This window comes from Oncorhynchus mykiss, chromosome 23 (genome assembly GCF_057628025.1).
Source record: "Oncorhynchus mykiss isolate SJ-2025 chromosome 23, ASM5762802v1, whole genome shotgun sequence".
NCBI classification, from domain to species: Eukaryota; Metazoa; Chordata; class Actinopteri; order Salmoniformes; family Salmonidae; genus Oncorhynchus; species Oncorhynchus mykiss.
Window position 1 is genome coordinate 13,770,621 of NC_143044.1, and position 117,846 is coordinate 13,888,466.

Sequence of the window (117,846 nt, forward strand, 5' to 3'; positions counted from 1 at the left end):
CCACTCTACTTGCGGTCGACAGTGAGCGTCTGCGTGGCCAGGTGCTAAAATAGAACTTGATTCTATTTGTTATGCTTAACGCGCTGTATGTCCTGCATCTCAAATCTCCTCATTGGTTTTTAGGAGCATATACCCACGTGGTTGATTGAAAGATGAACTGACGTCCACACTCCAGTCATTTGTAGTAATGCACTGTAAAGTTGGTTGGCAACCACCATATTAAGTCCAAAGAAGAAAAAGAGGATGACAAGAAACTAACTTGGTTTAATGTATTATCTGTGGATTAATTGTCAGAGGACCTTGTGCATTTCAGGTAAAATAACAACCCAATTTTTATATCCCAGGACAAATTAGCTAGCAACAGCAAGTTAGCTAGCTAAATTGCCATAAATGTTTAATGCTTTTAGACCTTTCCCCAAATTAATATAATTGGTTCAGAGTTTGTTTTGATATTTCAACCTGCGTGTCCTGATCGTGTCTGGTATAGGGTTACAAAATCAACATGTATGTGATGGCGCACACAGTCGCACGCACACAAGCGGTTTGGTCAGCATGTGACTCATCCCACTGGGCACAGATGTCAATTCAAAGTTGATTCAACCAGATTGTACCCAGTGGGACAGTCCGCTCAGAATATTGATCACTTGGTTGATAAAGATGAGCAAAAGTACCCTTCATTGCCTTGTATGTCAATTGCTCTGCCTCTGACTGCAAGGCACTACAGAGGGTAGTGCGTACGGCCCAGTACATCACTGGGGCTAAGCTGCCTGCCATCCAGGACCTCTACACCAGGCGGTGTCAGAGGAAGGCCCTAAAAATTGTCAAAGACCCCAGCCACCCCAGTCATAGACTGTTCTCTCTACTACCGCATGGCAAGTGGTACCGGAGTGCCAAGTCTAGGACAAAAAGGCTTCTCAACAGTTTTTACCCTCAAGCCATAAGACTCTAAGAACAGGTAATCAAATGGCTACCCAGACTATTTGCATTGTGTGCCCCCCAAACGCTCTTTTTACGCTGCTGCTACTCTCTGTTGATCATATATGCATAGTCACTTTAACTATACATTCATGTACATACTACCTCAATTGGGCCGACCAACCAGTGCTCCCGCACAGTGGCTAACCGGGCTATCTGCATTGTGTCCCACCCACCACCCCCTCTTTTACGCTACTGGTACTCTCTGTTCATCATATATGCATAGTCACTTTAACCATATCTACATGTACATAATGCCTCAATCAGCCTGACTAACCGGTGTCTGTATGTAGCCTAGCTACTTTTATAGTTTCACTACTGTATATAGCCTGTCTTTTTACTGTTGTTTTATTTCTTTACCTATCTATTGTTCACCTAATACCTTTTTTTGCACTATTGGTTAGAGCCTGTAAGTAAGCATTTCACTGTTGTATTCAGCACACGTGACAAATAAACTTTGATTTGATTTGAAGTGACTGTATAACATTAATAATTCAAATACTGAGCTATATTGTATGCTCAAAAAAAGTGGGAAATTATATCATTTTATACTAATACAAGTAATATTTTCTTTCTCAAAAAGGTAGAGGTCAAAATTATTGACACCCCTGTTTTCAATACCTTTTAATACCTCACCTTGCGAGGAAAACAGCACTGAGCCTTTACATAATTTTTTTTATGAGTTGGAAAACATCTTGGGAGGGATCTTAGACCATTCCTCCATAAAGAATCCTTCCAGATCCTTGATGGGAGTGTGTGAGAGAGAGAAAGTTTAATTTTATTTATTTATTTAACATTTATTTAACAAGTCAAGTTAGTTAAGAACAAATTCTTATTTACAATGACGGCCTACCCCGGCCAAACCCTAACCCGGACGACGCTGGGACAATTGTGCACCTCCCTATGGGACTCCCAATCACGGCCGGTTGTTATACAGCCTGGAATGGAACCAGGGTCTGTAGTGACGCCTCCAGCACTGAAATCTAGTTCCTTAGACAGCTGCGCCACTCGGGAGCCCTGAGATAAATAGAGTTTATGTACAGTATCTAAGCAAATTGATGTGTCACAACATGTCATTTTCATCGGCAGGTTTTTCTTCAGGTTTGAGATATACTGTTCAATTCAAGATACAATGCACTGAGAAGTTTAATGATCCACCAGGCATTTCTTTTCACACCAATACCCTGACATCTCACTGAACCCAAAATGGAATTCAATTTAGTAGTTATTTCTCAAGTGGGATAATTTCCCATGAATATGCATGATAGCGTTGGCACTTCCCTAAACATCAGGTGGAAGTTTCTCTAGTGTGAGGACTCTCCTCTCCCGCTGAATCTAGTCTTAATTGAGTCTTAATGCCAAGAGATATGGCTGTTAGTCAAGGACTGTTTCATTGTGTGCAGAGCGGAAAGGCTATGGTAGTGCTTTGGTTTTACCCTTCATTTTCGCCATGCCTCCCCTTAAATGGATTGACAGATTACAGAGGAGACAGGAGAGCAGAAAGAAATAGTTCATTATTTCCATCCACTTAGCTGTGGGGACGTGGCATGTTTCCATCAGAAATTGGCCCTGTCACTCCAATGGTATTTTAGTTCCTTTATGGCCACTGTGGTTTTGCAGCGCTCTGTGTCTCGGCTCAGTGTCGGTCTAGTATTTGTCATGACAACCATTTATCCATTGCAAAAGCAGTGATGCTAATTAAGGCAATTACGGGGTGAAACAAAATTGTGCATGCGACTATGCCTCTGTCTGTGAGAGAAAGAAAGATTGAGTGTGGTGTGTGTAGGTGCTCGTGTGTGTGCCAATGCGTGTGCTTATATAGCTGTGACTTATATTTAATTTCCCAGCCTACTTGTAGAGGTAGTGTAGCCTGTATGGTCAGTATAGTGCACCATTACTTAACTACATATTTTATAATGAGCCTAAGCCCAATGCTCTGGCTAAATTCCCAATCTGGCATACCAACATGGCACCTAATCATCCCCAGCTTCCAATTGGCTCATTCATCCCCCTCCTCTCTCCTGTAACTACCCACCATGGCGTGGCTGTAAAATAAAATGTGTTCTCAGTCAACTTACCTGGTAAAATAAGGGCTAAATAAATACAAAATAAAATGAACATTAAAATTCAATGCTGTGCTTGTTGCAATGGATATTTTAATTGTAAAAACTCTGAACTGACTACATTCTTATTTAAACATGGTTGCACCCTGCATGTGTTCTTTCTATAGAATCCATAATTAGATTAGCTGGTACACAATTACTACTCCTCTGAACCGTGGAACGTGATGTACAGTGTAGGAGTCCTAAACAGAAGCCAGGGTGGTTTAATTTAAGTGCATTTTTCTTCAAAATCAATTAATATGTTCTATTAGCCTCATATCTCTGTTGTACAGAGAGCTTGTTGCCAGGCTTCTGCTGATAGTACTGAGGTCCAGTACAGCTACTCATTACGAGAAACATGCTCTCATCTAATGTCACATCCTGGGTGACAGCTAGGTATGCACTGACAAACAGGCACAACAAATACAATACAATACAATACAATACAGCGCACACATACACACACACACACAGAACGTCTAGACAATGATTAGTGTGTTTTGATCTGCCCCATAATGCATGTTACGTCATCACTACATAATTCAAATAGGCTTCCAAATGAACTAAATAATACCTGCAAACTACGCTAAAACACCTCCAACAATCTAGGTGTTAAAGTGCCCTATAGAATCCTGTGCATCTTGGTACTGGACTTCCTGGCGGGCCGCCCCCAGGTGGTGAGGGTAGGTAACAACATCTCCACCCTGCTGTGTGCCCCCCAAACGCTATTTTTACGCTGCTGCTACTCTCTGTTTATCATATATGCATAGTCACTTTAACTATACATTCATGTACATACTACCTCAATTGGGCCGACCAACCAGTGCTCCCGCACAGTGGCTAACCGGGCTATCTGCATTGTGAAAAGGTAGTCTGTGCCCAGTGGGCAATTGCTCCGCCCACAACCGTAAGGCTCTCCAGAGGGTAGTGAGGTCTGCACAGAGCATCACCGGGGGCAAACTACCTGCCCTCCAGGACATCTACACCACCCGATGTCACAGGAAGGCCATGAAGATCATCAAGGACAACAACCACCCGAGCCACTGCCTATTCACCCCGCTATCATCCAGAAGGCGAGGTCAGTACAGGTGCATCAAAGCAGGGACCGAGAGACTGAAAAACAGCTTCTATCTCAAGGCCATCAGACTGTTAAACAGCCACCACTAACATTGAGTGGCTGCTGCTAACATACTGACTCAACTCCAGCCACTTTAATAATGGGAATTTATGGAAATGTATTTAAAAAATGTATCACTAGCCACTTTAAACAATGCCACTTAATATAATGTTTACATACCCTACATTACTCATCTCATATGTATATGTATATACTGTACTCTATATCATCTACTGCATCTTGCCATCTTTATGTAATACATGTATCACTAGCCACTTTAAACTATGCCACTTTATGTTTATATACCCTATATTACTCATCTCATATGTATATACTGTACTCTATACCATCTACTGCATCTTGCCTATGCCGCTCTGTACCATCACTCATTCATATATCTTTATGTACATATTCTTTATCCCTTTACACTTGTGTTTATACGGTAGTAGTTGTGGAATTGTTAGGTTAGATTACTCGTTGGTTATTACTGCATTGTCGGAACTAGAAGCACAAGCATTTCACTACACTCCCATTAACATCTGCTAACCATGTGTATGTGACAAATAAAATTTGATTTGATTTGTTACACTGTTACAGCACCAAGCTCTTCATGTTCCAGCTGTATGAGTAAACCTTTTGTCCCTGGGTAATCTGATGTTCATTTACAGAGTCTTTTGCATGGCGGTTTGTGGAGGAGCTGGGTTTGTTAAGCCTAATGGTCCTTGTATTGATTGGCTTGTGTATCCTTCCCCATCTCAGCCAGGGAGTGAGCAATGGGATCCTTATTCAACATCTCCAGACACAACCCAGCCCTTAGTTTTATTGGCCTCCTCGTGGATAATGTATGGTTTATTTGAAGTGACATTATATCCCTCTGTGTTTGTGTCCACAAGGGGAGGATGCATCTTTAAATGAAATATTGGATACATTATACAGTGTCTGCACAAACAAAAATTGGACTGAATGTAGCCAATACAGTTCATTGTCGGTTTCTGTTCTTTTTGCTTGTGTTTCTGGACAATGCAGGGTCTATTAAATTAACTCCAAAAGTCTAAGGCTTTAGGGGGCGGGGTTCTACTACCCTAACATATTGCATTTTTTTAAATGGTCATACCATGGATCATTTAGCTATTATTACTTGATAAAATATTACATTTGGCCTTTATTACTACTATAGACCATAGAAAAGCATTGCATAACACATTCATAAATGTGTTTTTTTTAAAGAGTAAAAAAGAAATAATAAAGAATAAGGTTTTTAATTGTCTGTCCTATATTTAAGAGAAAAAAGAATGCTCCAAAAAATATTTTAGTTTTTTGGACACATATTTAAACCCTTTTTTCGTTGGCACAAAACTACCTCCATACTTCCTTTCAGTCTCATCTTTCCATAATGGTTAGTAGGCCAAACCTTTGGCTTTTCGGGATGTCAGCGCGAAAGTCTGACTTAGGCGGATGTGGTGAATCGAGACGAAGCCCATGCAAAATAAAAAACAGATATAGCTAGCTTATATTTACGGATTTTGATAGGGATTTTTGTATTATGTTATTTAGATTGACACACGGGTGCGTCAATAGACACTTAAGGATTTAAATTGAGGAGCCAATATGAAAGGCCTAAAAATTGCAGACTGGTAGGTTGGTAAGAATCCTCTACACAGCCTGAAATGTAACACTATAAGTCACTTGAAAACAATGGCCAAAATACCTTTGTTTGATAGGTAAAACGTTTACAGTGGTGTTCAATAGCAAGAAGAGCAAAAAAGTGCAAAGTAATATACACTGAGTGTACAAAACATTAGGAACACTTTTGTAATATTGAGTTGCACTCTGTTTTGCCCTCAGAACAGCCTCAATTCGTCAGGGCATGCTTTACAATTTCTTGAAATCAATAAGTGATCATAGCTTTCACCTATATTCACCTGGTCAGTCTGTGTCATGGAAAGAGCACATTTTCCAATTGTTTTATCCTAATGTTTTGTATAAAGCCACTATATACACTGAGTGTACAAAACATGCTCTTTCTATGACATGACCAGACTGACTAGGTGAATCCAGGTGAAAGCTATGATCTCTTATGATGTCTCCTGTTCAATCCACTTCATTCAGTGCAGATGGAGGGGAGGAGACAGGTTAAATAAGGATTTTTAAGTCTTGAGACAATTGAGACATGGATTGTGTATGTGTGCCATTCAGAGCGTGAATGGGCAAGACAAAATATTTAAGTGCCTTTGAAAGCGGTATGGTAGTAGGTGCCAGGCGCACCGGTTTGAGCATGTCAAGAATTGCAACGCTGCTGGTTTTTTCATGCTCAGCATTTCCCTGTGTATCAAGAATGGTCCACCACCCAAAGTACATCCAGCCAACTTGACATACCTGTGGAAAGCATTGGAATCAACAGGGGCCAGCATCCCTGTCGAACGCTTTCGACACCTTGCAGAGTCCATGCCCCAACAAATTAAATATGCTCTGAGGGCAAAAGGGGGTGCAACTCAATATTTGGATGGAGTTCCTAATGTTTTTCACACTCAGTGTACATTGGAGAGCTTATAGTGTTTGCTACCATCCAGTGCTAGCCCGTGACATGGTCAGGTAGGTCCTGAGTCACAGAGAGACAGTGACCAGTAGGAGACAGTGACCAGGCTAAGAGCCTCTTCTGTTAGTGCACCTTCTGTTTCTCATTTCCATCAGACCCACAGACAGATGGACAGAGGGTGGTGTCTGAAGGGTAAACCCAAAATGAGGCCATGTAGAATCTGAGAAAGCCAGGGGACATCATGCCCTTGAAAAAAACACAGGTGCACACACACACACACACACACAAACCTACAGTAACGTGTAGAGTAGAACACTGTTTGTAATATGTTTACTCCTTCTTGGCCTTGGCTGCCTTGGGCTTGGCTGCTTTGGGCTTGGCTGCCTTGGTAGCCTTTTTGGGCTCCCGAGTGGCGCAACGGTCTAAGGCACTGCATCTCAGTGCAAGAGGTGTCACTGCAGTCCCTGGTTCGATCCAGGCTGCATCACATCCGGCCGTAATTGGGCGTCCCATAGGGACATGATTGGCCTAGCATCGTCCGCGTTTGGCCGGCGTAGGCCGTCATTGGAAATAAGAATTTGTTCTTAACTGACTTGCCTAGTTAAATTATTATTTTTTAAATAACGCAATAGCTTTCAAGGCGTGTGTGAAAAGAAAGTAGTGACAGCTCCACTATGACAATGGAGAAAGAAACAAACAAGCTGAAAAGGTAGTCAATAACATTGAAACCATTGAAACGGACGTTAAAGAACTTAAAAAAGGAAACATGTTTCTGAGAGAAGCCTTACTTGAAATACAGACTATGCGAGAAAATCTGGTACTTCCCGCTATTAAAATCTCTCTGGGCTAGATGGGATGCTACCGTCCCACCTGACCAACATCCAGTGAAAGTGCAGGGTGCCAAATTCAAACAACAGAAATCTCATAATTAAAGTTCCTCAAACATACAAGTGTTATACACCATTTTAAATATAAACTTCTTGTTCATCCAACCACAGTGTCCGATTTCAAAAGGCTTTACGGCGAAAGCATACATTGCGATTATCTGAGGACAGCGCCTAGTCACAAAAACATACAGCCATTTTCCAGCCAAAGAGAGGAGTCACAAAAAGCAGAAATAGAGATAAAATGAATCACTAAACTTTGATGATCTTCATCAGATGGCACTCATAGGACTTCATGTTACACAATACATGGATGTTTTTTTTGTTTGATAAAGTTCATATCTATATCCAAAAATCTCAGTTTACATTGGAGCGTTATGTTCAGTGATGTTCTGCCTCCAAAACATCCAGTGATTTTGCAGAGAGCCACATTAATTTACAGAAATATTAATCATAAATGTTGATGAAAGATACAAGTGTTTTACATAGAATTAAAGATACACTTCTCCTTAATGCAACCGCTGTGTCAGATTTCAAAAAATATTTATTTCAGCTTTTATTTCATTCATCACATTCCCAGTGGGTCAGAAGTTTACATACAGTCAATTAGTATTTGGTATTATTGCCTTTAAATTGTTTGTCTTGGGTCAAATGTTTCGGGTAGCCTTCCACAAGCTTCCCACAATAAGTTGGGTGAATTTTGGCCATTTCCTCCTGACAGACCAAGTGTACCTGAGTCATGTTTGTAGGCCTCCTTGCTCGCACACGCTTTTTCAGTTCTGCCCACAAATCGTCTATAGGATTGAGGTCAGGGCCATGTGATGAACACTCCAATACCTTGACTTTGTTGTCCTTAAGCCATTTTGCCACAACTTTAGAAGTATGCTTGGGGTCATTGTTAATTTCGAAGACCTATTTGCGACCAAGCTTTAACTTCCTGACTGATGTCTTGAGATGTTGTTTCAATATATCCACATAATTTTCCTTCCTGAAGAAGCACCAGTCCCTCCTGCAGCAAAGCACCCCCACAACATGATGCTGCCACCCCCGTGAATCACGGTTGGGATGGTGTTCTTTGGCTTGCAAGCCCGCCCCCTTTTTCCTTCTAATTTAACAATGGTCATTATGGCTAAACAGTTCTATTTTTGTTTCATCAGACCAGAGGACATTTCTCCAAAAAGTCCGATCTTTGTCCCCATGTGCAGTTGCAAACCGTAGTCTCGCTTTTTTATAGTGGTTTTGTAGCAGTGGCTTCTTCCTTGTTGAGCGGCCTTTCAGGTTATGTCGATATAGGACTCGTTTTACTGTGGATATAGATACTTTTGTACCTGTTTCCTCCAGCATCTTCACAAGGTCCTTTGATGTTGTTCTGGGATTGATTTGTACCTTTTGCACCAACAAACATTCATCTCTAGGCGACAGAACGCGTCTCCTTCCTGAGTGGTATGACGGCTGCGTGGTCCCATGGTGTTTATACTTGCAGACTATTGTTTGTACAGGTGAACGTGGTACCTTCAGGCATTTGGAAATTGCTCCCAATGATGAAGCAGACTTGTGGAGGTCTACAATTTTATTTTCTGATTTCTTTTGATTTTCCCATGATGTCAAGCAAAGAGGCACTGAGTTAGAAGGTAGGCCTTGAAATACATCCACATGTACACCTTCTGTTGACTCAAATTATGTCAACTAGCCTATCAGAAGCTTCTAAAGTCATGACATCATTTTCTGTATTTTTCCAAGCTGTTTAAAGGCACAGTAAAGTTAGTGTATGTAAACTTCTGACCCACTGGAATTGTGATACAGTGAATTATAAGTGAAATAATATGTCTGTAAATAATTGTTGGAAAATGACTTGTGTCCTAATCAACTTGCCAAAACTATAGTTTGTTATCAACAAATTTGTGGAGTGGTTGAAACCACCAGAGTGGTTGCACCATCCTCTGTAGCACCTTACGGTTGGATGCCAAGTTGCCATACCAGGCGGTGATGTATCCGGTCAGGATGCTCTCAATGGTGCAGCTGTAGAACTTTTTGAGGATCTGGGGACCAATGTCAAATCTATTCCGTCTCCTGAGGGGGAAAGGGCCCTCTTCACGACTGTCTTGGTGTGTTTGGACCATTATAGCTTGTTGGTAATGTGGACACCAAGGAACTTGAATCTCTCAACCAGCTCCACTACAGCTCCGTCGATGTGAATGGGGTCGTGTTTGGCCCTCCCTTTCCTGTAGTCCACGGTCAGCTCCATTGTCTTGCTCACATTGTGGGAGAGGTTGTTGTCCTGGCAGTGTGCCACACTGCCAGGTCTCTGTCCTCCTCCCTATAGGCTGTCTCATCGTTGTCGGTGATCAGGCCTACCACTGTTTTGTCGTCAGCAAACGTAATGATGGTGTTGGTGTCATGCTTGGCCAGGCAGTCGTGGGTGAACCTGGACTATAGGAGGGGACTAATCACGCACCCCTCGGGGGTCCCCGTGTTGAGGATCAGCGTGACAGATGTGTTGTTGTCTACCCTTACCCCCTGGCCCGTAAGGAAGTTCAGGATCCAGTTGCAGAGGGAGCTTTTGAGGTTTTACCTCATTCTCGCTAGCTGGGTAGCTAACATGTCCTAGCTAGATAGATAGGACAGAGGTGCATTTCAAATGTTAGCTATCTAGCTAGCTACTTAGCTAGCTGAGCAGTGTGCTGAATCAATCAGCAGAACAAAGTGAAACAAATTGCATGGAGAATTTACCCTCTCCTCTGGCAACATTTTTTATCATGTGAACAACTTTTATTTTGTGCAATCTCTTCTACCTGGCCTTGAAACACTTCTTATAGTCACATCCATCATGAGTCTTCATGACACCCTGTCACACGATGTCAGTGTCAACGCAACATTCTGGGCTGAGCTGCTTCCACAAACATGAAACTCTATTATGTTGTATATTTAATTTGGTTTGTTTACGGTTGGACTCGGACAGTCTGCCGGTTCTGTCAGCGGTGTTGGCAATAGGCCTAATAATGGGCTCATTTGCCAAGGGACATGTGTGGTGTTTCTTGGTCACATTTATCCTATGTTATGTGTTAAATGATGTAATGTGATTGCACAAATTTTATTTTAAATATATTTGGGTGTTTTTGCTGTATTTTGCTTGGAAGTGTTGGCCCAGTAAATTTTACTCATGCCCAGCCACATGGTAATTTCTGACTATGCGACTGAAATGAACACCCCCACACAATGTTTATTGAGCTTTGTATTGTTTTTTTTTTTATTACAATCAAATAGCCATTTCATATAATGGAGTAATGGATTTGATTGATGGATTCAGTATTTTAATGAGAAACAAAAAAGTGACAATTTGTGTGACAAAATGGTCAAATATTTGCTATTTAAGACCTGCAAAACAGAATGTTCTGACCTCTGCGTTTGTCAACATTGATTTGCAGATGCCTGGCGTGCCTAGTTTGTGACTTAGTTTTCTTTGCCGCAGGAAGAAATAAGGATGCTTACCTTGCCTGGCTAAATAAATAATTGTCTCACCACTGTAAAAAAAAGCAGGTGTGTGGGAGGGAGTCTTCAGGGAGAATGGAAACACTGATTACTGGAGAAGATAATGTTATATAAAAACACATCTCATTAGTAGGATCTATGTCTTTTTCCATGATGATATCAGGCCAGTCTCTGGGGAGGATACTACTGTATAGGTATTCCCTTGCATGATCCATCATGCCAAACCTTTATCTGGCATGTTAGTAACTGTAATTGACACAGCTTTACTCTAAGTGATAGAAAACACGTGTAATGCTGTAATATAAAAAACAAAGAAATAAGAAAATGAAAGCAGTCCAAGATGACTCATGTCTAGTTTCGCTGTTTCCATCCTCAGATACACCTTTGAGATGAGGCCACTGTACCTGAGAGAAATACTGGTACAGATATCATGGAATCCTTAAATTGAGAATGATGACACACATTTTGGCTTGCCCTTATTCAAGATTGTGTCTGTGAATTGTAATGAGAGACGTAATAATAAGATAACTTGCTGTTTGGTATTGGTTCATTTCCAAATATCCCCAAACATACTCAGCAGATAATGCTTTCTCTTTGAGAAAATCTACTTTTTCAGGGGCAGTCATAATGTGAGATGTTGCCTTTTATAAAGCAGTGTAGGATGTAATAGATCTACAGCATGTTGTGTACAACACAGCTCTGGAATAATATTACGGATATAGTGAAAAACATTACTTTGACTGTTGTTTTGAAGCTCCTCACATCATCTCAATTCTCCTGTTGATTACAGTGCCAAAGGAGCACCAATGTCTGATCTCCCACGGTTATAAAGAGTCACGGACCTGCAAAGATCTGCTCTATTGATGGGTAGATCACAATGGTGCCAGACACGATCCTTGCAAGAACATGTAATGAAAACAACCAAATGTTCATAGCTGCTTGTGTGAAAAGACAAGGTTTTATGCTACATGGTATTGTGTTAGACTCAAAGACCTGTACCCTGGTTTGCTTTGGGTCCATACCTCCAACCAATGCCCCCTTTAGAGACCTGAACGGTATTTTCTGGTTCATTTCACACAGAAGAAGATAGCCTCATACCCATCATACAGCAAGCAGAGAAAAAGGAACATATCATGTCTGAATCTGGGAGCCCAATCCCAGACACACATTCACAAATTCTCTCCACACACATTTGCACCACAATATTTAGAAACGACTTGGGTATCAGATTGGCTCAATGTAAAACTCCCAAATTTGATTACATGTTTTCTTTGTTTAATTTTGCTTCTCAACACAGTCTTTGTTACAGTATAATAGTGTCTGTGAACCAGCTGCCGAAATAGAGACTACAGCACATTAATACCACCATACAGCAGTGAAATATGTTGTCCATTCAAGTATAGGCTACAGTCTATATCGTTGTGCATGAAATAAATAATTGAGGCACCGTTTTTTCTATGCCCAACGCTACAAAGTCTACAGCATATATAGCCAATGTTTATGCCTGGTGCTGTACTTGGACACGTGTATTTTTCTGCACACCACACAGTCTAATAACACAAGAAATCATACACAAAGTTATTTGAGGAGCACAATATAGACCTAGTTGCTGTAGGTGTTTCTATTCAGGACTTTCCTTGTCTGCCGCGCTAGTGTGCTTAGCACAATTTCTGACCAGAGAAGGAATTCTCCAGGGTCCTGAAAGTGTCCTCGTGCGCTCGAAAGTGCGAACATTCCTCTCTTCCAAAACGCACCAGAGCGGAGAGAGAGAGGAGGGAGACACACCCGCCGGAGCCGATTGGTGGAACGTCACGAATAGAGGACCCGAACAGAGGGGCTGATAAATGATAGATGAAGGAGGAGAGAGAGCTGAGGATGCAGGTTTGGTACACAATCATCCATCGAATCGTCTCGTAGCATCGCCAACTTCCACTAGCCCTCCGCTGCAGAGGAGATGTATTCCCAAAAGGACTGAATCATACATCTCTTCAAAGGAGCATCCCGCACACAGAATTCACTTCGACAGGCACCTTGATACAAGCTAGAAATGATGATTGGATCTCTCACATATGGGACAGCAGTTGTATTGATATTACTAAAAGCACTGTTTCTTGCGACACACGCCACAGTCGATGGGATCTTCACAAATCATCTCTTGGTTCAGTTGCATGAAGGTGCACATGATGAAGCGCACCAACTTGCAACAGAGCACGGGTTTCATAGTGCGCGGAAGGTAAGACATGTTAGGCTACAATGTTGCAGAAAATGTGCATAATGTAGGCTAATGATGGGCTGTCGATTCGATATTCCCATCAAGCCAATCATTTGCATTGATGAACATGTCCAGTGTTTGTCACTCAACTCCACTTTTTTTTTAAATGCTCATGTTTCTTATTTTTATTTATATTGCATAGAATATTAAAAAAAATCCTATTTTGGCTATGATTTTATCAACATAAATACTTGATATGACTTCAGTTAAAACATTTAAAATATGTAGCCTGTTATTTGAAGTATGCCTTTGCCTATTTGTTTTGTTTTTCAGATGACCTTCAATTAAGTTGATCTGTATAATTTATTTTGTTACATAATATCTAGGCCAATGTTGCCTCATTAAGCCTTAGGCTACATTAACATAAATATAAAATCAGCCTTAATCTATTTTTTATCCCCCAGTAATTTTGGAAATGAGAAATGTGGGGTGACTAGACTACATGAATTAAGGCAGGCTAATAGCACAGTGTTAAAATTAAGTGCTTTGTACAACACAACTAGTGGCAACTGAGCTGCCACAAACTTGAAGGAGACGAAACTTGAACTTGACTGGAGTATTGAAACACATCATCCTGAGATGTTTTGAAACATTACATGGAACACAACACCACTAAATCAAGTATCGTGCAACACCTTCCCAGGTACTGGGAGAACTAACAGAAAATATAACAATATGTTTGTGTTTCTAGTCCTGTTCCGTGCAGAATTAGATACTTTCTCTTTTGGTGTTTCTCTTTCCTCTCTCTAAAGCTTCTAAACACCATTATGACATTTTGAATCATGTCCAGTGCAGAATTAGATCCCCTTTTTCTGAAATGTCTTTATGTTTAACATTGTTTTATGTATTTGATCATTTGCCATTATTTACCGTTTGGCAGGCATTGTCAAGCACAGTGTTCAAACCACTAGCAGTAACTGGAGGTTGAACTGCAAGAATTTAAGATTCTGCACTTGCCTCTTCCGTTGACAATCATGAATGTGGGAATGGATGCTGTAGCCTAGTGGTTAAAAGCATTGGGACAGGGACCGAAAGGTGACCAAAAGTCACCTTGGGCTGATTGTGAAATCCCTGAGCGGTGTCCTTCCTCTCCGGCTATTGATTTAGGAAGGACGCCGGTATATTTGGAGCAGATGGGTGTATTGATACATCATCCAAAGTGTATTTAATAACTTCACCATGCTCAAAGGAATATTCAATGTCTGCATTTTTATTTTTACCCATATAATCAATAGGTGCCCTTCTTTGCGAGACATTGGAAAACCTCCTTGGTCTATGTGACTGAATCTGTGTTTGAAACTCACTGCTCAACTGAGGGACCTTACAGATAATTATATGTGTGGGAGACAGATGAGGTAGTCCTTACAAAATCATGGAATGAGTCCTTGCAACTTATAGTGTGACTTGTTTAGCAAATATTTACTTCTGAACTTATTTAGGCTTGCCATAACAAAGGGGTTGAATACTTATTGACTCAAGACATTTCTAAAAACCTAATTCCACTTTGACATTATGGGGTGTTGTGTGTGTAGGCCAGTAACACAAAATCTAAATTTAATACATTTTATATTCAGGCTGTAACACAACAAAATGTGGAAAAAGGCAAGAGGTGCGAATACATTCTGAAGGCACCGTATGCTTCATCCTCTTTATTCAAGATTAATTAACTGAATTCTCAATGAAGAAAATTGACACCATCTTATCAGAAATCAACAGATTGCTTTCTCTTCGGATGTGGCAGTTGATCACCCATCTATTTATCCAACCACTTATTAAACAGCCCTGTGAATGCAGGCCTTGTCTGAAGAGGGAAAATTATCCCCCTGACTGTACTGCCTTGTCAAATGTCAGAATAAGAGTGTAAGTGCAATTAGCTGGAGAGCAAGGCACTGAGGCGTAGCCTAGAAATCGAGGGTATTGTGGTGTTGTGAATTAAGATGTTCACCTCAGCATTCAAATAACGGCTACTCATGATTTAATGTTTAATTTGACATGGATAATTAGATACCAAATGCGTTTTGTTTTGACTGAGGTTTAATGGCAGCATCTCTGAGTTGTACTATAGACACTATCATACAGTAGGCTGCCCTCATCCATCCACTCCTTCACTGCTTCACACATACATCACCTCTGGATTATGTCATCTCCAGCGTTATTTGTATCCATATCTGTGCAGTTATTCATGCTTAATTCATTTAGCAAGCCTGGAAACACATACAGGTGCATATACTTCAAAACAAAAATACATACACATACACCTCCACATTAAGCCAATTCCCTAATGTATACTTTAAACAAGATGGTGCCGACAGACACGGTCGCCCTGTTTCAAGCTACTAACTTTGCAGTATGTTGTTTTTTTCAGTGTTATTTCTTACATTATCCGCTCAGAACGCTTCTTGTATTACAGTTGTTTCCAACAACATCACAAGTGCTAAACTACACTTAATCTCTTCTCTGGCCTGGGTCTGGCCACAATACTTCGTCCACATCACAAGATACATTTTCTCTTGGCAAACATCGAGGGAAGTATCTCCTAGCATGGCGTATCCAACCTTGGACAGAGGCAACCTCTATGTCCCCACACATCCTCCATTGCCTGGAGAAGCAGCATGTGGGAATAGGGTTGGCGATCATACACTTTCCAGCGCCAGGCTGAGAAGAATTCCTCTATGGGATTTAGAAAAGGTGAATATGGGGGTAGGTACAAAACTTCAAATTGTGAATGGGTGGCAAACCAGAACAGCCCGGTGAAAACTAACATTGTCTCATAAAACCACAAATCTAGCAGGCTCCTGATCTGGATCAGGGACAAGCATTGTGATAAATTGCATCCAGAAAAGTGAGCATATGGCCGGTGTTGTACGGACCCAGTGTGGCATTGTGATGGAGGACCCCGTTTTGAGTGATGGCAGCACACATAATTATATTACCCCCACGCTGTCCAGGGACATTGGTAAGTGCCCTCTGTCCTATTACATTTCTTCCGCGGCGCCTGGTTTTGGTGAGGTTGAAGCCAACCTTATCCACATAAATAAATTCATGGTGAATTACATGGGCATCCAGCTCCGATACTCTCTGTAACAGACAAAAATATAGACAGATGAGTAAATATGCTATGTCTGAAGTACTGGAAGTAGTGTTGCATACATACCTCTACAAAGTCATTTAGCATATTCTTGACTCTGTCAGAGTTTCTCTCAAATGGCACGTTGTAAAGTTGTTTCATCGTCACTCGGTGCCGTTGGAGGATGCGTTGTATGGTCGACAGGCTTACAGCATTGATGTTGTTAAATATGGTATCATTATTCGAGATATGCTCTCTTATCGATCAAATCCTAATTGCACTGTTGGCCAAAACCATATTTATAATTGCAGTCTCTTGTACATCTGTAAACAAGTGTCCTCGTCCTCCATGATGGCTTTGCATTTCTACTGTGTACAGAATTCAAAACACAGTATGTGTTCAACATAGGAACTGTAAACAATGTACAACATTTTTTTGTACAGCATGATAACCAACCTCATTCATTCAATGCAGTGCAGTAAATGGATGGCTTAGAGTTACAAATGTTTATGCAATACTATGCAGTCATACGTATTTTACAGTACATTACTGTAATGCTTAAATAGTCATTAGATAGTTGCATACCTGCTCTCATTTCTGAAGGTTCGAATTATGGACGCCACTGTAAATCGACTCATGGCCAAACCGTGGTTGATCACATGATCAACAGGCTCTCCTTCCTTCTCTTCTTTGCCCTCGTCCTCTTCTTCCTCTTCCTCTCCCTCCTACTCCTCTTGCTCTCTGTCCATTGTTGGCATCGATTGTTCAAAACAGGTAATCTGACCTTTGACCTATTAATAGGCCCATACTACAGTAAAGCAGTGATTGGTTAGTCATCAGTTAAGCTATTAGTGTTTGCACATGTGAGGAGTGTGTGTGTGACCTGGTGAGTAAGTGTAGCATTTTGATTGGTTGTGTTTGGAAAAGGAAAGCAAGTCACTTCCTGTTAGATTTTTGTGTTTTAGGTAGAGAATTGTGTGTAGTGTTTTGAAAAAAGTGTTTTATGCAATTGACAACTGAGTCAAAGGCTGAGAAATAGGTTATGGTTTTGGATATTTGGTGTGTAGTTTTGCACTGAGTGAGAAGTTTCAAAAATCGTGTGACATGAAAAGATTTTGTGTGTAAGCAGTTGGAAAAAACTGTAATACCTACAGCTGGAAATGACTTTCGGATATTAGATCTGCAGTCACTCACCAGAATTTTGAGCAGAAATTTGACTTCCCTGATCTGGATCCTTTGTGTAGCTCTATTCATTCCGGGGGCTGCACCAAAATGGTGACGTCGGAGTAGAGGTAGAAAGAGTGGGGTCCTATTCAGACTCAAGCGGCGTGCATACCATCCACCGCTTCCAAGTATATTACTCGCTACTGTTCAGTCCCTGGATAATAATGTAGGCGAGCTCAGGGCGAGGATCTCCTTACAGAGACTCGCTCAAAACGGAACTGGTCAGATGACGCGGATGCTACACTACATTACTGCATTGAGGAATACACCACCTCAGTCATTGGCTTCATCAATAAGTGCATCGACGACATCTTCCCCACAGTGACTGTATGTACATATCCCAACCAGAAGCCATGGATTACAGGCAACACCTGCAGCAAGCTAAAGGCTAGAGCTGCCGCTTTCAAGGAGCGGGAGACTAATCTGGACGCTTATAAGAAATCCCGCTATGCCCTCAGACGAACCATCAAACAAGCAAAGCGTCAATACAGGATTAAGATTGAATCCTACTACACCGGTTCTGACACTCGTCAGATGTTGCAGGGCTTGAAAACTATTATGGACTACAAAGGGAAACCCAGACGCGAGCTTCCCAGTGACGCGAGCCTACCAGATGAGCTAAATGCCTTTCAAGCCTACCAGATGAGCTAAATGCCACTTTGAGGCAAGCAACACTGAAGCATGCACGTGAGCACCAGCTGTTCTTGATGACTATGTGATAATGCTCTCAGTGGCCGATGTGTACAAAACCTTTAAACATGGTCAACATTAACAAAGACCCTGGCCAGATGGATTACCAGGACGTGTACTCAAAGCATGCGCGGACCAACTGTCAAGTGTCTTCACTGACATTTTCAAACTCTCCCTGACATAGTCTGTAATAACTACATGTTTCAAGCAGACCAACTAAGTCCCTGTGTCCAAGGAAGTGAAGGTAACCTGCCTAAATGATTACCGCCCTGTGGCACTCATGTCGGTAGCCATGAAGTGCTTTGAAAGGCTGGTCCACAAATGACGCAATCCCAATCGTACTCCACATCACCCGTTCTCACCTGGACAAAAGGAACACCCATGTGAGAATGCTATTCGTTGACTACAGCTCAACACCAGAGTGCCCACGAAGCTCATCACTAAGCTAAGGACTCTGGGACTAAACACCTCCCTCTGCAACTGGATCCTGTACTTCCTGACGGGCCGCCCCAGGTGGTAAGAGTAGGCAACAATACGTCTGCCACGCTGATCCTTAACACTAGGGCCCCTCAGTGGTGTGTATTAAGTCCCCTCCTGTATTTCTTGTTCACCCTCGACTGCGTGGCCAAACACGACTCCAACACCATCATTACGTTTGCTGATGACACAACAGTGGTAGGCCTGATCACCGACAACGATGAGACAGCCTATAGGGAGGAGGTCAGAGAACTGTCAGTGTGGTGCCAGAACCACAACCTCTCCCTCAATGTGAGCAAGACAAAAGAGCTGATCGTGGACTACATGAAAAGGCCTATATCCTGAGGCCGCTTGTACTGTAGTTTGGAACTTTAACCATTTAGACCTCAATAGAATTCTAGAATGCTGCTTAAGATTACTGAGAATTTTCAAGATAAAACGCATTTCAAACAAACAAACAAACAGACATATGTAAAAAATGAAGAACAAATTACAATTACAAGTCTCTACAGATCGGTCTCCCACCCTTTGGGACAGTTGAGATATTGTCCGCTAATGTGATTAGCATGATGTTGTAAGTAATAACAACATTTCCCAGGACATAGACATATCTGATTTTACCATGCTATTGTTTGAGGAGAGTGCACAGTTATGGACTTGAAATGTTATTAATATACCAATTAGTTACATTTGGGCAGTCATGATACAACATTTTGAACAGAAATGCAATGGTTCATTTGATCAGTATAAAATGTAGCACATACACTGCTGCCATCTAGGGGACAACATCTAAATTGTGCCTGAGCTGGAATAATACATTATGGCCTTTCTCTTGCATTTCAAAGATGATGGTAAAAAAAAATGTTTTTTTTAAAAACAGGGAAAATGCAGTGCCGGCAAATTCAAATAATGATATAAAATCTAACATTCATTAAATCACACATGTAAGATACTCATTTAAAGCTACACTCGCTACACCAGCCAACATGTCAGATTTTAAAAAGTTTTTCGGCGGAAGCATAAGAAGCTATTATCTGATGATAACACAATGTCAATAAAGAGGGTAGCATATTTCAACCCTGCAGGCGCTACACAAAACGTTGAAATAAAATATAAAACATGCATTAACATTGACGAGCTTCTTTTGTTGGCACTCCAATATGTCCCATAAACATCACAATTGGTCCTTTTGTTCGATTAATTCTGTCCATATATATCCAAAATGTAAATTTATAAAGCGTGTTTGATCCAGAAAAAAAACTACAAAACATTTCAAAAGTTGCCTATAAACTTTGCCAAAATATTTCAAACTACTTTTGTAATACAACTTTAGGTATTTTTAAACGTTAATAATTGATCAAATTGTAGACGGGGCAATCTGTATTCAATACAGCAAGTAAACAAACCATGCTCCTTTTTAAGTCTTGCGCAACTCTCAATATTGAAACGTTGTTCCAGGATGTGCTTCTTCTTCGTTGCACAAATGACTAACCTCAACGAAATTCCCAAGAATGGTGACATCCAGTGGAAGTGGTAGGAACTGAAAACAGGTTCCTATCAAATATCCCATGGCAAAGATAATTGAGGGAACAGTCCGAGGCAAAAATAATAATAATTCTGAACAGTTAGTCCTAAGGGTTTTGCCTGCTACATAAGTTCTGTTATACTCACAGACATGATTCAAACAGTTTTAGAAACTTCGGAGTGTTTTCTATCCCCATCTACTAATAATATGCATATCTTATATTCCTGGCTTGAGTAGCAGGAAGTTGATATTGGGCACGCTATTTATCCAAAAGTGAAAATGCTGCCCCCTATACCTCAAGAGGTTTTAACTTAGTTTTAGTAAGCACAACTTAATATGACACCACATTCATGTCAATAGGAATAACATTAATTTTGTCTTCAATTGTGTAGACACTCACTATCAAAAATATATTAGCACCCAACACAAGAAAAACCTTTATAGTATTTCAGTTGTCGCAAATTTGATAAAATTACTCAGTCAAAATGTACCAAATATTAAACTTCAAAATATTATTTAAATTTAAATATTTCAAACATATTCCAAAATGTATTTCAAAACCCACACAAAGTAGGCTCTTGGATTGCCAAAGATTATTTCTTCTGTAACTATTTTAAAATGTAGATAACCTCTCTCAGTAAGACTTAGTACAGACTAGGCATGAAAAAAATATATAAATAGTTGCCAACTTTGACAACAATTCAGTAAATTACAAAAATTACAGAAAAATTCCAACTTTACCAAGTATTTGATAACAGACACAGAGATAAGATACAAAACACAAACTGTTAAGAGACCATTTTTTTAAGTACACAATTTCCCTATAAGATTGTAGGACAAATTCATATTTCACACTTAAGTATTTCATTTAAGTATTTGCATTTAGCCTGCAACATGTCATGGAACTTTTGGAAGCACAGCCCCATCCTACAAAGTGGCACAGAACACGTAGAGGTTTCTACACATCTCCCACTCTTTGCCCTGCGTCCACTCTGGATACACACCCTATCTTGTGTCCTTCAAACTTCACCAGGGAGTGGTCTCCTTTCAAATTATGAGTAACAACTCCTCCCCTGAGCTATTTGTGGACAGAAAATACACATGTCTTTTGTCTCCTGTCAAATTTGATCATTGCCTCATCCACAGAGAGGGTTTGCCAAGGGTGAAATTGTTTGGGGAAGTTGTGTTGCAAAATTTGGATGAAAGACCTAAAGATTGCTCTATATAATCAGGTAAAATTTTAAGCTAACAAGGGGTAGGCCTATGGTTTTAGCCATTTTCTTTAACAAAAGCCACAATACCCTCACATACCCCCCTCAATGCGAGCCCTGCATTTAACTTAACACACCAAGCTCTTCACTGACACTGACATATTTAAAGGAGTGCATAAGGACTGAAGGAATTGGCTGCCAAATCTATGGATAGTAGACTATAATTTAATATGTCAAACAGGTAGGCCTGCATCTTACATCTTGAATAGGAACAAATAGTTTCAGCACAAAGGCCTCTTGTTGTTAGTAGCCTAAAGTCAATTTAAAACAAAGACTTTAAAGGAATCAGGCCTTCTCGAATTAGCCTACTTTCAGCAGCCATGCTCTGTCCATCTCAGCGGCTGCCACTTCAGAGTAATGTTAGTGACGTAAATTACTCAAATATGGCTTATTGTGAGAACAATAACTGATGGATTCATTATGGGAAACGAAACATATTGTTTTGAATAAAATCAATTATAAAGGTCGCAAGCTTACCTCCGGTCCTTCTTCGCGGTCAACTTTTCAGACTAAACAGGACAACAGTAGACCTAGTCCGTGCACACAGATATTGCTTTTTTTCTTTTTTTCTTTTAACAAATAAAGAAATAATTTTTGGAAGAAGCCTTTGACTTGCCTCCTTAAGTGCCACCGTACACAGCGCAAAAGGCTTTACATCAGAAACAGCAGTGCAGGCCGGGGCTCATGAATGGGAATGCCAATCCATTGCAGTGTGTAATGCAGTGTAACCTAGTTTTAAATACAGTACCAGTCAAAAGTTGACACACATACTCATTCAAGGGTTTTCTTTATTTTAACTATTTTCTACATTGGAGAATAATAGTGAAGACATCAAAACTATGAAATAACACATGGAATCATATAGTAATCAAAAACAACTCCCAATATTTGATATATAGAAGTTGCCACTCTTTGCCTTGATGACAGCTTTGTGCACTCTAGGCATTCTCTTAACCAGCTTAACCTGGAATGCTTTTCCAACAGTTCCAAGGAGTTCCCACATATGCTGAGCACTTGTTGCTGTTTTTCCTTCACTCTGCAGTTCAACTCATCCCAAACCTTCTCAATTGGGTTGAGGTCGGGTGATTGTGGAAGCCAGATCATCTGATTTCGCACTCCATTACTCTCCTTCTTGGTCAAATAGCCCATACACAGCTTGGAGGTAGGATTGCAGATGGGATTGCATATCGCTGCAGAATGCTGTTGTAGCAATGCTGGTTAATCCCATGAATTCTTAATAAATCACAGACAGTGTTACCAGTTTCGTCATAGAACTTGATGGTTTTTGCGACTGCACTTGAAGAGACCTTAATCTGATGGACTGTCGTTTCACTTTGCTTATTTGAGCTGTTCTTGCCTTGATATGGAGTTGGTCTTTTACCAGATCGGGCAATCTTCTGTATACCACTCCTACCTTGTCTCAACACAACTGATTGGCTCAAATGCATTAAGAAGGAAAGACATTCCACAAATTAACTTTTAACAAGGCACACCTGTTAATTGAAATGCATTCCAGGTGACTTCCTCATGAAGCTGGTTGAGAGAATGCCTAGAGTGTGCAAAGCTGTCATCAAGGCAAAGGGTGGCTACTTTGAAGAATCTCAAATATAACATTTTTATTTGTTTAACACTTTTTGGGTTACTACATTATTCCATATGTGTTATTTCATAGTTTTGATGTTATGCACGTGAGTGAGGACCCAAAAGCGGTTTAACAAAAACAGAGTCCTTTAATGTCAAAACACAGGGAAGACATAGATCCTCTTCAGATGTATATAATGGCAAAATAGACAACCCGCAGAGAGGGCGACAAATGAATCATAAAGTCCTTCTGATATTCACAGAAGAGTCCCCCTTCTTAGCAGCAGAGGAGAATAGCTGGGTTAGAGTCCCCTTCTTAGCAGCAGAGGAGAATAGCTGGGTTAGCGGCGACAGACTGCTGGTCTCTCTGGGTAGGTGCGGGTCGTAGAGGACAGAGGTACCTGATCACACATAGCATCAGATGAACAGGCAGATTCCGACAGGACAGGACAAGGGGGAAGCAAACGAGACGATAGTTTGGTTCTGGCATGAGAAACTCAAACGAGAATCTGACAAAGACAGAAGCAGGAACAGAGAGAGAAATAGAGACCTAATCAGAGGGAAAAAGGGAACAGGTGGGGAAAGGGTGAACGAGGTAGTTAGAGAAGATGAGGAACAGCTGGGGGAAGGAGAGGAAGAGAAGGTAACCTAATACGACCAGCAGAGGGAGACGGAGTGAAGAGAAAGAACAGGAACAAGACATAATATGACAATACATGACATTTGATGTCTTCACTATTATTCTACAATGAAGAAATAAAGAAAAACCCTTGAATGAGTAGGTGTGTTCAAACTTTTGACTGGTACTGTACACCATCCCAGCAGCGCAAAAAACTTGGGAAGGAAGTACATTTTCTTAGAAATATAACTTTGCCCAATGCTTCCCCGAGTATGCTCTTTGTATAGCCTAGGCCTATAGCGTATACTATAGGCTATACATAATTTTATTGAGACCACACTAGGTACACTTGATATTGCGCGCCCAGCAGCGAATCAGGGATGAGGGGAATCACGGGCACACATCGAGATACTACAATAAGCAACTCGTTCTCAAACCCTGAGCAATATTACATTTTATGACAATTTTATTACATAATATGACATGTAAATCAGTTACAAATTACATAACCCTCCCCTGGACTAAAAAAATAATACTAAACCCTTTCCCTGACTGAAATTGAAAAACCATGACCCTCCCCCATTTTCATCTGGGTAACAATTGTTTAAAGTTTGACCGTTCCCTGCTAATGTTAGCCAATTAGTTACCGGTAGAAACAGGAGGATACAATAATCTTGTTAGCTGCCTATGTAAACAACTATCACTGCAAGTCGATATCATTTCAGTGCCACTGCGTATGCTTTTACCATAACATGTCAGCTAAGCAAGCTGTCAAATTAATAGGAAAATGAAGTAATATGAATATCTGTAACTAGCAAGTCCAACAGATAAACACTCTATTTCGTGGAGAGCTAGCTGGTTGTCTGTATGGCTAATGTTAGGTAGTGAAAGTGACGGCTTCACGCTTCATGAGCGCAGCACACATTTAACATCCCACAACTTTTCTAGCTAGCCTGACAGAAAAATCTGGCAGTTAGCTAGCTAGTTCGCTGTCTATACCAAGCAGCTTGGTTCTTTTCCATATAAAATGACTTTGGTAGAAACAAGACAAAATCATCAACAAGTTAGTATAAGCCTACTGCTTAACAATGCTCCACCGCTGATGTGCTCACCTGTATCAACCTGGTGATCATGACAGGACTTGCTAATCTGAGAGCTATTCCCCAAGTTTCACAGCATCAAACTTCGTTACCACCAAATATCTGCTGTTTACTTGTTTCACTCCCCTCTACATCATCATCGCTTTCAAAGTGAAAGGAAGTGTCTGAATCCGTATCACCAACCAACACAGCCTTTTGCACAATGATATGTTGTGGTCGCGTCGGTGCCATCATTTTGAGTAATAAAGTGGAAAAAAAACATAAGACAGCATACCCTGCTTCAAGTCAAATCAAAATCAAATATATTGGTCATGTACACATGTTTAGCAGATGTTATTGAGGGTGTAGTGAAATGCTTGTGCTTCTATCTCCGACAGTGCAGTAATATCTAACAGTTTCACATCAAATACCAAAAACACACGTACATCTAAGTAAGGAATGGATTAAGACTATTTCTTTCCTTCTTAATGCGTTATCCCTCTAAGAATTATTGTGGAGAAACGGAATTTGCCATGTCCGCAGCGTGCCGTTTCACCCGGCCTTGAAAGGCTTAGTGGAGCGGGCTGTGCAGACACTGAAAGAGGGGCTCAAAAAGATGACTGGGGGAACCATCACAACGAAGCTCTCTCGGTTCTTGTTCCAGTACCGCATCACACCACAAACAGCAGGACAGGCTCCAGTTGAGAAGTTGATGGACAGAAAGCCAAAAGCTCACCTGGATCTACTGCGTCCAGACATCAAAGTACGAGTGGAACGGAAGTAGGTGAAACAAACAAGAGAGACAAGAGAAACAAAGAGAGACATGGCCACCACCCGAGGGAGAGAAAGTTAAAACCCAATGACACTGTCTACATCCGCAACTTCACAAGCAGCCAATGTTGGTTGCCACGTACCATTCTGAGACAGAGTGGCCCAGCTCCTTCAAGTTGGTTGGGTACCACTGGTGTACAGCAATATTTAAGTCATACCACAGATTCTCAATTCGATTGAGGTCTGGCCTTTGACTAGCCCATTCCAATACATTTAAATGTTTCCTCTTAAAACATTCAAGTGTTGCTTTAGCAGTATGCTTGGGGTCATTGTTCTGCTGGAAGGTGAACTTCCATCCCAGTCTCAATTCTCTGGAAGACTGAAACAGGTTTATTAGCACCACCCATCATTCCTTCAATTCTGAGCAGTTTCCCAGTCCCTGTTGAGTAAAAACATCCCCACAGCATGATGCTACCACCACCATGCTTCACTGTGGGGATGGAGTTCTCGGGGTGATGAGAGGTGTTGGGTTTCTGCCAGAAATAGCATTTTCCTTGATGGACAAAAAGCTTAATTTTAGACTCGTGACCAGAGTACCTTCTTCAATATGTTTGGGAAGTCTCCTACATGCCTTTTGGAGAACACCAAACGTGTTTGCTTATTTTTGTCTTTAAGCAACGGCTTTTTTTCTGGACACTCTTCTGTAAAGCCTAGCTCTGTGGAGTATACGGCTAAAAGTGGTCCTATGGACAGATACTCCAATCTCCGCAGTTGAGCTTTGCAGCTCCTTCAGGGGTATCTTTGGTCTCTTTGTTGCCTCTCTGATTAATGCCCTCCTTGCCTGGTCCATGGGTTTTGGTGGGCGGCCCTCTCTTGGCAGGTTTGTTGTGGTGCCATATTCTTTCATTTTTTAAATAATGGATTTAATGGTGCTCCGTGGGATGTTCAACATTTCTGATATTTTTTTATAACCCAACCATGATCTGTACTTCTCCACAACTTTGTCCCTGACCTGTTTGGAGAGCTCCTTGGTCTTCATGGTGCCCCTTGCTTAGTGGTGTTGCAGACTGTGGGGCCTTTCAGAACAGGTGTGTATATATACTGAGATCATGTGACAGTTAAATAAAGTCCGCCTGTGTGCAATCTAACTAATTATGTGACTAATCTGAAGGTAATAGGTTGCACCAGATCTTATTTAGGATTTTTAAAAGCAAAGGTGGGGAATACATGTGCACGCACCACTTTTCCGTTTTGTATTTTTATTTATTTTTTGAAACAAGTGATATTTTCCTTTTGACTTCACCAATTTAAACTATTTTGTGTATGTCCATTACATGAAATCCAAATAAAAATATATTTAAGTTACAGGTTGTAATGCAACAAAATAGAAAAAACTCAAAGGGGATCAATACTTTTTGCAAGGCACTGTACATGGCTGTACACCTTTTATTTATTAGGTTGAAAGTAAAAGGAAAGTAATATATAGTCATTGAACCCTGGTCACTTTAATAATGTTTACATACTGTTTTACCCACTTATATATATATATATATACACACACACTGTATTCTAGTCATGACTCATCTTATGTAACTGATGCTGTACACACCTTTTATATTTATTTATTTATATATAAACTGTCCATACTGACTTTACACACCATTATATTTATATATTCATATTTTGGTCATTGCTCATTCTGATATTTATTAATTCATCTTCATTTAAAAAAAGAACATCTGGATTATGCATTTATTTGATTTATTATTGCTAGGCAATACTGCACTGTAGGAGCTAGAAACACAAGCATTTCAGTGTACCTGCTATAACATCTGCAAATCTGTGTACATGACGAATACACTTTTATTTGACTTGAATCACCAGCATTTACTGTAGCTAACATCCAGTGAAAAGGCCGGGATTTGTTCTTGAATATCCTCTCATATCGGCTATTTACGGCCAGTCTTACTGTACTGTACCATTGCAGTGAAGTCTGCTAATCAGACATTACTATAGCTCCATAAGCATACTGATTCCCATAGATCAGACTGGCACATGAGAATGGCCCATAAGAATGTGTTTAATTAAAAACAGTGACCTGGCACGCCAGCCTTTATTACAGCATATGGAGGTATTTCATTTGAAATGGGAGCCTTAGGCATGGCTCATACCATGCATCTAGGTTCTTCCCTCAATGATTTATTCTAGTTGATTCCAGCAGTGCACTCCACTGTCTTAAAATAGACCCTGTGTAGTGAAAATGTATTGATGCTGACCTTGTAGCTCTCTCTTTCATCTGCTCTCTATTCATCCTGTCACTCACACCATTACTTTCTTTTTTTATATATTTCTGTCTATTGCTTTATTTTTACTTTCTCACCTGTGTACTTCTCTCTCTATCACTCTCTCTGCCTCTGTCAACCCCTCTTTCTCATTCCCCCATTTCTTTCCATCCTGTCATCTTTTTACCTTCCTTCTCCCTCCACCAACTGCCTTCCGCCTGGCTACTCCAACCTCGGCCAACAGCTCCCCCCCCCCCCGCAGCTACTCGCCCAAGCCTCTCCAGGTTCTCCTTTACCCAAATCCAGATAGCAGATGTTCTGAAAGAGCTGCAAAACCTGGACCCGTACAAATCAGCTGGGCTTGACAATCTGGACCCTCTATTCCTGAAACTATCCGCCGCCATTGTCGCAACCCCTATTACCAGCCTGTTCAACATCTCTTTCATATCGTCTGAGATCCCCAAGGATTGGAAAGCTGCCGCAGTCATCCCCCTCTTCAAAGGGGGCGACACCCTGGACCCAAACTGTTACAGACCTATATCCATCCTGCCCTGCCTATCTAAGGTCTTCGAAAGCCAAGTCAACAAACAGGTCACTGACCATCTTGAATCCCACCGTACCTTCTCCGCTGTGCAATCTGGTTTCTGAGCCGGTCACGGGTGTACCTCAGCCACGCTCAAGGTACTAAACGATATCATAACCGCCATCGATAAAAGACAGTACTGTGCAGCCGTCTTCATAGACCTTGCCAAGGCTTTCGACTCTGTCAATCACCGTATTCTTATCGGCAGACTCAGTAGCCTCGGTTTTTCGGATGACTGCCTTGCCTGGTTCACCAATTACTTTGCAGACAGAGTTCAGTGTGTCAAATCGGAGGGCATGCTGTCCGGTCCTCTGGCAGTCTCTATGGGGGTGCCACAGGGTTCAATTCTCGGGCCGACTCTTTTCTCTGTATATATCAATGATGTTTCTCATGCTGCGGGCGATTCCCTGATCCACCTCTACGCAGACGACACCATTCTATATACTTCCGGCCCGTCCTTGGACACTGTGCTATCTAACCTCCAAACGAGCTTCAATGCCATACAGCACTCCTTCCGTGGCCTCCAACTGCTCTTAAACGCTAGTAAAACCAAATGCATGCTTTTCAACCGTTCGCTGCCTGCACCCGCACGCCTGACCAGCATCACCACCCTGGATGGTTCCGACCTTGAATATGTGGACATCTGTAAGTACCTAGGTGTCTGGCTAGACTCTAAACTCTCCTTCCAGACCCATATCAAACATCTCCAATCGAAAATCAAATCAAGAGTCGGCTTTCTATTCCGCAACAAAGCCTCCTTCACTCACGCCGCCAAACTTACCCTAGTAAAACTGACTATCCTACCGATCCTCGACTTCGGCGATGTCATCTACAAAATTGCTTCCAACACTCTACTCAGCAAACTGGATGCAGTTTATCACAGTGCCATCCGTTTTGTCACTAAAGCACCTTATACCACCCACCACTGCGACTTGTATGCTCTAGTCGGCTGGCCCTCGCTACATATTCGTCGCCAGACCCACTGGCTCCAGGTCATCTACAAGTCCATGCTAGGTAAAGCTCCGCCTTATCTCAGTTCACTGGTTACGATGGCAACACCCATCCGTAGCACGCGCTCCAGCAGGTGTATCTCACTGATCATCCCTAAAGCCAACACCTCATTTGGCCGCCTTTCGTTCCAGTTCTCTGCTGCCTGTGACTGGAACGAATTGCAAAAATCGCTGAAGTTGGAGACTTTTATCTCCCTCACCAACTTCAAACATCTGCTATCTGAGCAGCTAACCGATCGCTGCAGCTGTACATAGTCTATTGGTAAATAGCCCACCCATTTTCACCTACCTCATCCCCATACTGTTTTTATTTATTTATTTTTCTGCTCTTTTGCACACCAATATCTCTACCTGTACATAACCATCTGATCATTTATCACTCCAGTGTTAATCTGCATAATTGTAATTATTTGCCTACCTTCTCATGCCTTTTGCACACAATGTATATATAGACTCCCCTTTTTTCTACTGTGTTATTGACTTGTTAATTGTTTACTCCATGTGTAACTCTGTGTTGTCTGTTCACACTGCTATGCCTTATCTTGGCCAGGTCGCAGTTGCAAATGAGAACTTGTTCTCAACTAGCCTACCTGGTTAAATAAAGGTGAAATAAAAAAATAAAAAAATAAAACTCAATCCCTCCCTCTCTCTCTTTCTCACATTCTCTCACACCATTTTCTTTCTCTTTCCCAGCTTCCCTTTGGAGAGGGTCTTTTTCACTTCTACCCCCAGAACACCCATCAGAGGAGGAGCAAACGCAGCCTTCGCCACAGGCAGCACCTGGAGAAGGACCGCAGGGTAAGTAAAACACACACATGCATGTTTGCGCACGCACACACACACAGGTTCCCATGGATATGTGCCCAGATCCCCCGCCAATGCAAAACAATGGTTAAAATTGAGGCGAGCTCCTCAACCGACAAACTAGCCAAGAACAAATGTTTTTATCAAAGGTATAGTCTTGTCTTGGTACACAATAGTATTTTTTAAATCACCCATTCTTCTGTGGTATGAATATACTGATTAGGAGAGGCTTGGGCTGTAATACACTTATCAGGTTTGAAGGTAAGACCCAGGTACAGAGAGTGTCGAAGTAACAAAAGTTTGTTAAATCAAACACGGGGAGGCAAAGGTACAGGACGGCAGGCAGGCTCAGGATCAGGACAGGCAGAAATGTCAAAACCAGGCAAACTAGAAAACCAGGAACTGTAGACAAGACAGGCGCAAGGGGAAAACCGCTGGTAGGTTTGATAAACAAAACGAACTGGCAACAGACAAACAGAGATCACAGCTATAAATACACATGGGATAATGGGGAAGATGGGTGACACCTGGAGGGGAGTGGAGACAAGCACAAAGAAAGGTGAAACAGGTCAGTGCATGACACTTGTGTGTATAGTGCTGAAGTCAGTTTGATTTCTTACAGTAGCATAGTCACTTCGCATCAGCGTGTTATTCCATTCAACCCGTGTCACAATGAAAAGTACTAATTCAGTTCTTAGAACCTCTTGAAAGTTATTGCAAAATGTAGAATTTCCACCTAAACAGATACAACCCAAATTATTTTTTTTCATGAGATGTCCATAAAAAATAACTACTAATCAAGAGCATTGGATTATAAGGTTCTATCTTCAAAAATATGTTTGAGATAATTGTCTTTAATATTCCGAACCCTCATTGGTTTGGATGGTGTAAGTAATTTTTATTTTGTTTTCTTTTGAACTTAACAATATTAATTGGGTTATTTAGAGTACTATATAGGTAGAGGACATTGAACAGAACAAGGCCGTGTCAACATCTACATTTGGACAAAATTTAAGATTTTATAGTCTCAAGATCTCATAATGCTGCATAGTTCTAGAATGGTCTGGTAAAAATGTTATACATTGTTGAGGTGTAATCACTTTCGAGGACATAAGCTCAAGTACCTACCGTAGTACAAATATTATGAAAATATGGAAAAGCATGGTGGGTGAATAGGGCTTGAAATTATGGAAATGAAATATAGTAACAATATAGTAACAATTCAGTTATATAGGATTTACTATAATATTTAACTTTTCTTATAACTGTAAAATAAATCTCATCATATTTAGTGACAGTACACATTTTTCCCCATTTCATATACAGTGCCTTCAGAAAGTATTTACACCCATTTACTTTTCCAACATTTTGTTGTGTTACAGCCTGAATTTGAAATTGATTAAATTGTAATTTTGTGCCACTGATCTACACACAATACCCCATAATCTTTGGCTATGCCGGATTAAGTGATAAAACATGCTAAACCGAGTCCTTTGTCCTTTGAAGAATGTCTCTGGTGGTCAATTGGATACGTTGTAGTAACGTCATTGTGTGGTAGATGGGATACTCTGTCTGTTCCTTCCTAACCTGCGTTTTTTCAGCTAAAAAACTCAACGGCTAGGAGGTACCACTTCTGTAGTGAATAAGAGATCAAAGTTCATACCATTCACAACCAAAGCTCACGCTGATGTTGGCTTCGTTCTGTGGTTATTATCTGAACCATTCTGACATCGGACCGTCGTTCTCACATCCTCGGAACAGGAGGTTACATTGTCGTCAAGGCTTTATATAGGAAGAGAGAGGAGGGCGTGTTTGAAAAGTTTTATAGCCCATGTCCCTTCACAGGGGCGGGCCACTGATTGAGCATAGCCCTAACCTTATGAAAACCCAAATCTCACATTTTAGAAGCTAAAATCACATTTAATCCCATCATGAATAATTTCATATTCAAACATTTAAATTGAACAACAATTCCATTTGAATCCGATAACTCCGGTGTGTAGACTTTCCACTGTAGAGTTTATGTCATCTTATCATTGATGAGAATGTCTCAGATGACAACCGAACTGACATCATATTCATTGAGTACCACCGCATATGTTCAATTGGTCGGATTACCAGAATATAGTTCATTTCCCCCCACCTTCTGATGTTCCCAGAATCTCTATGTTAACTAAGGGTTTTGCAAATGTAACATCAGTAGGGTAGAGAGAGGAAAAATGGTGGAAGAGGTATTCATGACTGTCATAAACCTACCCCCAGGCCAACGTCATGACAATGACCATTTGATCCCTTTTTAAAAAAAAACATTTTTTAAATTAATATATAATGAAAAGCTGAAATGTATTGAGTCAATAAGTATTCAACCCCTTTGTTATGGCACGACTAAATAACGTCAAGAGTAAATATGTGCTTAACAAATCACATAATAAGTTGGACCCATTCTGTGTTCAATAATAGTGGCTAACATGCTTTTTGAATTTTTTGAAAGACTACCCCATCACTGTTCCCGACACATACAAATAATTGTAAGGTCCCTCGATCGATTCAACCACAAAGACCAGGGAGGTTTTTCAATGCCTCGCAAAGAAAGGCACCTATTGGTAGATGAGAGAAGCTCCATATCCCTGTGAGCATGGTGAAGTTATTTATTAGGCTTTGGATGGTGTATCAGTACACTCACTAAAATGATACATGCCTGCTTCCTAACTCAGTTTCCAGAGAGGAAGGAAACTGCTCATGGATTTAATCATGAGGCCAATGGTGATTTTAAAACAGTTACAGAGTTTAATGGTTGTGAAATGAGATAACTGAAAACATTGTAGTTATCCCACAACAATAAACTCAATTACAGAGTGAAAAGAAGGAAGCTATATTCCAAAACATGCATCCTGTTTGAAACAAGGCACTTAAGTTATACTGAAAATATTGTGTCAAAGAAATGTACTTTTTGTCCTGAATAAAAAGCGTTGTTTTAGGTAAATCCAACACATCACTGATTACCACTCTTCGTATTTTCAAGCATGGTGGGAGCTGCATCATGCTTAGGGCTGTTATGGTGGCACTATTACTATCTTGAAGGCAGTCAAATTCCAGGTGACCATTTAGTGACGGTAATTAGGCTTCTTCAAGTTCTGATGCTGCTGGTCAGTAGTAGCCTACCAAACGTTCTAACTGCCTGTAACCCCACACTCTATTGCCCCTCTAATCACTCTGACAACAATGCAAATGTTAGCGGAAATTGAATCAAGCCCTTCATGAGAGCCCATGAGCTTAAGTTGCTCAACATTTCTATAGGTTATGCAATTGCATGAGAAAACAGTGTGATGGCCTCTATTAAAAAGAGGAGGATCCTATCAGCGTCCTACAGGCTAGGCCTACTATATTTATTTATCAACTTTCCTAATATTAAGCACATTACTTATCTTTTCAACAGGAGTATAGCCTACCTGGCTGGCATGTAAATGGGCTTATGCCCATTTTAAGGCAAATAGCACATTCTTTTTTTGCGACTTTTTCAAATCAAGTTTTATTTATCTTTTATTTAACCTTTATTTAACCAGGAAGGGCTCATTGAGATTTGAAATCTCTTTTTCAAGAGCGTCCTGGCCAAGATAGGCAGCACCAAGTCATTACACAAAGACCAGACAGACAACATGAAAACTACAGGTAATCTAGCAAAAATAGATTGAATTCACAAAAGTATAACAAAATCAATAAACAGCAAATTAAAGACAATGACAGGTCAGGGAATCAGCCTCAAAATCCTTCATCAATAGGGACAAGTGTTTCAGGTTTAAAAGTATTTTGTAAGGCATTCCAATCCGATGGCGCAAAGTACATGAAAGCCCTTTTACCAAAATCTGTTAGGGCTTGGCTAACTGTTCCAAATGTCCAAAGACCTACATGTTAAGATTAGTTTTGTATCACAACAAAAGTGGCCAAATAACTTCTTAAAATAAAGTACATTACTCCACTTTACAAGGGGTGTAGAGCATAACTGGCATACATATGCAGCCATACATTTCAAGTTTGGGGAAGACAATTGTCACCACAAAAATGCAACTTTATAATAAAAGCAATTCATGCATAAATCACATTTGTGGTCCCTTTTGAGAATGGTGTTTTCCTGCTAATGGAACATTCATGCTTATAGCCTACTGCTGTGATTTGAAGTAATATCCTAATAGTTAATCATCATTTTAAGCTAAACATTCTCATTTGTTTCGTCAGGCTCATTACTTAAAACAGTTTTTTTATGCTAGTGGTTGTATTAATTTGGGATCGATCGCATTCCACAACTATCCCAGACTATGTTTGGAATATTTATTTCCCGCACAGAATAGGTCAACTTTTGTACTATGGGGGATAGTAGATTGACATAGGCTAGTGCTTTTGCGGTTTGGTAGGCCTACTTGGCTGACAAAAAATACATTTGGACTGTCTTTACTTGTAGCCTGTGAGAAAGACACGTGAGGAAGAGCCATGTGAGTGAGAGGTGCTTCAGCAAGCAGCTGGGAAAAGGGAATTATAATTATTATTTTCAGCCCAAGGGCACAACGGTCGCTGGCTGCAAACGGCATGGATTTTTTTAGGGGGCATTACGGCCACACAAAAGGGATGGAGCTGGGAAATTTGAGGCATTATCAAGTGCTTGTCAAATTGTGAATTAGAGACTGATGAAGTGTGTACAGCCTGCACACAAAATAGAGCAGAGCTCATTCCTTTGTCACACCCTGGCCTTAGTATTCTGTGTTTTCTTTATTATTTTGGTTAGGCCAGGGTGTGACATGGGTGATTTACGTGTTTTGTCTCATCTAGGGTTTTTGTAGTCTATGGGGTTGTGTTCAGTTGAGTGTTCTAGGTAAGTCCATGGTTGCCTGGAGTGGTTCTCAATCAGAGGCAGGTGTTTATCGTTGTCTCTGATTGGGAACCATATTTAGGCAGCCATATTTTTTAGGTATCTTGTGGGTGATTGTTCCTGTCTCTGTTTTGCACCAGCTAGGACTGTTTCGGTTTTTCCACGTTTTCTTATTTTGTATAGTGTTCACGTTTTCATCTTTCATTAAAGATGTTTATAAATAACCACGCTGCATTTTGGTCTTCCGATCCTTCTCGCCTCTCCTCTTCGGAAGAAGAGGAGGAAATCCGTTACACTTTCATGCAACTTATTTCAAATAATCATTAGAGCCGCTTCATGCAGCCTTAGTGTATTAAAAATCAAAACATATAGACCAACATTTTTATCACAACTAGTTACATAAAGAACTCTAAATGAACAACCTCAAATTGTTTGGAGAAAAGATCCTTTCTATTTTCAATTGTATTCTTCATACTATAAAATAATATTCAAAGTAAATCTTGTCTGCTAGTAAATTAACTAGTGTAGCCCACAGCCATATGGCATAGCCAGATCAGGGCCTAACATAAGGACAACTCAGAGTATGCTATTTTGTTCTTCTGAAATACACTACATTTCTATAGACCTGTCTAAAATAAATAATGGATTTATTGTGATGCCTATAATACATGGATTTATGAGACGTTTTAAAATGTAAATGTTCCAAAGAAGTGTCACTCCATATGCAAGTGTCGGGTGTGAACCTGACAGTTCAAGTCAGCTCCACGGACAGAGTGGTAACGGGAGAGCAGACCGGTGGGGTTTTCTGGCACTATAAGGCACTGGACTCTATGTTCACAGAGCGCTTTGTACACAAAAATGTTAGAAGTCTGCTAGAAGTCCCCAATATCTGGGATTTTAACATCAAAGAGGTTTAACGTTAAATATTTCTCTATCTAGCCAAGTTTATTCACATAGATATATCGTAAAGGTGAAAAAGGCATCGACAGCCCCTGGTTACTGGCTTGAAAAGAATGCCTACATCAAATAGGCACATAAAATAGGTTATACCAAGCATATAGAAATGGCCTCAAAACTGCTGCAGATTTTATTCAGCGATTGAAAAGAAGAGCATAATATCAGTACTTCTTCATGAACGGGTTGCTTTTATCAGGAATATGGAATGCAATTTCTGTGTTTAAGGGCGAAAGCAATTTGGTCGAAGATGCAATAGGCAGGCCTAACCACAATCATTATGATATATTATACACCGAGCAAGGCTATACAGAAAGTGTGCTCAAACCTTTGGGCTTGGTGGGCCAAAATATAATCTAAGTGGTGGGCCACGAGCCAAACAAATATACATACATCTTTTTTTTTTTTTTTTGGGGGGGGGGGGGGGGGGGTTGGCAGGCTTTTTAGGGTATTGTTAGACATAAACTATTATATTCATCATAGTGATTCAGGAGTATAATATTCTCCACCAACATTAGACAACTATACAGAAATCCCTCAAATTTCTGAAATACGTCAATTAAATCAATAATGAGAGAATAGTCAGATTAACTGATATCTAAAATAGCAGTGCAGATGACAGTCTTTCGCTAAGTGCAGAGATGAGTAATGCATCTGTAGGGGACTTTTACTAATGCTACAGACTTTGTGGCACAGCAGAAAGTTCAGCATTGTGAGTAAATAATGTATGAAGATATGAATGTGAGCCACTTCAGATCACTAATCCGGCAAATGGACGTAAAACAGCACTAACACGAGCAGATCTACATCTGGGATGCTCTGTTTTAATCAGCTGTCTGCTTGACATGATCCTATGTGCTCCTGCAGTTATGGGTTTTAGATTTTTTGGGGTTCTGAAGTGTTGGGAAAGGTTAGCTGCAAATTGTTTCTGCCTCCATCTCCTTTGAAGTATTACTAGCTGGTTATTCTGTTGTCTTTTGTATGTTTCTCCTAGCACAATGGATTGTATGAGCCTTTCGATTGCTTTGAAAGCAACTGTCCTTTTTGCCACTCTTGTGTTATGAAATTAGATTTTCTTTTCAGGTCATTGTCATTCATCAAATACCCAGGTTGGTGTAATTTTGCTGCATTCATGAGCCTCTGAAAATGTATTTAAACAGACACAAGGAGTCATCCTGATCATCCAGCAAGCCAGCCCACCAAAATATTTTTAACTGGCTTGTTGACTTAAGTATTGATTAGGAGTTTCTGGATTAGATATTTTTCCAGCTCTCCAATAGAAAAGGTTGGGGGTTGGCTAATGTGATTCTAGATCTGGTTAAGTGCAACTTTTCCCTCAAGTTAACTACAGGTCTGTGACACATCTGCATGTGTCTTCATTTTTACATGATCCCTCTTCCCTGTCCTTTCATATCATGACATTCGTTCCACTAGATGAATATGACCTTTCAATTATAATCCATTGGCCTACATTTCTGACCAAGAATGTAAAAGGTACACCATCTTTGTACTTTATACCATCTTTGATATCACAAGACATTTAAAAAAAAAATCCACTCCCTTGTTGAGACAGAGTAACATGTTTGAAGGGAATGAACCCATCTAAATGTGCTGTATCTCGGTGCTCTGAAATAGAGATGATTTAGAGAGAGAGAAAGGGAGGGAGCGAGCGGTAGAGAAATACAGGAGTACAGCACAGCCCTTTGAAATTATGTCTGGGTTGTTGGCATTTCTAGCATGCAGCTGGAACAGGGAGCAGGCGGAGAGTGGGTGGGGAGCAGAGAGGGGGGCGGGGCGCTGGCTCCGTCTGATGATGCGAGGGCCGTCTCGAGGGAAACACCAGTGATGTAATGGAAAGAACCGCTGATGGATTGATGGAAGGATGGAGGAAGATGGAGGGAGATAGGCAAATTGAAGGAGAAAGGGAGAGAGATGAAGGAAGATGGGTGGTTACTTTAAAGTCTACACGAGTCTATTTTCCATCTATGTTGTTGGACAGTTTACTGTAGCTAAAGGAAACGGTATACAGTATACAAAACATACAATGCGTCTGACTGAGTCTGCAATCCTTTTGTGACAAAATGCTTAACCTTTTTTCTGTAACATAGGATTGTCATGGGTTCATACTGAGTGCGACGTATATCGGTTGCAGGTACTTAGGCAATAAAAAAAGACAAATTCATTTATGGGCTTGGTCCCTTTTAAAGAAAACAATAAATTCAGCAACAAAAAAAACATCCTCTCACAGTCAACTGCATTTATTTTCAGAAAACTTAACATGTGTAAATAGTTGTTTGAACAAAGCAAGATTCAACAACTGAGACAAACTGAACAAGTTCCACAGACATGTGACTAACAGAAATGGAATAATGTATCCCTGAACAAAGGGGGGGTCAAAATAAAAAGTAAGTCAGTATCTGGTGTGTCCACCAGCTGCATTAAGTATTGCAGTGCATCTCCTCCTCGTGGACTGCGCCAGATTTGCCAGTTCTTGATGTGAGATGTTACCCCACTCTTCCACCTGCAAGTTCCCAGACATTTCTGGGGGGAATAGTCCTAGCCCTCACGTTCCGATCCAACAGGTCCCAGACGTGCTCAATGGGATTGAGACCGGGGCTCTTCGTTGGCCATGGCAGAACACTGTTCCTGTCTTGCAGGAAAGCACACAGAAGAATGAGCAGTATGGCTGGTGGCATTATCATGCCGTAGGGTCATGTCAGGATGAGCCTGCAGGAAGGGTACCATATGAGGGAGGAGGATTGCTTCCCTGTAACGTGAATCCGACCATCACCCCTGGTGAGACAAAACCGTGACTCGTCAGTGAAGAGCACTTTTTGCCAATCCTGTCTGGTCAAGTGATGGTGGGTTTGTGCCCATAAGCGACGTTGTTGCCGGTGATGTCTGATGAGGACCTGCCTTACAACAGGACTACAAGCCCTCAGTCCAGCCTCTCTCAGATTATTGCGGACAGTCTGAGCACTGATGGAGGGATTGTGCGTTCCTGGTGTAACTCGGGCAGTTGTTGTTGCCATCCTGTACCTGTCCCGCAGGTGTGATGTTCGGATGTACCGATCCTGTGCGGGTGTTGTTACACGTGGTCTCCCACTGCGAGGATGATCAGCTGTCCGTCCTGTCCCCCCTGTAGCGCTGTCTTAGGGGTCTCACAGTACAGACATTGCAATTTATTGCCCTGGCCACACCTGCAGTCCTCATGCCTCCTTGCAGCATGCCTAAGGCACGTTCATGCAGATGAGCAGGGACCCTGGACATCTTTCTTTTGGTGTTTTTCAGAGTCTGTAGAAAGGCCTCTTTAGTGTCCTAAGTAATCATAACTGTGACTTTAATTGCCTACCGTCTGTAAGCTGCTAGTGTCTTAATGACCGTTCCACAGGTGCATGTTCATTAATTGTTTATGGTTCATTGAACAAGCATGGGGAACAGTGTTTAAACCCTTTACAATGAAGATCTGTGAAGTTATTTGGATTTTTGCGAATTATCTTTGAAAGACAGGGTCCTGAAAAAGGGACATTTCTTTTTTTGCTGAGTTTGTGTCTTCTAGTCTTGTAAAGAGCAGGCTTAATGGCTGATCCCTTATCTATGGTGGTAAAAAACATCGGACGATGACTAGTCCGCTCACTCTCCACCATGTGTGTTTGCACATTTAAACACTGGGGGGGGACTTTCTCTCATTCCATATCTGACTATTTTCAACAAGCACACAGTTGAAAACAAATATTTACAATGGGTTTATTCAATATTAGTAACTTAAAATCATAGTAATAGGTAACCTAGAAATGGTTGAATCACTATTGGGCAATATTTTGCCAGTAGCTGCAAGTTATATTTTAAGTCAAGTCGTTAAAGGGAATTTAAATATTTTGAATTCATTTGTAGCTTTGTGATGAAACTGTAACCTGAGCTTATGCAAAATCATGTTAATTCAATCTCCGGATAAGCTGTTAGCAGGAGAGAGATACGTTTTTAGAGCTTGTCTTAAGACAGCACTGTGTACTGTACCAGTCATTCTGAGCAAGGAGTTCTAAACCTTCCAACTAAATTACAGTGTCCTTGAGTAGCTGGTGACAAGTAGAGCAAGGTCCTTTTCTCTCTAATAACTTCCAGATAGGGCTGGAGAGAGAATAAAGCATTACTATACAGGCACTTGTTTTGGCTCTGATCGCTGTCTGATTCATCTTCATTGCTATACCTTTCTTTACCTTAATTTGACTTCCTCAGTGTCGCTGAGAAGGGCAGATGATTCAAGGCTTTTATCTGTTAGATGAGGTCCAGTAAAATATTCAGCCAGGTTGCAAGTTCATGTAGCAGTATTGGTTATATTTTCAGACTTCATCCATTTTATTGACTTGAACTTTTCTGATGATGACATTGTGCATTTTGCTGTACAGTAAATTATAGATGAAAGCGTGTGGATTTTAATACATTTGCAGATGTGGAGATACCTCTGCTTTTAATGCTTGACAGTTCAATTGTTTCCTAATGGGATTTTTGGACTAAATGCTAAATAGGCTTAAATTACATTGCATTCAGGAAAACACACTGCCCCATTCACTAGATCATTAATGTCTACCTTTCATGTTGAATACTGTTTGTTTCCACAGTCAATTTATCTTGATTAGATCAGACTATATAACCCAGATATTAACAAACCTCTCCTTCAGAAACACCATTGTAAATCTTTATGATATCATGAAAAAAAACACCCTCTGATGTTGATCCTGTTTTTGCAAAAAGGGTCCATGTTGCGGCGGTGAATAAGCTCTTTAGTAAAAATCATAATTCTCTTTGATCCACCCCAAAGTGTCTTTGATGATGGGAATAAACACAAGGACTTTGTCAGGCCAATTGGGATGTTATTTTGTTCGCAAGGACACCATCTGAAACAGTCTATGTGTGTGTGTTGTGGTACTGTAGGGACCCACGGCCCCAGGTGTAGGCCCTGTGTGATTTAGATGATTCAGACTAGGACAAATAGAATTAGCCTGTTTAATGTGACGTCCTCCTCCCTACACCAGAGACAAAGCTGGATGTGGGAGGACATTAGGGATGTACTTTTAAACCCACGTGTAGTTCCAATGTACCAATGTGCTTTGATTTAAAAGATACAACATTATGCCAATTAATAACATTCCCTTTGAATGTGTTCATCTCTATCGAATTAGCATAAATCCTCTCCAATGTACACTGTCTACAGTTATACACATTACTTTCTAGGTTTCTAGGTTTCTAAGTGTTTAAGTGAGTTTTATTGTAAAGTTACAATATACATACTGACGTACATTCTTATTATACACTCTGACTATATTGATTCTGATGACTCTCAATATTAAGGGCTCATGGTGTGATATTTGCATTTCCTTCCTCAGGTAAAGAAAGTGTTGGACCAAGAGGGTTTCGGCCGACAGAAGAGAGGGTACAGAAGCATTGATGAAATTTATATCAAAATGACCGACCCCCTATTCAGCAAACAGTGGTATCTGGTGAGTAGTCATCATTCCATATCAGCCTCAATTATGTTATCTTACCCACTGATCACTGATCCCAGACATATTCACTGCTGCTCCTCCTATGGAGATGATGTATTTTCATTAGGCCAGTCAATATTGTCCATGCCATCTCATCTCCCCATTCATGTCAGCCCACTCCCCCAATGTTTACCCTGAACTGGCAAGTGTGACTTTCCTGTCTTCTGGGGCCAATGTGCCTTCATTTATTCCACTTGTCAGATTAAACGCTCCCCAGTAGGTTCCCAGCAAAGTACCATATCCGTGACATTTGCTTTTCCCCCTCCCTCTCATCCTCCACACCTCATCTCTTCCTCCCTCTTCCTTCCCCTTATCTTCCTCCGTGTTGAGTAGTTCTCTAATGACTCCTCGGCTGGGTGTCCTGCATCATGGCCTGTCTCCATATTGTTTGTGTGACAAATTAGATCAACACTGGCCAGGCTGATGGGACCCCCGGACTCGACCTGAATGTGGCTGAGGCTTGGGGACTGGGTTACACCGGGAGAGGCATCACCATAGCTATCATGGACGATGGTAGGTACCGGTATAGGCCTTACAGTTGAAGTTGTATCACTATCTCAGTAGAGATCATCACTGGGAGTGTAGTGCTGGGCTGGAGTTAAATTCTTTACACCAGGGGTGTCAAACTCATTTTGCCCGGGGGACACATTTGGTCTTCACCGAGTGCCGGATGGTTGAAAATTCGGTTATATTTCCTTACTGTCAAAATGTGCAATTATTAAACGTTTTTGATGTTTTTTTTTATTTTTGATTAGCCCTCACTGTTGAGCTTTCTTTTCGGTGATTGCTAGCAAGCTGAACAGAGTGAAGAGAATGTATAATGTAGAGCAACTATAATTTCTACACAGTTTCGATTTGGTTTTAGTAATTAAATATAGATTGAGGAGCTGTATGTTTGATACCCCTGCTTTACACCCTGTAGCTCTTCAATACCAGAGTTGGTAGCCATCGGTAACCATTGGTTGCTACTACATTGTATTTTGATTAGAAATAGCTTGAAAGGTAATATTCATCCACTTGTTATTGTGGTTAATTATAGTTCATTGTGACAAGGTGATTAATTAACTAATTACAGTGCCTTGCAAAAGTATTCATCCCCCTTGGTGTTTTTTCCTATTTTGTTGCATTACAACCTGTCAATCTAAGTGTCACATGATCTGTCACATGATCTCAGTATATATACACACCTGATCTGAAAGGCCCCAGAGTCTGCAACACCACTAAGCAAGGGGCACCATGAAAAACAAGGAGCTCTCCAAACAGGTCTGTGACAAAGTTGTGGAGAAGTACAGATCAGGGTTGGGTTATAAAAAAATATCCAAAACTTTGAACATCCCAGAGCACCATTAAATCCATTATTAAAAAATGGAAAGAATATGGCACCATAACAAACTTGCCAAGAGAGGGCCGCCCAACAAAACTCACAGACCAGGCAAGGAGGGCATTAATCAGAGAGGCAACAAAGAGACCAAAGATAACCCTGAAGGATCTGTAAAGCTCCACAGCGGAGATTGGAGTATCTGTCCATAGGACCACTTTACACCGTACATGCCACACAGCTAGGCTTTACAGAAGAGTGGCCAAAAAAAGCCATAGCTTAAAGAAAAAAGTTTTGCCTTGAAGAATTGGCAAAAATCCCAGTGGATAGATGTGCCAAGTTTATAGAGACATACGCCAAGAATTTGGGGGCTGAATAGTTATGCACGCTCAAGTTCTGGTTTTTTTGTCTTTTATCTTGTTTTAGGCATGTGGTGATAAGTGATAGGCATGTTGTGTAAATCAAATGATACAATCCCCCCCAAAAATCTATTTTCATTCCAGGTTGTAAGGCAACAAAATAGGAAAAATGCCAAGGAGGTGAATACCTTCGCAAGCCACTAACTTAAGTCATTTACCCCCACTTGAGCGTGCATGTACAGCGTACATGTACATACCAGCTCCCAATTCAAATGTAATAAGTACAATGTAAAATCAAAAGTCACCATTTCCTGTTTCAGATTTTCTTATAAAAGTCCAAATCTCCCCTCAAGACCTGTATTCTTTTGAAGAAGAAATTGGAGCATTACCTCATAAATTTCTGTTGAAATTATGTTACAGGGATCGATTATCTCCACCCAGATCTTGCATCAAACTACGTAAGTACTTGATCATTTCACAATATTCTCCAATAATTCCCTGAATTGCTGTTCTGAAATAAAATCTCACTTTGAAGTGCCATTTTTGGCTGGTCTGTTGTTGAGTGCCAGTGGCAGGTGTATTCCAAGTTTCCTTCATGGTTGGCAAGTCTCCTTGTGTCGTTTGAGGACAGGGAGATGGGCAGCCAGCCAACCAAGCTGTTTAATGTTAATGGGCTCAGCACTATGGCAGGCGGGAAGGCAGGCCGATCTGTCACTAGCACAGATAATGCCAGGGTAGCTAGCGCCGCATAATGTGAGGCTCCAACTTTAGAATACTGATAATAACACCTCAAAGAACTGTCAGTGTCGCTGGCCAGAAAGAGGAAGTAGTAAAAGTAAGGAACTACATCTTTGAAGTGTATCTTAAATAACTCACCACGCTCACCTCCCTCCAGAAATGTCACTTGTCTTTTCCTAGTAGCTGTCACGATCGTCGTATGGAGGGGACCAAAGCGCAGCGTGGTGTGAATCCATTATTTTATTGAATGATGAAAAACACAAAGAACACTTAAAAAAAAATATAATAATAAAAAAATGAAAAAAAATAAATAAAAATAAAAATTGCCGCTATGGTAACAAGTGCTGACACAGGCAACTACACATAGACAATAACCCACGAAATACCCAAAGAAGATGGCTGCCTAAATATGGCTCCCAATCAGATACAATGATAAACACCTGCCTCTAATTGAGAACCAATCTAGGCAACCATAGACCAACATAAACACCTAGATGAAAACAACCCCATAAATCTACAAAAAACCCTAGACAGTACAAACACCCTAGAATAAGACAAAAATACACATATCACCCATGTCACACCCTGACCTAACCAAAATAATAAAGAAAACAAAGAATACTAAGGTCAGGGCGTGACAGTAGCACTGACTTTGCTTATAAATACCTTGTTGAGGGAAAATATAATTGATACGATTGTGATATGTTGGTGTCTCTCCTAACTATTTTAAGATGAATGCACTAATTGTAAGTAACAATGGATAAGAGCATCGGCTAAATGACTAAAATGTAAATGCAAAAATGGAACTCACATTACAAAACATATTATTTAACACTGACTATTAACATTGCAGTACTAATGAACATCTCCGGACTATGTACTCAACAAGCTCAGTGTGCAGTGTTAAATGGCCAAATTCTGAAATCCTGAAATGGCTGTTTTGCTTTGACTGATAGTGAGAGCTGTGATTCTTATCGTGTCAGATCTAAGCCAATGACAGAGGCTTTATAGCAGTCCATTGCCGATACAGGGAAACAGTCTTTTGTAAAACAGCACCATCCAATAATGTGTTCTCTTATAGAAACACAGTAATGAACAGCACTGAAAGGTTTGCTTCATAAGTGTAGTTGGACACACACACACACGCACACACACACACACACACACACACACACACACACACACAGCCTTTCCGCCATACCATTTTATCTTTCTTTTCATATTGGAAAGATTTAGAGCTTCCGAAATGAGAAGGTGAGAGATGAGACTGCAAAAGAGAGGGAGAGAGAGGAAGGGAGAGAGATGAATGAATGTCAACAATTTTCTTTCACTCTGAGGATATTGGAAAAGCTTCAAACTGTCATAAACTTTGTGGTTCATGCATGATTCCTGTGTGTGTGTGTGTGTGTGTGTGTGTGTGTGTGTATATGTGTGTGTGTTTATTTCTTGCCTGTGAACGGGGATGAGTCTAAGCCGAAAAATAGCCGTGAGATTGGCAGTCGGGTTGATGCAGGAGGAAAATGCTCTACTCGGCTGATGGATCATGATGTGTAAGGATCTAAAACTAACTTAGCGCAACACACTTCCTGTGTGTGTGTGTGTGGTGTATTTGTGTGATGTATATGCGCGTGTATGTGTTTGTATAGATCACTGTTTCCTGATCTTTTCATGCTGATCCTCTGCAGCAATAATTCCCTCAACTATCAGTAAAACTATAACGTATTGAATATGCCATTCATCATTCAATTGAGATTAAAATACTTTTGTGCGTGTGTCTGAGTGTGTGTGTGCGTGTGTGTGTAAGAGGCTGATAAACTAATTTAGTGCATCTTCACTCTCTTCCAGGGCCGAAGTTCTTTTGATATAATTTCTACCTATTTCCTCGAAGCCTACAAACACTGCAATCAGTCAGTATTGATTGGTCTTCATTAGTATGCGCAAGAGCGCTCATTTATGTATGTGTGTGTGTGTGTTGTGTGTGTGCAGGTTTGCCATACTCTATAACACCTTGCATGAAATTTTTTCCTTGTAGTAAATTATTTATCTTCATTTCCCTATTATCTTTGTGACGAAGAGTTGTTAAAGACCCAGTGCAGTCAAAAATGTGATTTCCCTGTGTTTTGTATATATTTCCACACTATGAGGTTGGAATAATACTGTAAAATGTTGAAAATTATGATAATGCCCTTTTAGTGTAAAAGATGTTTGAAAAGACCCGTTTTGGTGGGATGGAGTTTTGGCCTGCCTGGTGAATTTGTTAAAACCTCTCTGGGCTATTGTATTTTGACGTCCGGATGAAAAGCGTGCCCAAAGTAAACTGCCTGTTACTCAGCCCCAGAAGCTAGGATATACATATAATTGGTATATTTGGATAGGAAACACTCTAAAGTTTCTAAAACTGTTAAAATAATGTATGTGAGTATAACAGAACTGATATGGCACGCGAAACCCCGAGGATAAACCATCCAAAAAATGAAAAATTCAGCCTACCACTATTTCCAATGGCTGTCATGTTAATTATGAGGTGAAAACCTCCCAGATTGCAGTTCCTAGTGCTTCCACTAGATGTCAACAGTCTTTAGAAAGAGTCTCAGGCTTGTTTTTGGAAAAATTAGCTAGAATTTGTAGTTTTTCTAAGTGTCTCCAGTGTTTTCATGCACATGGTGTCATGTATTGTCATGTTGTGTCTTGTTTCTGTCCTTTCCCTTCACCCTGTCTCCCTCTGCTGGTCGTTATTAGGTTACCTTTTCTCCCCCTCTCTCCCCCAGCTGTTCCTTGTCTCCTCCTAACTACCTCGTCACCCCTTTTCCCACCTGTTCCCTTTTTCCCTCTGATTAGTCCTCTATATCTCTCTCTGTTTTTGTTCCTGTCTTTGTCGGATTCTTGTTTGTGTTTTTCATGCCTGAACCAGACTATCGTCATGTTTGCTGCAACCTTGTCCTGTCCTGTCGGAATCTGCCGGTCCATCTGAGCCTACCTATGTTTTGTTATTAAAGAAGTTCTGTTTACGTTAATTCGCTTTTGGGTCCTCATTCACGCACCGTAACAGAAGAATCCGACCAAGAATGGACCCAGCGACTTCGGATCCTCTCCACTCAGCCGTCGAGATCCAGGGAGCGATGCTAGGCAGACACGAGCAGGAATTGTCTGCTGCTCGACATGCCGTTGAGACCCTGGCCACCCAAGTCTCCAACCTCACAGAACAGGTTCACCATCTCCGCCTCGATCCACCGGCCACTTCCAGAGCTTTCGAATCTCCGGAGCCCAGAATCAATAACCCGCCGTGTTACTCTGGGGAGCCCACTGAATGCCGCTCGTTCCTCACCCAGTGTGATATTGTGTTTTCTCTCCAGCCCAACACTTACTACAGGAGCACTGCTCGTGTCGCCTACGTCATATCTCTCCTTACTGGACGGGCTCGTGAGTGGGGCACGGCAATCTGGGAGGCAAGGGCTGAGTGTACTAACCAGTATCAGGACTTTAAGGAGGAGATGATACGGGTTTTTGGTCGATCTGTTTTTGGGGAGGAGGCTTCCAGGGCCCTGTCTTCCCTATGTCAAGGTAATCGATCCATAACAGACTACTCTATTGAGTTTCGCACTCTTGCTGCCTCCAGTGGCTGGAACGAGCCGGCTTTGCTCACTCGTTTTCTGGAGGGTCTCCGCGCAGAGGTAAAGGATGAGATTCTCTCCCGGGAGGTTCCTTCCAGCGTGGATTCCTTGATTGAACTCGCTATTCGCATTGAGCGACGGGTTGATCTTCGTCACCGAGCTCGTGGAAAGGAGCTCACGTTCTCCGTTGCCCCCCTCTCCGCATCACTACCATCTTCCTCTGCCGGCTCGGGTGCTGAGCCTATGCAGCTGGGAGGTATCCGCATCTCGACTAAGGAGAGGGAACGGAGAATCACCAACCGCCTCTGTCTCTATTGCGGTTCTGCTGGTCATTTTGTCACTTCATGTCCAGTAAAAGCCAGAGCTCATCAGTAAGCGGAGGGCTACTGGTGAGCGCTACTACTCCTGTCTCTCCTTCAAGATCCTGCACTACCTTGTCGGTCCATCTACGCTGGACCGGTTCGTCAGCTTCCTGCAGTGCCTTAATAGACTCTGGGGCGGAGGGCTGTTTTATGGACGAGACCTGGGCTCGGGAACATGACATTCCTCTCAGACAGTTAAGGGAGTCCACGGCCTTGTTCGCCCTGGATGGTAGTCCTCTCCCCAGGATTCAGCGTGAGACGCTACCTTTAACCCTCACTGTTTCTGGTAATCATAGCGAAACCATTTATTTTTTAATTTTTCGTTCACCTTTTACACCTGTTGTTTTGGGCCATCCCTGGCTAGTTTGTCATAATCCTTCCATTAATTGGTCTAGTAATTCTATCCTCTCCTGGAACGTCTCTTGTCATGTGAAATGTTTAATGTCTGCTATCCCTCCTGTTTCCTCTGTCTCTTCTTCACAGGAGGAGCCTGGTGATTTGACAGGGGTGCCGGAGGAATATCACGATCTGCGCACGGTGTTCAGTCGGTCCAGGGCCACCTCTCTTCCCCCACACCGGTCGTATGATTGTAGTATTGATCTCCTTCCGGGAACCACTCCCCCCCGGGGTAGACTATACTCTCTGTCGGCTCCCGAACGTAAGGCTCTCGAAGATTATTTGTCTGTAGCTCTTGCCGCCGGTACCATAGTCCCCTCCTCCTCTCCCGCCGGAGCGGGGTTTTTTTTTGTTAAGAAGAAGGACGGGTCCCTGCGCCCCTGCATAGATTATCGAGGGCTGAATGACATAACAGTGAAGAATCGTTATCCGCTTCCTCTTATGTCTTCAGCCTTCGAGATCCTGCAGGGAGCCAGGTTTTTCACTAAGTTGGACCTTCGTAACGCTTACCATCTCGTGCGCATCAAGGAGGGGGACGAGTGGAAGACGGCGTTTAACACTCCGTTAGGGCACTTTGAATACCGGGTTCTTCCTTTCGGCCTCGCTAACGCTCCAGCTGTCTTTCAGGCATTAGTCAATGATGTCCTGAGAGACATGCTGAACATCTTTGTTTTCGTTTACCTTGACGATATCCTGATTTTTTCACCGTCACTCCAGATTCATGTTCAGCACGTTCGACGTGTCCTCCAGCGCCTTTTAGAGAATTGTCTTTTTGTGAAGGCTGAGAAGTGCTCTTTTCATGCCTCCTCCGTCACATTTCTCGGTTCTGTTATTTCCGCTGAAGGCATTAAGATGGATCCCGCTAAGGTTCAAGCTGTCATTGATTGGCCCGTCCCTAAGTCACGCGTCGAGCTGCAGCGCTTTCTCGGCTTCGCGAACTTCTATCGTCGTTTCATCCGTAATTTCGGTCAGGTGGCAGCTCCTCTCACAGCCCTTACTTCTGTCAAGACGTGCTTTAAGTGGTCCGTTTCCGCCCAGGGAGCTTTTGATCTCCTCAAGAATCGTTTTACATCCGCACCTATCCTTGTTACACCTGACGTCACTAGACAGTTCGTTGTCGAGGTTGACGCGTCAGAGGTGGGCGTGGGAGCCATTCTTTCTCAGCGCTCCCTCTCTGACGACAAGGTCCACCCTTGCGCGTATTTTTCTCATCGCCTGTCGCCGTCGGAACGTAACTATGATGTGGGAAACCGCGAACTGCTCGCCATCCGCTTAGCCCTAGGCGAATGGCGACAGTGGTTGGAGGGGGCGACCGTTCCTTTTGTCGTTTGGACTGACCATAGGAACCTTGAGTACATCCGTTCTGCCAAACGACTTAATGCGCGTCAGGCGCGCTGGGCGCTGTTTTTCGCTCGTTTCGAGTTCGTGATTTCTTATCGTCCGGGCTCTAAGAACACCAAGCCTGATGCTTTATCTCGTCTCTTCAGTTCTTCAGTAGCCTCCACTGACCCCGAGGGGATTCTCCCTGAGGGGCGTGTTGTCGGGTTGACTGTCTGGGGAATTGAGAGGCAGGTAAAGCAAGCACTCACTCAGACTCCGTCGCCGCGCGCTTGTCCTAGGAACCTTCTTTTCGTTCCCGTTCCTACTCGTCTGGCCGTTCTTCAGTGGGCTCACTCTGCCAAGTTAGCCGGCCATCCTGGCGTTCGGGGTACGCTTGCTTCCATTCGCCAGCGTTTTTGGTGGCCCACCCGGGAGCATGACACGCGTCGCTTCGTGGCTGCTTGTTCGGTCTGCGCGCAGACTAAGTCCGGTAACTCCCCTCCTGCCGGCCGTCTCAGGCCGCTTCCCATTCCCTCTCGACCGTGGTCTCACATCGCCTTAGATTTTGTCACCGGACTGCCTTCGTCAGCGGGGAAGACTGTTATTCTTACGGTTGTCGACAGGTTCTCTAAGGCGGCTCATTTTATTCCCCTTGCTAAGCTTCCTTCTGCTAAAGAGACGGCACAAATCATCATCGAGAATGTTTTCAGAATTCATGGCCTTCCGTCAGACGTTGTTTCGGACAGAGGTCCGCAATTCACGTCTCAATTTTGGAGGGAGTTTTGCCGTTTGATTGGGGCTTCCGTCAGTCTCTCTTCCGGCTTTCACTCCCAGTCTAACGGTCAAGCAGAACGGGCCAATCAGACTATTGGTCGCATCTTACGCAGTCTTTCTTTTCGCAACCCTGCGTCTTGGTCAGAACAGCTCCCCTGGGCAGAATACGCCCACAACTCGCTTCCTTCGTCTGCGACCGGGCTATCTCCTTTTCAGAGTAGCCTCGGGTACCAGCCTCCGCTGTTCTCATCTCAGTTCGCCGAGTCCAGCGTCCCCTCCGCTCAGGCTTTTGTCCAACGTTGCGAGCGCACCTGGAAGAGGGTCAGGTCTGCACTTTGCCGTTATAGGGCGCAGACTGTGAGAGCTGCTAATAAGCGTAGAACTAAGAGTCCTAGATATTGTCGCGGTCAGAGAGTTTGGCTCTCCACTCAGAACCTTCCCCTTAAGACCGCTTCTCGCAAGTTGACCCCGCGGTTCATTGGTCCGTTCCGTATTTCTCGGATCATTAATCCTGTCGCAGTGCGACTTCTTCTTCCGCGATATCTTCGTCGCGTCCACCCGGTCTTCCATGTCTCATGTGTCAAGCCCGTTCTTCGCGCCCCCGCTCGTCTTCCCCCCCCCCCCATCCTTGTCGAGGGCGCACCCATCTACAGGGTCCGTAGGATTTTGGACATGCGTCCTCGGGGCCGTGGTCATCAGTACCTAGTAGATTGGGAGGGGTACGGTCCTGAGGAGAGGAGTTGGGTTCCCTCTCGGGACGTGCTGGACCGTGCGCTGATCGATGATTTCCTCCGTTGCCGCCAGGTTTCCTCCTCGAGTGCGCCAGGAGGCGCTCGGTGAGTGGGGGGGTACTGTCATGTATTGTCATGTTGTGTCTTGTTTCTGTCCTTTCCCTTCACCCTGTCTCCCTCTGCTGGTCGTTATTAGGTTACCTTTTCTCCCCCTCTCTCCCCCAGCTGTTCCTTGTCTCCTCCTAACTACCTCGTCACCCCTTTTCCCACCTGTTCCCTTTTTCCCTCTGATTAGTCCTCTATATCTCTCTCTGTTTTTGTTCCTGTCTTTGTCGGATTCTTGTTTGTGTTTTTCATGCCTGAACCAGACTATCGTCATGTTTGCTGCAACCTTGTCCTGTCCTGTCGGAATCTGCCGGTCCATCTGAGCCTACCTATGTTTTGTTATTAAAGAAGTTCTGTTTACGTTAATTCGCTTTGGGGTCCTAATTCACGCACCGTAACACATGGATGAGAGTGCATTCTTTGTTGTTTATCTCTGGTAAAGACAATAACGATTCTCCGTCTTAAATTGTATCATTTATTTACATATTAGGGTACCTGAGGTATGATTATAAACATTGTTTGACTTGTTTGGAGAAGTTTATTGGTAACGTTTGGGATTAATTTTGTATGCATTTTGAAGGAGGGAAAACGGTGGATTATTGAATAAAGCACGCCAGCTAAACTGAGTTTTGGGGGATATAAAGAAGGACATTATTGAACAAAAAGACCATTTGAAGAAGAAGATCTTCATAGGTAAGGCGTTTATTTTATCGCTAATTCTGACTTTCGTGGCGCACCTGCCTGGTTTAAAAATGTTTTTGATGCTTTTGTGTGCAGGGCGCTGTCCTCAGATAATCGCATGGTGTGCTTTCGCCGTAAAGCCTTTTTGAAATCTGACAGCGGCTGGATTAACAAGAAGTTAAGTTTATTTTGATGTATTACACTTGTGATTTTCATGAAAGTTAAATATGACTATTTCTGTCATTTGAATTTTGCGATCTGCAATTTCACCGGATGTTGTAAAATCTATCCCGTTAACGGGATTTGATCCATAAGAGACTTTAATAGACCAATAAGAAAGAGAGTTCCAAATCTCTCTGCCTATAACAGCTAGTTTTCTATTTTCTCCTCCCCACGCAGACCACTCTCAGTCCTAGCAAAATTCTTGCTTGAGAAGTTTCTCTTTGCTAAGAATCACATTTTGTTTCCTTTTGAACATTTTAATTGAAAACAATCACGGTAAGGCACTGAATTGTTACTCAGAAATGTGATATTAAGATAAACAAATGGCTGCATTGTAGCTTTTAAAATTAATTGCCTATTGAATGACAGTTAAATCTAAATCCAGTCAATGTAATTTCATGCCAGGCTCCTGCTCTGGATGGTGATACACTCGGTAAATAGGTAAGATTAGTAAATCTACCACCGTGGCAGTGCAGTTATTATAAGATGAAAGGTGAATGGAGGGCGTTTACCAGGCTAAGTTGTGAAGCTCATTCGCGAGCGCACAAATACAGATAAACACAATAATTGGTTGGCAATGCAAATTCTAGAATCTCCACGTATGCCAGAATTAAGGAAGGTTGATACAGTGTATTCGGGAAAGTATTCAGACCTCTTGACTTTTTCCACATTTTGTTACATTACAGCCTTATTCTAAAATTGATTAAATCATTTTTTCCCCCATACCAGTCTACACATATTGCCCAATAATGACAAAGCAAAAACTGATTTTTACACATATCTGCGAATTTGTTAAAATTAGTAACTGAAATATCACATTTACATACATTTTCAGACCCTTTACTCAGTACTTTGTTGAAGCACCTTTGGCAGCGATTAAGGTAATGAGTCTCTCCCATTCTTCTCTGCAGTTCCTCCCAAGCTCTGTCAAATTGGATGAGGAGCATCGTTGCACAGCTATTCTCAGGTCTCTCCAGAGATATTCGATCAGGTTTCCACTCTGGTTGGGCCAGAGCGTTGTCTTGGCTGTGTATTTAGGATCTCTCTGTACTTTGCTCCATTCATTTTTCTGTCAATCCTGACTAGTGTCCCAGTCCCTGCTGCTGAAAAACATCCACACAGCATGATGCTGCCACCACTATGCTTCACTGTAGGGATGGTGCCAGGTTTCCTCCAGACGTGTTGTTTGGCATTCCGACCAAAGAGTTCAATCTTGGTTTCATCAGATCAGAACATCTTGTTTCTCATGGTCTGATAGTCCTTTAGGTGCCTTTTGGCAAACTCTAAGCGGGCTGTCATTTGCCTTTTACGGAAAAGTGGCTTCCATCTCGCAACTCTACCATAAAAGCCTGATTGGTGGGGTGCTGTAGAGATGGTTGACCTTCTGAAAGGTTCTACCATCGCCACAAAGGAACTCTGGAGCTCTGTCAGAGTGACCATTGGGTTCTTGGTCACCTCCCTGACCAAGGCCCTTCTCCCCGGATTGCTCAGTTTGGAAGGGCGGCCAGCTCTAAGTAGAGTCTTAGTGGTTCCAAACATCTTCCGTTTAAGAATGGTGGAGGCCAATGTGTTCTTGCGGATTTTTAATGCTGCAAAAAAATGTTGGTACCCTTCCCCAGATCTGTGCCTCGACACAATCCGGTCTCGGAGCTCTACAGACAATTCCTTCAACCTCATGGCTTGATTTTTGCTCTGGCATGCACTGCCAACTGTGGGACTTTAAATAGAAAGGTGTGTGCCTTTCCAAATCATATCCAATCAGTTGAATTTACCACAGGGGAACTCCAATCCAAGTTGTTGAAGCATCTCAAGAATGATCAATGGAAACAAGATGCACTTGAGCAAAATGTTGAGTCTCATAGCAAAGGGTCTGAATACGTATGTAAATAATGTATTTCTGTTTTTTATTTTGTAATACATTTTCAAAAATGTTCTAAAAACTTTTCGCTTTGTCATTATATGCTATTGTGTGTAGATTGATGAGGAGAAACATTTATTTAATCAATTTTAGAATAAGGCTGTAACTTAAGAAAATGTGTAAAAAGTAAAGGGGTCTGAATACTTTACGAATGTACTCTACAATATATGAGACCTCAGGGAACTTTGAAAATGACACTCCATATTCAGAAGCTACTGACCGTACAGCTCCTTTAGATTATTGTACTTTTTTTGTTCATAATGAGAATATAATAAGTGGTACTCTGAGAGATGCATGAGAGCATTTCTAGTATATAGGTCATTTGAGGATGTGGTAGCCTAATATTTCAATACGGCAAGGGATTGAAGATCTAAGCAGTGCTGACATATCTCTTAGTCTCCAAAGTTGAGCTTGGAGACTTGTTCATCCCAATCTAACTTTTCGAACATTAAACCCTGTTTGAACCCTTTCATACTGTATGTTTTACAGCTTACAGTAAGTATGATATTAAGTGTGAACAAAGGATCAGCCCAAACCATATCATGTTTGCCTTAACACCAGTACCTTAAAACCAGTACCTAACACCAGTATATAACACCAGCGCCTAACACCAGTACCTTCTTGCCCTATCATCGAGCCTCAGCCTCAACCCTCTCTGTATACAGAGGTATCAACCCCTCCAAACAATCTTACTCATACTACAGGCACAGTGCTGGAAGTCATTCTCTTCACCTTCTTACCTGTAACGTGTAACTCTGTAACGTGTAACTCTTTAAAAACTCCCTGAGTCACGAACGCCACCCATACAGACAACAAGCTACAAATCGAGAAATGAGGGGGAATGGTAATTAGAAAAGACGGGGTTTTGATTGGGACTGAGCTAAAGGAGAAAGGAAGATGAGAGCGAGGAGTGGAGAGTTATAAAGAGAGAGAGAGAGAGAAAAACAGACTGTCAGAGAGAGAAAAAGGGGAAAGACAGTGACAAGAGACTTGTCGAAGGTGGCTGTTTGAAAATGTTTGGGTTAGAAGAGTGGTATAAAGAGGATGAGGAACATGAAAGAAAGAGTGGCTTTCAGACCACAAGAGAGTTTGAGGGATACATTATTTGAAGATTGTTTCAAAATAGCAATCTCAAAGAGAAGCAGGTGCGATAGAAAAAGAGGGAAAGGTGTAAAGAGAAAAATCGTTTTCAAGTAAAGAACAGATAGAGATTCCTGGTGGATTTATAGATTTGCGTGTGTGGGTGTGTGCATGCCTTCGTGTGTGTGTGTGTGTGATTCTTTTGCAGAGCAGGCATTTGCTGATTATGTATGCTGGGTTGATGACTCCGACAGATGTGTGCATGTAATGCATCTGTTTTCTCCTGCTTTTCCGCTGTTATTTCCACTCCTATTACTTTTGGACATGTGGAATTAAATGGCGGGAGTAATTGGTGTGTCAGTGTCTCAGCTGCTGTTCCTTGCAGTGACCATGCATTACTGTGGCCATTCATATTAGTGCTGTGTGTGTGTGTGTGTGTGTGTGTGTGTGTGACTGTGTGTGTGTGTGTGTGTGTGTGTGTGTGTGTGTGTGTGTGTGTGTGTGTGTGTGTGTGTGTGTGTGTGTGTGTGTGTGTGTGTGTGTGCTCGTGTTGGAAAATGTCTTCATATTAATCTGGTCCACATGACATACAGTATTTCCATCAGACTGAAAGGTTTTCATTATAGCATGCTTGGCATGAGGGAATTCTAAACAATTATTTCTTGAAGCAATCAACCTTTTAAGGTCCCACACAGTCATCCTATTTCCCAAGTAAAAATAGCCTTTGCATGACCAAAATATCATCCATAATATCTTTACTCTATTAAAATGCTCAGAAATTACGAAATGTTAGATTTTCTCTCATCTCTAACTATCAGGAAGTTTGAAAAAACTTCTGAGTGAGCAGGGAGCTTGGGGATGGAAGAACAAAAACCATATAGTGACTATCAGGTGTGTTACAGAAAATATACCATTCACAACTTAAGGTATCTCTCCCCCTTATAATTTGGGATCAGATATGCTCTGAAAGCAAACATGTTGACATGAGTACCCTGATATCGGGGAATTTGTGCCATTCTGAAAAAATTGTTAGATTTTAGACAGTTAGACAGTTGCATTATCTAAATGTTGGCTACCATACATGAAAAACAGAAAGGAAAATGCTGCCCACTGCTGCTCATGCTCCCAATGGATGCCTGATGCCACAGGCATCCATTGGGTGCCACAGGGTTCAATTCTCGGGCCGACTCTTTTCTCTGTATATATCAATGATCTTGCTCTTGCTGCGGGCGATTCCCTGATCCACCTGTACGCAGACGACACCATTCTGTATACTTCCGGCCCTTCCTTGGACCCTGTGCTATCTAACCTCCAAACGAGCTTCAACGCCATACAACACTCTGTCCGTGGCCTCCAACTGCTCTTAAACGCTAGTAAAACCAAATGCATGCTTTTCAACCGTTCGCTGCCTGCACCCGCACGCCCGACTAGCATCACCACCCTGGATGGTTCCGACCTAGAATATGTGGACATCTATAAGTACCTAGGTGTCTGGCTAGACTGTAAACTCTCCTTCCAGACTCATATCAAACATCTCCAATCTAAAATCAAATCTAGAGTCGGCTTTCTATTCCGCTACAAAGTCTCCTTCACTCACGCCGCCAAACTTACCCTAGTAAAACTGACTATCCTACCGATCCTCGACTTCGGCGATGTCATCTACAAAATAGCTTCCAATACTCTACTCTAAACTGGATGCAGTTTATCACAGTGCCATCCGTTTTGTTACTAAAGCACCTTATACCACCCACCACTGCGACCTGTACACTCTAGTCGGCTGGCCCTCGCTACATATTCGTCGCCAGACCCACTGGCTCCAGGTCATCTACAAGTCCATGCTAGGTAAGGCTCCGCCTTATCTCAGTTCACTGGTCTCATGATGGCAACACCCACCCGTAGCACTCGCTCCAGCAGGTGTATCTCACTGATCATCCCTAAAGCCAACACCTCATTTGGCCACCTTTCCTTCCAGTTCTCTGCTGCCTGTGACTGGAATGAATTGCAAAAATCGCTGAAGTTGGAGACTTTTATCTCCCTCACCAACTTCAAACATCTGCTATCTGAGCAGCTAACCGATCGCTGCAGCTGTACATAGTCTATCGGTAAATAGCCCACCCAATTTACCTACCTCATCCCCATACTGTTTATATTTATTTACTTTTCTGCTCTTTTGCACACCAGTATCTGTACATGACCATCTGATCATTTATCACTCCAGTGTTAATATGCAAAATTGTTATTATTCACCTACCTCCTCATGCCTTTTGCATACAATGTATATAGACTCTCTTTTTTTTTTTTTTTTCCTACTGTATTATTGACTTGTTAATTGTTTACTCCATGTGTAACTCTGTGTTGTCTGTTCACACTGATATTTTTTATCTTGGCCAGGTCGCAGTTGTAAATGAGAACTTGTTCTCAACTAGCCTACCTGGTTAAATAAAGGTGAAATAAAAAATAAAATAAAAATGAAGACATATGGGTCAAAACGTTGTTATAAATAAAATCACCTGGGAGCATGAGCAGCAGTGTGCAGCGTTTTCTTTTCTATTCTCCATGAGTTTGCCTACAACTCCAGCACCTGCGGAAATTACCTGGATGTGTATATGTTCTTCAGCTTTTGGCTACCATATATGGCAATGGCTATTTGCATATAGGCCTACTGCAACTCTGAGTACGGACCTGTGTGGAGTACGGACCTGAGTCAGGCCTTTCAATGCAATAGAATCCTCTCCAATGCGTTCTGCCTACAAGGAAATCTCTTGCACAGGTAGTTTTGCATACTAAGTCTTGTATTGTTAGTTTAGTTTTGGTATGTTACATTAACTAGCCTAATATTGCATTGATTCGAGCACAATTCCCACAGTAGAGCAAAACGTTGATAGTCTTATCTGAAGGGGAAAACTAGAAATCTGAGTGAAGTTCAATCTCATGTTTCTCTGCATGAGCTGATATTTCTTCTGTGCGGCAGTCCAAGGGGAGATGGGCACCCGCGCATGCGCACAGCTTAGAGGGAAAATAGATTCAGAGAGACAGCTACAACAAAAACATCAGTTCAGTCGTTAGTAAAGCAGACACATCACAGCAGTCTAGGTTGGGTCTGGACAAGACAAGACTAGATTAGAGAAGGTCATTGCACCTTTAAGGGATGGTCTGTACTTTTGTGTTAACGCTACTCGTTTCCCTCTCAATCTTCATCCTATTGTGTCTTGTACTCTGCCTGATTTTAATGGTTTGTGTCCTGTCCTTTCAGAATGCAGAGGCCAGCTTTGACTTCAGCAGCAATGACCCATACCCATATCCCCGCTACACGAATGACTGGTTTAACAGGTAAAGACTAGCTGGCCAGCCCGTGTCCCTCCAAGGTCATCTGCCCCAAAGCAGTCATCAGCAGCATTGCATTTCTTGTGCCTGTTCAACAGTGCATGCCTAGCTGTCACCCAGGTTGTGACATTAGACATCTCAGTGTTGCCGCTGCTGAGTTAGTGCAGCACAGGACTAGTTGGCTAATTAGCTTGTTGTTTATAAATAGCAGACTGTCTGTGGCAAAGCATGCTGGGAGTGCAGAGAGGGCTCGCTGCAATTACCCTGTGCGAAGCCCACACAGGAATACTCACACACACATACATACATGTAGACACATTATCAGACAGTTATTGTCATGCAAAATGGTAATTAACCGTTAATTATTAACATAAACATGTTTGGCATCTTCAGGCTTTCACACATACAAGCTGCATACAAGCCGCTGATGCACGCCTTTGGAACATCTACAATTAAAAAGTCTAATAAATCAATTAATATACACCATCACAATGAATCCATTGTTTATTTTAGTCAGGTCTAAAGAAACTTTATGATATGAAGAAAATGTATTTCAGAAGAACAGAATATTAGTTGGCTAATCTGTTATCTGGCTATGCTCCATGCCATAGGCTGTAGACTTGTTCATTTAGCTGACAAGATAATTTCTGTGACATTATTTTATATTATATAATTTTATAGTAAGAAGAATATAATTGAACAATAGGTGGTCAAAGACATGATACAATGACGAGTAACCAATTCCCACTATGTTTTCCAACTTTATCCCCATTCCCCAATCTACCTGTGTGTTTCTGTGTGTAGTCATGGAACAAGGTGTGCTGGTGAGGTGTCTGCAGCAGCCAACAACAACATCTGTGGAGTGGGAGTGGCCTACAACTCTAAGGTGGCAGGTATGTAGACTGCTCTAATACTGTGGTAAATAACAGCCGGCTTTGAAGTAATAGTGATCACAGTAATGTCAGAAAATGTATAAAAGTGGCAGTGAGAATAACAGTATTAGTAGTGCTATAGTAGTGATAATAACAATACTAATGGCAGCTATACTCAATAATAATGACTTCTCTCATTATTACCTACAATTGTGAAATGCATCTTATATTTATTAAGTATGCCGCACAGAATAATAATGGACACAGAAATGTTCCGGGTAGCCTCAGAGAATAACATCGATCTACACGCTGACTCGGTGAGTGAGTTTATAAGGAAGTGCATTGAAAATGTTGTACACACTGTGAATATTAAAGCCTACCCTAACCAAAAACCATGGATGGATTGCAGCCTTCGCACAAAAGTAAAAGCGTGAACCACCGCATTTAACCATGGAAAGAGGACTGGGAATATTGCAGAATATAAACAGTATAGTTATTCCCTCCGCAAGGCAATCAAACAAGCAAAATGTTGGTATAGGGACAAAGTGGAGTCACAACTCAACGGCAGGGTTTACAGGCAATTACGGACTACAAAAAGAAAGAAAACCAGCCACTTCACGGACACCGATGTATTGCTTCCAGACAAACCTTCTTTGCCCACTTTCAGGACAATACAGTGCCACCGACATGGACCGCTAACAAGGCCCCACCTCTTCTTCTCCGTGGCTGACATGAGTAAGACGTTTAAAAGTGTTAACCCTCGCAAGGCTGCTGGCCTAGACGGCACCCCTAGCCACGTCCTCAGAGCATGCGCAGGCAAGCTGGCTGGTGTGTTTACGGACATATTCAATCACTCCGTATCTCAGTTTGATGTCCCTGCTTCAGGATGGCCACCATTGTTCCTCTACCCAAGAAGACAAGGATAACTGAACTAAATGACTGTCTCCCCGTAGCACTCACTTCTGTCATCATGAAGTGCTTTGAGAGACTAGTCAAGGATCATATCACCTCCACCTTACCTGCCACCCTAGACCCACTTCAGTTTGCATACCGCCCCGACAGGTCCACAGACAATGCAATCTCCATCACACTGCACACTGCCCTATCCCATCTGGACAAGAGGAATACCTACGTAAGAATGCTGTTCATTGACTACAGCTCAGTCCTAGGTATCAACTACACCCTGTCCAATTGGGTCCTGGACTTATTGACGGCCCGCCGTCAATATTGACGGGCCGCCGTCAATACCTCTCACTCAACAAAACAAAGGAGATCATCGTGGACTTCAGGAAACAGCAGAGTAGTGGAGAAAGTGGAAAGTTTTAAGTTCCTCAGCGTACACTTCACAGACAAACTGAAATGGTCCACCCACACAGACAGTGTGGTGAAGAAGGCGCAACAGATGGTGAGGTCTGTACAGGTGCATCAAAGCTGGAACCGAGAGACTGAATAACAGCTTCTATCTCAAGGCCATCAGACTGCTAAACAGCAAAACATTTGCATTGTCACCTAAAACCCTGACAAACTCTTACAGGTGCACAATTGAGAGCATTCTGTCAGGCTGTCTCACCGCCTGGTATGTCAACTGCACCGCCCTCAACCGCAAGGCATTATAGATAGTGAATTGTTGAAAGTCACAGGGCTACGGTAAAGCTCATATTATTAAAGATGAAGTTTAAGAATAACTATGACATTTGGGAATTGCCACAACATGTCACACTTTGTTTTGGGTGGAATTCAAATTTCCAATTGAGAGACTTCTTCATCAGTATGTTGTTAATAACCTCGAACTCATCAATTTCCATAGAGGTTGAAAGGAGTTATGGAAGCACCGTAATGAAGGCTTTGATGTTGAGATTTTGTTATGTTTACATAACTTTTTCTCCAAATAGGTGCATCAACGGTGGCTGAATATGTTTCATATATACAGTTTGTATAAAGACTGGCCTAACATAAAGAGATGTAGGTTAAACTGTAGCACCAACACAAATTACCTAATTGCTAACTGGTATATTTTGTTATAAAGTACTTTCTCCAGTTTTTAAAGCAATAGTCAAGCCATACAAAATATATTTGGTCAACAGTGACTTAGCATTTTAATAATGTGTAACCAATGGCTTGACTGATTCATATGATAGACAATGTGTATCTTACACTACATATCCCTCCCCACCCATCCTCTCCTCCTCCCCCAGGTATCCGTATGCTGGACCAACCCTTCATGACAGACATCATCGAGGCATCATCCATCAGCCATATGCCCCAGGTCATTGACATCTACAGTGCTAGTTGGGGTCCCACCGATGACGGCAAGACAGTAGACGGACCCAGAGAGCTCACTTTGCAAGCCATGGCTGATGGAGTCAACAAGGTACACACACACACACACAAACACACACTGGGCTGACTGGAAATAGCAGGCTTATAGAGTACCTGTACTTGTCTTACTAGGGTAACGGTGTTCTTTGAAGAGGCATACGTTATATTAGACTCAAGACACAGAATAGGAAAAAGAACAGCCTTGCAGTTACACATTTTCACAGACACCCCCTAGACACACACAGTTAGTTAGCATACTGCCAGTGGCAATTAGCTGCTTGATGATTCACAATACCATGCAGGGGGGTGGTCTGATCTGCTCTGACCCTATCTCATCCAGTGTTGTTGAGGAGGTGCAAATTGTGCTCTAAGCATGGCTAAGATAAACACAACTAATCAAGCAGTATTCCACTCAGACTCTCTCATGCTAATGATCACGTATGTAAACCATTACGTAGGCTAGGCACAATGCACGTTGTACAACAACAAAAATAGTACTTTCTTTTCCACCGACCTAAAATTAGAATAATTCAATTAGATTTTTTTCCATTAAACAGCCATGGATGTTTTTTGTTATTCTCTTCAACAGCTGGGGAACACTTGTCACCCCCGCCCCGGTACAATCACTTCACTCTAAACAAGACACTTACTTTGCATCTTGAGCGAGGTGGCTTCGTTTTGCAAATTGACATGGATAATGGAAATAAATCATATGGAATATTCTGGAAGCTGTGCTAGATACATAAGAGTGCTTCATTTGGGGAGCGCTGGAGACAATAGCCGTGCACATATGTAATCTCACTGTATTTCAAACTTTGCAAATCATAACATTTCTTACATACAGTTGAAGTTGGAAGTTTACATACACCTTAGCCAAATACATTTAAACTGAGTTTTTTTTAAACAATTCCCGACATTTAATCCCAGTAAAAATGCCCTGTCTTAGGTCAGTTAGGATCAGCACTTTATTTTAAGAATGTGAAATATCAGAATAATAGTAGAGAGATTTATTTCAGCTTTTATTTCATTCATCACAGTCCCAGTGGGTCAGAAGTTTACATACACTCAACTAGTATGGGTCAAACGTTTCAGGTGACCTTCCACAAGCTTCCCACAATAAGTTGGGTAAATTTTTCCTGACAGAGCTGGTGTAATTGAGTCAGGTTTGTAGGCAGAGCTTGCTTGCACAAGTTTTTTCAGTTCTGTCCACAAATGTTCTATAGGATTGAGGTCAGGGCATTGTGATGGCCACTACAAAACCAATACCTTGACTTTGTTGTCCTTAAGCCATTTTGCCACAACTTTGGAAGTATGCTTGGGGTCATTGTCCATTTGGAAGACCCATTTACGACCAAGCTTTAACTTCCTGTATTGAGATGTTGCTTCAATATATCCACATTATTTTCATCCCTCATGATGCCATCTATTTTGTGAAGTGCACCAGTCTCTAATGCAGCAAAGCTTCCCCACAACATGATGCTGCCACCCCCATGCTTCACGGTTGGGATGGTCTCCTTCGGTTTGCAAGCTCCCCCTTTTTGCTCCAAACATAATGATGGTCATTATGGCCAAACAGTTCTTTTTTTGTTTCATGAGACCAGAGGACATTTCTCCAAAACGTATGATCTTTGTCCCCATGTGCAGTCTTTGTCTCCACCGTAGCCTGGCTTTTTTTATGGCGGTTTTGGAGCAGTGGCTTCTTCCTTGCTGAGCGGCCTTTCAGGTTATGTCAATATAGGACTCATTTTTACTGTGGATATAGATACCTTTGTACCTGTTTCTTCCAGCATCTTCACGGTTCTTTGCTATTGTTCTGGGAGACAGAACGCGTCTCCTTCCTGATCGGTTTGACAGCTGCGTGGTCCCATGGTGTTTATACTTGCATACTATTGTTTGTACAGATGAACGTGGTACCTTCAGGCATTTCGAAATTGCTCGCAATGATGAAGCAGGCTTGTGGTGGTCTACAATTTTTTTTCTGAGGTCTTGGTCGATTTATTTTTATTTTCCCGTGATTTCAAGCAAAGAGTCACTGAGTTTGAAGGTAGGCCTTGAAATTGTTTTATTAATCTGTATTTTACCTTGTAACTGATTGCTTATAGAAAGAGAGAAGTAATAATACATGTTAAGAACAAATTATTTTTTACAATGACAGTCTCCTGGGGAACAGTGGGTTAACTGCCTTGTTCATGGGCAGAACAACACAGTTTTACCTTGTCAGCTCAGGGATTTGAGTTACTGGCCCAACGCTCTAACCACTAGTCTACCTACCGCCCCAGCACTACTACCAATGTACTGCTATCACTACAGATGTTGGATCTTCATTTGAGCCAGTTTGCTACATTAGGAAAATAAACCTGCAGCAACTGGAAATGTGAATCGTTATCTGGATTATAATTAATTATTTTTTGTAGGTGTTGATACATTTTTCGTAAATAAAAATCAAGTCTGAAATGTAGAAGTGGAAATTACAAACTTCAGAAGCCTTTTTAAACCTCATATACACTATACGTTTTATATTTCCTGCATTGCAGGAAAGTTCTCCTGCAACAGGGTGATACAATTAACATCTACATCTGTACCACTTCCACTGCTTCTAACCCTATAACACATCCTGAAGCCAGTTGATGTGTTGTCTTGTAGGGCCGAGGAGGGAAAGGCAGTATCTACGTATGGGCCTCTGGAGACGGTGGTAGCTATGATGACTGTAACTGCGATGGTTACGCCTCCAGCATGTGGACCATCTCCATCAACTCAGCCATCAACGACGGCCGCACGGCCTTGTATGACGAGAGCTGCTCCTCCACCCTCGCGTCCACCTTCAGCAACGGGCGCAAGAGGAACCCTGAGGCTGGCGTGGTAAGTGTGTGAGAAGGGGTGTGAAAAAAAGAGAGAGAGGGAGTGGTTGACCAAGTTCATCTTATTGTTATCCTCAGGATGAGTACTTTGAGTACACTGATTGCATATATCTGCCATCAGAGTAGAGGACTGGGACAATGACATAGCAGAGAGAGATGGGCTATAACTTTCTGCTTGGTTGTTATATCTGCATTTATCTGGGGAATTATCTCCACCTGCAGAGTTATCACAAGACAATGTATTAATCATCTGTGCCATAGGGGGCGGAAGGGAGGGAGAGAGGGATGAGATAGGCCCTAAATTGACACATCACTGTGGCAAACTATTTGACCTTGGTTACTGATCAAAACCTTGACAAAGTACAAGCTCAGTGAGCACATCCTTGCCATTGAGAAGGGTAGACACAGGAAAAACTGGTTCCCTGTTGAGGAAAGGCTGTGCAACCACAGCACCACAGCAGAACCCAGAGCTGCATTTCCTGACACAATTAAAAAAAATATAAAGAGAGTGTAATTTCCACAAATTTGAAAGACTTACTAAAGGATTCAAAGAACTCTCTGATGAGAATAGTTTACGCGTCCTGTTGAGGGAGGACGCAGAGAGCTGTTGGTTGGCAAAGCACTACATTGCTACCTGCCATAAAATGAGGGACAGTGTCTGACAGACCAACCAACCTGCACATGTCCTCTATGTTATTGTTACTGCTCAATGTATGGTTATTTTGACCCTTGATTATTGTTGTTACTGATTGTCAATAGGACAATCTTGATTATTACGATTTTAATTATGTTAATATTGTAAATGTTTCACTTAATCTCCAAAGTACGCTTTGGCAATACAGTGGCTTGAGAAAGTATTCACCCCCCTTGAAATTTTTCCTATTTTGTTGCCTTGCAAACTGGAATTAAAATGTTTTTTGGGGTGTTTGTATCATTTGATTTACACAACATGCCTACCATGCAAAATATAATTTATTGTGAAACAAACAAGGAATAAGACAACAAAACAGAAAACCTGAGCGTGCATAACCATTCACTCCCCCCAAGGTCAACACTTTGTAGAGCTACCTTTTGCAGCAATTTCAGGGGTCTCTTGGAGTAAGCTTGTCAAATCTAGCCACTGGGATATTTGCCCATTCTTCAAGGAAAACCTGCTCCAGTTCCTTCAAGTTAGACGGGTTCCGCTGGTGTACAGCAATCTTTAAGTCATACCACAGATTCTCAATTGGTTCTCAATTGGATTGAGGTCTGGTCTTTGACTAGGCCATTCCAAGACATTTAAATGTTTCCCCTTAAACCACTTGTGTTGCTTTAGCATTATGCTTAGGGTCATTGTCCTGCTGGAAGGTGAACCTCCATCCCAGTCTCAAATCTCTGGAAGACTGAAACAGGTTTCCCTCAATAGGCTTCCTGTATTTAGCGTCATCCATCATTCCTTCAAATCTGACCAGTTTCCCAGTCCCTGCCAATGAAAAACATCCCCACAGCATGATGTTGCCACCACCCTGATGATGTTTTCTTATTCCAGACATAGTGTTTTACTTGATGGCCAAAAAGCTCAATATTTGTCTCATCTGACCAGAGTAGCTTCTTGTTTTGGGAGTCTTCCACATGCCTTTTGGTGAACACCAAACGTGTTTGCTATTTTTTTTCTTTAAGCAATGGCTTTTTTCTGGCCACTCTTTTCTGGCCACCAGCTCTGTGGTGTGTACGGCTTAAAGTGGTCCTATGGAGCTTTACAGCTCCTTCAGGGTTATCTTTGGTCTCTTTGTTGCCTCTCTGATTAATTCCCTCCTTGCCTGGTCCGTGAGTTTTGGTGGCCGGCCCTCTCATGTGTGGTGCAATATTCTTTAAAAAATGTAATAATGGATTTTAATGGTGCTCAGTGGGATTTTCAAAGTTTCAGATATTTTTTTATAACCCAATCCTGATCTGTACTTCTCCACAACTTTGTCCCTGACCTGTTTATAGAGCTCCTTGGTCTTCATGGTGCCACTTGCTTGGTGTTTATACACCTGTCATCAATGGGTGTGGCTGAAATCGTTGAATCCACTAATTTGAAGGAGTGTCCACATGCTTTTGTATATATAGTGTATATGCGAACCGTATTTGACAGCACTGTTTGTGTTTTGACTTGCACCAGAAAGCTATGACCGTTGAGAGAGCCAAGGATTCCCTCATGGGCTTCTTCCTCTCTTACTAATTGGATAAGATCTCTGATTATCTGGAATTAAACTACACATCTGAATCAAATGTTTATTGAATAATTTGCATTCTTGAAGTATATTCTTCTCCACCCTCCTCTCCTCTCCTCTCCTCTCCTCTCCTCTCCTCTCCTCTCCTCTCCTCTCCTCTCCTCTCCTCTCCTCTCCTCTCCTCTCCTCTCCTCTTGTTGAATGTTGTTAGCTCACTGATATGACTACAGTCTTCGTCTTCCATCGTTGTGTTATGGTAGGCCACCACGGACCTGTATGGAAACTGCACCCTGCGCCACTCTGGAACATCAGCTGCAGCTCCTGAAGCAGCCGGAGTGTTTGCCTTGGCGTTAGAGGCCAAGTATGCACGCACGCACGCACGCACACACACACACACACACACACACACCTCATCTGCCCTCCTCATCATTTGCCCCCCACGCCCATGGACTAATGCTGCCGCTTAAATATTTATACAGTCATTACCGGTCAGTGTCTGAAAAACTTACACAGAATATGGCTTTTGCATGGATGGATGAGATGTTTTGAATAAAGCAGCTCCACAGTGACTGAAACCATGAATGTCTCATTACAAACTACCTATTCCTTTCTCTGTCTTTCTCTCCCAGAGTTAAATTCAAGTTCAAATTTCTCTCGCTCTCGCTTTCTCTCTCTCTCCTCATCAGGGCCTTTCTTCTTCTTATCTCCCTCAATTGCTCTCCTCCTCTTCAGACCACTTCATATCTTCTCTCTTCATTGAATCACTTATTTACCAAATCTGCCATTAGGCCCACAGACTTACGCCATGAAAAAAGTGTTGTCTCGCCCAGTTTTTACTCTGTGTTCGTGCCAGGGATAAAAATAATGTTTGGCCTGCCTGGTGTTCTTTATACCTCATTACATGGCAGAAAAATAAAACATTTTATATTGAAGACTGCGCTCAAAGCGCACATTCATATTTTATTAATTACCGAAAGGCACATATACATGAAACAGAGCGACTCAGCACTAGCTGGTGATGTAAGATGCTGGAGTGTTCTCCCAGCAATTCCATCCGGGATGCGTAAGTCACGTTGTTGACAAGTAAACCAGAGGAATACCGCAGCCCAGTTCTACGATGATAAAATCCAGAATAATAATGCATAGTTTTGTTTTGGCGTTCTATTATGTTCAACAAAGATTAGCACTATGTCAATAGCGATAATTAGAAATTTCAAACATCATGAATTCATAGCCGATGTGAAAACTCATCCTTATGGTCGCAAAAATGTAAAACTTATACTAGGGAAGGCAATTGGCACATTTGATCTGAACAATATAATACAATATATTTGACTTGATAGTTACTCTAGACACTGTGGGAGCATGTAGGGTGGAGTCCTGCCACTGACCATAGCTAGGCCAGGCTCCAGGGTACGGTGTCTCCAGGATACAGGGATAAGGTCCTAAAACAATATAAATGTAGAATGTTCAGAATATACTATCTTAAGTACATGAAGCAACATAATTTTTAGAAAGGTTTCACCTACTCTCCCAATAATTTTCGATCCTTTTAATTTTGTCTTTTTTACATACACTCTTAAAAATAATGGTTTTAAGTTAGAACCATATGAGTTTTCTGGCTCCACAAAGAACCTTATGCGGGCCAGTTCTTCCAAGAACATTTCTTTAATAAAGCAAACCTTAATAAAGCAAATTGGAGGAAAACGCTACCGAAGTTTTATCAACACATCGTCTGCGCTACTCACTCATCAAGAATTCTTGACCTTTGCTACTTTCCCTTCGGGGTCGGCTACAAGGCCCTTCCCCACCCTCCCTTCGGCAAATAAGATCAAGCCTCCATTCTGCTCCTCCCTTCCAATAGGCAGGAACTTAAACAGGTAGTACCCGTGGTAAGTCCTTTTCATCTGAATCTACGCTTCAAGATCCTTTTGTTCATGCGTACTGGGATATGTGTTACATCTGAGAATAACATTGACGTCGTATACACTGACTCTGTGATTGAGTTCATCAGGAAATGTATAGACAATGGTGTTCTCACTGTGACCGTTAGAACTCACCCAAACCAGAAAATGTGGCTAGATAGCAGCATTCGTGCAAACCCCCGAATTTAACCATGGCAAGGTGACTGGGAACATGGACAAGCACAAACAATCCAGCTATGCCCTTCATAAGACAATCAAACAGGCAAAACATCAAAGTAGAGCTGCAATCCAGAGGTTCAGACATGAGACATATGTGGCAGGGAATCCAGACAATCATGGATTATAAAAGGAAAACAAGCTGAATAGCAGACACTGATGCCTTGCTCCCGGACAAGCTAAACACCTTCTTCACCCGCTTCAAGGAAAACACAGTGCTGCCTAGGCGGGCAAACGGCGTTCACAAGGACTGTGAGCTCTCGTTCTCCATGGTCGAAGTGAGTAAGAAATGTAAGCGTGTTAACCCTCACAAAGCTGTCGGCCCAGACGGCATCCCAAGCTGTATCCTCAGAGCATGTGCAGAGTGTGTACTGACATATTCAATCTCTACCTATCCCAAGCTGTTGTCCCCACTTGCTTCAAGATGTCCACCATTGTTCATGTACCCAATAAAGTAAAGGTAACAAAACTAAATGTGCTCAGCCACCTCCTGTACTCCCTGTTCGCATAACAGTGGTAGGCCTGATTACCAACAACGATGAGACAGCCTACAGGGAGGAGGTGAGGGCCCTAGCGGAGTGGTGCCAAGAAAATAATCTCTTCTCAATGTCAACAAAATGAAGGAGCTAAATGTGAACTTCAGTAGACAGCAGATGGAGCACACTCCCATCCAAATTGATGGGAGACTGAAAAGCTTCAAGTTCCTCAGCATGCACATCACTGACAAATTGAAATGGTCCATCCAAGTGTGGTGAAGAAAGGGCATCAGCGCCTCATCAACCTCAGGACAACATTGAGAGCATCCTGCTGGGCTGCATCACTGCCTGGTACGGCAACTGCACCATCCGAAATCGCAGGGCTCTCCAGTGGGTGGAGTGTTCAGCCCAACACATTACTGGGTGCAGACTGTCTTACCTCCACTACATCCACCACTGTCACAGGAAGGCCAAGAAGATAATCAAGGACCTCTGCCACTTGAGACACATTCTGTTCACCCCGCTACCATCTGGAAGGCAAAGAGAGTACAGGTGCATCAATGCTGGGACAGAGAGACTGAAAAACAACTTCTATCTCCAGGCCATCAGACTGTTAAATAATCATCACTAGTCTCCACCCAGTAGACTGCCCTGAACATTAGTCACTGTTACTAGCCGGCTACCACCTTGCACTCAACCCTGCATGTTAGAGACTGCTGCCCTATGTACATAGTCATTGAACACTGTTCACTATAATTATGTTTACATACTGTTTTACCCACTTCATACAGTGCCGTCGGAAACTATTCAGACCCCTTGCCATTACCACCTTAATGACAAAGCAAAAACAGGTTTTTAGAGAAACAAAATAATAATCTGAAATTTCACATTTAAATACAGTGGGGCAAAAAAGTATTTAGTCAGCCACCAATTGTGCAAGTTCTCCCACTTAAAAAGATGAGAGAGGCCTTTTAATTTTCATCATAGGTACACTTCAACTATGACAGACAAAATGAGAAAGAAAATTCCAGAAAATCACATTGTAGGATTTTTTATGAATTTATTTGCAAATTATGGTGGAAAATAAGTATTCTCTTTTGTACTTTGCTCAGTTCATCTTTGCCTCAATCCTGAATAGTTTCCCAGTCCCTGCTGCTGAAAAACATCCACACAGCATGATGCTGCCACCACCATGCTTCACCTTGGTGAACCGTGCCAGGTTTCCTCCAGATTTGCCATTTGGCATTCAGGCCAAAGAGTTCGATCTTGGTTTCACAGGAGCAGAGAATCTTGTTTCTCATGGTCTGAGAGTCTTCATGTGCTTTTTGGCAAACTCCAAGTGAGCTGTCATGTGCCTTTTACTGAGGAGTGGCTTCCATCTGGCAGATAACGACACAATTAGATATCTAGCTAAGTATTTATTTATATATCTGACTGATGACACCAGGCAGGCTAAAACTCAATCCCACACAAAACATGGTGACATTTCAGGCAGTCTTTTCAAACAGCTCTTACACTCAAATTACATGATCATCATTTTCATAATTTCACAGTATTATTCCAATCTCTTAGTGTGGTAATATACAGTTGAAGTCGGAAGTTTGCATACACCTTAGCCAAATACATTTAAACTCTGTTTTTCACAATTCCTGACATTTAATCCCAGTAACAATTCCCTGTTTTAGGACAGTTAGGATATACTGTGGATATATATATTTTTGTACCTATTTACTCCAGCATCTTCACAAGGTCCTTTGCTGTTGTTCTGGGATTGATTTGTACTTTTTGCCCCAAAGTTCATTCATCTCTAGGAGACAGAACCTAACCGACTTGCCAAAACTATAGTTTGTTTAACAAGAAATGTGTGAAGTGGTTGAAAAATTTGTTATCATTATCATGACTCCAACCTAAGTGAATGTAAACTCCCGACTTCATTTGTATATGAAACACAGCAAAATCTAGTTTTTGATTGCCTTCGGCCTTTAACTGCCTGATCTATCACCTGTGTACACCTGATACACACATCTCCCGAGTGCGCTCCCGAGTGGTGCACTGCATTTCAGTGCTAGAGGTATCACTACAGACCTTGGTTCAATTCCAGGCTGTATCACAACTGGCCATAATTTGGAGTCCCATAGGACGACGCACAATTGGCCCAGTGTCGTCCGGGTTAGGGTTTGGCCGGGCTAGGCCGTCATTGTAAATAAGAATGTATTCTTAACTGACTGCCTAATTAAATAAAGGTTCAATCAAATAAATACAAATCTAACTCTCTCTTGTCTCTCCCCCTCACCCCTGCATCCCCGCTGCAGTCCTAACTTGACATGGAGGGACATGCAGCACTTGTCCGTGCTGACCTCCAAGAGAAACCAGCTACATGACGAGGTGCACCAGTGGCGGAGGAACGGCGTGGGCCTGGAATTCAACCACCTGTTTGGTTACGGTGTGCTGGACGCTGGCGGCATGGTCAAGATGGCCAAGGAGTGGAAGACTGTCCCCGAGCGTTTTCACTGCGTGGCTGGATCATTGCAGGATGTCCAGTAAGTGACCGGGCACTGTACAGACAATACATTACCGACCTGGCTGAAAATAGAAGTAGTACTAAGATGTACAGTCGTCGCCAAAAGTTTTGAGAATGACACATATTAATTTTCACAAAGTCTGCTGCCTCAGTGTCTTTAGACATTTTTGTCAGATGTTACTATGGAATACTGAAGTATAATTACAAGCATTTCGTAAGTGTCAAAGGCTTTTATTGACAATTACATGTAGTTGATGCAAAGAGCCAATATTTGCAGTGTTGACCCTTCTTTTTCAAGACCTCTGCAATCCGCCCTGGAATGCTGTCAATTAACTTCTGGGCCCATTATTGCATAATCAATGCTTGGAGTTTGTCAAAATTTGTGGGGTTTTGTTTTTCCACCCACCTCTTGTGGATTGACCACAAGATCTCAATGGGATTAAGGTCTGGGGAGTTTCCTTGCCATGGACCCAACATAACGATGTTTTGTTCCCCCAGTCACTTAGTTATCACAGTTAACTTATGGCAAGGTGCTACATCATGCTGGAAAAGGCATTGTTCGTCACCAAACTGTTCCTGGATGGTTGAGAGAAGTTGCTCTCGGAGGATGTGTTGGTACCATTCTTTATTCATGGCTGTGTTCTTAGGCAAAATTGTGAGTGAGCCCACTGGCTGAGAAGCAACCCCACACATGAATGGTCTCAGGATGCTTTACTGTTGGCATGTGTAACGGCGTTCGTCTGTAGGTGGAAGAGAAGCGGACCAAAGCGCAGCGTGGTGGTTATTCATGTTTTAATCAATCACTACACATGAACAAACTAACAAAAACAAGAAATGTGAAAACGCTAAACAGTCCTATCCTGTGACACCAAACACAGTGACAGGAACAATCACCCACAAAAACACAGTGAAACCCAGGCTACCTAAATATGGTTCCCAATCAGAGACAATGACGAACACCTGCCTCTGATTGAGAACCATATCAGGCCGAACATAGAACTAGACCAAAACATAGAAAAACAAACATAGACTGCCCACCCAACTCACGCCCTGACCATACTAAATAAATACAAAAACAAAGGAAATAGAGGTCAGAACGTGACAGTACCCCCCCCCAAAGGTGCGGACTCCGGCCGCAAAACCTTGACCTATAGGGGAGGGTCTGGGTGGGCGTCTGTCCGCGGTGGCGGCTCTGGCGCGGGACGCGGACCCCACTTCACCATTGTCTTAGTCCGCCTTATTGTCCGCCTCCGTGGCCTTCTCACCATGGCCACCCCTCTCAATGACCCCACTGGACAGAGGGGCCGCTCGGGACAGAGGTGAAGCAGCTGCTCGGGACAGAGGGACAACTGCTCGGGACAGAGGGGCAGCTGCTCGGGACAGAGGGGCGATAGCAGCTCGGGACAGAGGGGCGATAGCAGCTCGGGACAGAGGGGCGATAGCTGCTCGGGACAGAGGGGCGATAGCAGCTCGGGACAGAGGGGCGATAGCAGCTCGGGACAGAGGGGCGATAGCAGCTCGGGACAGAGGGGCGATAGCAGCTCGGGACAGAGGGGCGACAGCAGCTCGGGACAGAGGGACAGCTGCTCGGGACAGAGGGACAGCTGCTCGGGACAGAGGGACAGCTGCTCGGGACAGAGGGGCAGCTGCTCGGGACAGAGGGGCAGCTGCTCGGGACAGAGGGGCGGCAGCAGCTTGGGACAGAGGGGCGACAGCTGCTCTGGACAGAGGGGCAGCTGCTCGGGCGGCCCCTGGCTGACTGACGGCACTGGCGGCCCCTGGCTTACTGGCGGCACTGGCGGCCCCTGGCTTACTGGCGGCCCCTGGCTGACTGGCGGCCCCTGGCTTACTGGCGGCACTGGCGGCCCCTGGCTGACTGGCGGCACTGGCGGCCCCTGGCTGACTGGCGGCACTGGCGGCCCCTGGCTGACTGGCGGCACTGGCGGCCCCTGGCTGACTGGCGGCACTGGCGGCCCCTGGCTGACTGGCGGCACTGGCGGCCCCTGGCTGACTGGCGGCACTGGCGGCCCCTGGCTGACGGGCGGCACTGGCGGCCCCTGGCTGACGGGCGGCACTGGCGGCCCCTGGCAGACGGGCGGCACTGGCGGCTCCTGGCAGACGGGCGGAACTGGCGGCTCCTGGCAGACGGGCGGCACTGGCGGCGCTGGGCAGACGGACGGCACTGGCGGTGCTGGGCAGACGGGCGGCGTTGGCGGCGCTGGGCAGACGGGCGGCGTTGGCGGCGCTGGGCAGACGGGAGGCTCAGCTGGCGCTGGGCAGACGGGAAGCTCAGCTGGCGCTGGGCAGACGGGAAGCTCAGCTGGCGCTGGGCAGACGGGAAGCTCCGGCAACGCTGGAGAAAAGGAAGGCCCTGGTAGCGCCGGAGAGGCGGGAGACTCCGGCAGCGGCGCCGGACAGGCGGGAGGCTCCGGCAGCGGCGCCGGACAGGCGGGAGGCTCCGGCAGCGGCGCCGGACAGGCGGGAGGCTCCGGCAGCGGCGCCGGACAGGCGGGAGGCTCCGGCAGAGGCGCCGGACAGGCGGGAGGCTCCGGCAGCGGCGCCGGACAGGCGAGAGGCTCCGGCAGAGGCGCCGGACAGGTGGGAGGCTCCGGCAGCGCTGGAGAGGAGGAAGGCTCTGGTAGCGCCGGAGAGGCGGGAGACTCCGGCAGCGCTGGAGAGGAGAGAGCCCCTGCAAGGATGGGCCGGAGAGACAGCCTGGTACGGGGAGCTGCCACCGGAGGGCTGGTGCGTGGAGGTGGTGACGGATAGACCGGGCCGTGCAGGCGCACTGGAGCTCTTGAGCACCGAGCCTGCCCAACCTTACCCGGTTGGATGGTCCCGGTCGCCCTGCCAGTGCGGCGAGGTGGAATAGCCCGCACTGGGCTATGCAGGCGAACCGGGGACACCGTGCGCAAGGCTGGTGCCATGTAAGCCGGCCCAAGGAGACGCACTGGAGACCAGATGCGTAGAGCCGGCTTCATGGCACTTGGCTCGATGCCCACTCTAGCCCGGCCGATACGCGGAGCTGGAATGTACCGCACCGGGCTGTGCACCCGCACTGGGGACACCGTGCGCTCCACAGCATAACACGGTGCCTGCCCGGTCTCTCTAGCCCCCCGGTAACCACAGGAAGTTGGCTCAGGTCTCCTACCTGGCGTAGCCATACTCCCTGTTAGCCCCCCCCCAAGAAATTTTTGGGGCTGACTCCCGGGCTTCCTTGCCAACCGTGTTCCCTCATATCGCCGGCTCCTCTCTCCGGCTGCCTCTGCTCTCCTCGCTGCCTCCACCTGTTCCCATGGAAGGCGATCCTTTCCCGCCAGGATCTCCTCCCATGTGTAGCAACCCTTGCCGTCCAACACATCATCCCAAGTCCATTCCTCCTTGTGCCGCTGTTGCCCGTTACCACGCCGCTTGGTCCTGTTGCGGTGGGTGATTCTGTAACGGCGTTCGTCTGTAGGTGGAAGAGAAGCGGACCAAAGCGCAGCGTGGTGGTTATTCATGTTTTAATCAATCACTACACATGAACAAACTAACAAAAACAAGAAATGTGAAAACGCTAAACAGTCCTATCCTGTGACACCAAACACAGTGACAGGAACAATCACCCACAAAAACACAGTGAAACCCAGGCTACCTAAATATGGTTCCCAATCAGAGACAATGACGAACACCTGCCTCTGATTGAGAACCATATCAGGCCGAACATAGAACTAGACCAAAACATAGAAAAACAAACATAGACTGCCCACCCAACTCACGCCCTGACCATACTAAATAAATACAAAAACAAAGGAAATAGAGGTCAGAACGTGACAGCATGACACAGGACTGATGGTAGCGCTCACCTTGTCTCACCTTGTCTTCTCCCGACAAGCTTTTTTCCGGATGCCCCAAACAATCAGAAAGGGGATTCATCAGAGAAAATCACTACCCCAGTCCTCAGCAGTCCAATCCCTATACCTTTTGCAGAATATCCATCTGTCCCTGATATTTTTCCTGGAGAGAAGTGGCTTCTTTGCTGCCCTTCTTGACACCAAGCCATCCTCCAAAAGTCTTCACCTCACTGTGCATGCAGATGCACCCACACCTGCCTGCTGCCATTCCTGAGCAAGCTCTGTACTGATGGTGCCCTGATCCCGCAGCTGAATCAACTTTAGGAGACGGTCCTGGCACTTGCTGGACTTTCTTGGGCACCCTGAAGCCTTCTTCACAACAATTGAACCGCTCTCCTTGAAGTTCTTGATGATCCGATAAATGGTTGATTTAGGTGCAATCTTACTGGCAGCAATATCCTTGCCTGTGAAGCCCTTTTTGTGCAAAGCAATAATGACGGCACGTGTTTCCTTGCAGGAAACCATGGTTGACAGAGGAAGAACAACGATTCCAAGCACCACCCTCCTTTTGAAGCTTCCAGTCTGTTATTCAAACTCAATCAGCATGACAGAGTGATCTCCAGCCTTGTTCTCGTCAACACTCACACCTGTGTTAACGAGAGAATCACTGACATGATGTCAGCTGGTCCATTTTTGTGGCAGGGCTGAAATGCAGTGGACATGTTTTTGGCAGATTCAGTTCATTTGCATGGCAAAGAGGGACTTTGCAATTAATTGCAATTCATCTGATCACTCTTCATAACATTCTGGAGTATATGCAAATTGACATCATACAAAATGAGGCAGCAGACTTTGTGAAAATTTGGCCACGACCGTAGGTTTGTTTGTATTTAGCTACAGTTGAAGTCAGACGATTAAATACACCTAAGCAAAATACATTTAAACTCAGTTTTTCACAATTCCTGACATTTAGTCCTTGTAATTTTTTTTGTCTTAAGTCAGTTAGGATCACAACAATTTATTTTAAGAATGTGAAATATCAGAATAATAGTAGTGATTTATTTCAGCTTTTATTTATTTAACTACATTCCCAGTGGGTCAGAAGTTTCAATAAACTCAATTAGTATTTGGTGGCATTGCTTTTAAATTGATTAACTTGGGTCAAACATTTCAGGTAGCCTTCCACAAGCGTCCCAAAATAAGTGGGGGAATTTTGGCCCATTCCTCCTGACAGAGCTGGTGTAACTGAGTCAGGTTTGTAGGCCTCCTTGCTCACAAACGCTTTTTCAGTTCTGCCCACACATTTTCTATAGGATTGAGGTCAGGGCTTTGTGATGGCCACTCTAATACCTTGACTTTGTTTTAAGCCATTTTGCCACAACTTTGGAAGTATGCTTGGGGTCATTGTCCATTTGGAAGACCCACTTGCGACCAAGCTTTAACTTCCTGACTGATGTCTTGAGATGTTCCTTCAATATATCCACATAATTTTCATCCCTCATGATGCCATCTATTTTGTGAAGTGCACCAGTCCCTCCTGCAGCAAAGCACCCCCACAACATGATGCTCCCACCCCCGTGCTTCATGGGTGGAATTGTGTTCTTCGGCTTGCAAGCCTCCCCCTTTTTCCTCCAAACACAACAATGGTAATTATGGCCAAACAGTTCTATTTTTGTTTCATCAGACTAGAGGACATTTCTCCAAAAAGTACGATATTGGTCCCCATGTGTAGTTGCAAACCGTAGTCTGGCTTTTTTTTAATGTCGGTTTTGGAGCAGTGGCTTCTTGCTGAGCGGCCTTTCAGTTTATGTCGATATAGGACTCGTTTTACTGTGGATATAGATACTTTTGAACCTGTTTCCTCCAACATCTTCACAAGGTCCTTTGCTGTTGTTCTCGGATTGATTTGCACTTTTCACACCAAAATACGATCATCTCTAGGAGACAGAACGCGTTTCCTTCCTGAGCGGTATGATGGCTGCGTGGTCCCATGGTGTTTATACTTGCGTACTATTGTTTGTACAGATGAACGTGGTACCTTCAGGCGTTTGGAAATTGCAAGAATGGACCAGACTTGTGGAGGTCTACAATTTTTTTTCTGAGGTCTTGTCTGATTTCAATAGATTTTCCCATGATGTCGAGCAAAGATGCACTGAGTTTGAAGGTAGGACTTGAAATACATCCACAGGTACACCTCCAATTGAGTCAAATGATATGACTTAGCCTATCAGAAGCTTCTAAAGCCATTACATAATTTTCTGGAATTTTCCAAGCTGTTTAAAGGCACAGTCAACTTATTGTATGTAAACTTCTGACCCACTGGAATTGTGATACAGTAAGTTATAAGTGAAATAGTCTGTTTGTAAACAATTGTTGGAAAAATTACTTGTGTCATGCACAAAGTAGATGTCCTAACTTACTTGCCAAAACTATAGTTTGTTATCAGGAAATGTGTGGATTAGTTGAAAAATGCGTTTTGATATTTCCAACCTAAGCGTATGTTAACTTCGGACCATTGCCTGACTGTGTGGTTCCTCTGCAGTTCAACCCATAAAACATAATAAAAAAGTTTGTCTCGTCCAGGACTGGAGTCTACGCAGATAGTCAATCAGAGCTACAGTAGGCCTTTATGCAAATAAGTTATTTGCCACATGGGCCTGACATAATTCACTTTGAACTCGACTGTGTGTTTCCAGGCAGTAGCAACAGTACGACTTTAGAACATTAGTACGCATCCTTCTGCAGCAAGCTTGTCCCAACCCATGTTTTGACAACTGAATGGGAACTTACCTACCTGCCTGCCCACTCATTTTGCCAATGCCAAATAAAATTGATTGACAATTAGGGGTATGTTCATAAATTGCCTCCAGTGGGTGGTTTGTAAATTCAGAGCATTGTCAGATTGTCTGTTCATAAATTCTGAGCTTTTCGGTCTCCGAGGGTTCAGAGCATCACCTGCGCTATTGATACAGGAACGCTCAGGCCAAGGAGTAGGGTTGATCTGCACATTCCTCACAATGGCAGTTAATTAAGCAACCAAGCTGACTGGCTAAGGTTGGCTAGCTGCTTACAGACACAAATGAGAGAACACCTAGTGGAGCTGGTTAGCTTGTTTACATTAGCCAGAGCCTTAGTGACTAACTGTGCTGCTGGCAACCATTGAATTACTTTTTTGCAGAAGTTTACTGGCACCGGTCATATTCAGCGGGTGTTGCGCATTCATAAATCCATAATTTATTCTGCGCTCTGGCTCACTCAGACAAGTGCTCTGAAATCAGAGTAGATAGCCAGAGTGAATTTACGAATGCAAGAGATATGCTGAACTAGATAAAAGTCGTTCAAGTTCCTCATAGCTAGCTAGCAAAGTGATTTAAATTTCTCACTAGATAACCAAATGACACCTGCATCTCTTTTTTTAGCCACCGAAAAACGATATGAGGGGAAAAAGTCGGTGGCTCACCCACTCCTCCAATGACATGATATCCTTCCAGCAGCTCTCTAACTAACTAGATAATGTTAAGCTCTATGTTTTTAGCTTGCTACAGTAAATAAATAGATACATAAATAGATACACTAGCATATGACTGACTTGTGACTGACTTGCCCTTGCTAGTTTGATTGTATTGACATTCCCAGAGTTAGTTACATTCGTCTGTTTTTCCCAACATTTTGAGTAATGGACACGGAAGTAGTGCATCCTGAATGGGTGGAGGCAGCAAAATAATGTACCAGGCCAACTGTGATTTACAACCTGATAGCAATATATTTTTTGGACTACCAAGAAATGTATTGGTGAATTAAGTATCTCTTCTGCTAACAATACCTTACTGTCCATCATGGAATTTTGAGTCAAACGGAGCCTATTTTTTAAACCTCTTATGAAGTTGGTTTTGTCGCATAAATTGGTAATTTGATACACTAAATCAAATCAACCTACAAAGAATCCTAGAGAAGAGCCAGGCTCTGAGGGGTGGCCAGTCCTCTTCTGACTATGCCGGGTGGAGATTATAAGAGTACATGGCCATGAAGGCCAGATTGTTCTTCAAGATGTTCAAACGTTCATAGATGACCAGCAGGGTCAAATAATAATCACAGTGGTTGTAGAGGGTGTACCATGTCAGTACCTCAGGTGTAAATGCCAGTTGGCTTTTCATAGCCGAGCATGAGGTAGAGAGAGAGAGCGAGAGAGAGAAAGCGAGAGAGAGCGAGAGAGAGAAAGCGAGAGAGAGAGAGAGGCAAGTTCGGGACAAGGTAGCACGTCCTGTGAACAGGTCAGGGTTCCATAGCCGCAGGCAGAACAGTTGAAACTGGAGGGGGACCATACTTAAATTCACACAGGACACCAGAAAGAATAGGATAATTACACCAAATATAACAGACTGACCCTAGTCCCCCGGCCATAGACTATTGCAGCATAGATACTGGAGGCTGAGACAGGGGGGTGTCTCGGGGGACACTGTGGCCCCGTCTGACGATACCCATTGACACTTTGCCAAAGCACAGCCCCCACACCACTAGAGGGATATCAACAGACCACCAACTTACTACCCTGAGACAAGGCCGAGTATAGCCCATGAAGATCTCCTCCACTGCTCGTAGACACCTGCTCGTCAAACATCTCATTCCAAAATCATGGGCATTAATATGGAGTTGGTCCCCCCTTTGCTGCTATAACAGCCTCTACTCTTCTGGGAAGGCTTTCCGTTAGATGTTGGAACATTTCTGTGGGGACTTGCTTCCATTCAGCCAAAAGAGCATTAGTGAGGTCGGGCACTGATGAGGGGCAATTAGGCCTGACTCACAGTCAGCTTTCCAATTCATCCCAAAGGTGCTCGATGGGGTTGAGGTCAGGGCTCTATGCAGGCCAGGCAAGTTCTTCCACACAATTCTCGCCAAACCATTTTTGTATGGACCTCGCTTTGTGCACTGGGCAATTGTTATACTGAAATGGGAAAGTACCTTCCCCAAACTGTTGCCACAATGTTGGAAGCACAGAATTGTCTTGAATGTCATTGCATGAAGTAGCGTTAATATTTCCCTCCACCAAACTTTAGAGTTGGCACTACGCTTTGGGGCAGGTAAAATTCTCCTGGAGTCTGCCAAACCCAGATTCGTCCATCGGACTGCCACATGGTAAAGCATGATTCATCACTCCAGAGAAAATAAAAATGTGAGAAATTATGCCACCCCACATCAAGAAACTGTTTCAAAGGAGAGACATGCATGAAATTAACACCGTGATCATCATATTCATCACGGCACACTGTCGGAAAAGGTTTTTACAACGGAAAAATATATTTATTTTGCAGGAAAAAGTTAATACAATTGCATATTTTATGATGATGAAATGCTTTATTTTTATTTATCAAGTGAATCTCATTCTCCAATAATGAATGCCAGCTAAGATAGGGGTAGGTAACATATTCTAGTCTAAGCCTAACCAAAAGCCCACTCTTCGGTTTCCTAGAATAATTTCATGGCAAACCAAGCATGGTTTCTATAGTTGTTGGGTTTCCGTGGGGGAGCAGGATTTGAGGCAGCACTAGTGCTCAGTCTGCTGGGTCCATGCTAAGTAGGTCAGGTAATAGAAGGAGCTGTGAGTGCGGAGGTCTAGACAGACTGGGCTATGGTAAATACTCTGCACCCGCAGGCTGAATCTCAGATTTAATTAGATACAGGGGACACCTGTGGTCTCAAGGAGCTAACCAGAATACTGATTATGTTATTATTTCTCTCTCTCTGTCCTTCTGTTTCTTCCTCTCTCAAATCTCTCTCTTCCTTAATACATTTTTGTATTCCCGTTTCTCTACATCTTTCTGTAATGTTTTCCTTTCTCCATCTCCCTGTATTTTTGTCATTCTCTGACCCTTCCTTTCCCACCTTTCATCATCTGTCTCCCTTTCAAGTCTTCCCCATCCCTCTGTCCATCTCTCTCCCCCTTTTGTCCCTTTTCATTATCCTCCCTTTATCACCTTTTTTTCCTTTGTCTCACTTGACTCTTCTTTTGCCTTCACCTTCCTAATCCCCCCCTTCCATCTTTCCCTTCAGTAAGTTCCAATCGGGTGGCAAGCTGATTCTGACCATCTCCACTGACTCCTGCCAGGGGAAGGACAACTTTGTCCGCTACCTGGAGCACGTTCAGGCTGTGGTCACAGTCAATGGTAGTCGCCGTGGCGACCTCAACATCAACATGACCTCCCCCATGGGCACCAAGTCCATCCTGCTGAGCTGCCGGCCCCGGGACGACGACGCCAAGGTGGGCTTTGACAAGTGGCCCTTTATGACCACACACACCTGGGGAGAGGACCCCCGCGGGACCTGGGTCCTTGAGGTGGGCTTCCAGGGAGACGAGCCACAGAGAGGGGCCCTGAAGGAGTGGACCCTCATGCTCCATGGAACACAAAGTGCCCCTTACATAGACCAGATAGTGCGCGACTACCAGTCCAAACTAGCCATGTCAAAAAAGGAGGAGCTGGAGGAAGAGCTGGACGAGGCAGTGGAGAGGAGTCTGAAAAGTCTGCTGAGTAAAAACTAGCTGACGTAGCTAACTAAACACCGTCTGGTCAGGTCTGCATGCCGGGCTGGTCTCGCTCTCTACTTCTCTCCTATCTTTCTCTCACTTCTCTCTTTCTTTCTCGCACTTTAAACTTTCTCTGCCCCTTCTCGCTTTATCTTGCCCTCTCTCACACTTTCTCTCCCGACTCCCTTTCTCTCCTCTCTCATTTTCTTTCTTTCCTCCCCTCCCACCCTTTTCTCTGCTTTTTGTTTTTCTGTGTTTATATTAGCCATCTACTTCCAATGAATGTTTCTTGTAATCCGATGATAATGATAAAAGTGTAACCTTAAAATAATCTGTTCTATAGAGAAAACAAAAATATCCTATCTGGCTTTCGGTCTGTTTTTTTTACACATGACAAAAATGTATATAAACATAATGCATCCCACTATATGGTGTTCTTGCTTTCCCCCACACCTCCACCTCTGGTGAACCAACTGTTGTACAGTTTGTGACTGTAAATGATTTTCAGTGTCATTCTACTTAAAGTTTAATATCTTGCAAACAGAGGAGTGATACTTCTTTCCGTTTATATTCTTGTGACAAGCAACTGTTTCTATATAAACAAGACAAGGATCGTGTGATTTATTTTGCAGCCTGTGGTCCTCAAAGCGTATTGCAGAATAACCTTTGTCGTATACTATAATAAATCTATTCAGCTGTTTGTTAAAGCACTTCAGTGATTTGCACCACTCTGCAATGCACAGGCAAGGTAGCAGAAATGTCTTGTCATTTGAATGAGGAAGAGAAATAAAACTGGAAGATAGGAGGCTCTGTATTCCAATTTCACTTTCTAAGGTAAGTCATTTGGCTTTACAATGCTCAATGCCAGACAATTGAAGCCTGTACTGTAATGGGAAGCACTTATCTGTTCACTCAAGAGCACAAAGCACAGGGACATTTACATCACACACTGGGTGTGAGATCAGGACCGGGAATACAGTATAAAACAGCATCTTCTTCTGCCACTCTCTGTATCTCTTACTTTTGTTATTCTGTCACACACACACACACACGTTTTCTGGCTCTCTCTTTCTCTCTCTCTTGTCTGTCCCTCTAAGGGAAAGTGGATTATGCAGAGTTCAGAGGTCGCTGTCTGCTCCTCCTGTTCATCTCAATGAAAAATGGATGACTCTCCTTCAGTAACTGCACCTATCACTCCGTGCTGAGAGACACCCAATGTTTACTAAACACTGCACTAGCTCAGTCTAGTTTCCTCACTCTGACGCAATGAATATACCTCTAGTATGCAAGTCAAACAGGGCGATCAGTTAAAAACTAGGCATCCATCACCTCTACCATCATTATAAAGTAAGTCAATAATGCTTTAACTGCATACGAAAAGTAAAAATCTGAAACATCCCATGTTATGATTCAAAGAATATAATATGAATCATTTAATATCTTTTTGGCACATTTCAATGGATTGAAATGAGATGATATGAAGGATTGGGGCATTCATTTGTAATGGAACAAAGCTATGAGTGTGTCATAAGAGTGGTGCTAATGTCCAAACACAAAGACAGTAGAGCTTTGCGCTTTTAAAGCTTGATTCTTTTTTATTATTAAAGCAATTTTGTACACAGAAAGTCTGTGTTGAGGGCAGTCGATGGCATCCAATTGAACAAATGAGCTCTTGGGTTTGGGGGCAGCTTTGGTTTGGAAGGGTGCCAAACATCCATGAGGGCAGTAGCATGTCATCAATTTATAAAAATGTTAGAGGTTTTTTCACACATCAAGCCATGTTTACTCTACTTTGGGGGTTGAGATGACAAGGGGGCTTGTAGTTTTGATGTTCGTACTTCATGTTTTCAGACAGTAAATGTGTAAGGTTACGGCGTAGGTAGAAAACAACAATAGCAGCATTATGGAACCAGCTAACACTTGCTGAACGCAAAGCCAGAAAGCGTGAGCGAATAGAGGAGCAGTATCAGGAAGAACTGTCTCTTTAAGGTTGATTTCATATAGGGTGGGAACAATGTCTTTAGAATGTGTCTTTAGCAGAGTCACATAATGGCTCAGTGTTTGTTCTTACTGGCATAAGTTGAGGCAAAACTTGTGAGATATTTTGGCAAAGGTCGACCTTATCTCAGACTCAGTTCTTCTTTTTGCTGGTCTTCTCGATCATGGTCTCCACCACCATGGCTGTCTCCTCATAGCCCTTGGTCTTGCGGTCATTGGAGAACTTTTCCACTGACTCCACCATCTCCACCTTCTCGTAGCTCATGGAGTCAGGGGGCATGCTGCTAGTGCCGCGGGGGCAGGGCATGGGACGAGGGCCCCTGCGGTGACTGTCGTCTTTACCCCCCTTGGGTCCGGAGGGATTGCTGGGGCCTTTGGGGGCAGGGTTGGGCTGTGGGGGGGGAGTAGGATTCTTCGGCCTAGGCTCGGGGTCTCCGCCCCTAGATTTCCCCTTTCCACCACCTTTTCCTCCCTTATCGTCTCCTTTCCCCCCCTCTCCGTCAGAGGGCTGGGTGGGGGTAAGGGGACCAGGGGGTGGCATGGGCTGAGGATGAGGGGGGTTGGGGGAGGGGGTGTAAGGCCCGAAGGGGTCATAAGGGGAGACCATGCCGTTGCGGATGGTGACGAAGACGTGTCCGGCGGAGGGGCTGGAGGTGTAGAAGTGAGGGTGGGGGTAGCTGCCATCGCCTGTCACCAGCACATAGCGCCCCTTGGTGTAAAAGTCAGCAATTGGCTCTGGCTTCTTGTACTTCCTCATTCGGTCTCTGACAATGTTACAAAGCGTGTCGAAGGCTTTGCTGATCTGAGCCCCGTCTGGCACATCCTGGGGCGTGTACAGGGACCTCTGCTCCTCCCTCTTCACCTCGCCTTCCTCCCCTGCCACCCCTCGCTTCTCGTCCTCCATGTGTTCAGCTCCACCGACTCTCTCCTCCTGGCCACTGTCCATCACATCTTTGGGGCTGATCTCCTTCTTCTTCAGGACCTTCTTGGCCAGGTTCTTCTGGCGAGGCTTGATACTGGTGATGTCCTGGATGGCTTGCGTGATGTCTGGAGACAACAAAACAACACAATACACTCACATTCTAAATACATTGTCCAAGGAGGATAGTACCCCTACGGGACCATTATCATCCTTATCTGCCATGAATAGACCTCAGGAGGATTCATTGTGCTTTCTGTTCTATGGTCTTTGTATCTGAGTGGGTAGGATACACATCACTGTGTGGCTGTATACATTAGGGTTCTAGCTAGTGTGGTTATAGCCTATGATGACGACGGGGTGTTATGTGTCTGCTCTGTATGTATGGAGAATATCCGTGTGAAGCAGCTGTGGAATGAGAGATGGCATGTCCTCACCTCTGCCCCTGCTCGACACAGTGGGTGTGTGGGTGTAGCGGTAATTGGTGGTGAACAAGGTAATGGGAGTCCCAATTATCGCTGAATTCAACCTGTGGAAGAGAGTGATGAAGAAATGTTAGTTACCACCACAGCAAGTGATATTGTATTTTTATGTGTTAGTAATAAACATTATACAAATGTTTTATTGAACCTTTTATTTAACTAGGCAAGTCAGTTAAGAACAAATTCTTAATTTACAATGATGGCCTACCCCGGCCAAACCCTAACCCGCACGCCGCTGGGCCAATTGCGCGCCGCCCTATGGGACTCCCAATCGAACCAGGGTCTGTAGTGAATCCTCCAGCACTGAGATGCTGTGCCTTAGACCGCTGCGCCGCTCGGGAGCCACAAATTGAAAGCTGACTGCGACACAGGTCTGATTGCCCAACATCAGTGCCTGACCTCACTAATGCTCTTGTGGCTGAATGGAAGCAACTCCCCGCAGCAATGTTCCAACATCTAGTGGAAAGCCTTCACAGAAGAGTGGAGGTTTGTTATAGGGGGAGCAACTAAATATTAATGCCCATGATTTTGGAATGAGATGTTCGACGAGCAGGTGTCCACATACTTTGGTCATGTACATCGGTGAATCTGTATTCCCAGTGGTGAAATCTATAGATTAGGGCCTAATTTATTTATTTTGATTGACCGATTTCCTTATATGATCTGTAACTCAATAAAATCTTTGAAATTGTTGAATGTCACATACTTATTTTTTGTTCAGTGTAATTTGAAAAAATACATTAATTTATCTTAGAATACACATTACTACTATTATTTTTATTATTATTATTATGGGGTGACAGGTAGCCTAGTGGTTAGAGCGTTGGACTAGTAACCAGAAGCTTGAATCCCCGAGCTAACAAGGTAAAAATCTGTTGTTCTGCCCCTGAACAAGGCAGTTAACCCACTGTTCCTCGGCTGTCATTGTGAATAAGAATTTGTGACTTGCCTAGTTAAATAAAAAAATGTATCCCAAAGGGTTGAAGTCAGGGCTATGTGCAGACCAGTCAAGTTCTTCCAAACCAATCTCGACAAACCATTTCTGTATGAACTTCGCTTTGTGCACAGGGCATTGTCATGCTGAACCAGGAAAGGGCCTTCCCCAAACTGTTGCTACAAAGTTGGAAGCACAGAATCATCAAGACTGTCATTGTATGCTGTAGTGTTAAGATTTCCCTTCAATGGAAGTAAGGGCCCGGCCCCAAATCATTAAAAACAGCCCCAGACCATTATTCCTCTTCCACCAAACTTTACAGTTTGCATTATGCATTGGGGCAGGTAGCGTTCTCCTGGCATCCGCCAAACCCAGATTCATCAGTCAGACCGCCAGATGGTGAAGCATGATTCATCACTTCAGAGAATACATTTCCAGTGCTTCAGAGTCCAATGGCAGCGAGCTTTACACAACTCTAGCCGACGCTTGGCATTGCGCATAGGGATCTTAGGCTTGGGTGCGGCTGCTCGGCCATGCAAACCCATTTCATGAGGCTCCTGACAAACAGTTATTTTGCTGACGTTGCTTCCAGAGCCAGATTCAAACTCGGTAATGAGTGTTGCAACCGAGGACAGACGACTTTTACGCGCTACCCGCTTCAGCACTCGGCGGTCCCGTTCTGTGAGCTTGTGTGGCCTACCTTTTCGCGGCTGAGCCACTGTTGCTCCTAGACGTTTCCACTTCACAATAACAGCATTTACAGTTGACTGGTGCAGCTCTAGCAGGGCAGAAATTTGACGAACTGACTTGTTGGAAAGGTGGCATCCTATGACGGTGCCACGTTGAACGTCTGTGCTCTTCAGTAAGGCCATTCTACTGACAATGTTTGTCTATGGAGATTGCATGGTTGTGTGCTCGATTTTCTACACCTGTCAGCAACGGGTGTGGCTGAAATAACTGAATCCATATACTTTTGCATATGTACTGTATGCATCTGTTGGTCACAAGTACCTTAAAAAAAAGGTAGGGGCGTTGATCATGCAACGCAACACATCTCCTTCGCATAGAGTTGATCAGGCTGTTAATTGTGGCCTGTGGAATGTTGTCGAACTCATCTTCAATCGCTGTGCGAACTTGCTAGATATTGGTGGGAACTGGAACATGCTGTCATATACATCGATCCAGAGCATCCCAAACATACTCAATGGGTGACATGTCTGCTGAGTATGCAGGCCATGGAAGAAATGTGACATTTTCACCTTCCAGGAATTGTGCACAGATCCTTGCAACATGGGGCCATGCATTACCATGCTGAAACATGAGGTGATGATGGCGAATGACTGGCACGACAATGGGCCTCAGGATCTCATCATTGTATCTGTGCATTCAAATTGCCATGGATAAAATGCAATTGTGTTCGCTTATGAGTGCCAAAACCATAACCCCACCGCCAACATTAACAACATTAACATCAGCAAACCGCTCGCTCACACGACGTTATACATGCTGTCTGTCATCTGCCTGGTACAGTTGAAACCGGGATTCGTCCATGAAGAGCACACTTCTCCAGCGTGCCAGAGGCCATCAAAGGTGAGCATTTGCCCACTGAAGTCAGTTACGACGCAAAACTGCAGTCAGGTCAAGACCCTGGTGAGGACTACAATGCAGATGTGCTTCCCTGAGAAGGTTTCTGACAGTTTGTGCAGAAATTATTTAGTTGTGTAAAACCACAGTTTCAGCTGTCTGGGTGGCTAGTCTCAGACGATCCCACAGGTGGAGAAACCGTATGTGAAGTTCCTGGCTGGCGTGGTTACATGTGGTCTGTGGTTGTGAGCCCTGTCTGTGCTTCTTCACCTGCATTGCTTGCTGTTTGGGGTTTTAGGCTGGGTTTCTGTACAGCACTTTGAGATATCAGCTGATGTACGAAGGGCTATATAAAATAAATTTGATTGATTGATTGATTGTTGGACGTACTGCCAAATTCTCTAAAACGAAGTTGGAGGCGGCTACTGGTAGAGAAATCAACATTTAATTCTTTGGCAACCGCTCTGGTGGACATTCCTGTAGTCAGCATGCCAAAACTTGACACATCTGTGGCATTGTGTTGTGTGACAAAACTGCACATTTTAGACTGGCCTTTTATTGTCCCCAGCACAAGATGCACCTGTGTAATTATCATGCTGTTTAATCAGCTTCTTGATATGCCACACCTGTCAGGTGGATGGATTAGTTTTGCAAAGGAGAAATTATAATTGACAGGGATGTAAACACATTTTTGCGCAAAATCTGAGAGAAATACGCTTTCTGTGCATATGGAACATTTCTATAATCTTTTGTTTCAGCTCATGAAACATGGGACCAACACACAACATGTTGCGTTTATATTTTTGTGCAGTATACTTTTCGATTTTTGCATTGAGAGACTGAAAAGAAAACATGTTAATACAGTAAACAAAAGAAAGATTAGGCAATATTAAAGGGAATTAAATAGTACATCAAAAATAAATAACACTGAAGAGATATTCAACCATTATCAAACAAATCTGAGGTCGAAAAACACAAATATAATATCCCAAATTGCCGCCATGTGTCTGATACAGTATAGTCTACTACTGGTTTTCCAAGAGCCAATACGTTGAAGTGCTGCCTATATCCAGTAGCAGCAGGACACTGGTCACTGTGTGTTGTGGTTAGAAAATTACCTGTTGTCCTCGTTCTCGATGATCCTCTTGTACCTCTCCAGCTCATTCTCCAGTGAGGTCTGGTACATGGCCAGGTGGCGGCACTCATTTGTGTATTTGTCCAGGGATCTCTCGGCTTCCTCAATGTCCTTCCTCAGAGACTCAATCTGCTCGTTGTACTGCTGGATCTCATCGTCATAGCCCTCCTGGGTGCTCATGATGGAACTCTCCAACACTGACGTCTGACACAGACAGGCAGAAGGATGGACAGAGAGATACTGTAAACTGCTTCTTTAAAAAAAAACTGACTGCATTTCATATTTCCATTAAAAGAGTTAAGCTAATGACAACCAAACTTAAAGGGATAGTTCACCCAAATTACAAAATGTCATATTGGTTTCCTTACCCTCTAAACTAAAGCATCTATGTTCAAGGTATGACAGCACTCCATGCATTGGTTTAGTTTCTCTGGCACTGTTTCCAAATGATAACGTTTTAGCATTTGTGGCACAAATCCCATTCAAGTAATGTCCAGATCATCCGGAAGTCTCTACAATTGATTGTGAAGGTCACCAAAGTCACTTAAATATCATTAGTTTGATGAACAGCATTTGGTAACAGTGCAACCCACTGCCAGGGAAACTAAACCAAAGCATGGATTGATGTCATACCTTGTACAGTGCCTTGCGAAAGTATTCGGCCCCCTTGAACTTTGCGACCTTTTGCCACATTTCAGGATTCAAACATAAAGATATAAGACTGCATTTTTTTGTGACGAATCAACAACAAGTGGGACACAATCATGAAGTGGAACGACATTTATTGGATATTTCAAACTTTTTTAACAAATCAAAAACTGAAAAATTGGGCGTGCAAAATTATTCAGCCCCCTTAAGTTAATACTTTGTAGCGCCACCTTTTGCTGCGATTACAGCTGTAAGTCGCTTGGGGTATGTCTATCAGTTTTGCACATCGAGAGACTGACATTTTTTCACATTCCTCCTTGCAAAACAGCTCGAGCTCAGTGAGGTTGGATGGAGAGCATTTGTGAACAGCAGTTTTCAGTTCTTTCCACAGATTCTCGATTGGATTCAGGTCTGGACTTTTACTTGGCCATTCTAACACCTGGATATGTTTATTTTTGAACCATTCCATTGTAGATTTTGCTTTATGTTTTGGATCATTGTCTTGTTGGAAGACAAATCTCCGTCCCAGTCTCAAGTCTTTTGCAGACTCCATCAGGTTTTCTTCCAGAATGGTCCTGTATTTGGCTCCATCCATCTTCCCATCAATTTTAACCATCTTCCCTGTCCCTGCTGAAGAAAAGCAGGCCCAAACCATGATGCTGCCACCACCATGTTTGACAGTGGGGATGGTGTGGTCAGGGTGATGAGCTGTGTTGCTTTTATGCCAAACATAACGTTTTGCATTGTTGCCAAAAAGTTCAATTTTGGTTTCATCTGACCAGAGCACCTTCTTCCACATGTTTGGTGTGTCTCCCAGGTGGCTTGTGGCAAACTTTAAACAATACTTTTTATGGATATCTTTAAGAAATGGCTTTCTTCTTGCCACTCTTCCATAAAGGCCAGATTTGTGCAATATTCAACTGATTGTTGTCCTATGGACAGAGTCTCCCACCTCAGCTGTAGATCTCTGCAGTTCATCCAGAGTGATCATGGGCCTCTTGGCTGTATCTCTGATCAGTCTTCTCCTTGTATGAGCTGAAAGTTTAGAGGGACGGCCAGGTCTTGGTAGATTTGCAGTGGTCTGATACTCCTTCCATTTCAAGATTATCGCTTGCACAGTGCTCCTTGGGATGTTTAAAGCTTGGGAAATATTTTTGTATCCAAATCCGGCTTTAAACTTCTTCACAACAGTATCTCGGACCTGCCTGGTGTGTTCCTTGTTCTTCATGATGCTCTTTGCGCTTTTAACGGACCTCTGAGACTATCACAGTGCAGGTGCATTTATACAGAGACTTGATTACACACAGGTGGATTGTATTTATCATCATTAGTCATTTAGGTTAACATTGGATCATTCAGAGATCCTCACTGAATTTCTGGAGAGAGTTTGCTGCACTGAAAGTAAAGGGGCTGAATAATTTTGCACGCCCAATTTTTCAGTTTTTGATTTGTTAAAAAAGTTTGAAATATCCAATAAATGTCGTTCCACTTCATGATTGTGTCCCACTTGTTGTTGATTCTTCACAAAAAAATACAGTTTTCTATCTTTATGTTTGAAGCATGAAATGTGGCAAAAGGTCGCAAAGTTCAAGGGGGCCGAATAATTTCGCAAGGCACTGTATATCAGAAACCAATATGTCATTTTGTAAGTTGGGTGAACAAACATTTCTTGCCTAACTCAGATTATGTATTTGTGTGGTCCTTTGTAGCTCAGTTGGGATAGTATGGACTTGTATTGCCATGGTAGTGTGTTCGATTCCTGGGACCACCCATATGTAAAAATGTCTGCTAAATGACATTTATTTATGCAATCTTTGTCATTCTTGGCTCTGAATATGACTGAACTTCAGTTGATGGATTACTGTGGTCACTGAGCTACCTCATGTGCCAGGTGTCTGGCTATACAAAGACTGAATTAATCAGAACTTTTGTCAAGAGAAACTCATTACTACTGTACTCTTTGAGGATGTTGTGGTGACAGCTGTAGTACTGCAAAGGTGTTCAACCCACATATTGAATATTTCATGGCAACCTGTCTCGGATTGAAAATTAAATTGAGTCTTTAAGGAATATATGGAGAAAAACATTCTGTAAAATATTCAGATTTCTTGCAACAATTATATTCAAACATTTTAAAATAAAACGTATTTCAGTTATAGAACACCATTTGAAAACCTTTTTTTCTAGGGAACACAGACACCTATGAGGTACAAGCTACAGAAAATGAACAAAGTGAAAAGCATAATTTGAGAGTAAAGCTGAGGTAGAAAAATATGTAGGGACAAAATGAAACTCATTTGAAGGGATGTTCATCTAAAATATTATTCAATTGATTCACAACTTTGGAGAAATTAAAGATGGACTTTGATGTTTGTCTTATTTTTTTTACTAATTTTAATTTTCTAAGAAATACACCTGTATTTTCCTAATTCTCTGTAGCTTTTATAGCCTTTACTCATTAATCTGAAGGTGATGACTGGCACCTACTGGCACCCCTTTGCAACTACAACCAATTTACAGTATGTACTGTACTCCATGGGTACATCTCAACTTTCTACCTCAAGTAAAGCGGCTACCTCATCTCCCTTCCTCACTAATATGCATAGGGGGGTAGGGCTTAGGGGTTGATTTGGAGTGGGACAATTTCAAACAATTGCGCTTGAGATGCTTCCTAAATTGTCATAGTGACGGAGACAGGGACCTACCTCGTACTGCAGATGCTTCTTCTGTGCTTGGAGCTGACAGAGGGCGCTCTTATACTCCTCCAGCTGACTCTGCAGGGCTGGAACTCTCCTCTGGGCCAGCTGCTTCTCCTGCTCCTTCACACAGAGGGAGGACATACCAGTTATAATACACAGTGATCACACAGAGGCAAGACAGGCCAGTTATATTACAACTAGATAGGCATTCAAAACGTCAAGCGCTTTACTTGCAACTTCAAAGACAGACAAGCAAACAGCTTACAGACTAACTGACTGCATCAGCATACTTTCTGCTGAGAGACAACATGAACTGGGATTACCTGTCATAACACACAGAAGCTTATTATAAAAGGCAGTCACACTTCACAGAAAGGTCAGTACACCTCAACACATTTGAAAGCATCACAACACATTTTCCAGTCACGGACACATGGTTATCCACAAAGTTCTGCACACGTAGCTGATTTCAAGGCCCTATTGTTATCTGGTCTGACACCTGTGGTCTGACTCAGCTGGTTCCCCTGGAAACAGACAAATGCATGTGACATGTTACCTCAGAGGTGCCCACAGTCATATTTGGCACCAGGTGTATCGTCTGGTTGATCTGGTGCAGGATATTCACGTAGGTCTGGATCTCTGACAGGTTCTACGGGGGGAGGAGACATTTCCCAAGAAATTATTAGACCCTGGACTCCACATACACAGCGCACACAACTCTGAGGAAAATAAAGAAAAATGTCATGTAGGGTGGGTGTATTTAACAAGGTTGCAATATTAGAGTACAGTACACAATATCTTTGTACTCTAATCACCCACCCTATTATTTTACCAGTGACAGAGTTGGTCAAATTAAGATCCTACATTTGTAAGTTGTAATACGGGATGCTATGCACACTGTATCTGTATAATTTGCAATAAATCTGATGTAAACGTATAAATGTACAGTATAAAGGCAGAATGAGTTTGTAATAGATTGCAGGTGATTTGTTCAGTGCATTCGGAAAGTATTCAGACCCCTTGACTTTTTTCTACATTTTATTACGTTACAGCATTATTCTAAATTAATTCAATTTCATCCTGTTTCCATTGATCATCTTTGAGATGTTCCTGCAACTTGATTGGAGTCCAGCTGTGGTCAATTCAATTGATTGGGCATGATTTGGAAAGGCACACACCTGTCTATATCAGGTCCTACAGTTCACAGTGCATGTCAGGGCCAAAACCAAGCCATGAGACCGAAGGAATTGTCCGTAGAACTCCGAGAGGATTGTGTCGAGGCACATATCTGGGGAAGGGTACCAAAACAATTCTGCAGCATTGAAGGTCCCCAAGAACACAGTGGCCTCCATTATCATTCTTAAATGGAAGAAGTTTGGAACCACCAAGTCTCTTCCTAGAGCTGACCACCCAGCCAAACTGAACAATCGGGGGAGAAGGACCTTGATCAGAGAGATGACCAAGAACCTGATGTTCACTCTGGCAGGGCTCCAGAGTTCTTCTGTGGAGATGGGAGAACCTTCCAGAAGGACAACCATCTCTGCAGCACTCCACCAATCAGGCCTTTATGGTAGAGTGGCCAGAAGAAAGCCACTTCTCCGTAAAAAGCAAATGACAGCCAGCTTGTAGTTTGCCAAAAGGCACCTAAAGATTCTCAGACCATGAGAAACAATATTCTCTGGTCTGATGAAACCACGAATAAACTCTTTGGCCTGAATGCCAAGCGTCACATCTGGAGTGAAGGTTCCCCTTTCAACAGGACAACAATCCTAAGCAGACAACCAAGACCACCCAGGAGTGGCTTTGGGACAAGTCTTTAAATGTCCTTGAGTGGCCAAGCCAGAGCCCAAACTTGAACTCGATCGAACATCACTGGAGAGACCTGAAAATAGCTGTGCAGCGACGCTCCCCATCTAACCTGATAGCGCTTGAGAGGATCTGCAGAGAAGAATGGGAGAAACTCCCCAAATACAGGTGTGTTAAGCTTGTAGCGTCATACCCAAGAAGACTCAAGCCTGTAATCGCTGCCAAAGGTGCTTCAACAAAGTTCAACAAAGGGTCTGAATACTTATGTAAATGTGATTTAACATTTTCTTATTTTTTTTATATATTTCCAAACATTTAAAAAAAATGTTTTTTTGCTTTGTCATTATGGGGTATTGCGTGCAGATTGATTAGGGATTTTTTTTTTAACATCAATTTTAGAATAAGGCTGTAACATAACAAAATGTGGAAAAAGTCAAGTGGTCTGAATACTTTCCGAATGTACTGTATGCTGTACACCTCTTACCTTTCTGTGTCTGTCTTTGGTGGAGTTGATGTCATCCTGAAGGAACTGAGTCTGGATCTGAAACTCCAGGTTCCTGAGCAGGTTATGGTCAGCCTCCTAGGAAAAGAGAAGAAAGGGGAAAAGGGTGAGTGGCAAGGAGAGAAGAAGAGAAAAAAACTAGAGAAGGGAAGAGAAGAAGATGGAAGAAAAGGAGAGAAGAAAGAGAAGTCAATAGGTCCATATATCGACTCCAATTCTCATAAAGCCTCAAACAGTATGACAATGCTGATATTGTTGACCTGAACACCACACAAAGCCTTTTTCTTCACTAGTACATTCCTCCATTAAATCCAAAGCCTCTAAGATCAATAGAAGCTATTTTAATTCGGTTCCATCACCACACTGTATTGTCCTGAACTCATAAACTTTGTCTCTCAGACCACAAAGTCCTACCAGGGTTGCAGTTACACAATTGAATTATGATTCTGACACCCTGGACAAAGCTTGTAGATTATTAAGCAGACAGATTATATAATAGATACTTTTTTTGTGCCAAATTGCAAAGCCCCTTTCATGCACAGGGGTAGGCAGAAAACGTTACTCACAAGTTGAGTTCACAACCTGTTTTTTTTTTATGAATATGCCGCTAATAATGCAGCATGACAGTTTAGCACCGTATGAGAGATTTGCGGGAAACAGATTAGGTTTACTGTAGTCCTGGACTAAAAAGCAAACTCAATGGAGAATGTCCACCAAAAAACTTTTTTTTTTTGGTCCAGGACTAGGCTTAATCTGTGTCTGGGAAAGCACCCCTGTTTGTGTATTTTAACTAAAAGAAAGAATCAGTAAAAAAACAAACAAAAAAACGGGGTTCATTGTCATGGGACTCACACACATACCCTGTTGAGTTGTTCCAATGTACCCCGCAGCTGTTCTTGATACTCACACTCATTTCTGTATCTATGGAGGACAAAACATAAATCACAAAACATAAATTCAGGAATTCCACAATTATGTGTGGCCTACCTTTTATTGATCTGTAATTTGAACACATTTGTGTGTTGAGCACATTGATTTGCATCTATAGGGCTATTCTGACTTTGCAATGTCTGTATTGATTAACTAGTAATTGCCCTTAATCAACCTGGCTCTCCTTATATAGCACTTGAAATGGCTGTTGCTTCCCTTTTTTCAGAACACAACCACCTGTGCAGCATTCATCTAAATCCTGTCTTGGTGTTAGAATTTAGAAATCCATGACACTTACCATGGCTAATTTCCAAGGCAATAGACACCTTTATTGAAGACAGACTATTAGCAGTTGGACAATTTATCACAGAGATAAGATCAGGTTATCTGGAAGCCTTCACCAACACAAACACAGTTTACTGCTGCACCTGGTCTACATAAGGGCTCACCACTGCACTGTGTATGAACGGAGAGTGGCCCATACACATTTTCCTTCTCTCTGATCCACACATCAGTTTAAAAAAAGACACATAGCCCTACTGACGCACACACAAACACACGCACTAACACTTTCAAAAGCAAGCACATAACTTACTTGTTGGTGAACTCGTCCAGCATGCGGCATGCGTCCTTCAGCTGGCGCTCAAGTTTGGCACGGTCGGCAGAGAGCTCGCAGATGCGCCTCCGGTTCAGGCCAATCTGTTCAGTAAAGGCCTCCTCAAGCCCACTGGCCTCTTCCATCCGCTGCAGCGTCTCTAGCTGCTTGCGGAACACGGAATTGCGCTGCTCCAGCACGCGTGCCCGATTAATATAGCGGGCGAAGCGGCTGTTGAGCTCCTGCAGGCTCTCCCAGCCCTGGATGGCTGAGGTGCCTGCCGATGCATCAGGGCCGTAGGGCTCTTCGAAGACATCAGAACGCTCATACTTCTCCTTGCGCACCTCGCGCAGGTAACTGGTCTTGTACATTGTGGTTGTTGCCGCTATCCCGCTGCCTCGGTTGATGTTATCCCCGGAGTGCGTTCTTCCCTGCGGTACCTTTAGTGTGTGAAAACTCCGGTGCTCACCCTCGGCTGTCTCATTCTAGACTAAAGGCTGCCTGGCCCTGGGCGCCTACGAAATAGACCCCCAAAAATCTCACGCTGGCCTGTTCCCACGCAAGCCTCACGCGTGGGACCTTCCAGAGTTAGTTAGCCTTTGTGGCTGACATTACAAACGCTCTGCCAATGATGACCAAGCAAAAAAATAAAACCAAACAAAAGGCAGGCGAGGGAGAATACTGCTGTGTCAAATAAACCATTATAAGGAGACCCTTTGTTTCCAATCAACCGTTTTTCTAGGTCTTTGTTTGAGGGAATTTTCGAACATGGCCTTGATTTACCACATGACAAAGTGGAGATAGCATGCTGTGCAGTTTGTTACAGGCCATATACAGTTACTAATGTGCCAAATGTAGGCTAGTAAACTCCAGAGAATAGTGTGTTCTCCTTATTGTAGCCTACTGTTAGTGTTCAAATACTGGAGAGTTGAGACCAAATCACGGACGCTGGACAGAGTGGATTTCAGTTGTAACAAAAGACAGTTTTAATGAGTCAGAGATATCTTGTCCCGCAGTTTTACGTGCACGGACCTAGTTCACATAACTCGGCAAGGAGCCAGGTGAAAAAGAGACCTATACAATGGTTACATACATTTTTATACATAGAATAAAGTAGGTGGAGTCTTGTCGTTTCGGTCTTCTTGACTGGTCGGAGGGTTGGAGGCGGGCCTTGCTCTAGCCAGAGCGGGCCCCATTGGTGCACAGCAAAAGTGCTTTGCTCTTGGGACCGGCCAGTTAGAGGGAGATGAGATGTGTGTTTATATAAGGAAGAGGGGGTCAGTCTTATGGCTGGGTGTATGTGTTCTTACGACGGAATGTCTTTGTTTATATGAGCTATGTGTATGAATATTTATATAACAAATCCCCCTCTTCACGTCTATTAGACGTGAAAACTATAGCAGAAAGGTGGCGGTTGCAATCGTGGGTATACATAAGGTGGTGCTCCTAACCTTGTCTGGTTTGCATGGTGGGTCTGTAGGTGTAGTGCTACGTTTGGGACGGGAGTGATTGGAGGGAGTGATATCAGGAAAGGAGTTAGGGACATGTGTAGGGGTTGGTGTATGTGATGTGGCAGGGTGAAATAGTTGTTCAATTAACCATGTGAGAGTCCTAGGGTTACTCCAAATATCAGTATGAATATCACAAATAAGGGACCAGATATCCCCAGCCTCACCCAGAGAGGGAGAAATTTCCCTCTAACTGGGCGAGGTTCCCTTCTCAGGGGAGGCGGAGTTTGATGCCGCATCACCTGAGGAAGGAGTGTCTTCATTTGGAATCGAATTTAGGCCGCTCAAATCAGCTCTGACTTCAGTCAGTGTTCTAGAAGGAATTGGGGCTGGGGTGCAATGTGTAAGGCGGTGCCAAGGTGTGCCTGATTTACCTTTGACCTGGACTGAGTGTGAAGTAACCTCCTTCACTTCGTACGGTCCAGTCCACCTGGGTTCCAGCCACTTTCTCTTGTGGACTGTAACCCTCACCCCGTCACCAACCTTTACCTTCAGTAGTGGCGTGTCCCCCGGCAGCTCCCCCTCCTGGACCTTGTGAACCTGGGTAGAGAGTGCTGCAGAGAGAACCGTCAGTTTTTTCACATAATTAGACATTACAATTTGTTGTACATCAAGGGCGGGCATATGACCTCCCTCCCTTGGTGGACCATGCATGACTCTACCAGTCATTATCCCATGAGGCACATACTTTAGCTATCTTAGCTTTTGCTTTTGGTTTGACGTTCCACCAGATTTTGGGATTGGGGCCTGTACACAGATCCAAATCTGTGGGTTATGCCAAATCTTTCTTCCACCTGTCTCAGGTGTTTGTTAAATGTAAGCCATTTGTCAAAATTGATTTGTCTTGGGATGCCATACCTGGGTATTAGTTTGGTTTGTAGCCACTTAAAGACTGACCTAGCATCCTCCCCTTTTGTTAGTATTGCCTCTACCCATTTGGAGAACCTATCTACTATGACTAGGAGATAGAGTTTGCCTTTAGATACATTTTCGGGGCCCATGTCGGTGTAGTCTATACTAATATCCTGAAAACATGCATTAGGTATTACGTATGAGCCCATTGGTGTTTGATATGGTTTCTTTGGGTTGTGTCTGTCACAACCATTGCATTCATCACAAAATAAATCAGCGTCATAAATAAGTCAGTCATATTTTTTATGTGAGGGTGCCACCAGATGTGCGAGGCCTTTTTGGAGGGTCTTTAGTTTGCCTCCGTGTGTGGGGCCATGTGTTTCTCATAAAAGTTCTGGGTCCATCAGTGTGGCCTGCTTCATGGGCATGGGCTGAGTCTGTATAGATATTCAGTCTTTCCTTTTCCTCTGATGAGGACCTGCGTCAATCCGATGATTTCAGCTAATTTGGCCGATGCTGGTTGAGGGTTGATGGCTGATTGAAGGGTGACATGTGAACCGTCTGGGAGTTGCTGTTTCCTTCTTCTGCCGTGGGTGGTGGGCATTTTTATGACCAGGGGATGGTGCTCCCAGTCATTCCCTGGAACTGCGGTTGGTTGTATGCGGGTTGCTGATGCATGGGTGTGGGTCCTGGTTGCTGATGTTCGTACTGTTGAGGTCTATTTCCACCCCTTTCCTTCCCCTATGGACCTCTCGTAGAGTTCCACTGGCGTTGTTGTGGTGTGAGTGGGTATGGACACTCTCGTGAGTAGTGCCCTGGAGTTCTACAGTTGAAACAAACCCCTCTTTTTGGATGGCCTGGTATCCATTGCGGCTGGTATGCAAATTGTGGTTGCGGGGGATACCAAGGCCCCGGGTTGGCTGGTTGAGGACCGGCCTGCTGTTGAATCATCTGGGAGATAGTCTGGGCCACTATTTGAGAGATGTCTGTTTTGGTGCCTGTCTCCTTCGTTTCTTCCGCCACCATCTGTTTCTTAGGTTTTTCTCCTTGTTGTGCTTCCTTCAATTGGAGTTTCAGGAGTTGTACCTGGAGGGACTGCACCTGGCTCTCAGCACCCCCTCTTTCCTTGTTGTGCTGGGTCACATGGTGGTGCACATGAGTGTTGAATTGGGTCAGAGGAAGTGCAAACAACCCTACCGTTCCTCTGAGTTTGGTTTTAACATCTCCGGGACACCCGTTGACCACCATTTCCTTCCACATGCTGAGTGTGGTATCAGTGTGATCGAATGGTTCTTCGTGGACCGATCTCCATGTGGTCTTAGCCCTGTCCAGGTATGCTGCAGGTTGCTCACCTGGGTTGATTGTAAAGGAGGATAAGGTGGCATGGTTTCTTTCTGTAGGGTATGCTCTCCGTAGAACTTCCCATAATCTGGTACGGAAGTGGTCTATGGGCAGTGTTGGGGCCCGCCATCCAAGGTCAGCTGCTGTCATGAGGGCCTCCATGGTTCCGTGGTCGGTGGCTCTTGCTAGAAGTGCTTTCATGTCTCCTAGGCAGAGTTGCAGGCCTGACGTAAGTGTCTGCAGTTGAAGTAGCCACGCTGAAGCTCCTCCATGTAGGCTAGGCATCTGTCCCATCAGTGTTGTTAAATCAGTCATTTTCCAGGGCTGGTACTCCACAGTGTGTGCATCACCTGGTGTCGGTCGCAGGGGGTACTGTCCTGCCATCTCCTGCTCTCGCTCTCTTCTATCAGCAATTCTGGAGGACCGACGGAGTGTTTCGGACCCCATTGATTCGGTAACTTTGGTTACTGTTCCTCTCATTATGCCTTCCACACGGTAGGATCCCTCTCTGTTGTTATCTTGGTTAGCTATTAGCTCCCTGAGTTCCTTAGCTCGAGCTATTGATGATTTCAGCAGCTCCTGCATCTTAGTCACGTTTGGAGCTCCCATCGGAGCTGGGGTGAGCACCATCAATTTCTTCTTCGTTTTCGATATCCATGTTCTGATGACAGTCCTCCCTATCCGTCTGATAGAAGTGGTTTGAATCTAATCTTGTTTGTAAGTGTCCTCTGGTTTCAGAGGTGAGAGAGTTCACAGAGGAGCATTGCGGCCTCCGTTCCTGGGGGAGGTCTCCTGCTCCTGGAATCCCAGTTTCGAACTGTTCACATACCATATGGCCAGCCGTTATCCCCAGGGTAATTTCTCCTTTTAACTCCCCTTGGTCTATTCTCAGAACTGGAGCCTGTATTGTGGGAGGTGCCCTGGGCAGGAATGGGTTGTGTGACGGGCTCCGGTGATTTTGTCCCTTTGAGTATGGCTGGGGCTGTACTGCCTCCATTGTCAATTGTGGATATAGTGAGGGAGAAACGGCCACAGGGGGAGCCGTGGGCAAGTTCTCAGGCGGAGCTTTAACATCCCCCGACGCCACAATAGCCACGCCCATCATGTCTGGTGTGTTTTTGGGCAGCACCCTCCTACTCTCCTGTATGGCCCATGTACCTATCTTGAGCTCCCCCTCTGCTCTCTCTCTCTCTCTTGTACCTACTTTTTTGAACCTGTGTATGTTGTTTCTCTCCGCCTCACTCGCTTTTGCATGCTCTACTGCGTCCTCTAATTCTGTCTGCATATCTTGGAGTTTCCCCCCTGTAGGTGGTCCTCCGCTAAAATAACCTGCTTGTGTCCATCTTATCCGTAATCCTTTCCACACTTTCTCCACTTTCCCATACTGTTTTTTACCTCCCGCTCTATCAATCATACTCTGATCTAAATAATCATTGAATTTTAGTTTGGGCGTGGTAGCTGCAGACATTTTATCTAGTTCGTCTGATAATGTGTATAATGCGTTATTTAGGTATATTCAATCCTTACTATGTGGTGTTTATTTCTATCGTTGTATGCTTAGCCTGTCCCTGGTCGAGACAAAGGGGGTTATCAGTATGTGACGCCCGCCACGTGTGTATTTCACCGGTATTTTATTTGAATTTGTTCAGCGATTCGTTTAGGTATTTTCTATAAATGATTCTGCGATTTCCTTTTGGAACAATATATCAGTGAATATATGCGGTTCTATAACAATTTTCAGAGTAATTCTAGCTCTTTAGGAAATATAGATAGAATGTCTAGACAACTAAGAGTTGTTCAGTGAATTATTTAAATACTTTCTGTAAACAATTCAGTAAATTCCTTTATGAACTTATATCAGTAAATTCGAGCGATTCTATAGCAATTGTCAGAATAATTTTAAACTTTAGGCAATATCAACAGGAATGAAAAAAAACGAAAATCAGTATTCCATTCGATACTAAGGTGGCTTTGTCTACCAGCACGTGTGCATAATAGCCCAGTTACGTATCCCAACCTACTCCGCGACAAACGTTTCTTTCAATTTAATTTCCCCCATCTCCAAATCATGGAATGTCAACTCTGGTTCATCTTATGTTTATTGTTTGATGTGCAATAGCCACATCATTCCCGATCTCTGTCTAGTGGAAGGCCAAACTTACATATCCTATATCTATTCGACTACACCTCTAACATAACCAATTAAACAGTTTACAACTCATTCAATAGGATCTTTTACATGCAGATTCAGTCGATCTATTAATTAACTAAATCTCTAAACACAACCAATTAAACAGTTTAGAACTTATTCAATAGGAACTTTTACGTGCATACTACACTTCTAAACAAAACCAATTAAACAGTAAGCACTTATTTAATAGGAACTTTTACATGCATACTACACTTCTAATAATAGGCCAATTGATAAAAAATAAAAATACAAATAAAAAATAAAAACGAGCAAAACAAGATCTCCCCGATCAATGTCTTAGGTTCTTATGTAAAAAATTTGGGCACCGATTCATACTCACGCCCAGTACTTTCTGATCAAAATTTGGTTTAGGCTATAATACAATATGCAGATTTCGATATAACGGGCTCTGCTCACCTTTATATAGAGCGCTCCGATCAGATTTCCTGAGGCAAGATGAATGGCTGGGGAAGTCACTCTTCCGTCTGATTTTTTAGCCGTGATCAGTCTCGTCCTCTCACACTAACTTATAATAGATCGAATTCAAGAATAACCAAACTCTGCTACCAATTCTGTTAGTGTTCAAATACTGGAGAGTTGAGACCAAATCACGGACGCTGGACAGAGTGGATTTCAGTTGTAACAAAAGACAGTTTTAATGAGTCAGAGATATCTTGTCCCGCAGTTTTACGTGCACGGACCTAGTTCACATAACTCGGCAAGGAGCCAGGTGAAAAAGAGACCTATACAATGGTTACATACATTTTTATACATAGAATAAAGTAGGTGGAGTCTTGTCGTTTCGGTCTTCTTGACTGGTCGGAGGGTTGGAGGCGGGCCTTGCTCTAGCCAGAGCGGGCCCCATTGGTGCACAGCAAAAGTGCTTTGCTCTTGGGACCGGCCAGTTAGAGGGAGATGAGATGTGTGTTTATATAAGGAAGAGGGGGTCAGTCTTATGGCTGGGTGTATGTGTTCTTACGACGGAATGTCTTTGTTTATATGAGCTATGTGTATGAATATTTATATAACACTACATAGGAAAGACCATGGATGGTTGAAACAGGATATAGTTTCAGTGATGGCTGGCCCAGTAGGTCACAATTGGTCAACAACAAAAAAGTATACAACTTGTGTAAATATACAGTACCAGTCAAAACTTTAGACACACCTACTCATTCAAGGGTTTTTCTTTATTCTTACTATTTTCTACATTTTAGAATTATAGTAAAGACATCAAAACTCTGAAATAACACACATGGACTCATGTAGTAACCAAAAAATTGTTAAACAAATCAAAATATATTTTGATTATTCAAAGTAGCCTCCCTTTGCCTTAATGACAGCGTTGCACACTCTTGGCATTCTCTCAATCACCTGTAATGATTTTCCAACAGTCTTGAAGGAGTTCTCACATAGTCGGAGCACTTTTTAGCTGCTTTTCTTTCACCCTGCAGTCCAACTCATCCCAAACCATGTCAATTGGGTTGAGGTCGGGTGATTGTGGAGGCCAGGTCATCTGATGCAGCACTCCATCACTCTCTATTTTGGTCAAATAGCCCTTACACAGCCTGGAGGTGTGTTGGGTCATTGTCCTGTTGAAAAACAAATGATAGTCCCACTACGCGCAAACCAGATGGGATGGCGTATCGCTGCAGAATGCTGTGGTAGCCATGATGGTAAAGTGTGCCTTGAATTCTAAATAAATCACTGACAGTGTCACCAGAAAAGCACCCCCACACCATCACACCTCCTCCGCCATGCTTCATGGTGGGAACCACACATGCCGAGATCATCCATTCACCAACTCTGAGTCTCAACAAAGACACGGTGGTTGAAAACTTATCAGACCAAAGGACAGATTTCCCCAGACTAATGTCCATTAATTGTGTTTCTTGGCCCAAACAAGTCTCTTCTTGTTATTGGTGTCCTTTAGTAATGGTTTCTTTGCACTAATTTGACCATGAAGGCCTGATACACGCAGTCTCCTCTAAACAGTTGATGTTGAGATGTGTCTGTTACTTGAACTCTGCAAAGCATTTATTTGGGCTGCAATCTGAGGAGTAGTTAACTCTAATGAACTTCTTCCTCGGAGCAGAGGTAACTCTGGGTCTTCCTTTCCTGTCGCGGCCCTCATGAGAGCCAGTTTCATCATTGCGCTTGATAGTTTTTTCAACTGCACTTGAAGAAATTTTCTAAGTTCTTAAAATTGACTGACCTTCATGTCTTAAAGTAATGATGGACTGGTGTTTCTCTGCATATTTGAGCTGTTCTTGCCATAATATGGACTTGGTCTTTTACCAAATAGGGCTATCTTCTGTATACCACCTCTACCTTGTCACAACACAACTGAATGGCTCAAACACATTAAGATAGAAATACATTTCATGATTGAACTTTTGACAAGTCACACCTGTTAATTGAAACGCATTCCAGGTGACTACCTCATTGTCATATATACTCCCTCTCCGGCGCTCGAGCTCACCAGGCTGCTCATTATTATGCACAGCTGTCACCATCATTACGCGCACCAGCGCCTCAGACTCACCTGGACTCCATCACCTGCCTGATTACCTTCCCTATATACTGTGTGTCACTCCCTTTGGTTCTTTCCCTAGATGTTATTGTTTTTGATTCAGTGTTTCATGTCTGTACGCTACTCACGTTTCTCGTTTTGTTCCTTTTGTTAGTTATTATTAAAGTCACTCCCAGTACTTGCTTCCCGACTCCCAGCATACACGTTACACTCATAAAGCTGGATGAGCGAATGCCAGGAGTGTGCAAAGCTGTAATCAAGGCAAAGGGTGACTACTTTGTAGAAACTCATGTGAAATATATTTTGATTTGTTTAAAAAAATTGGTTACTACATGGTTCCATGTGTTATTTCATAGTTGATGTCTTCACTATTATTCTACAATGTATAAAATAGTACAAATAAAGAAAAACCCTTGAATGAATAGGTGTGTCCTAACTTTGACTGGTACTTTGTATATACAGTTGAAGTCTGGATTTTACATACACCTTAGCCGAATACATTTAAACTCAGTTTCTCACAATTCCTGACATTTAATCCTAGTAAAAATGACCTGTTTTAGGTCAGTTAGGATCACCACTTTATTTTAAGAATGTGAAATGTCAGAATAATAAGTAGAGAGAAGTATTTATTTCAGCTTTTATTTCTTCCATCAAATTCCCAGTGGGTCAGAAGTTTGCATACACTCAATATTTTGTAGCTTTGCCTTTAAATTGTTTAACTTGGGTCAAACATTTTGGGTAGCCTTCCACAAGCTTCCCACAATAAGCTGGGTGAATTTTAGCCCATTCCTCCTGACAGAGCTGGTGTAACTGAGTCAGGTTTGTAGGCCTCCTTGCTCACACACGCTTTTTAAGTTCTGCCCACAAATTTTCTATGGGATTGAGGGCAGGGCTTTGTGATGGCCACTCCAATACCTTGAGTTGTTGTCCTTAAAACCTTGTTGGGAAAGGTGGGACTCTAGCGCCCCATTCTGACAACATTCGTTGAAATTGCAGTGCCCAAAATTCAAAATACAAAAATCGTAATATTAAACATTCATGAAAATACAATTGTCATACATAATTTAAAAGCTTAACTTCTTGTTAATCCAGCCGCTTCGTCAGATTTCAAAAAGGTTTTATGGCAAAAGCATACCATGCGATAATCTAAGGACAGCAGCCAGCATACAAAAGCATAAAAAAAAATCCAAACCAGCAGAGGCATCACAAGTCAGGAATAGCAATAAAATAAATCACTTACCTTTGAAGATCTTCCTCTGTTTGCAATCGCAAGGGACCCAGCTACACAACAAATGGTTGTTTTCTTCGAAAAAGTCCTTCTTATATCCCAAAAAACTAAGTTTGGTTGGCTTGATTCAGTAATCCACCTGTTCCACTCGTTCAAAGTGCATACAATGGAATCCCAAAAGTTACCAAGAAACTTCGTCCAAACAAGTCCAAAACCATTTATAACAATCCCTAGGTACCCTTATTGTAAATAAACAATACAATTTAAGACGGAGAATAGTGTGTTCAATATCGGAGATAAATAACGAAATGCGTGTCCTCATCTACGCGCCACAAGACAACAGACAAAATTAGAGCCACCTTGACAAACTACAAATTCTAGCTCATTTCCAAAAACAATTCTGAAACCCTTTCTAAAGACTGTTGACATCTAGTGGAAGCCATAGGAACTGTAATCTGGGAGGATTTCCTTTGAATTTCCCATAAATGATTATTTTCAATGGGTGGTGACCTAAAAAAAAAGAAATCCAGGTGAATTTTACACGGTTTTTCACCTGCAAATCAGTTCTGTTACACTCACAGACATTATTTAAACAGTTCTTGAAACCTCAGAGTGTTTTCTATCTAATACTACCAATTATATGCATATCATAGTGTCTGGGCCTGAGTAACAGGCAGTTTACTTTGGGCACGTCAGTCATCCGAACGTCCAAATACTTCCCCCTCGCCCTAAGAAGTTTTAAGCCATTTTGCCACAACTTTGGAAGTATGCTTGGGGTCATTGTCCATTTGGAAGACCCATTTGTGACTAAGATTTATCTTCCTGATTGATGTCTTGATGTTGCTTCAATATATCCACATCATTTTCCTACCTCATGATGCCATCTATTTTGTGAAGTGCACCAGTCCCTCCTGCAGCAAAGCACCCCCATCACATGATGCTGCCACCCCTGTGCTTCATGGTTGGGATGGTGTTCTTCGGCTTGCAAGCATCCCCCTTTTTCCTCCAAACATAACAATGGTCATTATGGCCAAACAGTTCTATTTTTGTTTCATCAAATCAGAGGATATTTCTCCAAAAAGTACGATCTTTCTCCCCATATGGAGTTGTAAACCGTAGTGGTCTGGCTTTTTTTGGAGCAGTGGCTTCTTTCTTGCTGAGCGGCCTTTCAGGTTATGTGCATAAAAGACTTGTTTTACTGTGGATATAGATACTTTTGTTGCTGTTTCCTCCAGCATCTTCACAAGGTCCTTTGCTGTTGTTCTGGGATTGATTTGCACTTTTTGAACCAAAGTACGTTCATCTCTAGGAGCAGAATGTGTCTCCTTCCTGAGCGGTATGATGGCTGCATGGTCCCATGGTGTTTATACTTGCATACTATTGTTTGTACAGATGAAAGTGGTACCCTCAGGCGTACCAAGGATGAACCAGATTTGTGGAGGTCTACAATGTTTTTTTCGGAGGTCTTGGCTGATTTCTTTTGATTTTCCCATGACGTCAATCAAAGAGGCACTGAGTTTGAAGGTAGGTCTTGAAATACATCCACAGATACACCTCCAATTGCCTCAAATGATGTCAATTTTCCTATCAGAAGCGTCTAAAGCCATGACATAATTTTCTGGAATTTTCAAGCTGTTTAACTCTGAACCTGCGGAACGGGGCATGTTTGTTTACTATTTGGGAAAAACCATCATGAAATCATTTCCAGGCAGTTTCCACATCAGGGATAAGCCCAATCTTGCTCCAGTCAAAATAAAACAAATCATGAAGGAAAGCCTGCTCATTAAAACACTTCAAATTTATATTACGAAAAAACTTGGGTTTGTCTTAGGAACCTTGGTATTTCTAACAGCAACAACAGCACAATGGTCACTTAAATCATTATAAAAAAACACCAACCGCAGAATATTTATGTGGAACATTTGTCAATATCAAATCACTTAGGGTAGATTTTTCTGGCCATTTAAGATTTGGGCGAGTGGGTGAGTTGATCAACTGGGTAAGATTCATAGAATTACAAAACATTTTTAAATCATCAGACACCTGCTTTAACCAACACCATTTGAGATCACCAATCAAGATAATTTCACTGTAAAGAAGATTAGACATAAGATTCATCAGAGAAGAAAATGCATCACAGAGAGCAGAAAGGGGGTCTATAACAGCCAATCACAGTTATAGAGAGACCCTTTGACGGGCCTCAATATTCAAAGCAAGAAATTCCAACTGTTTACAAATAGTTTCAGACTTTGCCACACTTACAGGGAATTTAGTTTTTACATACAGTGAGAGAAAAAAGTATTTGATCCCCTGCTGATTTTGAACGTTTTGATCTCTGATTTTGATCTAACCTTGTGGAGTTGCAATGATCATGAGAACGGTGAGGAATCAGCCCAGAACTACACGGGAGGATCTTGTGATCTCAAGGCAGCTGGGACCACAGTCACCAAAAAAACAATTGGTAACACACTACGCCGTAAAGGACTGAAATCCTGCAGCACCCGCAAGGTCCCCCTACTCACGAAAACACATATATATGCCCGTCTGAAGTTTGCCATTAAACATCTGAATGATTCAGAGGACAACTGGGTGAAAGTGTTGTGGTCAGATGAGACCAAATGGAGCTCTTTGGCATCAACTCAACTCGCCGTGTTTGGAGGAGGAGGAATGCTGCCTCTGACCTCAAGAACACCATCCCCACCGTCAAACATGGAGGTGGAAACATTATGCTTTGGGGGTGTCTTTCTGCTAAGTGGGACAGGACAACTTCACCGCATCAAAGGGACGATGGACGGGGCCATGTACCGTCAAATCTTGGGTGAGAACCTCCTTCCCTCAGCCAGGGCATTGAAAATGGGTCGTGGATGGGTATTCCAGCATGACAATGACCCAAAACACACAGCAACAGCAGCAAAGGAGTGGCTCAAGAAGAAGCACATTATGGTCCTGGAGTGGCCTAGCCAGTCTCCAGACCTTAATCCCATAGAACATCTGTGGAGGGTGCTGAAGGTTCGAGTTGCCAAACGTCAGCCTCGAAACCTTAATGACTTGGAGTAGATCCGCAAACAGGAGTGGGACAAAATCACTCCTGAGATGTGTGCAAACCTGGTGGCCAACTACAAGAAACGTCTGACCTCTGATTGTCAACAAGGGTTTTGCCACCAGAGGGGCGGGGTAGAGGGGAGTGGTCAAATACATATTTCCCTCATTAAAATGCAAATCAATTTATAACATTTTTTACATGCGTTTTTCTGGATTTTTTTGTTGTTATTCTGTTAATTATAGATGGATAATTTTTTTGTAAGTGGGCAAACGTACAACATCAGCAGGGGATCAAATACTTTTTTTCCCTCACTGTATATAGCCACACCCCCACCTTTCTTAACAAAAGCCAGGGAAAATGCTGCACGGCAAATTCAAATAAAATGATGTAAAAATCTAACTTTAATTAAATCACTCATCTAAGATACTAAATTAAACCTACACTCGTTGTGAATCCAGCCAACATGTCAGATTTTAAAAAGGCTTTTTCGGTGAAAGCATAAGAATCTATTATCTGATGATAGCACAACAGTAAACAAAGAGGGTAGCATATTTCAACCCTGCAGGCGCTACACAAAACGCAGAAATAAAATATAAAACATGCCTTACCTTTGACGAGCTTCTTTTGTTGGCACTCTAATATTTCCAATAAACATCACAATTGGTCCTTTTGTTCGATTAATTCCGTCCATCTATATCCAAAATGTCCCTTTATTTGGCGCATTTGATCCAGAAAAAAACAGCTTCCAAATTGCGCAACGTCACTACAAAATATCTCAAAAGTTGCCTGTAAACTTTACCAAAACATTTCAAACTACTTTTGTAATACAACTTTAGGTATTTTTAAACGTTAATAATCGATCAAATTGAAGACGGGTCTATCTGTCGTACTTCTTCATTGCACAAAGGAATAACCTCAACCAAATTCCAAAGACTGGTGACATCCAGTGGAAGCGGTAGGAACTGAAAACAAGTGCCTAAGAAATATTGTTTCCCAATGAGAACTCACTGAACAGACAGAGACCTCAAAAAAGCCATTTCTGAACGGTTTGTCCTCAGGGTTTTGCTGCTACATAAGTTCTGTTATACTCACAGACATGATTCAAACAGTTTTAGAAACTTCAGAGTGTTTTCTATCCAAATCTACTAATAATATGCATATCTTATATTCAACAATAACGCAATATTTTAGTAATTTGAAGGAGTACGACAGAGGGATGCAGCGTTGGAACTAATTTTAAATTCGAGGCTGCTCACTCTTCAAGGCCTGGTCCACTGCTCTTGTGTTTAAGTCATCTGTTGTTTGGATTAGCGAAAACCATCCTGTTGAACAATAGAAAGCCGTCAGTACACACTGAACTCAAACAGGCTGTGAGAGACACAGTGGGGAAATTTGGGAGAGTTTGTACATAATTATATGTCAATGCAACAAGTCAAAAAGATTAAGGACTGATTTAAATATTTGTTAGTGAAAACAAAGTACATGTTTATTTTCTTTCTTCCAGTACTGATGGAATGTTAGTTGCAAAGTTTTTTTTCTTCATGTTTATCAAAGATTCCGTATCTCTCACCTTGAAAGAGTGTGCTGGGGCAGTTGCCTTGGGAGAGCAGTTAAAAGTGCACAGATCCAGCTGTTAAAGAACCTCCATAATTAAGCAAGGCCTGGACATTTTTTTGTGTTTACCTTGTGATTTTTGCCACACAAATGCCAGCACCCACACACAACTCAGCTGTTAATTAATATTTGTTAGTGGTTCATACTCTGTTTGATTTAGAAGTGTGGGGTCTTTTAATTTAGTTTTTGTCCGTTTTTCATGGGTTAGAAAGGATGCTGTACACAAATGAAAGTTTCTATTGTCAGAGTTTTGGTTGCACACATGCAAATTCTCTAAGAAATATACTGAACAACCTAATGTAAACCTGATGCACAAAATGTTTAAAATGTTTGAAATATCTTTAAATAATGTCTGAGGTACAGGAAAACAAACATTCACTTCCAGTTTTTCTCAATTGCTAAAACACTAAAACCCATTGGCTGAACAAAGTTCTCAGTTGCCTGGACTAATTTAGCTAATTATGCAGTCTGTTGTCAATACCTTAAACCACTTCACATGGTAAAACACCATTTTCAGATCTCACTTAGATTTTTCAGCAAAACTCTAAACACATTCTCATTCTCAAAACACATGCTGCACTCTAATGCACATGTCATCCATACTGGTAAACACAAGTGGCAACAATCAAATACAAATGGAGAACATGTGTCATTGATTGAACACAACCACTCAAAATTGATTTAACCTGTTTCAAATGATGCGACACAACCAATATAAGCCAGTTCAGAGAGCAAACAGGTTGTTGAAGGTGGGAAGGAGAAATTCTGAGAATGGATGCTGTAGTACAGTGCATTGTAGGCTGTATACTGTACAATGGACAAATTGTATGGCCCTGAACATTGTGCTTTCCATTTATTAACAGTACTGACTGCTCAATAGATTTTGACTGGTTGCAGGTTCATATCAACAAAGAACAAGAATTACAGTACCACAGAGACAAAGGACACGTTTGTGAGATGCAGGGTACAGTACTGTAAAAAATAGGGGTACAAGGAGGAGGAAGAACAAAAATCTAAATTGCAAAGAGCAAAGCAGAGTAGTAATTTCTGATCAATTTTGAGCTACTATGATAGAACATGTTTTGGTTCATCAAAAGACAATGACGGAAAAATATGAATATTTTTTTTATTAAAAATGTACTTCTCCCTGAGAATTGTATGTTTTGATCAGTGTGTTTTCAAATTTTCGGTGAATTGTTTACTGCCTGCTTGAGAGTGTATATCATTTTGATCACTTTGTTTATGATTTGAGAGCAGTGTTTGATTTTGAACACAGGTAAAACTGTTTTGAGGCAAATGTTTCATTTTGCAAGTGGAGGTTATGTAAATAGTGCTTGAAGATGAGGTTTTGTGTTGAATGTTTACAGGAAATGGAGCAAGGTTTCAGAAATTGTGTTTTAGCAATTGAGAAAAACTGTAATAGGGCTGACTGACCTCTGACATCTGTTATGGTGAGTCCTGATCCCCCCCCCCTTACCAGGAAGACAGGATATTTTTTTATGGGCTATGTAAAAACAAATCATTATAAAGAAGTTTATAATTGATCAAGAGTCCTATGTATAATTCGGATCATGAGAAGGACAGAGCGAGAGCAAATGTATTTCCTTCACATGCCTGTCTGTAAAAAAGAAAACATATGTTTTGGTAGTGGATGATAGTTACTTCAAATGAACTGAAGTTTCCCTCCACATCGAGTGTATTGCTGTTGTTGTTTTCTTTCTTTGTTCAATAATAAATCTCACCCGAGATGGATGGTCAGGATTTCTCCCTAAGGATTAGCCCTCTGACTCCCTGACCTGTAACTCTGCAGTGAGATCGCCAAGATGATAGGTGAGTATAAGCCAATTTGTGGGAGGGGGGAATGGTTTCAACTGTGTGTTGTAATTCTCTTAGACATGGGTTTTAGAAGTCTGGATTTCCTGAATCATATCGGAAAATGATTAATCTTCCAGAGTGGGAGACGCTCCTTCCCCACTAACTCTCTCTCTGCATAAAGAATTTCTAAGGCCCATTTTTTCCATACTGATTGATTGATTGTCTGGGGACTGTTCAGAGTGTTTTCTTTTAGTAAACAATGAAAGGGTGTTAGTGAACACCACACAAGGGTTAAAAGGAAATTGGTCCAATTTTCAACGTCATATTCATTACTTCCTGCATCATATAAGTCTCTACATTTGTAAAAATGGTGTGTTTCTATGGTTTGTCATAATCCTACCCTGTGCCATCAAAGTGTAGGATAAAAAGAAAAATACCCTCCCTCTAGTTTCTAGCCAGAGGGAGGGTCTTTTCTGGCTCCCCATGTCACTTCAAATTTTAGTGTGCATTGTTTTCACATACAGTATGTAGACAGTAGAATTGTGCTGGAGATAATGAAAATGAGGTTGGAAAGTGGTCAGCTACCCCCCTACTTTTTTCAATTTCCGCCTGAAGACATACCCAAATCTAACTGCCTGTAGCTCAGGCTCAGAACCAAGGATATGCATATTATTGATTTAATTTGAAAAAAAACACTCTGAAGTTTGTGTAAATGTGAATTGAATGTAGGAGAATATAACACAATATACAGTATATGGTTTAGATAATACAATGAAAAAAAACTTACATGAACAAGACAAAACAAACATTCAGATAGGATGATGGGGACAATTTCAGTGAAAAACATAAGAGGGCAACAGTACTTGTGCAAAGTTTCAGAATGATAACTTCCAAAATAAGTGTGCTACATGACATGTATCATGAAGTCACCCAGGTGTCCCACACAAGTAGCCCAAATGTACCCAAGTGGCCAAATTGGTGAAGTTATACATTTTGAATGGAATAACTATATACAAAATACCAAAATGGTATTCCCCCCCCCCCCCCTCACCCAATATTTGGAAGACCCTCAGTCCTCTACACAATATTATGCTGCTGATGCCAGGTGCCATAGCAGTCTCTTTCTGTTTTAAAGCAGATGGTCACCAAGTATATGGTGCAAGTGATGGGGGACTTAATTTAGCAAAGAACACAGCGACGCCTCCATGCTGTGCCCATTTGGCCCTGAGGCACATCCATGCCTGCATCATTATTTGGGCAGATGAACACCACTTCAGGCAGGAGCTGGATGAACCAGCTTTAGTGGGGGATGGACAACTTGGCATTGGGGGCTCCCATTCGGAGTCAGTGTCACTGTGAAAGAAAATTTTCAGTTAGAATAGTTTCACATATGAGACCTGTATCAACAGGTATAATAAACAGATATACAGTGGGGCAAAAAAGTATTTAGTCAGCCACCAATTGTGCAAGTTCTCCCACTTAAAAATATGAGAGAGGCCTGTAATTTTCATCATAGGTACACAACTATGACAGACAAAATACTTTAAAAAAATTCCAGAAAATCACATTGTAGCATTCTTTATGAATTTATTTGCAAATTATGGTGGAAAATAAGTATTTGGTCAATAACAAAGTTTATCTCAATACTTTGCATATACCCTTTGTTGGCAATGACAGAGGTCAAATGTTTTCTGTAAGTCTTCACAAGGTTTTCACACACTGTTGCTGGTATTTTGGCCCATTCCTCCATGCAGATCTCCTCTAGAGGAGTGATGATTTGGGGCTGTTGCTGGGCAACATGGACTTTCAACTCCCTCCAAAGATTTTCTATGGGATTGAGATCTGGAGGCTGGCTAGGCCACTCCAGGACCTTGAAATGCTTCTTACGAAGTCACTCCTTTGTTTGGGATCATTGTCATGCTGAAAGACCCAGCCACGTTTCATCTTCACTGCCCTTGCTGATGGAAGGAGGATTTCACCTAAAATCTCACAATACATGGCCCCATTCATTCTTTCCTTTACATGGAGCAGTCGTCCTGGTCCCGTGGCAGAAAAACAGCCCCAAAGCATAATGTTTCCACCCCAATGCTTCACAGTAGGTGTGGTGTTCTTTGGATGCAACTCAGCATTCTTTGTCCTCCAAACACGACGATTTGAGTTTTAACCAAAAAGTTATATTTTGGTTTCATCTGACCATATGACAGTCTCCCAATCTTCTTCTGGATCATCCAAATGCTCTCTAGCAAACTTCAGACGGGCCTGGACATGTACTGTAGTGGAGGACAGAGGAGCCTATTAAAGAAGAAGTTACAGATCTTTGAGAGCCAGACATCTTGCTTGTTTGTAGGTGACCAAATACTTATTTTCCACCATAATTAGCAAATACATTCATTAAAAATCCTACAATGTGATTTTCTGGATTTTTTTTCTTCTCATTTTGTCTGTCATAGTTGAAGTGTACCTATGATGAAAATTACAGGCCTCTCATCTTTTTAAGTGGGAGAACTTGCACAATTGGTGGCTGACTAAATACTTTTTTGCCCCACTGTATATATAGAGTACAGGGAACATAACGTTGAATATATTATTATAGACCTGCTAGATCTACTGTCTCATTTATATTATGACATTTCAGCCAGATCTACTGTCTTTATTATATTGCAACAGACCAGCTGTATCTACTGTCTCCATTTCACTTTGGCCATTGTTGTGGGCCTGCCCTCCCCTCAACCGCCTCAAATAGGCTATTTCATTTCACAAATAGTATTTTATATTATTAATTTCAAACAACGGCATTGGCATGAGAAAAACTTACCAGTCCAAAACGATGTCCTCTCCGTTCAAAAAATATTCCTCCATTTGGGAATAGTTAAATGAATCGTCTTCCAACAATCTCTGTCTCACTTTCCCGATCAATTTCTTCTAAAATTGTGTGTACAGTACATCTGTATATCTAGAATTAGATTTAGCTTTCCCTGACATAGTCGCCATACAGATTGATATATAAACAGCTGAAGATGCGCTTTACCAAAACAATACTGTGCGTAACATTCGTTGCTCCTTCCAGTATGAAACTTCAATGGCGAATGACCGTCTTTACGCCGGAGTTTACTATATGGGTTGGTCTTCCAACACATAAACATGACATATTGCCGTTTACCTCAGCTCATTGGCTATCTACCCAGCTAGATTTCAAGACGATCAGTGGTCATTGGGTTAAAATACAGTCAATCAACAAAACAGCGGTCATATCATTGGTGCACAATGATGTCATTACTTGTTGTCTTCAAATCGGTTTCTTTCAGTCAATACGTCCTGCGAAATGACCCATCAGGTTTGGTTGTGTTACAAACAAACCAGTTGATTGCAATGAAACCAAACATGACTGGAAAAGTCACGTTAAGTGTGTGTATTTTCATCGAATGTGTTGTCGAAAATTGAATGAGACGGAATTCACGACACAAGCGGTTCACAAAATGTTTCGTTAGGCTATAAAAATGTATTTTATCAAACAAAAGACCATTCATTGTGTAACAATGAGCATTGGGATTGCAAACAAAGGAAGATCGTCAAAGGTAAACAATTTATTTTATTGCAGTTTGTGATTTTGTTACGCCTGTGCTTGTTGAAATAGTTGTTTTTTATGGGGCTCTATCCTCAGATAATCACATTGTATTATTTCGTAGTAAATGCTTTTTTAAATCTGACAACGCAGTTGGATTAGCAAGATTCTAGGCTTTCGAAACACGGGAGACACCTGTATTTGTTTAATATGACCATTTATGTAGCGATCAACGTATGTTGTGGAATTTCATACTGCTAACGGATTCGGTGCGCAGAGAGGTTAAGAATACAATTACATAAGCTTGACCACTGAAGCTTTTGCGTGTAGGGGGCAGTATTTTCATTTTTGGCTAACAAACGTACCCATTTGAAACTGCCTATTTCTCAGCTCCAGAAACTAGAATATGCATATAATTGTCAGATTAGGATAGAAAACACTCTAAAATTTCCAAAACTGTAAAAATATTGTCTGTGAGTATAGCAGAACTGATATTACAGGCGAAAACCTGAGGAAAATCCAATCAGGAAGTGCCTCTTATTTTGAAACCTCTCTGTTCCTATGCATGCCTATCCTCCATTTAAAGGGATATCAACCAGATTCCTTTTTCTATGTCTTCCCTAAGGTGTCAACAGTCTTTAGACATAGTTTCAGGGTTTTACTTTGAAAAATGAGTGTGAAAGATCACATTGCATAAGTGGATAGGTGGGGGCTCTCAGAGTGAGTTTTGCGCTACAGAGTAAAGCGGCCATTGTTTCTCCCGGTGTAATTGAAAAACCTACACACCCGTTTGATATATTATCGCATATATATTTTATAAACAACCTAAGGATTGATTCTAAAAAACGTTTGACATGTGGACATTATGGATATTATTTGGAATATACGTCTGCGTTGTCGTGACAGCTCTTTCCTGTGGATTTCTGAACAAAACTGAGGTATTTTGGGTATAAAAATAATCTTTATGGAACAAAAGGAACATTTTTTTGTGTAACTTGGAGTCTAGTGAGTGAAAACATCCGAAAATCATCAAAGGTAAACGATTAATTTGATTGCGTTTCTGATTTTCGTGACCTAGCTACTACTAGCTACTATGCTTAGTGTACATAATGTTTTGTTATGCTATCGATAAACTTACACAAACGCTTGGATTGCTTTCGCTTTAAAGCATAATTTCAAAATCTGAGACGACAGGTGGATTAACAAAAGGCTAAACTGTGTTTTGCAATATTGCACTTGTGATTTCATGAATATTAATATTTTTTAGTAATATTATTTGACTGTGGCACTATGCTATTCAGCGGTTGCTGACGAAAATTATCCCGCCAATGGGATGGTAGCGTCAAGATTAACAGATCAATGTGTGTGCAGCACTGGAGGCTGCTGAGGGGAGGACGGCTCATAATAAATGCTGGAATGGAGTGGATGTGTTTTAAACCATTACAGACATTATTCCATTCTAGCACAACACAGCTGATTCAAATAACCAACTCATCATCAAGCTTTGATTAGTTGAATCAGCTGTGTAGTGCTAGGG

The 117,846-nt window shown here is 42.6% G+C and overlaps 2 protein-coding genes across 4 annotated transcripts; one reads left to right on the plus strand and one right to left on the minus strand.

Annotated features, from left to right (window-relative positions):
• Positions 1-12,858: 12,858 nt before the first annotated feature.
• On the plus strand, positions 12,859-83,097 carry LOC110502463 (neuroendocrine convertase 2). 2 transcript variants are annotated; one of them, XM_021580490.3, is made up of 12 exons: positions 12,859-13,336; positions 30,248-30,352; positions 41,558-41,671; positions 42,121-42,229; positions 43,814-43,851; positions 58,585-58,661; positions 59,460-59,548; positions 61,723-61,898; positions 64,490-64,705; positions 67,160-67,260; positions 71,829-72,056; positions 81,919-83,097. In XM_021580490.3, exons 1-12 carry the CDS (start codon positions 13,151-13,153, stop codon positions 82,403-82,405), a joined length of 1,926 nt encoding a protein of 641 aa, XP_021436165.2. In that variant the 5' UTR covers positions 12,859-13,150; the 3' UTR covers positions 82,406-83,097. The 2 variants fall into 2 exon arrangements, with proteins under 2 accessions (XP_021436165.2, XP_090073058.1); XM_090216932.1 differs by lacking the exons at positions 12,859-13,336; positions 30,248-30,352; positions 41,558-41,671; positions 42,121-42,229; positions 43,814-43,851 and adding an exon at positions 45,541-45,681.
• An 861-nt stretch (positions 83,098-83,958) lies between these two features.
• Positions 83,959-97,346, minus strand: LOC110502462 (filensin-like). 2 transcript variants are annotated; one of them, XM_021580489.3, is made up of 8 exons: positions 96,623-97,346; positions 95,958-96,018; positions 95,080-95,175; positions 93,346-93,438; positions 92,796-92,903; positions 89,426-89,646; positions 85,745-85,836; positions 83,959-85,435 (listed from the first exon to the last, which is right to left on the minus strand). In XM_021580489.3, the coding sequence occupies exons 1-8, from the start codon at positions 96,991-96,993 to the stop codon at positions 84,522-84,524; spliced, it is 1,956 nt and encodes a 651-aa protein (XP_021436164.3). In that variant the 5' UTR covers positions 96,994-97,346; the 3' UTR covers positions 83,959-84,521. The 2 variants fall into 2 exon arrangements, with proteins under 2 accessions (XP_021436164.3, XP_021436163.3); XM_021580488.3 differs by having other exon boundaries at positions 92,796-92,909; positions 96,623-97,229.
• Between the last annotated feature and the right edge of the window lie 20,500 nt (positions 97,347-117,846).

Bases quoted from the DNA above. Each gene is read 5' to 3' on its own strand.
- LOC110502463 (XM_021580490.3), top strand. From the start codon at position 13,151: ATGATGATTGGATCTCTCACATATGGGACAGCAGTTGTATTGATATTA. The intron at 58,662-59,459 runs GTAAAGACTAGC...TTCTGTGTGTAG, and splicing joins ACGAATGACTGGTTTAACAG to TCATGGAACAAGGTGTGCTG. The intron at 72,057-81,918 runs GTAAGTGACCGG...CTTTCCCTTCAG, and splicing joins GGATCATTGCAGGATGTCCA to TAAGTTCCAATCGGGTGGCA.
- LOC110502462 (XM_021580488.3), bottom strand. From the start codon at position 96,993: ATGTACAAGACCAGTTACCTGCGCGAGGTGCGCAAGGAGAAGTATGAG. The intron at 95,176-95,957 runs GTATGTGTGTGA...CTCTTTTCCTAG, and splicing joins CATTGGAACAACTCAACAGG to GAGGCTGACCATAACCTGCT. The intron at 85,436-85,744 runs GTGAGGACATGC...TGTTGTCTCCAG, and splicing joins TGTGTCGAGCAGGGGCAGAG to ACATCACGCAAGCCATCCAG.